The following is a 108394-nucleotide window of genomic DNA, read 5'->3' on the forward strand; positions in this document are numbered from 1 at the left end:
TCTCAGGTCCTGCTGGCTGAAATAGAAAATATTGGAGGCCCTCCAATGGAGGGGCCCCACAGAAAGAAGGGAGGGATTAAATAGAGTGCCCCCCATAGCTATGGGCCTGGTTGGACTGCTCAAGTGGAGCATATAATACCCCATGTGACAGAACTGGCTCGATTCTGTCTTCAGTCCTGGTCCCGTCAACTCCCTTTTGAGTTGCCAACTCCTGGAGGGAGCTTATCCTCTTCCCACCACTAGGGCACACTGCCACCACCTGTTCAATTTAGGAGTTCCTGACCAAGAGGAACAGGACTCCCAATTCCCATTGCCAGTTCTGAGGCCTGGCCTCAAGGTCCTCTGCCAACCCAGCACCTGGTTACGACAGAGACCAAAGTCCTTCTATGGGAGACCCCTGGAGGATTGGCACTCTTGTCAACTGTATGCCTTCCCCCTTTCCTGGATTCCCCTCTTGCAGTAGCATGTTCTAAGGCGGTTGGGGAACCTATGTGGTACAGAGGGACTACCTTTTTAAACAGACAAAATATTTATTTAAAATTTATAACTATATACAGACATCTTTAAATACAGGGTGAACAGAAGTAATAAATGAAAGTAGAGATAAATGCTCCTTCTTTCCCTAATATATAACTGGCCCTGACCATACCATCCAGAAAAGCCTTGCCTAGAGTTTTATAGACGCCTCTAGCCAACTCCCAGACAAGCACAGGCCTAAAATGGCGTTTCTCCACATCCCACAAGGGCATTTTGATTTGGGAACACAGCACAAGGGAATGGCTGAAGCTCCTACTCCACCCTTGACCCCTGCCCCTAAATAGTTACCACAATTCTCAGGGTGCATAGTTTGTTTTCTACGAAACATGACCTCATGATTCAGCACAGTTTTATGGATTAGCTATCTGTCACTAACTTTCACTATTGCCCTGGGTTCTGAAGCCATAACCTCACAAGCGCCTCCTCTGCAGTTAGGACTGCTCCCTCTGATCACAGTACATTCATAAGATCCATAGAATCCAGAAACCCTCAGGGCTTTTCTTGAGCAGGAACGCACAGGATCGCAGTTCTGGCCGGCTTTGGTGCCAGCAGATGTGGCCTAATATGCAAATGAGTTCCTGCTGGGATTTTTCTAACAAAAAAAGCTCTTAAAACCCTTAACAAGAATAAAGAGGTTAAAGTACAAAGACTATTCGCAGTCAGGTGCGAGGTAGGCTTCAATGGACTTGAGTGGGAAATTAGAAATTTATTTTCATTTCATTAAAAAGGCCAGCAGGTGGAGCTCTTTTAAAGCAAATAGCTCTTGTAGGGAACGCGGCTCAGGGTCGCTGTGTTCAGTTCCAGCGCTGAGCAACGGGGCTCACTTTCATAGGAGAATGTGGAGCAGACAAAATCAGGGCCATTATAAAGAAAATACCCTCCATTCCTAAATAGTGGTGACATCCCCATTTCAGGAAAGGGGGGGGCATATTTTACACCAGCTCAGAACTGTACCTAATGGAAACCCAGGTGAGTAACCCTGTTGGTCTGAAGCAACGGAACAAAGTTAGAGCCCAGTGTGAGCTTTCATGTGAACACATTTCTTCAGATAAAATGTTGTTGGTCTTAAAGGTGTCATTGGGCTCTAACTTTGTTCTATTGGTAACCTGTTAACTTTATATGAAGCTGTCTTGAATCAGATCCTTGATCACCCTGGCTGAATGCTCTTTATTTTCATTTGCAGGGCTCTCTGTGGTCTCAGGCAGAGAAACGCTGTGAGGTCCTTTAAGAGAACCTGGAACCTTTTTGGTGCAAGGCCAGCAATCAACCACTGGGGCAGAGGTGTCTCTCCTGTAACTCAATGACAACGGAGCATGACCAAGATACAGACATGGGAACAGCATTTGTGTGTATGCTATGGGAGAAAAATATCTGTTTTATTTGAAACCCTGTTATACATAATTTTTGTTTAAATGATGCATGGGTATATATTGTGTACAAAATCTCTTTGCTTTGGCTTTCAACATTGTTAGGGTAACTTCTTAATAAGATTTTTTTAGAAACCATGAAAGCACATGGCCTGATTTACCCTAATTATTTGCAAACTCTATTAACTTCCAGACAGGGCTTTTTTTGTAGAAAAAGTCCAACAGGAACTCATTTGCATATTAGGCCACACACCCCTGATGTCAAGCCAGCTAGGACTGCATTCCTGTGCGTTCCTACTAAAAAAAAGCCCTGCTTACAGATAAAGCTAACAGAGTTGATTTACAGGAACAAGTAGATGATGTCAGGACAGGGTAGCCTGCGGGGGGGGGGGGGGAATTGCCCCAGAAAAGGCCCCTGGCTTTGGTCCACCCTGGCTTTGGTCCTGCTCCATCACGGCCCCACTTCCCAAAGGAACGAGAAAGGGAGAATGAGCCAACTTGCCTGCCCAGCTAGGCAGCAGACCTACAATGCTTGTGGCTTGGCCTGGGCTTGGCTGGGCATTACCTTTCCCATGTTGCATGGGTGCTGTCCTCCTTTGGTGTAGTGGTTAAGTATGCGGACTCTTATCTGGGAGAACTAGGTTTGATTCCCCACTCTTCCACTTGCACCTGCTGGAATGGCCTTGGGTTAGCCATAGCTCTGACAGAGGTTGTCCTTGAAAGGGCAGCTGCTGTTGTGGGGGAGGAAGATAAAGGAGATTGTGAGCTGCTCTGAGACTCTGAAATTTGGAGTGGAGGACAGGATATAAATCCAATATCATCATCATCTTCTTCCTCCTCCTCCTCTTCTTCTCTGGCTGTGTACAGCTCAGTCAGGCCAAATGCCACCTTCCCTCAGGGGGGTTGTGGCTTGGTCTAGCTGAGTAACAACCTTTTTGTAACTGGGATGGCCCAACCCTGGGGGAGTTAGGCCACTGGCCATAATGGTCAGTTCTCCCCTTTGCAATATCCTGCTTTCAACCTCAGGAGAGATACCTGCTGATAAAGAATTTCCTGCAACACATGTTCAGTCTGTTCCCACCATCTCATCTATCAGATCTAAGGTTAACAGGGTGAGGAAAGGCATCTGCCAGAGACCCTGGAGGAGAACTGCTCAATCATCCTGGATTTGATAGTACAACTGTTTGACTCCATATGAGGAGAATCTCATAGAATCTGAGCCCTTCTGTGAGCAAAATAAGGTTCTTTTTCCTATAAAAGGATCTGGAAAAGTGTGCATACACCTGAAAGCTTATGCCCAGAATAAAGCTTTGTTGGTCTTAAAGGTGCCACTGGACTCAAACTGTTTTTTCTAGGAAAGGAGCGTTGAACTTGATGCAGCATCATTCAGGTCAGGGGGGAGCAACATATACGAGCTCATTTCCAAATTAACGTTCTTCAGATGAGATTGTAGCCATTCACTCTGTTAAGCATCAGTATGAGAAAGGAGGGAAGGCAGCATTGTATAGCTGAGTCATATCAGATCTCAAAAGCTAAGTTGGGTCAGTATTTGGAAGGAAGGCTCTGCCGAGGAAGGTGATGGCAAACCATCTCTGCTTCTCACTTGTCTTGAATGTCCTGTGCTGAGGTTGTCACAAGGCAGCTATGACTTGATACCACTTTACAAAGACATCAGTGGGAATGGAGAAGATTCATTCTTATGCCCTTGAGGTTGCAAAGCAATGGTTGGATTATTCAGCCAGGTATTCACTCAGTGGGGGGAAATGGCTTTAGAAAATTAGCTGTTCTTTAGATGTCCCTGCTTGCAAATGATGTCTCTACTTTAATAAATAACCAGTCCACCCCCCCCCCCCCCCCCGTAATCTCCCATAGCCATTTCACAACCATACATGACTTCCACAGCCTCTTTTTGTAGCTACCTGGGCTGGATTTTTTTTCTTACTAAAAAAAAGGAAGTCTCTAGTCCTCATGTTTGGGGCAAGAAAAAAAGAGTAGCTGTTGCATAGCCACAGACTGCACCTGCTGTAAGAAATGTTGAGTCAAACAAATTCTAGCCAATAGTAGAAATGTTTTTTGATACTATCATTCCCCTTTCCATCTTCTGTGATACATGAAGCAATGAATACTGGCTTCGGTCTGAAACAAATTCACAGTCATGCTTATTTCAATGCCAATGGGGAGGGACAGCTATAAACGTGATAAAATAAATAAATAAAATAAAATAAAGTGGCCCAGCTTTGTGCAGCTTGTAAAGTTTTAGAAGCAAATCAGAAGAAGTCACTAACAAAAGCCCATAATGGTCACGTTTTGTACTGATTTCTCCCACTAGCATCTCTGGCTTGTTTTCACCTGTGCTCCACTGCAAAGGCTGCGCTTAAGACTTCAGCTTGTATCACCCAGCAGAGAGAGGGAGAATTCTGTATGAATCACAAGAGAGGCTATCCTCTGTTTCTCTGCTGCTCACATCCCAGAGCATCTAGTTCTTGCCGGTTGCTCAGCTGCGCACTCAAGGATGCTGCATTTGAAAGTCCAGTTTTTAGATGACTCTCAGAAGATCTTCGTTGTTGATGTAAGTGGATTCTCTAGTTGCTATTTATTTCTATTTGTGGCTTCAAAAGCTTCTCTCACCTTCCTGAGCTCTCTGTCCACTTCTGCATTTGGGTTTCGGAACAAGGGAAGTGTAGTTAGAGGCAGAGCTCTCCCTGTATGTTTTTATTCCCCTCTAGAGCTGAGGGATATGAATTTGCAATTGAAAAGCCTTTATTAAACAATGCAAATAACTGTTTGTCAATATGATTGTGTTCTTTTCCAATCGAGAAAGCTTGTCCTCATTGTCTGACTGGCAACAATAATGTCTTGTAGGATGTCTGTCCGTCTGTCTCTCTGTCTGTCTATCGGACAGAATTGTATTTCACCAAGAAATATCTGAAGGTTAATAAACACTGATGAATCTTTTTTAAAAAAAATAATTTTTGGATATCATTTTGGAAAAAATCATTTTTGCTTATAATATTTAAAGTGATAAGAAATAATTGCATGCAAGAATTTAATGTGGCCTGCTATTACTAAAGTCATAAAAAGAACATTTAAAGGTTAAGCCTGAAAATTAACAAAGTGTAATTACTGCTTTAATTGTATAATAAATAGTATTTAATTATGATGCAGATTATAGCATAAGTGATGTTATTGTTTATTATTATTATCATTATTATTAATATTAATAAAAGGCATCCTTTGGGGCAAAGTATTTATTGGTACTTATTTTTAAGTCTTGCTTCACATTCCAAATTCATTTATATGTTAACAGAGACTCCAGAAACTTCCCCTTAAATGGTTGACTAAATTGACATGTGAAAATGCATTCCTTCCAAATGTTAATTGGCTACATGATGACTGTCTTGTCCTGTTTAGTATGATGCGTGCAAACATTAAAGCATCCTGGGAAATGCCTCACACAGTTCTCTTTTTCTCTAGTTTGTGAGAAGCTGTATTTGTTGCCAATTGGTATGTGCTTGTTTTTAAGGAAAGACAATAATCTAGATTGGTAGGAAAGGAATTTGCGTGGCTTTACTTCAGGAAAGTTAGGAACCTGGAGGAAAGTTAGGAACCTCTTTAAAATATTTGCCATTTTTAGATAGTGTGTGAATCTTATCAGGGTGGAGCTGCAACAGAGATATCTTTAAAATATATCCTTTTTTCAAAAGAGCTATTTCAGAAATTCCAAATAAATATTTTTTAAAAAAATGGGAAGCAAGCAGATTCTTTCTTTTAATTTTACCAAATTCTGGCCCATTAGAATTTGAGTTTGGCACCTTCACACCTCCATGTTTCAGCTTTTCCACCTCACCTTGCCTGTTAGCCACAGCACTTAAACTCTGCATGGTGTGTTATTGTAACAAAAAGCTTCCATTAAAGTCCCAGCTGGTCTTTTCCTTTTCAAACCATACAACCCCCTTGGAGGAATTTGATGCTGTAGTGGTTACAATGAATGAGGACCTGAATTAGTGACCTTTCTGGAATAAAAAAGAAACCTGCCTCTGGGCCACATTTTGGAGGGATCTTTCAGGCAACTTGGAGGTGGCTTTCCTTAGAACCTGGAAGAGGTCAGAAAGCTCTTCGTCAATATCTGGTTGATTTCTGGGCCAATGAACAGGACCAAACTGGCATGTTGAAAATGTGGGTTGTGTGGCTGGGAAATAATTGAGTAGGGTGAAACCATCACATCCAGCAATGCAACTTAAATTGCTTCAAGGTTGCCCAAAACAGATAGATTGGCCACGGAGTAAATGTGGATTAAGCTGAGTGGCAAACTGGAGTGAGACAAAATCCACTAGTAACTGTTATTATTTGTTTCATTGTAAGCAGTCCACAAGAGAACAAGGCATTTATCTGCTTCCTCCCATATCTTCCAGCCCACTAGTTCAAATTCTCTTTTCAGGCCCTGCTCTCTGTGACTGACACCACCTGAAGAGACAGGGCTTTTTATAGTGGTGTCACCTAAACTTTGGAATATCCTCTCGCTTGAGGCTCTCCTAGTGTCTCATTACTCTCATTTAGGTGCCAGGCCAAAACATTTCTCTTTACCCAGGTATTTAACTACAGGGTTCCATCTTTTGTAGAGGTTTTACGGTCTGCTCCTAGGGTTGCCAACCTCCAGGTGGAGCCTGGAGACCACCTGGAGTTACAATTGATATCCAGACTACTGGGATCTGTTCCCCTGAAGAAAATGGCAGCTTTGGAGGGAAAAGTCTATGGCATCATACATCCCAGCTAAGTTTTCTGCCCTTCCCAGGTCCTATCCCAAATCTTCAGAAATGTCCCAACCTAGAGTTGGCAACCCTAGCTCCTATAGACTGTTTTATTGATGGTGCTCTGGGCTGCTGGAAAGGCAGTGTACAAATCTTCCAAAAGGATTTTTAAAATTATAAAATACTCCACAAGCTGAGGAAGAATTATGCAGCACCTTAGAAACTCATTTTGGGCCACCCCACCTAAAACACTTATTCATTGTCAAAGAATTTGAAAACACCATATAGTTTCTGTTTAAAGAATGAGGTGTTTCTTTTTTCAGAACTGGGAAATTGTGAGCTAACAAAACAGTATTTTGTTCTGAAAATAAGTTCTCATTCTCAAGCTAGCATAGCTGCTGTTTCCTGCCCCCCAATTTTATCCTCACAACAACCCTGTGAAATAGATTAGGCTAAGAGAAAACGATGTCACAAGATTACCTTATGACTTCATGGATGCATGGGAATTTGTCCATCCTGGTTCTAAACTGACACTCTAACCCAGGGGTGGCCAAACCTGCTTAGTATAAGAGCCATACAGAATAAACATCAGATGTTTGAGAGCCACAAGACATGAACATCAGATGTTTAAGAAGAAGGAAGGCAAATAGATGGGGGAGGGAGAGGTGGAAAGAAAGCAACCTTAACTGTAAATGCATTTTCCAAGCCACTGGCTGGCTTGGCTTGGAGAAGTGATTTGAAGAGACAAATGCCTTCTCCCAGTCGGCCAATGGGGTGGTGGGGGCTTTGAGAGACACACAATAGGTGTGAAAGAGCCACATATGGCTCCCAAGCCACAGTTTGGTCACCCCTGCTCTAACCACTCTACCGCACACTGGCAAAAGACATCTGAAACAGAACTGTTTGGGTGCAATTTTCATACCTGTGTCTATAGCAGTAGAAAATAGCAGGAGTCCACTAGTAGTTTAAAGGCTAACAAAACCTGTGGCAGGGTATGAGTTTTCGTGAGTCAGGTATCTGAAGTGAGCAGTGACGAACGAAAGCTCATAGATACCCTGCCACAGATGTTGTTAGCCTTTAAGGTGCTACCACACACTTGCTCTTTTCTACTGCTACAGACAAATATTGTTACACATCTTGATGGTTTTCTAGTTTCATTTCATTTATCCCATTTATATCCTGCCCTTTCCGTTGAACAGGCTCAGGGACCTCTATTTTAATCTCATTATTTATTTTTCTAAAAAGAGTAACAAAGAGTAATCCCTCTGACATTCTCTGTGGCGGGGAGGAAAGGCTCACTGCTTATTTATTCATGTTGATTCTTACAGGAATAGATGAGGGGAGTTGTGCACATCTAAAGACATTTAAAAGTAAAATAAAACTGAGAATAGGCTCCCCTCCCCTCCAAGATGGCGCAGCAGTGGAGAAAGGTTATTCATATCTCTCATTACTGATGAGGTCACAAGCACCACACAACAGGTTCCCATGTTGCTTGTGCTGCCACATTCCACACAGCACTCGCATGGCTTTAGCAGGGGGCAGGGATGGAGGGCAGGAGATCATTTTCCCCATTAGCATAATATTCTTTCTGGAGTGATGAGAAAACAAAATCTCTACAAAAGCAACAACTCTGGTAAGCTACTACCTGGCAATAAAAAACAGTCATGCATTTATTGCATGACAAAAAGATATCTGGGAAGGCTGCACATTGCTTGCAAAGATCTTGTGGGAGAAGCAACGAAACATCATGGATGGTGCATGAATTGATTTCTTTATCTGGGGCAATATTTTTTTCCTAGGGTGCCACATTCCCTAACAGGCATAAATATTCTGCTTCTCCTCTGATAAGAAAGGAGGCAAAGATACCAAATACTTTAGAAGACGTGATGCTTCCCCATTAGAAGCGCTGCCCATTGCTCTCTTATGAGGAAACGGCCTAATGGTGGTCTCCAGCTCTTTTCCTCTGGGAGTCGGTGCCCAAATATTCTAGCGCAGGAGGAACAAACAATGATAATTGTTTTAATTACTGCTGCGATCCAGCCGTTTGGAGGAGAACTGGGACAGCCCTCCAGAGAATACTGTTATTACGCTGTCACTTTCCAGCTGCTTGCCTGCACGGGGGTGGTAATTTGAAGCATGCTGAGAGCAATGAGGGGTTATCTATAAAATGTTCACATATACGCTTCGTGCTGAGCAAAGCACGGCATGTGTAAGCAACCCTTCAATTTCCTTGGGAGCCGATGTCAGAATGACAAGTGCATCCATCCGGCTGTGTGCCAGACCCACTGTGCTTAGCAAAAGGACTCAGCAAGGGCATTGCATCAAGGGGCTGTCCCTGGTATATAGGATCCCGGACCTTCATGCCTGCGCACAGATGGACTTTTTTGTTTTTGTCCAGAAGCAGGAGAAGCGGTCTTATTCCCCATCAGATCTGCGGTCCATTAGCTCCATATTGTCCACTTCAGATGCCCATGACTCTCCAAGCCCTCAGGTCTTTTCTGCCACATGAAAAGATCCCCTCCATTGGAGATTAATGTAGAGCATGTCCTCTGTAACAAAAAAACCCCATGGCTTCTCTCTTAAAGTTTATGCCTTGGCCATGGACTGAGCTCCTCCGCGGTGGTTTCTCTTCAGCCATCACAAACCCTTGTGAGCGACTGCAGGCATGAGTATGGATAGGCTGCTGGGTCACATGGTATGAATGTGCCCACAGGAATCACAAGGTTTATGTATCAGAGACCTGCTCCCCTCCCTGGAGAAACTGGCCACATTGAAGGGTGGATTCTGTGTCAATATGTCTTGCTGAGGGCCCTCCTGACCCCAAACCCAACCCTTCCCAAGGCTTCCCCCTCCCAATTCCAAGTATATCCCAACCAAGAGCGAGCAGCCCTTGTAGGACCACTGGTCTCTGGCTCCTCACAGCTGCTTCTCAAGATGCTCTAATCAGGGCTGGCCCTGCCACTAGGCAAACTAGGCAATTGCCTAGGGTGCCGGCCTTCTGGGGTCACTGAATTCGGTGCTTCCCATATGATTCGGTGATGTTATCAGTGGGGGGGCATTGCCAGAAGTTAGCCTTACCTAAGGTGCCAAACAGTCTAGGACTGGCCCTGCCTCTAATTGGGGAGGACTCAACTTGGGACCTTCAAGTGTTTTGCCATTGAGTCTCAGCCACTGCCTTGTAGGCACAGCGGGTAAAGTACTCTTGTGATTTTCTGGTTAATTATTAACTTACTGTTGCACTTGACTGCCACAATTGCACCTTATTAGCTTTGCTGGCTGTCATTTTTCCTGCTTTTGGTGTGGCCCTCTTCTTTTTGCTGATTTTGCAACACCCAATGTTCATTTCATTCACAAGACCTGTATTTTTACACACGATGGGCAGGAAAAGTGAGTGTCATTAAAACTGCCAGGAAACCTTGGGCAATCAGCTTTTAAACCTCACTGTTCTTCAAGCACCACGATAATTAATTATCATTCCTCTTCAAGGACCTTGACACTCAATTAAGATGTGCAAATTGCAATGGTGGGTCAGCCTCATCAGGGCATACCAGAGGCCATCCCACAGCTAAGACCTCAGCAGTGCGGTCTTTCAAGCTGAGGGAGGGGTGTTACAGAAATCGTTGACAAATAAGATGTATATGCTACCTTAACAAATAAGATGTATATGCTACCTTAACTGTATATGCTACCTTAACTTCAAAAATATTCTGAAAACCAGATAGCTTACTAATCATCAGATACCTTGCTAATCATCAAAGGTACTTCCAAGTGAAGAACCTGAGGAGAAACGCTGAACACATCTCAGCTAGGATTAAAGAAGAATGAAAAAATGCAGATCCAATTTGGGTACAGCTGAGCAGACAGCAGACAGCAATCACATGATCACAGCATGAGTCAGCGCAGTATAGCGGTTAGAGTGCCAGACTAGGAGTGAGTTGACGTGCTCAAATCTACATTCTGGCCATGTAGCTCACCAAGTGACCTTAAACTAGTTCTTTAATTTTTAAAAAAAAAGATGTCTGTGCCCACGCATGTGTGCTTCGAATTCATGGCTGACTTCTGGCACCCCCTAGTGGGCCTTGGACATTTCAGAGAGTTGCTGAAACTTGCTGCTGCCTGCCTCTGCATGATCCCATCCTTGTAGTCCTTAGAGTCTCTCATCCAAGTACTTGCCAGGGTTGGCCCTGCTTAGCTTTTGAGATCTGAGGGGATCAGGCTTGCTTGGGCTATCCAAGTCGGGGTGACCTTAGACTAGTTGTGTGCCTTCAGCCTAACCTACTTCAGAAGGCTGTGAGGATAAAACAGTGGAGGGAAGATCTCTGTATGCCAGACAGACATAACTCATTGGGTTTGGGTAAAGATCAGATAGATTTTTTTTTAATAATGAAAAGATAGCTCAATCCTTGCCAGCTTGGATTTATGGGGCCAATATATGGGACCAAAGCTGATATAAATATCAGTATGGGTTGTTCAAAATACAGGTCTTAAATGGTTGTGAATCAGCCTGTATATTCTACCTTAACTTCAAAAGCAATCAGTGCCTTATGGTTTTTTGGGGTTTTGGTAAAAGCTCAACAGAAGTGTGCTCGATAGAGATCCGGCAGTAGCTTCTAAGGAAAACTCTTGCTCTTCAAATCATCCTATGTGGCATTCTTAGATAGGTTGCCATGCAAGGGGTGGGGTGGGGGTGACAAATGGCATTTAATTAAAAAGCTTGGAGAAGATGGAGACTTGTAACTCATTTAACCTGTTTGGAACGCACCTAGGAGCTGGTTTCAGGAGGTGGCTGAAACACAAGCACAAAAGCTCTTCATCATTTCACGGCTCTTTGAATTCCTGACATGCTCATTTTCTGCCCTGAGGTAGTCACAGCAGCAATAACCATGTCCCTGAACTGCCTCTTTTGAAACCTCTTGGATCTTGTTGTGTATAGAGACATCTTTAAAAGTTACATCTGGGAATTAAATTCTGCTGTGTTAATTGATTGGCCCAATCCAGTAAATTCACAGGGTACTCCATGTTCATCCTGCTTCATGTGAGAAAAGTTTTTTCTGCCTTCTGAGAGCAAAAGTAGCCACTGCGTGTGTGAAGACTCAAAGGTGCACTTAATTCTTGCAGAAATATATTTATTTATTTAGCTATTTATGCACCCTTTCCCCCTCCAATGGGCAGGGCTTTTTTTGCAGCAGGAACTCCTTTGCCTATTAGGCCACATACCCCTGATGTAGCTAATCCTCCAAGAGCTTACAGAGCTCTTAATATAGGGCCTACTGTAAGCTCCAGGAGCATTGGCTACATGAGGGGTGTGTGGCCTAATATGCAAAGGAGTTCCTGCTACAAAAAAAGTCCTGCCAAGGGGACACAGTGCAGCTTACAACATTGTCCTTCTCTCCTCCATTTTGTTCTCAGAACAACAACGCTGTGAGGTAGGTTAAACAGGGAGAGTGTGTGACTCACCCATGTTTCCCTGGCAGAGTGGAGATTCAATCCTAGGTCTCCAGATCCTTAACTGACAGTATAGCCCCCACCACACCTTGGCTCTCCAGTTAAGGAAATCACCCTTAATGGTTATGAATCCAGAACTGAGGTTCCATCTCAGTCCTGTAAGCAAAGTATGCTATCCAAAGTTTATGTTAATAGTAGGTAAAGATTTTCTTTAAAGAAAATTTAAAAGAGTTTAAAATGTTAAGAGTTTCTGTCCTCATGTACTGAAATTCATTTTTAATCTTCTTGGCTTTGGGTGTTCCCTCTTGCTCTTCTTGCCAATAGCAAAAATCTTCTGGCAAAACATTGTTCAACCTGAGCTGCAGCCACTTGAACCTTGCCGAAAAGGAATATTTTGGACTGGAGTTTTGGAATCCTGCGGGGCATACAGTAAGTGAAAAGTCTGATATCTTAGAAATGCCATGTAGACATGCTAGCTACGGAAGATGATGTACATTGACATGCGGAACCTGGGCTATACAGTTTCACATGACTAACAGTGCAGTTCTAAGCAGAGTTACACCCTTCTAAGTCAATTAAAATAAAAGGGCTTAGAAGGCTGTGAACTCTGCTTAAGATGGAACTGTGAAAGATGGTGCAGAGTGCCATCAGATTGCAGCTGATTTATGGCAACCCCATAGCATTTTCAAGGAGAGAGACTTCAGAGGTGGTTTGCATTGTCTTTGTCTGCACAACAACCCCAGACTTCCTTAATAGTCTTCCATCCAAACACTAATCAGGGCTGACCCTGCTTAGCTTCTGAGATCAGGCTCTCCTGTGCCTTCCAGGTCAGGGTGGAGCTGTGAAGCTGTGCACAGAAAACTGGTCTGTTAGACTTGGCCAGATAAAGCCAGAATGGTGAGTAAAATGCTGAGTAGCAGATAGAAACGAGGAACTTACAGCATACCATTTAAATAACTTCCTTGTTAAATCAGGAAAGTCGGCTATATCATAAAGCAGGAACGCCAAACTAAACAGTGTTACTTGGCAGTTTTGGAACTGAACATGTTGTGTCTCTGGGCTCGGTGACTGGGCTGCAGCCAACATCCTTGCTTTAATGTCCTGCCACAGGCCAGAGCTTCAAAGCTGTGATAAGTGTCCAGGCTTTTGTTGTGACGGCATCTGGTAATTGTCTCTGGCAATCAGAAATCCGTAATTTTAGGATTTTCTCACGGCATCCCCTGACTGCTAACCTATACATAGCAGGCCCTTTCTACTTGTTCGCATTTTTAGTTTATTAGGGTTTTTCCTTTACTCAGCTTCCCTCTTTCTCTCTCTTTTAGCCCTGCCTTTCTTTCCTCACTACCTAGGCTTGCCAAACTCCAGGTGTGGCCTGGAGATCTGCTTGAATTACAAAAAAAATCCACAAGACATGCTTTGGAAACTGGACTCCATGGCATTATATCCCACTGAGGTCCCTCCCCTCCCCAAACCCCACCCTCTCAGGCTCCACCCACTAAGCAGTTCCCCAATCCAGGATTGGCAAGTCTAATGTCTTCTAAGGGCTTCAACTGAGCAGGGTTTTTCTTTCATCAGTCTCCAGGGTTGCCAGCCTCCAGTTGGGGCCTGGAGATTTTCCACTTTTACAACCGATCTCCAGCTGGCAGAGATCATCTCCCCTGGTGAAAATGGCTGCTTTGAAGGGTGGACTCTATGGCATTGTTCCATCATGAGGCCCCTCCCCAAACCCCATCCTCTCCTGGATACACCCCCAGTCTCCAGGTATTTTCCAACACAAACATGGCAACCCTACCAGTTTCCCCTTTTTCTTTCTCCCTGCCTTTCTTCCCTTACTGCCTAGGCTTGCCAGACTCCACCTGGCTGGAGATCTCCTGGGATTACAACTGATCTCTAGGCAACAGAGATCAGTTCACCTGGAGAGAATGGCTGTTCTGAAAGGTGGACTGTGGTGTGTTGGGAGCTTCAAGCAAAGACCTTTTGTTTGAGAGAATCCTGGCAGCTGCACTCAGATTGGCCACTCTTGCGGAGCCAACTAATCAGGAAATATCCACTTGAATGAAGCTCATTGCTGAGTCAGTCAATTAGGTAATATCCATTTGAATGAAGCCCATGCAAATGAACGATCCAAGTGCCTGGTTTTCTATTGGGTTGTTTATTGCTGGAGGTGTGTTTTGGGTGGAGTTTCTGTATCTATAGCTATGGCTGGCTTCATGGATTGATAATTGGGTTTTCGCTAAAAAAAGGCTATGCTGAAATCACTCTAGCATCTGAATCCACTATTTTGCAGGACTTTATGGCATTTTACCCTGCTGAGATCCCTCTCTTCTCCAAACCCCACCCTCTCCAAGTTCCTCTCCCAAAACCTCCAGGTGTATCCCAACTAACAGCTGACAACCTTACCACAAGTACTGATCTCCTTTTCCTTATAGAATGTTGAGAACTCCCAGGCTTGCATCAATTCATTACAATTCTCAGTATGTTACTTCTTACTCGCAGTGGAGTTTTGATTTGTTTTCATACAGAGGAACATTCATTCATACGCACCCTCTTTGCCTCATCCACTGCTTGTGAGAATGATACCTTACAGAGCCCACGGCTTAAATTCTGCACCATGAAAAGCTGGATTCTGCAGCCTAATTGAATTATTCAGATTGCCCAGAGAAGTCTACTTATTGCGCTAAATATGCAGTGCAATTCTAGGCAGAGTTGTACCCTTCTAAACTAATTGACTGTAATGGACTTAGAAAGGTGTAACTCTCTTCAGAATTGCACTGTATATGCTATGGGGAAAGGAAGGAGTTGTGCTTAGCCCTTGGCCCTGATAACTGGAAATCTCTCTGATCTCTCCCCCCAGGTTGAAGAGCCATCTGACAGGTCATGGCATTAAATTTTATAATACTAACAGTGTAATCCTAAAGAGAGTTACTCCAGTCTAAGCCTATTCATTTCAATGGGCTTAGAATGGAGTAACTCTCCTTAGGATTGCACTGTAAGAATACTAAAAGGGATTTCACTGTGCATTGTCAGCCTTTTCTCAGCCATGAGGGCTAGAAACTTGCTTTTAAAAAGAAAAACTTAAGATGCTGAATCCTGTGCCTAATTGTGAATTTTACTATAGGTGGGGTTACATTTAAAATCCTGGATTGTATGCTACTGTGTAGATGTGCTCTTAGAAAAAGCAACAAACCATCACCAATACTAATAAATTATAAAGTGCTTAGTAAGATACAGGGATAGGGGAAAAAACTGGAGTAAAATAAAGTTCCAACTAAGTTCTGAATCTCTGACAGACTTATTTTGAACTTCGCCTAGTGGTAAACCAGAATAATTGTATTTCCTGTCTACTTCACCTGCATTTCCTGTTTGCCTCATCTAAATAGCTCTGCCTCCTCATTGGGACAATCCTGTGAAAGAATGGCTAGTCTGCAGAGAGCTCTGACCTACATGCATTTAAAAAAATGGACTCCACAATTCCTTAGAATGAGGTTCTATTATCTTTTGAGAAATAGATGCCTTTGACAACAGCTGTGCAGTGAACCTTGTGTATTGGGGAAGTTCCCCTGGAGCTAATCACTGGCCTCTCTCAAGTGCATGCAGAGATATTTATAGTTCTTTCTAAAACCACCCCCCACCCTCAAGCCTTGTGTTATTCCCCCCCCCCTTTTTTCTTTCCACTGGTGAAAAAAATCCTGTCTCAGCAGAACAGGCCTTTTTCTCTAGCAGGCAAATCCAGGTGGAAAATTGAAGTGTTGTTGAGCATCATTGGTCCAGTTCGACATCATCAAGGCAACAATGGAGCCCATTGACTTTCTTCCGCTTCATTAACTTGCTGCAGTGCAGGAGAGTGGGTGAGAACAGGGCTCCGCATTTATAAAGAACTAACGAGTGAATCTTGGCCTGTCTGCTGAAAGGCTGTTTCTCCCCAGAAACCATTCAAGGAGCATCACTCAGTGATATACATCAGTACACAGATTAACTTCTCTGCATTGTTTGGCTGCCAGAGGCTGGGTCTAACGCATGCAGGAGAAAGTGGTGGGGCCACAATGTGGTAGAATAGGCTATGCTGTTTCTGCCTGCAAGGAAGGGGTTAGGGGTTTTTTTTAGTGCTCCACTATATTAAAATAAGCTTCTGTGCAAAGAGAAAATTAGCATGGCAGGAAAAGGGATGAGTGCTTCACTTACCACCTAGGCTTGCCAGACTCTAGGTAGTGGCTGGTGATCTCCTGGGATTACAATTGATCTCCAGGTGATCTGGGATTACAACTGATCTCCAGGCGATCTGGGATTACGACTGATCTCAATTCCACCACTTTGTTCTGTTACAAGTGTTGGTTTTAGCCAGGAAAAAAACCTGTGAGATTCTCTACCGTCTTTTTCATTTTATGTTCTTACAGGCATGGCTGGAACTTCTCAAGCCCATAACAAAGCAGATTAAAAGTAAGTATTTTAAAAAATTTGCTAAAGCAATGCAAAGTGATGCCCTCCCAGTTCCTAATTTACCTTTCTAGTTCCTTATTAGGGAATCCAATCACAAATACTGAGGATAATTTAAAAGCTCCAAACCCCAAAAGAAAATTTGGACCACTGCAAATTATATACGCCCACATTCTGGGGATCTCCCTTTTTCTAAGGGGTTGTGTGAATTGTCCTCAGAAATTGTACTTGGATCCATGAATAAGGAACAAGGAAATGAGAATAAGGAACTGGGATGACTTCAGCCTCCTTCAAAGCAGCCTGTGCTAATGAGCAATTTCCTCTCTAGGAAGAACAGCAGCAGAAGGTAATTCTGCACAGCTTTTAGTGATGTCAGACTGTCCCCGCCCTCCCCCCCAACAGAACCTCTGGAACAATTTTGCAACTTTTAACATATTATTGTCTTTAAAAAAAAAAAGATTGTGAATGGACATTTAATTCTGTACTATTAAAATGGAAATAGGTGGAACATGTGGCCCAAATGAAATGACTAAATCAGGATTTGAACTGGTGGGAACAAATGTCTGCCAGATACATTGCAAAGTATGGAGGAAGTGGAGTGCATCTTACAGGAGGACAAAAAATCCCAACCTGTTTAGATTGTGCGCAGAGCTGGTCCTAGACTGTCTGGCATCTTAGGAAAGGCTAACTTCTCCCCCCCCACACACACACACTGGTAACATCACTGAGTCACAGGGGAGTGCCCAATTTGGTGCCCCCAGAAGGCAGGCACCCTAGGCAATCATGTAGTTTGCTTACATATGAAGCTGCCTTATACTGAATCAGACCCTTGGTCCATCAAAATCAGTATTGTCTACTCAGACTGGCAGTGGCTCTCCAGGTTCTCAAGCTGAGGTTTTTCACACCTACTTGCCTGGACCCTTTTTTAGTTGGAAATGCCGGGGATTGAACCTGGGACCTTCTGCTTCCCAAGCAGATACTCTACCACTGAGCCGCCGTCCCTCCCTGCTTAGTGGCAGGGCTGGCCATGATTGTGCACAGACTCCATTTTCTTGACATATGAGCACCGGTAACTTCATTTTGGTCATACTTGCAGTTGCCTGAGGTGACATTAGAATGAGATTGAACTTCCATATTCATTAGAAGTATACCTCTGAATATTGGATCTTGGGGAGCCTGTGAGCTTTCCAGAGACATCTGAGTGGCCACTGCAGGAGACAGGATGCTAGCCTGGATAATACGTGAATCAGTTTCTTAGGTCCTCTGTGCTTTTAACATCACTGCAGCTATGTGCTGCAATGTGAATATGTGCATGTGTCATTTCTGGGAAGTACGTTATTCTTATGCATTTACATGAGTTCCCCAGGACAGTCTCCCAACTGGGCACCAAACATACCCTGCTGAGCTGTGACTGTAACAGTATCTGGTGGCTCCAAGTGGGTAGCCATATGGGTCTGAAGCAACAGAACAAAGTTAGAATCCAATGGCACCTTTAAGACCAATAAAGTTTTATTCAGGGTGTGAGCTTTGGTGTGCATGCCTTTGTCCAGCAGTTCCCAATCCTGATTTCATTTCCAATGAACTACAGTGGGCGTCACAACATTCTCAGACCAGAATTAATTTTAATTAAAAATATTTGCCATATAGCACCCTTTTCAGGCAATTTTTAGATTGTTAATGCGCTGTCTTGGATCTTCAGGACTTTTTTCTGTTGCACAAGGGCTGCCAGCACACATGAACTACATTTTGGTTTTTATGTTTTTTATGTTTTTATGGTTTTTTATGGTTTTTGTGTCTTATTAATTTATTGTTTTAATCTTCTTATGTAAATGTTTTTTAAGCTAAAATTATGTAAGTTTATTATGTTGTAAGCCGCCCTGAGCCACTTCGGTGGGAAGGGCGGGATATAAGTCAAAATATAAATAAATAAATAAATTTTGGGAAGTAGGCAAACCAAAAGTTCTGTTCCATCAAGTGAAACTTATTAAGTCAGCTTGTGTCTTTTTAAAGCATGATACGATGTACGTATGTGCTGCCAAGCTGCACCTGATTTATGGCAATGCTGGCAAGGGGCTTTCTAGACAGGTGAAAAGGAGAGATGAATTGTCAGTGTGCCTTCCTCTGCAGAGCCTTCTTTAGGGGTCTCCCTACCCTACTTTGCATCTAAGATCGAGCCATACCATTTTACACCACCCCCAAGTGCAATACTACAGGATGTTATTGTTCCTAATTTAATTGTGATTGTTGTTAAAATATTTTATCTCATGTTATGTTCATATAATCTGTTCTATTTAGGAGGAAGGGGGAGGTGTTTTGAAATCAAGTGAACAACTCTAGGGGGTTACAAGTCCAAGGAGGTTGGGAATTTCCACAGTAGATTGCCCTGTTGCTGGCAGCTTTAGAGAGAGGAGGCTGTCAGTAAACTAATAAGGACTGATGGATGAAAGCAAGAGTTTGGAACTGTGACTACAGAGGGGCCTGGAGAATTCAGGAAAGCTGATGCCGTTGGCTGTGAGCTTGAAGAGATTTGTAATTATTCCCGAGAGATCTTTGAAACCAAACTTATGAAGATGTTGTGTTTTAAGATCCTAAGGAGATTCTTTTCAAATTTATGGTGAAATTTTTCCCAGTGGATCCGGGCCATCTCAGAGAAGAGCTGACAAGGTATGATCCTGTTTTGTTTTGGTTTTGCCATGCTTTATTGCTCTTGCAATTTTCTTTCAGAAGTTCCTTCCCCTGGAGGTTTCTGAAGGCAGCTATCATTAAATGTGTAAATAATTCAACACACTGAGTTTGGGAGGGGGAAAATTGTTTCTTCTGATATATATGTATCTTCTGCATCTTGTAAATATTCATTTTTTCTGTAATCAGTTAAAAGCTAGTTAACTATTCAACTGACTTCTAGGGCAGGGGAAAAGATTTACCGACTTCTATGTAAGGCCTGGAGTTCTTCCAGAATTACAACTGATTTCTAGATAGACTGCAAAGATCAGTTTCCCTGAAGGAAATGACAGCTTTTGGCAGGTGAACTCTAGATGGTATACCACTGGGTTTCCAACTCTGGGTTGGGAAATACCTGGGTATTTTTGGGGTGGAGCCTGGGAAGGCTCGGGGTTGGGGAGGGACCTCAGCAGGGTATAATACCATACAGTCCACCTTCCAAAACAGCTGTTTTATCCAAGGGAACTGATCGCTGTCATCTGGAGACTAGTTGTAATTCCAGGAGATCTCCAGCCATCATCTGGAAGTTATCACGAAAAGCAAAAGAGTGGAAATTAACTAATACAGTACTTAAACTGTATTCCAATTTATATTAATTGTATTAAATCATTATAGAAGTCTCTAACAAGTCAAGCGTTGTAACAATGAAATGGATTTCAAATGGCAGTAAGCTCACAGTAATTCAATATAATGAAGTACTTGTGCAAAAATGTCTCTGCAATCCATAAAGTGCCAAGAATGTAATAACTGGATGTCACTGTCCACCTCTAACGTAGCTTGCTAGCTGTTCAGCTCCTTTGAATCATCTTCCTCAAGCAGAGGTAATTGACAGTCCACAATTTTCATATTCCAAACCATTTGCAGATTTTCACAGTATGAACAAGCACAGTATCCTTCCAGTGGAGGAAAAAATCTCTACCCTAGGCAAAATAGGTGGGAACCAGGGACAGGGCTTTGTGTTTGTGTGTGTGTGATGGCGCCTCATGTTTGGAATGCCCTCTCCATTGAGGGCCTCACCTTATATCTGTCTTACCACCCTTTACATGCCAGGCCAAAACATTTCACCCAATCTTTTCATTGAAGGGTCCTCATGTTTTTAAAGCTGTTATGAATTGTTTTTAGTGTGATACTATTTTATTAATATCATTTTAGGCTGCCAAGTGTTTTAGGCTGATAGGGGGATTGTTTTTAATGATTTGCTTCTTATTCATAATTCTTACAATTTTATTGTATTGTATATACTTTGTGAACCACTCAAGTGGGTCTGTGGAGAAGCACTGTATGTAAACAATAAACATAATAATCCAGACCCCTCCTCTAGAGCAGGGCTAGATCTGCACTCCATAAATGCCCACACAGGGCCTCAAATTCAGTGTTCTGAGCAAATCTGTTTTACTTTTTAAAAAACCTAACCAAGAATTCACATTGTGAAAAATAACCTTGAAAATGTTTTTGTAAACTGGTTAAATGACTGGCATGGCAGGTGGGGCAGGAAGCAAGATTTCTGGTGAGCAGGTAGGAGGGCTTCTGTGCCCTCACATCATTCCCTCCACAGGACTAGCGAACATAGGTGAATATATAATAATCAAACACCTTAAAATTGGTGTAAGTAATATGGGAACCCATTTTGTCATCCTGCACAGAGGACAAAAACCACATTAAACAAATTTGGTCTTCCCATTATTCTTGAAGGGCTATAAATTAAGAATTGTGGTTCTGCCGGTGGGAGTAGATGAAGGCTACCAACAAAGAACAGATACTTTCTTTAAGAAATATATTGTGGTTCTCAGGAGTCTAGGTTATGCTCAGTGCTGTCAATGTATGGAATTCCATAAGGACTAAATGATGTAGAGGGCATTACAGAACCACATGGCATGAGCCCAGACACTGGACAGACATGGGCCAGAATATGTATTGCAGCAGGCAACTGCCCTGTGGAACCAGCTGACACAAGGCTGCACTATTGCTCCAGGATTTCCTGTGTTTCACGGGTTGCAGGGAGCTTTTGGGAGGGGTTCATACTAGTAATATCTCTACTTTGGTTTGTAGATATCTTTTCACTCTCCAAGTCAAGAAGGATCTAGCCTACGGAAGACTGACGTGCAGTGATAACAGTTCGGCTTTGATGGTGTCACACCTTTTGCAGTGTACGTACAGTGTAAGCAGGAATATGCATGGGTGTTCTGCAGGAGGAGGAGAAAAAGAGGTGAGGGAGGAGGGAAGGAGGAAGAAAAAAGGTGAGGGAGGAGGGCAGCCATGCTCCCAGATCCTTAAAGGTGGATAGCTGCAGGATGGACAACAGGTGCATCTCTTCTCTCTTTTGCAAGCCAGAGATGAGCCAAAATACATTCCAGTCTCCACAACCACTAAAGGATACAGGAGGGCTGCCTTCTTTTGCATCTAGTCACCATATTCTGCACAGCTAGATTTAAGTCCAGTAGCATCTTAGAGACCAACAACTTCAATATATAACTTCACTATAACTTCCTTTTCTAGTTTGGGAATTATAATATCATATTCGGGAGAATAGTGTTATATTGGTAATGTAATAATAGCATAATGATTTACTTAGACTTAATAATCCATTTTATATTACCTTTAATATTTGTAAAGGTGGCTTTTAAAATTCTTTTCCTTCCTTATACCTTAGAAACGCTGCAGATAAAACTAGTTGTTAAGACAGTAGAATCAAAATGCAATACTGAATGACAGGGTAAATTAAAACTGTATAATATGACCGGGGGTGTGTGTAGAAAAAGTCCAACAGGAACTTATTTGTATATTAGGCCACACCCCCTGATGTCAAGCCAGCTGAAACTGCGTTCCTGCTCAAAAAGAGCCCTGAATATGACAATGTCAGATTCTCTTGGAATATCATAAAACACCCTGTGTAAGTTTTTAAAGAGAGCCAGTTTGGTGTAGTGGTTAAGAGTGTGGTCTCTTATCTGGGAGAACCAGGTTTGATTCCCCACCTCCACTTGCAGCTGCTGGAATGGCCATGGCTTAGCCGTAGCTCTGGCAGAGGTTGTCCTTGAAAGGGCAGCTGCTGTGACAGCCCTTTCAGTCCCACCCACCTCACAGGGTGTCTGTTGTGGGGGGAGAAGATATAGGAGATTGTAAACCGCTCTGAGTCTCTGATTCAGGGAGAAGGGTGGGGTATAAATCTGCAATTCTTCTTCTAAAGAGAGAAATAGCTTTGAATATTGTAGTTATGTTCTATTGTCTGCTTTCATATATGAAAAATGTATTTTATTAATATAGCTGACTTCCTTTGTTGTATATAATTATATCTGTAAACTTTTAAAAATAAATTTTATCTTCCCCAATATATACAGAAAAGATTTTCAGGGTATGAGTTTTTAAGGGTCAAAGCTCATGCCTGAAGATCAAAGTCTGAAAGTCTTGCTGGTCCCTAAGGTGCTACTGGACTCAAAATCCAGCTGTTTTAACACAGATCAACACAGCTGCCCTCTGAAACCATACTCTGCATATAATTTCACCTGTTGAGAAAATGAATGGCAGTTTAGAGCTACCCAGGTTATTACGTTCTTCCCCTGTATTGTTTTTTCCTGTTAAAAAGGTAATGGTAGTCAGTCCCCTGTGCAATCACCAGTCGTTTCTGACTCTGGGGTGACGTCGCATCATGATGTTTTCACGGCAGACTTTTTACAGGGTGGTTTGCTGTTATTTCCTGTTATTTCCCTGCTATTTGACATGTGGCAATACAGATTAGAATGGGCTTCCTTGTATCGTTTCTCTAATCCATTTGTCAGTGGTTGCCAGCATGGTATAATGGCCTAGGATCTTGGAGACCCTGGTTCGAATGCTGACACTTCTATGAAAGCTCACTGGGTGATGTTGAGACAGTAAATCTTTCTCGGTCTCACCAACCTCACATGGTGGTTGTTGTGAGGATAAAATGGAGGACAACATTCTGTAAGCAGCTCTGGGCCCCTACAGAGGAGAGAAACAGGGTCTAAATATCTAAAGATAAGTAAAGCAATTGATACCCTTCTAACTCATTGCTTTCATTTTTCAGTGGTTCTCAACTTGAATTGATAGAGCTTTGATGGTGGTGGGGGGGACTGAATTCTGTCCACTATCTGGACCATTCTTGGATCCATCAACATAGACAAGATAAATGCATACTGCTATAAACAAGGGTCCACAACTCTGCGCTTCTAGTACAGCACTCTTAAAAAAAATCTATACAAACAAAATGCTGCAATTAAAAAAAAACCAAGTAGAAGTCAATAAAAAGGCAGCATAGAGCAATCATAAAAACCAGCAATTAAATTAATAACAGACAGAAGCACAGCAAAAACAGCCGTCCCCAGCACACAAACACATTATCAGCAATACCTGGAGTAGTGTCTCCAGTTCTGGAGGCCTCTCTTCAAGAAGGAAGTGGACAGAGTGGAACAGGTGCAGAGGAGAGCGATGAAGATGATCAGGGGCCTGGAGACCAAGTCCTTTGAGGAAAGGCTGAGGTACTTGGGAATGTTCTGTCTGGAGAAGAGAAGGTTGAGGGGGCACATGATTGCTCTCTATAAGTATTTGAAGGGCTGTCACTTAAAGGACAGAAGATTCTGTTCACTCACGGTGAAGTCTTCCTTCTTGGTGTTCCCAGGAGTGGGTCAGTCCTTCACTCCTGGGAAACAGCTCCTCCTCTCCAATTGCAGGGGCCGGCAGAACTTTGATCCTGGAGGGGAGGGGAATCCCAGTCAGACCTCATGCCTTGCCTCCCTATACAACTTATAACTGAACAGAGCAACTTAAACGAAAACATAAAACTCAACCCCCAGGGGGGCTCAGGAAAACCCTGTGCTCAGTGGGGGAAATATGTGAACCATATTTACAAAGTCTCACTTGAGACTGTCCAGTCAGAAGGTCCAGCACGCCAGAAATCAGATGGAAGCCAACCCCTCCAAAATAGAAAGGCGGGCAGGACTGACCCACTCTGGGAACACTGAAAAGGAAGACTTCATGGTGAGCGAACAGAATCTTCCATTCTCCGGTGTTCCCAGGAGTGGGTCAGTCCTTCACTCCTGGGATGTAAAAAAGCAGTGTACTTCAGGGTGGGCCTCAGTGACTTCCAGCCTCTATGGTGTGCTGGAGGACCTTTCTACCAAACACTGCCTCAGCGGATGCCAATTTGTCTATCCTATAGTGTCTAGTGAAGGAATGGACAGACTTCCATGTGGCTGCCTTACAGACCAGCTCCAGAGAAGGAAAAGATCTGTACACTGCCGAAGTGGCTGCCCCCCTAAGAGAGTGCACCGTTACTCCCTGAGGTGGCGTCAGGCTCCTGACCTTGTAGGCTTCTATGATGCACTCTCTTACCCATCTGCTAAAGTGGAAGGGGAAATGCTCTTACCCATAGAAGATTTCTTGAAAGAAATGAACAGAGAGTCCATAGTATGGAAGGACTTGGTCCTATCCAGATAAAAGCTCAAGGCCCTATGAACATCTAAGCAGTGCCACAGTTTCTTCCTAGGATTCTGTGGATTTGGGCAAAAGGAAGGAAGTACTATATCCTCCGACCTATGGAAGCTTGAATTTACTTTTGGGATGAAGGCTGGATCTAAGCGTAGAACCACTTTGTCCTGGTGGAAAATACACAGGTCCTTGTGACTAGACAGCGCCTTAAGCTCTGACACCCTCCTAGCTGACGTGATGCCTACTAGGAAAACTGTCTTAAAGGTAAGCTCCTTGAGCCCACAGGATGCCATGGGTTCGAAAGGCTTCTGACAAAGAGCATTCAGAACAATATTTAAATCCCATGAAGGGAAACAGTGTGTCCTTGGGGGATTCTAAGGAATCGCCTGATGTGGGGGTGAGTGGAAAAGAATTTGCCCCTTCCCGTCCCCCTGACTGCAGAAATGGCTGCCACTTGTCTGCGTAGCATACTAGTACTCAGCCCCTTCTCCAGACCATCCTGAAGGAAGGCCAGAATCTCAGAGAGCGAAGCCTCCATAGGACCCACGCCCTTTTCTAAACACCAGGATTAAAAAGCCTGGCAAGTTATATTATAGGACCTGTTAGTGGACTTCTTTCTAGATGCTAGCATTGTAACAACCACCCCTTCCTGATACCCCAGGGAGGTTAATTGTTCCCGCTCAATCTCCAGGCAGTGAGATGGAGCATTTCTGGGCATGGATGAAGTATGCCCACCTGACTGAGAAGGTCCTCCCTTATGGGGAGATGCCATGGTGCCCTTACTGCAAGCCTTTTTATGTCCTGAAACCAGGCCCTCCTTGGCCAGAAGGGGGCTGCTAAGATCACTTCTGCTTTCCTTTCCAGCAGACTCTGGATGAAGCGAGCTAGAATCTGAGTTGGAGGAAATGCATACAGAAGAGTCTGTGGCCACTCTGTACTTATGCCGAGGGCCTTTGGAGTTCTGCCTCTTGAAAAGAATTGCGGAACCTGATGGTTGGTCTCTGAGGCAAACAGATCCACCCTTGGGGTTCCGAACCAGCTGCATATTTGACTGAAGACATCCCTGTGGAGGGTCCACTCTGAAGGGTCTATTGTCTGACGGCTCAGACGATCTGCTACTGTGTTGTCTCGGCCCGCCACGTGTGTTGCCTTTAGAGAGAGAATATGAGTTTCTGCCCAGACCATAAGGCTCTCGGCCTCCCATCTCAGTAACTTGGAATTTGTCCCCCCTTGTTTGTTGACAAACACCTTGGCTGTCATCATGTCGTCTGTTTGAATTAAAACATGGGAGCCCTTTAGGTGTACTGCAAATTGAATCAGAGCTAGTCTGATCGCCCTCAGCTCCAGAAGATTTATACTCATCCTTGCTTCCATGTTGGACCATTTCCCCTAGGTCATGGTTCCTTTCATATGGGCTCCCCATCCAAAAAGACTGGCATCCGTTGTCACCACCCGGCATTTGGGCTCTTTCAGCCCTTGGCCCGTCTGAAAGCGGTTTGGTTCTAGCCACCATTGCAGCTCGACTTTCAGGAGATCTGGAATGGGGACCTTTAGGGAAGACCTCTGACATATTGCCTCCTGGTGGGGGCTTTGAAGTGGACGAGTATGGAATCTCACCCATTGGACAATGTCTTGGCAGGACACTAGCATGCCCAGGAGTTTGGCCAGTATCGTGACGTTCTCCCTGTCCTTGCTCACTATCTGGGAAGCTAACTGAGTGATCTTCCCTTGTCTCTCCTTGGTGATAAGGATCCTGTCCATGATGATGTTGATCACCACTCCCAAGTGAGTCAGGACCTTTGTCGGAAGCAGATTACCAATTTGGTGTAGTGGTTAAGTGTGCGGACTCTTATCTGGGAGAACTGGGTTTGATTCCCCACTCCTCCACTTGCACCTGCTAGCATGGCCTTGGGTCAGCCATAGCTCTGGCAGAGGTTGTCCTTGAAAGGACAGCTGCTGTGAGAGCCCTCTCCACCCCCACCCACCTCACAGGGTGTCTGTTGTGGAGGAGGAAGGTAAAGGAGATTGTGAGCCGCTCTGAGACTCTTCGGAGTGGAGGGCGGGATATAAATCCAATATCTTCTTCTTCTCTTTTCTAGGTTGATTACAAAGCTATGGCTTGACAGGAGATTCCTTGTCTCCCTTAAGTCGGCTTCCATCTGTGAGCTGGAGGGGGCCTTGATTAAAATGTCGTTGAGGTACGGAAAAAGGGAGACCCCCTTTAGTTGTAGGACTGCCACCAGTGTCACCAGCACTTTGGTGAACATCCTTAGTGAGGATTTTAACCCAAAGGTGAGGGCCCTGTACTGGAAGTGTCGCCCACCGTAGGAGAATCTGAGGTACTTCCTGTAGGGTACAGCAATAGGTATGTGGAGACAGGCCTCCACCAGGTCGATGGAGGTCATGAAGTCTCCCTTCTGAATGGCGGATATAATCGATCTCAGAGTTTCCATGTGGAACTTCTTTGTTATGACCCTCTTGTTGAGGGTCTAGAATGGCTCGAACATCCCCATTCTTTTTGGGCACAACAAGGAAGATTGAATAGACTCCCTAAGATCTCTCCAGCTGAGGTACCGGTTCGATTGCTCTTATCTGAAGGAGGTGATCTATAGCCCCCATTAGCAGCTGATGCTTTTGTGGCGATGAGCGATCCTGTGGGGTGTGACTGAACTCTATGGAATACACCTTGGAAACCATTTCTAGTACCCACTTGTCAGAGATGGACTGGCTGCAAACATGGGTAAAGCTTTGGAGTCTTCCCCCTATCCTTACGTTGGCCCTGGAGACCGAATAGTCATGTTGAGTTGTTCTTCTTTGTTCCCTTGGAGGAGGAACCCTGTTTATTGGAGAAGGGAGATTGTCTGCCTTCTCTGGACTTAGGTTGCCCCCTTTGTTTATAGGATTTAGAGAAACCGAGTTTGGACTCTCTCCTATTGTCATGAAAGGACTGGGGCCTTTTTCTACCTCTGTTTTCTCTGCACTTGGAGGGGAGGACTTTTTCTTGTCCCTGCCCTCAATGAGGAATCTATCTAGGGCTTCTCCAAATAACTGGCCTCCTTTCAATGGTACCGAAACCACCTTTGCTCTGGCTGAGGGGTCTGCATTTCAGTTTCTAAGCCAGGTGTTTCTACGAGCAGTAATGCTGTATGCCATGGCTCTAGCAGCTTGTTGAACCGCATCCAGGGTGGCATCTGATGAAAGCACCACAGCCAGGGCGATCATCTTTAATTCATCCCTGGCCTCCTTAGGCAGGTTCTTATTTGCCTTGGATAGAGCTGAGGACCACATGTATATCACTCTGGATGCTAAAGATGCTGTTACGAATGCCTTAAGGACATTGGCCGAGGATGTGAAGTCCCTGCACAGAGCCTGTGCAATGCGCTTATCTGTAGGATCCTTTGGCATGCCTTCTGCATCCATGGGAAGGAGCAATGAGGATGCCAAGCAGTTAACGGGGTCATCAACCACCGGGAGCTTAATCCGTTTAGTGGCTTCTGGCATTAGGTCATAGAACTTGGAAAAAGCCTGGTGTGTTGCCTTCGGCTTGGCTAGGAACCCAGCGGGCAGTGGCACCTGAAGGGGTTGTGTCCCTGACTTAGGAATGATCTCATCGGTGCCTATTGGAAAGTCATTCTCCTCAGCTTCAGTTGCCTTAGGTGTATACGACAGGCCCAGGGTTCTCACAATCTTGGGTAATAAATGACTGTATAAATCAGGTGGAAAAACCCTAGTGTGTGAGGGGGTGTTAGCTTCCTCTTCTTCCACCGAAAGCTCCCCATCCTCCTTGTCTGTAGCAGATTCTGAGGATTCTGATTCCCCTTCCTGATCAGAGCCCAGAGAAACCGTATCTGGGTGTGACGGGGCTTCCTTCAGTTTTTTGGGAGGGGGTGGTTGAGCAGCCCCTTCCTTTGTACTAGGACGCTGCCTGGGGCACTTCTTAGGGACTGGGCTAGCTTCAGCGTCCTCCATGACCATCTTTCTAACCTCCCTCTGGACCAATTGTTGGATCCATGAGCAGAGATGCAACTTAGCGTCATCCCCTGTAAGGTTTGAGGGTCTGGTTTTCTAATTCACCATCATGTGAGGGGAATCTGGAAGTTCCAGGTAATCTGGGGCTTCTTCCATTGCATTGCCCTTGGGGAACATTGCTGGAGAGGCCATTTTGAGTGGGCGTAAATTCCCATGTGGAGGGAAAGGGAGGGGTAAAGAAAATGGCTGCCTTTCCCACCCTTTTTGCTACCGGGCTTCAATGCTGGGGGCCCCTTAAGGGGGGGGGTGAATACCCTATGGGCACCTCCACTCTACTGGCGCCGGTCTGAGAGGGGATCCTTAGAGCCCAAGCCTCCCTGTTCCCTTTCCTCGCTCCAGAATGGTTGCTAAGGGGAGAGGGAAAAAATGCACGCCTTGAAAGGGGCAGACTGAGCTAGCCTGCTCAACCCCGCTGACTTTTTTTTTTAAGACATAAAATATTGTTCTAAAACTACTAATATAACAAAACATGGCAGTTACAGCCACAGAATGGCAAAGGTGTTTAGCCATTTCCTGACTGAATCATTAGAGTTTTCCTTGTGGCAAGCCAGCCAAATTTTGGTAATTTGTATGTAACCTCAGGGTTCCTATCACTAAGAAGATTCTTAAGGAGTTGCAATTTTTGGCTACTGGTAAAAGGTATGGCCGTGGAAAATGGAAGTACTTCTCGATGATCATTATAAGCCTCACAGTCAAATATGACATGAACTAGAGATTCGATACCATCATTGCAGCAGCAGGGACATAATCGTTCTTGGAATGGCACCTTTTTGTATCTCCCCTCCACCACCACTGAAGGGAGAACATCCCACCTCATAAGAGTAAACGTTCTCCTGTATTCATTGTTTGTTAAGCGGCATAAGTAGGGCATTGGGGTCACCCTGTTCATTGGTTCTGTCAGAGCTCGCCATTTGGTTGTGCTATTGAGGTCGTTTTGTCTGACAACGTCCAATATTCTCTGTTTCACTATCTCCCTAGCATTATCCTAAGTGAGAGAACTGAGATATTGTTTGGAAAGGCCATAATAATGAATTCTGTCCTCTGTGGCCCTAATCCATTTTGGGATCTTGCAGAATTAGACTGATCAAGCCCTTAGGATAAAACATAAGTTTCAACCAGAACTGGATGGCCAAAATCCAAAGCCTCACTTCTACTGTAATCATGACAGTTTCTATTCTAATTAATGCATTCGGAATGCCCTTGGGTACCTGGAGAACCGTTCTTAAAAATTTTGATTGAACACTCTCCAGTTTTTTGTAGTTTGTAGTGATGTTGATTGGGGCACCAAATGTTAGCTGGCAGAGGGATTTAGCCTTAAACAATCTAAGGGCTGCAATTATGCATTTACCCCCTTTGCCCCAGTAAAATTTTTGGATAGCCCCCGCACTCCTTTTGGCATTTGAGGTAATCATGTTTATATTGGTGGTTCTTCTTCCATTCACTTGAAACATAACCCCCAGGTACTTAAAGCATGAAACTTGTTCAATGGGAATAGAATTTAAGTAGCAATGGTGTGATCTGGGTGTCTTTTTTGCCAAAGGCCATTAGTTTGGTTTTAGCGTAATTTTCCTCTAGATTGTTTTCCAGGCAATATTGAGCGAAAGCTTTCAAGACTTTTCTGAGGCCTAAGGGAGTCCTTGAAAGTAATACAGCATCATCAGCATAAAGGAGCACCCCTGTATGTTTGTTACCTAGCTTTGGTGGGTGGCATTCTGGTTTATTTATATGCGACACCAAATCATTGATATAGAAGTTAAATAAGTTGGGGGCCAGGAGGCATCCTTGCTTAACCCCTAGAAATAGGGTCTGTCAAATAGCCTTGATGGGAATATTTGACCCGGATGGTTGTTTGATCATAAACGGCCTGAATAAGAAATAACAGCCGTCTATCAATGTTGCTGGCTCTTAATTTATCCCATAGGATGGTCCTAGAGATAGAGTCAAAGGCTGACTTCAGGTCTAGAAATGCAGCATATAATGACACACTTGAGTTTGAGGAATATTTTACAATCAAGTGGTCCAACAGCATGCAGTGGTTTAATAAGGCACAACCTTCTCTGAAGCCAACCTGTTCCTCACCTAGGCAAAAATCATTCTCAAGCCATTCTCTAAATTTCCACAGTAAGTGTCTAGCATATAGCTTGCTTGTTATGCTCAACAGACTGATTGGCCTATAGTTGCTTGGATCTTCTTTACCTTTTTTATATATATCGGGATGATGATAGCTGCTCCTCAGTCCTTGGGAATTTCCCCTGATTGATCAATTTGTGAAAACAAAGCTGCCAAAACTGGGGCCCACAATTCTGCATTCATTTTAAGTAGCTGGTGGAATTAGGTCAATGCCTGGGGCTTTCCCTGGCTTCAAAGTATCAATGAGCTGCTTTACTTCTATACACCCCACTGGAGGCCAAGTTGGTAAGTTATGGATGATATCAAAAAGTGGGCTTGTAATTGTTTCCCCATATACCATCTTATAATGATGTAACCAGGCATCTGGCAAAATAGGGCTATTAAATATATTTGGTGACCTACGTGATGGATCAGAGACTAGTTTCCAGAATAATGCTGAGTATTTTTCTTTAACTGCCTTCCAAAGTTCCTCCCAAGAAGCCATAATGTCTTCCTGTTTCTTTCTTCTAATGAGGGTCTTATATTGGGCTTTTTGGTGTTTTAAAGCTATCATGGATGTTGCTTCAGGGTTAGTTCTATATTTTGCATAGTTAACATTAAGGGTATACTTTGCCCTTTTACATTCTGCATCAAACTATGGTTTGTGTGCTCCAGTTCTTTGGTTTAAAGGCCCCGACTTAGCTCTTTTCAATTCTTTCTGTATCTCCCTTGAAATTAGATTATATTCCTCTAGGCAGGTATCAATATTGACTGCATTCACCAACCCCGCCAACAATAGAGCCACCCTCTGTCCTGCTGCCCCCAAAGGGGTCTTACCACGCTGCAAGGGTCAGCTGGCTCCTGCTCCTCTGGATCGTCGGAAAAACTCGTTCCCAGGGAGCTCGCGCTGGAGACCGTCACTGGCTGCGCATCCTTCCTCCGCATGCGAAAAAACCACCTCAGATGCTTCCCGTCTGGGGAACACCCAAATGTCTGGGGAGTGCCTTAGGTACCGCCATTCGCAGCCTCATTGCTGCAGAGACAGGCCAAGCCGTGGGATCAGTTTAGCGGCTGTCTCCTGTCCTCACTCCCCGTCAGCGCTGGGGGTAGGAATGAGCGTGGTTGCGCCTTATCCTCCCCTGCTCTTCGGTGCTACTCACAAGTAACTGTTGCCCCGGGAAGCTGAGCTCAAATTGCTCAGACCAGCATGTCCTGCTCAGAAGCAGGGTCGAACAGAACTGGGATTCCAGGGACAAGCCATCTAGTTCGGCCGGCCCCTGCAATTGGAGAGGCGGAGCTGTTTCCCAGGAATGAAGGACTGACCCACTCCTGGGAACACCGGAGAAGGGCAGGGAGCTGTTCCTGTTGGCAGCAGAGGAGAGGATGAGCAATAATGGGTTTAAATTAAGGGCAGGAAAGTACTGGCTGGAGAGTCCCTGCCAGTCTGAGTAGATGATCCTGACTTTGATGGACCGATGATCTGATTCAGTATAAACAAACCTCAAAAGCAATGTTGTACTAGCTCAAAAACTCAGTGCTTAAATGCAAATGTCTATTAGAATGACAATACGGTAAATATCAACATCTCATCAATAGAATTTTGCCAGAAAATGGTAACATCTCCCATATAAATACAATTATCTATTTGGAACTCCGAAGTCCTCCAAGTCCTCACAAGTAATGAGGTCTCACAGTGAAGCTTCTTGTTTCGCTGCCAAACTTTGTCAATGGACACAAACTCCTGTACAGTCAAAATACACATCAGATTTTTAAACTATGTCTAGAATACAAAGACAACTGGATTAGCAAGCTCTGACTTTGACAAAGCTAAAAATGTAATAAATTCAACACAAATTCTTCAAGTACTCTTTCACCGGCCAAGAAACCTTCCGGTGCAGAGTGAAAGCCCTCTTGGACTGATGGTCTAATTCAGAATAAAGCAGCTTCATATTTAACTACCCCAAGGTCCTCCACTGTAGTACAGTGCTAATAGAAGCTGAGTAGTTGGCCGAGTTTCTTATGGGAATGAGTTCCATAGTCTGTGGGCAGTGGTGAGGAAAGTCTTCTTATGCATGCTCGCTCATTTCACCGCTGCTACTGTGGGCACGCAGAGCATAGCACCCAACAGTTGTTTTGTGGCCATAGTAGAGAGGCTGATATGGATAATAGTGATGTCCATACCATTGTGGATATAGCCTGGCTATTACCACATACTGTTGTCTGTTACAGTTTTGCTGTGCCCAAATTGCACTGATGTGCCTCTTTGAGTCTGCCACAGAAATTCATAGTTTGGATGTTCTCTCATTACAGCTGCGCTGGGGGACTTTCATGAAGAAATGGATCGAAAGCACCTGGAGACACACAAATATTTACCAAACCAAGAACATCTGGAGAACAAAATCATGCATTACCACAAGAAACACATGTGAGTCCATGTTTCCAAACTGTGGCAACCTTGCGCTTTGTTGGTAGATATCCAATTCTCAGGGTTCTGTTCTCTGTACTAAGCAACTTGAAATTTTGGGTACCAAAGAACTGAATTTTCTTCAGTCTGAATAACTTCTGCAAGCTCAGTTGATGTTCATGCTCTACATTTTGTACTTTTAATAGGTTCCAAGGTATAGTCTGCATGTACACACTTGAGATCCTGTATGCATAATGGACAGAGACCATGAAGAACTTGCATATTAAAACAAAGCTGAGCTCTACTGTTTTTCTTCATCTCTGCAAATTCACAGTCCCGCCTATAATGTACTTTTGCCTATCAAAGCAGAGGACTTCTATGTTTCCAGCAAATCTGAGGTTAACATGCCTGCCTTACAGCTGTTAAATTACTGGGCATTGTTTCTGGGTTAGGACCATTCTAGAAAGCACTAAAAATGGATGAAACACCCCTGTGGGGATCAGAAGGGAAGAGAGGCCCACCCCCACGAGCACTTAATGGGATAAAGTACCCACAGCTGAAATCCAGATGTCCTTTTCCTTTCCAGAGGGAAGACTCCAGCAGAATCTGATGTGCACCTTTTGGACATAGCCAGGAAACTGGACATGTTTGGGATCAAGCTCCACCCAGCCAGTGATGGGGAAGGGACTCAAATTAATTTGTCTGTTGCACACATGGGAGTCCTGGTTTTACGGGTAAGGAGGGAAGCATTTTCTTTTTCAGAAAGGCTCAGGAGACAAATGTGCAGTGTAGTTATGAAGACTGAATCCCACGTATTCCAAGTCCAAAGCAAAGCCATGAATGTCAGCATTTCTGCTCATCTTCCCCCTTTTGGAGGATCATTGTGCCTTCTCTCTTCAGCAATTAAGAGGAGCAATACAGAGTGCCCAGGAATAGAGAACAGATACATCACATCCCAATCCTTTGTAATTGGTGCAATGTATAAATGCGATTGCTTGCAGATAAAGTGCCTAAAATATACCAAGTGCTTTATAAAATTACCAGACACACTGGCCTTTGCTATAATAACTTGACAATCTGTGCCCATCTGTAATTTATTCAGAAGTTGTCCATTGTGGTCTTCAGGGCAATAAAGTGTACAAATCATAGGATTGCAGCCTTTAGGGTTACCAACCTCAAGATGGGGCCTGGAGTTTTCCCAGAATTAAACTGATCTGCAGTCTGTGGAAGCCAGTTCCCCTGGAGGAAATGGCAGCTTTGGAGGGCAGATTCAGTGGAATCACATCCTCACTTAGTTCCCTCCCCTCCCTAAATTTTGCCCTCTCCAGGCACTACCCCCAAGTCTCCAGAAATTTCTCAAGGTGGAGTTAGCAACCCAGCAGCTTTCCAATAATAGATAGCAACCAATAAAAAAACCCAAACAAGTCCATCCCTCCTTTCATAGACACTTGAGTTCAATTCAGCCACATTAGCAGAAACTTAACGATTTTCCCCCAACCAAGAGTAAGTAGACTCCTTCTGTGAGCCACAGACTAGAAACAGCATGTCTCAACAACTGCCTCTACTTTGAAGGTGCTTTGCAGTGTTATCTGAAGTGGAGATATGCTTAGGATTGGCATTGCCAGAATCTCCTCCACTCAACCCGCAACAGGGCATAGCAAAGAGGAGCCAGGCAGCTCCCTTTGATGTGGGCGCCTCCACTCAAATAGCTTGTCTTCCCTGGTAAACCAAATGCATTGCAATGTCAGAACTTGGCGTTACATGGTAGCTAGACATATCTTGACCATATAATCTTCTGCCAAAAATAGCCATCTAATTTCAGGGCAATTACATGGTACTGCAACTCCATGGCATATTTGCAGAGCAAACACATACTTTGATTGGTGTTTGCCATGTATTGTGGGCTCTACAAGGCCTCATGTCTTACTAGGGAAGAAAAACAAAAACCCAGAACCATTTCCCCAGTGTTAAACAGAGATGAGATATGCAGAAACCCATAATGCCAAACCTCCCCAAATCAAGGAGAAAATTGGGGCACACCATGTTACCTTTCCTCCCCCTTGGAGATAAGCTGGAATAAAATACATGGAATAAATGTTGCTCTTGAAAAGTCAGGCAGGCACATGAGAGCAATGCTGGGGAGGGAGACAAGATGGCATATTCATGTGATAAAAAACCCTACTTACAGGTTAATCCAGCCAAGAATTTCCTGGAAGGATTGGATGGGGGAAGGGATTACACTGCTGTTCTGGGGTGTTTGATGGCACACTAGGGAAGTCCTTGATTGCTTCAAGGTAATCCTGATGTTTCACCCTCTGATTTTGTAAGAGTGGGCTTCCCCCCCCCCCCCCCCGCAGTGGACAAGAAATGAAAGCTGTGGTGCCCTGTCTGGTATTCCCACCTCTTTCACTATTTATTTATTTATATAATTTATAGTCCACCTTTCTCACTTGGACACAATGCGTAACTTGCACAGCCTGTCTACTTATTTCTGTAGGGGAATACAAAAATCAACACATTCAACTGGGCCAAAATCCGCAAGCTGAGTTTTAAGCGGAAGCATTTCCTGATCAAGCTGCATGCCAATGTCTCAGTAAGTACCATGTAGCTGACTTTGTTGGTTTGGTGCCACAGAATGTAGGCTGCCTGCAAGGACAACAGGCTTGTCCAGATGTCTCTGCCTTTTACCCCTTCTTAGGCAAGTTCAGCAAAATGGCCACCCCCTACAGCTCCAAGCAGACAGTGGAAGCTGCAGGGAACTAGCTGTCCTCTTCCTCCAAAAGAGATACTTCCCAAAGCAGCCAGGGATGGAGGCCACCTTGTATCCCAATGGCCCTCTTGTGTACCAAATTTGCTGGATGCAGAAGGGGTGAAGTCTTTCTAGGTCTTTCCCCAGTACCAATCACCTACACCTGATCTGGAGACACTAAGTTGTTTCTGTCTACAATTGTCTGTAAGGCTGTGAATGAAAATTAGCCAAATGCCTCTTATGTGCTTGGGACGAAACTACAAGAATGCATGGAGGAGAGGCCTACATATCATAATCCTTGGGGGATGTCTGATGGAAGAGGCCTGACCACCCAGGGGAGGAAGTTTTGCCTCCCATTGTGCATTAGCACCAAATGTACTTTTTCTCTATAGGAATGAGTGGCAGTCATTCAGTAGTTATAGACTTTTTCTTTTTTTTTGCTTCATTTATATCTGCCTCCCCAGTGGGAACCAAAGTCGTTTGCATTGTTCTTGCCTCCTGTGAGATAGGCTAGGCTGAGAATGGGTGATTGGCCCAAAGTCACCCAGCCAGCCTCCATGGCAGAGTAGGAACTCAAACCTAGGTCTCCCAGATCCTTGTCCAACATGAGTCACCACACACTGTCTCCCAGGGGAAATGAAAAAGCAAACAATGAAACCGTTCGTCGTAACTCAGTGTGCTTCTTCTCCTCAGGCTTTGTGCAAGGATACGCTTGAGTTCACCATGGCCAGCCGTGATGCTTGCAAAGCCTTCTGGAAGATGTGCGTCGAGTACCATGCATTCTTCCGCCTCTCTGAAGAGCCAAAGTCAAAGCCCAAAGCATTTCTGTGCAGCAAAGGCTCTAGTTTCCGATACAGGTTACCAACACTATGGAACTTGTTTTGCTAATAAATTTTGGCCTTCCATCCAGTGTATGGAGTGTTGGGAGGAATATAATGAAGGTTTTATGTCAGTCTTTGCAGAGCTTTGAGTAAGTTCGGCTTCCTCTGAGGATGCCCTGCAGAAGGTAGGAACCACCCTCTCTATGGAACCATCTGTTGCTTCACAATCCTTGTGGTTGCAGCAGCTAGACAATTTGCTACTATGCCATCAGTGTTGCCATCACTGTTGAGAATCCAGTTAATGGAATACTCCCTTTCCATCGGGGCAACTCAACTGAGAGATGGTATGTTTGGGAAGTAGATTTTAGGGTGTCTCATTAAAGGGCAGAAAAGGGATAGCAATCAATAGGATATTCTGCCTCACTGAAAATATCTTTGCTTACATATGCCTCTCTGCATGAATTTGGCTTTGGAGATGCTTGTAACCTACAGCCAACATAGCATAGTGGTTAGATTGGTGAGCTAGGACCTGGGGCAACTGGGTTTGAATCCTGGCTCTGCCATGGAGGCTGGCCAGGCTACCTTGAGCCCATCACAGTGTCTCAGCCTAGCCTGCCTCAGAGGGTTGTTGTTGAAAGAATGAAGTGGAGGAGGGGAGAATGATGTGATAAGCTGGTTTAAGGTCTGCACCATGGAGAAAGATAGGATATATACACACACACACACACACACAATCCCCATGTTCTTATGCCTTGATCTGGGCTTCCTATGCTGGCCAGCACATTTATTTCTCTGATGATGAACACAGGTTATGTTGTATGCAGTGTAAAGATGGGGTTGGAGCAGAGAGCACTGTTTTCACAGGTTTTTTTCCCTTAAAATGGCAGTGGAAGAACCCAAAGGCAGCTGCTAGAAAATGGGACAAAGGGGAAATTGAAGAGCTTGCCATTTGAGAGGTATGACTTTTTCATGATAAAATGCTCCACCTGTTCACTAGCCAACTCCTCTGCAGTGTTTCCCCAAAGTCTTATAGGCAAGATCTCAAGGGCCAGAAGACACATCAAATGAAATTACAGTCATGAGATTAACAACATGAAATTAACCAGCAAACAGTTTTAAGTCTCATGCAGCACTAAAATTCATTACTGCTGTGTGGAATTATCTTAAATTTCAGCTCAGTCCTGCAGGATGCTGTGCAATGTGTGCATTGATTGCAGCTGCTGCAGCACCACTGCAAGCAAACCCAGGCCATAGCATGTGGAGACCATCCTCTTAATCTGTAGAGAGCAGAAACTGCATAGCTCATCCTTAAATACAGCAGAATTAGCACAACAAAGCAAGCAGACAGCTTGGAATTTGTACAATTAACAAGTCGTGGAGGTTCATGCATGGGGTACAGTCAGAAATGCAGCTAAGAATAATTTCATAACAGGCTTCTGCAGTTTTCACTGACAAAGTGGATTATCTCTTTGGCAATTGGCTGCACCCCTGTACAAGCTGTACTAGCACTTGGGTGGGGCTGGTACTGTAATGTACACTCATTTTGCTTCTCAAAATGCCAGGCACTCTCAATAACCACAATTTTTAAGTGCAGCCTTATAGATGCAATACTGGTGTACTCAGACCGGCTCCCCTGTATGTGTTCAGGTACTATGCTGTTGTACAGTTGCTCTCAGCTACAACTGTGCCTGAACAAAAGGTATGTAGAATTAGTTGCACCTGCATAATATACAGACATACCACTGAAAACAACACAAGGTGTACAGAAGCATATCCCAAAGTAGCCTAGAGGAGTACATAGTTCCATACTTGCAAATTGAACACGCCAATGCTGCTAAGCAATACATTTCCTATGTTATTTAGTCATAAGAAATATTAAAGCAACAAAAAACTACTGAAGCGCTCCATACTTTAACAGGATATTTAACAACTTTCTAGCTGCTTTTGGTGAATCTCCAAAACATGGTTGAGTCAGAGTTAAATGCTTTTAAATTCCACTGCTGTCAACAGGAAAGGTTTGACAAATGTGGTTCTTACCTGTTGTCACTTGTCATTAATAGGACTTTAAAGTACTTTAAGTTCAGCAGTAGCTTTGCTTCATCTTCGAAACCTCGCTTCACAAGCAAGCATTGCCTCCAAACCCCCAGCTGAAGAGAGTAAGCTGCAGGGCAAGGGGTGCTTGATGATTCTTACTGCATCAGTGCAGTTGACGTGTGCTGCTTAATGCAATATAACCCCTGAATCTTTTGGAATTTCAGAAAACACTATCCCTCTCGGTATCATGAAAGGCAGTGTCGCTCATCACCAGATCTTCTAACAGATGTTTCCAAACAAGTATGTAATTTTGTTGGGTTAGGGTGGAAGATTTTATTAAAGTAGTATCATTAAGGAAGACTGGAATGGGTATATCATGAGGGTTTAGGGAATGACCTTATAAATTGGGAATAAACCACTTCCCATCTTACTATAATGATGAACAGAGCAGTGCTTGGTCATTCCCTGCTGTATAAAACAATCCCTTGGGGAAATTACATACAATATGCAATTCTAGCCTAAGCATTGAAATAAAAGGGTATCACCACAGCACAGCACAATCATATCTCATCTGTTGCTCTCCTTTCAGATGGAGGACTTGCGACTGGTTTATGGCACCATGGGGGGCTATCACAATGCCAATGGAGTCCACACATCTGAGCCCATGCTAGACAGCAGGCGCAGGAACTCTGCAGTAGAAGTGACCTTCACTGCTGAATTAGAGCGGTCCAAGCCTGAAGCAGATCCCACACTGCTGCACCATTCCCAAAGCAGCTCTGCCTTCCCACTGGTCTATACTGAACCAGAACATGATTGGGAACCATCTGACATCTACGAGCAAAGGATTCCACTGACCTCCTTCCAGCCAGATTACAAGTTTGTTGGGAACAGCAAAAGCACATCTGTCGGCAACATGAGAGAAGTGTCCCCCAGGCAGCTGACTTACACAGATGTGCCCTACATGGCTCCTGTCAGTCGGCAAGTTGATGTGGCTCCACCCCAAGTCTTCTTCTATGTGGATAGGCCGCCCCAGTTTGTAAGGCACACAGCCATGGGCCTTGCTGAGGAAAGAGGACTGAACATCCCTGTTGGGGCACCTATAAAGCCTTCAAGGAGAAGCCCAGTTATGGCACAAACAAGTGTGTTTGAACCAGAGGTTCCATCCAGAAGTAGCTACCTTAGCAGTGTCAGCATGGAGCAAGAAGACGATGACAGCAGTGTTTTTGACTATGGCAGCCAGGAGCAGCTTCCCAAAAGATCCTGGAGTCAATCTGATATGAAAACTATCCGATTCCCTTATGGCTCAGAGTTCCGACCTCTAGGGCCATGTCCCGTCTTGACTAGCAGGAAGACTGACATTCTACAATATGTGCTGACCCAGCAAAGATTTCCAGAAGCTCCAAGAGTCCAGCACACACCTGAACGCTATGTGGGTAGTGGGACGGAGTCCAGTGACTCTGATTCTGACCTTTTGCCAGACTACTATTCTCTCTACGGCAGAGTGGTCAAAGCACCCAGAACAAGGGTTCGTCTTTCTTCTGGAAGCCTCCAGCTTGAGGAAGAGGATGAAGAGATTTGTCTCGCTACTGCCAGCAATGAGGATAGGACTTCACTGGGAGCATCCAGTTACTGCACTTAAAGTAATGGGACTGGGCTAAGCTAAGTTGATCTTGTCAATTATATTGAACAAAAATGAGGTTCCTTTCTTGGCATAACTAGTTTTTCCAAGTATGACTGAAATTCAAAAATTCAATAGAAGGGACTGCTTCAGCAAGATCTGAAACATATACATCAGTACTCTTTTAATGGAGGGAAAAGGGGGAAGGTTATGTGCAGGCAATATAGTCAACTTCATGGGAGTGCGTGAGTTTATTGCTTGGGCAATGAACAAATCCACTAGCCATCAATTCATGGATCAATGTGAAAACATGTAATGAAAAAAAAATTAAATGAAAGAGGGGAGTGAGTTTCTGTTATGGACTCTGGACTGGGGTCCTGCACCTTAGCATTCTCACCTCTCCTCCTAGAATGGGTCCCAAAAGGTACTGTTACGTGCATGCAACCTTTTTTGGCCATGATTATGGGCCGAAAGTATTTGTGAGAATGTTAAATGTATCAGAGACAGCATACTACCATTCAAGAATTTAAGGAATGAAAAGGTTCAATTCTGCTGCTGGCAAGAGATCTCAGACAGGGAGTGGTTGAGCATGACATCACCAGCAAAAGACTTCAGAAAGGGTGTGGTTGGGCATGTGACATCACTGTTTCTTAAAAGTTAACGCTGAAAAATAACCTAGTGCAGTTAGGCATTTGACATCATTTATTTCTAATCAGCCTCCCAGTGCAAAGCCACTGAAAGCTGAAAACAACTTGAAATCAGAGTAGAATTTTTAAAATGTGAAATTCCCTTATAGAAGTATCCACAAAAGACAGAATGCACTTCTTCCTTCCACAACAGGAATTAAAAAGTATGGTATCAGACAATTAGGACCACAAATGTTTACAGAACTTAAATATTTATTTTTTAAACCATTCAACCTCTGCTGTCCTGCCCCCCCCCCCCCAAAAAAAAACCACTGAAAGAAGCTTTATCTCTAAACAGATCTACAGGACTAACAGCTACAAAGAAGAGCACTATAATTTTGCTTCGGTGATGCAGTTATTCTTGTAAAGCTTCAGATCAACTGTATTTACAAATTTTACTGCTTTTACATTTATAAAAATATTTTTATTTAATCCATAACATTATCATTTTCAAAAACTATGTCCAGACTTTTTTTCCTCAGATATAAATTCTAATTGTGTTTCAGTTATATAGCAGATGAAAGATTTATTTTTAACAAACGTTTCTTTAAAATTAAAACAAAGGAGTTAAAAGTAATTTTTATTATTTTTTACAGTGTAGGCACCATTGAAAGTAATTGCCCTTGGCATTTCTAACCACCATCTCTCGCCAGTGTCTTTATATCTTTTTTTAAAAGGATGCAATGGCAACTTTTAACTAAAAAAAAAAAGCATTATTTGTTGCACACCATTTCAATATTTGGCAGATATTTTTCAAATCCTTTAAAATGATTTTTGTGCAAAAACAAAAATGTGCAGATCCAAACCATAAAATTAAACACATCCAGCCTTTTTATCAAAAATAAATTTACACCAACAGTTCAACAGTTAAGGACTGAAATACAACCCCACTTCAAACTTCAGCATAATATACAAACTGGGTTGAAAGGAAGGGGAAAGAAAGAAAGAAAGGGGTATTACCCATCTAAACAGTACCATAAATATATAACTGAAAGCAAGTTTATAATTTCATTTACCTTTTATGAAAAAAATCACTCTATACTGCACAATACTATCTTCTTGTGAAAGAATATCTATAACTCAGTTATTTGCATATTGGTAAATACATATTTAAAATACACTTGGGGAAATTAAACATATCATGGTGGATGCACTGTATATAACATACTTTAAGAATGTGTTATAAATATTTTACAGAAAAACACTGCCACACAAAACGCTGGTGTCACGTATTTTATACCTGCTTCTGAGGTACTTATCGCATGCCATGGCATCCTCCCTGTTCCCCGACCCCAAACATAGAATGAACAGCTTTAAAAAAAATTATTCAAAAAGGAAGAAATAATTCCATTAAACCAGATTTCTATTTGCGCCCATTATTGCCAGAAGCCCTCCTGCCCTTCAACTGTATTGCTTTAAAATTTCCTACCATGATGAATGACTTGAGACCCTGCCCTAAAAGATACTCACATACAAACTGTACACTAAGCTATACCAGTCGCTACCATGTGAACTTGCAAAGCTATTGACATATTGCTCTCAAATGTAGGTGATCAAAGAGCTGCCTAAAATACTGTACCAGGTTTCAAATAGTTTATATTGTCGCAGGTTTATTACATTTACAGGGGCCTAAAGACAGACTACAGTGTTCAAGCAGGTGCTAGAGCAACATCCTACAGGCTAAGGTTCTTTCATGTATATTTTTGTGAAAAGCTACTTCTTAAAGTCTAATTTTAGTGATTCAGAAAAAACTATAACGTACATATTCCAAATAATAATAGTAATAGTAAGACTGGTAAATCCCCTTCTTTGGAGAGTAACGAAATGTTGCTGCATGTATACTTCCTATGAACTCAAGTAAAAGGGGTGCAGTCCACTGACATCTGGAGCAACAGGTACACCCAAGATTCTGCACACTGAGATTGGCAACTGGTAGCCCCTGGTTAGATCTAGAAGCAAAAACTGCACCTCACCATTTTTTTAAAATTGGTTTAAACAGGTGAAAACTACAATATTAAAAGTTGCTCTTTACAAAAAGAATGTCCTGGAAATACAAAAAAAGCAGGTATACCCATCACAAAAGAGTGGAGGTAAGTCCTTTCAAATCCCCGATCATTATATATGTTGCAATGATCCAAAAAGGCACAAGGAGCTCATGAGCAAAGCATTGCCAAGCTTATAGGTTTTGGTGGGCTATACTGGGTCCATGTAGAACAGCCATCAGTGAAAAAGTTTCTTAGGAGGAGTCATTAACAGAAAACCTGAAATGAGAAAACATAAGAAGGAAGTGCTTGCTTCCATCACATCCACTGAATTGTGTTGTCAGTTCTTAGAACTCATTGCTCACACTTAATTATTCTTCTGCCTCCCCTCACTTCATTAATTCATGCAGCAACCCAGCTGTATATGCACCTACCCTTCCACCAGGCTGTCACTGTGCTTCTCTGAGATTTGTACAACAAACAGGAAGTGAGGTAATCAGTAATGCAGAAATGCCCTAAGGGATACCCCAAAGTTAAGAAATGAAACTTGCAAACTTACTTCTGAAATTTCTCCATAAGTTTCTTCACCATCTTATCTGTGATCCCCGGACATGCAGCTTCTGCTATATTGATGCTTTTTTCAAGTTCTTCAATTGCCTTCTTTTTGTTAGCATTATTGGTGTCTTGCTGTTTAAGCTGGGAAATAAATCAACATGTCAGGATTTTATAAACTCACTGGATATGCTCTAGACATACACAAAATCAAAATTTACCTCAGCAAATACAGGTGTGATTATCATTGTTAAACAGCTCAGGGTTTTCATAAGATCTTGGTCCTAGAAATAAAGGGGAAAAATTTTTTTCCAAAAGGCTTCTGGGAAACAGAGAAGGAGATTTTCCTAACAAGGGGTCCACACCTTGTCCTCATGCAAGCTGGCATCCAAGCAAGAAACACATACACACAAGCTACCTCATAATGAGTCAGATTAGGTCTATCCTACTTGTATAAGGCAGTGTTTATGGCTATCATACTTGCATAAGGCAGTGTGTACTGCATCAAGAGATTGTACTGTAGAAGTGTGCAGGTGGAGACAGACATCCAGGGGCAAACAATAATTCAATTAGTTCAGTAACAACCCCCCCCCCGCAAAAAAGGGTTGATCTCCCTCAAACTAGAGAAACTTTCCAATGAAATATTCCAGACAAAGAACAGCCAACCCAATCAATTTATGCCATTGCAATGATTTTTGCAAGTGGAAAAAACAAAGCACCAGGTATTTACAACAACCTCTCAGCTGCCTAAGAGCCCCGTGGCGCAGAGTGTTAAAGCTGCAGTACTGCAGTCCTAAGCTCTGCTCACGACCTGAGTTTGATCCCCGGCGGTAGCTGGGTTTTCATGTAGCTGGCTCAGGTTGACTCAGCCTTCCATCCTTCCAAGGTCAGTAAAATGAGTACCCAGCTTGCTGGGGGGAAAGTGTAGATGACTGGGGAAGGCAATGGCAGACCACCCCGTAAAAAGTCTGCCGTGAAAACGTTGTGAAAGCAACATCACCCAAAGTCAGAAACGACTGGTGCTTGCACAGGGGACCTTTCCTTTTCCTTTCCTCAGCTGCCTCTGTGGAGTACCAGAACATATCAGGCTTGTAGACTTACTGCTTATGTACCTTTAAGTACAGCGGAGACACAACTTACATCACTGTAATAACTAAAGTGATAAATACTGTCTTTTTAACAATCTTAGCGTAGGACTGAGGAACACAAACTGCATGAAACCCAATTACTCTTCATTGTCAACTGTGATTTCTTATTGTAATCCTGAGAATTCCAGCTGATTTCAAAATGATGATGTTCTACTCCTCCAGGTTGCCAAGGTAAGTGATAGCAAACATTTGCCAACCCCTTGCTCTAAAGTAATATCACCAGGCAGCAGAGGGTAGGGGAAATGACATTCGGCTTTGCTTCACAAGCACAGTGGTTAGCACTCTGTCACTGCTTCCAAGGAGTCATGAGAATAGAAAGAGATTCTGGCTGGACGTACTGTTCCATTCTGCAGTTTCTTGGCATCTGGTTTCTTCCGAACTGTAGTAAAACTCCACTCTGGGTGAGAATTATTCTCCTTGTTGCTAGACTCCCTACAGGGTGGGGGGAGACAACTGTTTAGAGAACTGCACTGCTATACCATGCTTTTGCATAACTGAAAGACCTCAAATACTATACACTGATACAATACATTCCAAGTACAATTTGGTGCGAGGCTGCAGTAGACTTTGTGGTATACTGGTCAGGAAAATAATACTACAACCAAACTTCAATTCCCAACTTTTGTTAAAGGGACAATCAAATGTATATATTGTCTGCAGCCACATCCAAGTTGCTGTTAAAACCATTCCCCAGTTTTAAGCAGCTTCTGAGACCTTTATTTACAGAAGCATTGGGAAGGAGGGAAAGACTGTGGAAAATGCAGGCTGAAATCCACATTCCAATGAGGGCAAAAAATACAAGGGTTAGATAACAGGTTAGTATTTCACCCACAGTGTGCAAAAAATATTTTAAAAATAAATTTCATAGCCGACTAACAGCAAAAAGCTGGGGGCAGGGATGATAGGAAAGGCAATGGATAGGGATTCTATCTCTAGTTCAGTCCACCCCGTGTGACTTCCCCCTTAGCTGTCTTGAAAATGGAGGACAGATGGGTTTACACATGCTACTGCTGAATTTTCTTTGCAGGGGAGTAGCATTTTTTGTGGCCTTAAAGATCCCAAATAATGCCCTCTATGTGATATAAAAAGTATTGCTTTGTTAATTGTTTCAGGCCAAAAGGATGGAGAATTGAAGGTGAAAGAGAGAAACATTCCCATTGCTATGTAACATACAAATGGACACAATCCATAAGATACAGTTCACAGGCTGTGGAGGGAGAGATTTATTCTGAAAGCCCAGAGGGTGGGTGACCTTGGACAAAGTCACATACACTTAGCCTAACATACCTTACTTATAAGAACAAATATGCAGTAGGGCTATGACCCAGAAAGATCTATACAGGCATGCAAAGTCTCTCTCTCTCTGCTGTTCACACAACAACTGAAGTAAATTACAGCAAAAATACGAATTGGTTCTTGTGCCTCACTAGGTGCTGCTCCCAATCTATACATGTCACTCTTGTCTCTGACCAAGATCTACAATACACTGAAAAGTGCTGATTGCTATCATTTGATTAGTGACAAGGACAAAGACAGTCCAACAGCTGCTATGATGAGACCACTTGTTCATTACCGCAGCCATGATGGCACTAAAACATTACATCCTGCAAAAGCTTGCAATCTTGTTTAAACTTGCAAAACTCAGGTTAGCCTGCCAACAGAAAACTTAATACAAATTTCTAGTTGGCTTCCAGAAACCATTTAAACTTAACACAGCTGCTCATGCAAATGATTCAAAACACTGTTTCAATGCTGAACTTTACACTGCAGTGCACAAAATCTGCACACTTGAACCCACCCCTTCAACTCTCCCCTGCCCAACCCTGACTTACGAATCAGAACCATCAGAATCTGTTTCATCACTGCTGTGTCCTTCTGCTTTCCATCTCTTGAACCTATCAATAAGCTCTGTCAGGTAAGAGGTCTTCTTGGCATTTTTCAGAATGAATTTGTGCTTTAGGAGTTCTTTTGCCGTTGGACGCTGTGAGAGATAAAAAAAATTACACTGGATGCAACTTTGGAAACTGAAGGCATTACATTGGATCATATCTCTTGGAGCCACTTTGGCTCCCCAGTGAGAAAAAAGTAGGCTATAAGTGAGTTTTGCAATTAGATAGCAGGGTGATGTCTTCAGGAATAAGTAACCCCAGCTGTCTGTCTACTCTGCCTCTTTGAGAACTCTACATCATTCACAACCCTTCCATTTCCTTGATCTACAGAAATTAAAACTGAGTCCACTAAAGCCGTATCAGAAATGGAAGATTAACATATATCTGACAGAACTCATTGTGATGTGTTATTAGAAGTTCAGCAGACTGACCTGAGAGGTGCAAGTAGTTTAGCCTAGTCACCCTTTCTTTTTCTTCAAGGCCTCTCATTATCTGAATTGAAAGAACATCCCCCACCAGTTCTCACAGTATGTAAGATCTAGCACCAAAATACCAAGTCACATAATTTTTTTTGCCCAAACTCTAAGTGTGAACACTCAAAATATGCCTCCCTAAAGAAAAATGCTGCTCAAAAGCTTCAACTCATTTCACCTGCTCTTTTGTTTGATAGAAAAATCATCACTCGTTACAAGTGCTTTGATTTCCAAAAACTGAAGCAGAATTAGGAGTAACACTTACGAACGTTGGGTCCTTATTTAGACACGCATCAATAAATTCTTTAAAGGGTTTGCTGAACTCTCCTATTAGAGTTGGAGGATTGTTTTTGGGAATGAGAAACAGAACTCGCATTGGATGCATGTCTGAGTTGGGTGGTTCTCCTTTGGCTAGTTCAATTGCTGTGATTCCCAAAGACCAAATATCAGCCTGCAAAGGAGGAAAGACAACACCGCATTTATATAGTGCCACTACCTTAAACAAAAAACTGGTAAAAATGTCAAGACTTAAGCAAAAATGAAATGACACATTGTGCACACGTATGAGACGATGAGACGATGGTGTAAGGAGGAAGGGTTTAAGTTTGTTAGGCACTGGGATGCTTTCTGGAACAAGCGGGAGCTGTACAAAAGAGACGGTCTCCACTTGTCTCCGGATGGAACCAGGCTGCTGGCGCTTAAAATCAAAAAGGTGGCAGAGCAGTTTTAAAACTAAATCTTGGGGGAAAGCCGACAGGAGATGAAATGTCTCTGGTTCGGGAGGACTCGTCTCAAAGAGATGAAGGGTTAGCTGCTATTTTTCTACCGGGTAACAGACCAGAGTTGTCCACTGTGAAGGCGACAAACAATATGGACTGTCTGCCAGAGTCTCGAGGTGGCAGGAGGAAGGTGGCGGGCCTAGCTTGCCTGGGAAATTATAGATGTTTGTATGCAAATGCTAGAAGTGTTCGAAGTAAAATTGGTGAATTGGAATGTTTAGTGTTGGGAGAAAACATAGACATTGTGGGAATTTCAGAAACTTGGTGGAATGAGGAGAATCAGTGGGACACGGTGATTCCTGGATATAAGCTATATCGGAAGGATAGGGAGGGAAGGGTTGGAGGTGGGGTGGCTCTGTATGTCAGAGAGGATATACGGTCCAGTAAGACTGAGGTCAGAGAATTAGATTCACTTTTAGAAATGCTTTGGGTTGAAATAGAGGGCCCAAAAGGAAATTTAACTATGGGAGTTTGTTATCGCCCACCAAATCAAAAGAGAGAGGACGATTATAATATGATGGAAGGCTTAAAGACAGCGGCTAAACGTAAAAACTGTGTTGTAATAGGTGATTTTAACTACCCGCAGATTGATTGGGTCAATATGTGTTCTGGTCGAGAGAAAGAGATTGAGTTTCTTGATGCTCTCAATGACTGTGCTATGGAGCAGATGGTCTCAGAACCTACCAGGGGTGGGGCGATCCTGGATTTGGTCCTAAGTAATGCCCAAGACTTGGTGAGAGATGTAAAAGTGATTGCGCCGCTTGGGAGCAGTGACCATAATGTTATTGATTTCACCGTTTGTATAAATAGGGAGTTGTCCAAAAAGACCGCCACAACCATGTTTAACTTTAAAAGGGGTAAATACACTGAGATGAGGAGGCATGTGAGGAGGAAACTGAAAGGAAAGGTAAATACGGTCAAAACCCTTGGGGAAGCTTGGATGCTATTTAAAACTATAATCCTAGAAGCTCAGATAAAATACATACCACAAGTTAGGAAAGGCACAAACAGGCATAAGAAAAGGCCTGGGTGGTTAACAAACAAAGTAATGGAAGCTGTAAAAGGTAAGAAGGACTCCTTTAAGCGGTGGAAAACCAGTCCAAGTGAGATTAGTAAAAGGGAACACAGGCTGTGGCAAATCAAATGCAAGACTGTGATCAGGCAGGCAAAAAGGGACTATGAGGAGCATATTGCAAAAAACATAAAGACCAACAATAAAACTTTCTTCAAATATATTAGAAGTAGGAAACCAGCCAGGGAGGCAGTGGGGCCCTTGGATGACCATGGGGTAAAAGGATTACTGAAGGAGGATTACTGAAGGAGGCTGAGAAGCTAAATGAATTTTTTGCCTCCGTCTTCACTGTGGAAGACGAGAACTTTTTGCCCGCCCCAGAACCACTAATTTTGGAAGGGGAGTTGAAAGAGGAGGTCCTACAACTGATAGACAAATTAAAAACTAATAAGTCACCGGGTCCGGATGGCATACATCCGAGAGTTCTGAAAAGAACTCAAAGTTGAACTTGTGGATCTTCTAACAAAAATCTGTAATCTTTCATTGAAATCTACCTCCGTTCCTGAGGACTGGAAGGTAGCAAATGTCACCCCCATCTTTAAAAAGGGTTCCAGAGGAGATCCGGGAAATTACAGGCCAGTCAGTCTGACTTCAATACCGGGAAAGTTGGTAGAAACCATTATCAAGGACAGAATGAGTAGGCACATTGATGAACACGGGTTATTGAGGAAGACTCAGCATGGGTTCTGCAAGGGAAGATCTTGCCTCACTAACCTGTTACATTTCTTTGAGGGGGTGAACAAACATGTGGACAAAGGCGACCCGATAGATGTTGTTTACCTTGACTTCCAGAAAGCTTTTGATAAAGTTCCTCATCAAAGGCTCCTTAGAAAACTTGAGAGTCATGGAGTAAAAGGACAAGTCCTCTTGTGGATCAAAAACTGGCTTAGTAATAGGAAGCAGAGAGTCAGTATAAATGGGCAGTCTTCACAGTGGAGGACGGTAAGCAGTGGGGTGCCGCAGGGCTCGGTACTGGGTCCCATGCTCTTTAACTTGTTCATAAATGATTTAGAGTTGGGAGTGAGCAGTGAAGTGGCCAAGTTTGCGGATGACACTAAATTGTTCAGGGTGGTGAGAACCAGAGAGGATTGTGAGGAACTCCAAAGAGATCTGTTGAGGCTGGGTGAGTGGGCGTCAACATGGCAGATGCGGTTCAATGTGGCCAAGTGCAAAGTAATGCACATTGGGGCCAAGAATCCCAGCTACAAATACAAGTTGATGGGGTGTGAGCTGGCAGAGACTGACCAAGAGAGAGATCTTGGGGTCGTGGTAGATAACTCACTGAAAATGTCAAGACAGTTTGCGTCTGCAATAAAAAAGGCCAACGCCATGCTGGGAATTATTAGGAAGGGAATTGAAAACAAATCAGCCAGTATCATAATGCCCCTGTATAAATCGATGGTGCGGTCTCATTTGGAGTACTGTGTGCAGTTCTGGTCGCCGCACCTCAAAAAGGATATTATAGCATTGGAGAAAGTCCAGAGAAGGGCAACTAGAATGATTAAAGGACTGGAGCACTTTCCCTATGAAGAAAGGCTGAAACGCTTGGGACTCTTTAGCTTGGAGAAACGTCGACTGCGGGGTGACATGATAGAAGTTTACAAGATAATGCATGGGATGGAGAAAGTAGAGAAAGAAGTACTTTTCTCCCTTTCTCACAATATAAGAACTCGTGGGCATTCGATGAAATTGCTGAGCAGAAAGGTTAAAATGGATAAAAGGAAGTACTTCTTCACCCAAAGGGTGATTAACATGTGGAATTCACTGCCACAGGAGGTGGTGGCAGCCACAAGTATAGCCACCTTCAAGAAGGGTTTAGATAAATATATGGAGCACAGGTCCATCAGTGGCTATTAGCCACAGTGTATGTGTGTATATAAATTTTTTTGCCACTGTGTGACACAGAGTGTTGGACTTGATGGGCCGTTGGCCTGATCCAACATGGCTTCTCTTATGTTCTTAAAGCAGGGAAGTTGTGCTCTGTGGGAATTGAGGCAATGACAGATCTATTGGTCTATAATGTCATGTGTATTTCAACAATCAGTTCACCCCAGTTACTGTCAAAGTCTCTTCCACTTAATATTATTCAGTCATGCTTACAAATTGCAGAGGTGTTCACTCGGGGGGGCGGACAAGATGGGTGTGATTATGCCCTGAGAAAAGTAGTTCAACAGGAAGCCCAGTAAAGAAACTATTACAAGCTCTGCTATATATTAAGAGGAAAACCAGAAATGAAGAACTCAAGAAACACGTGTATAATATGCATACTGGCTCTCTTGTTTGCAGATGTTTAGAAAAAGTTTTGGGCACAGACAAAAGAATAACTGGGTTCACTCTACAGAGAATAAAGCCACAGGCAACAGTCCCAAGGGCTATGATTTTTATGCCTCTAACAGAAGTTGTATGCAATTTTGAAGTCTTTATTTGCAGTCATTAGAGTTAGAAAATTGATGTTAATGTTTAAACACATACACAACACACCAAAAACTCATATTCTTCAGGGTTATTTTGTACAGCTACCAGATTCTGCAAGCGGGCGTGAACATGGAAATCTTTAAACAGCATCTTTTGCAAAATAAGCAAGTAATTAACAAGTGCAAACCAATAGAAAGAGTCTTACTTTTGAGTCATAGGCCGACTGCTGAATGACTTCAGGGGCCATCCAAAATGGTGTGCCTACAAAAGTATTCCTCTTAATCTGTGTATCGGTAAGTTGCCCAGCAACCCCAAAATCTGCAAGCTTGACATCCCCTTGCTCCGACAACAACACGTTGGCAGCTTGAGGGAAAGAGAAAGTGCAAAAACTAATTTAAAAACAAAAGGGAACTATGGTCTGAAGTTTGAACTCTTGTACTAATTTAAATGTATGTGCACCTTTAATATCTCTGTGGATTTTCTTCTCTGAATGTAAATAGTCAAGACCTTTCAAGATTTCCTTCAACATTGTAGCAATCTGGAACTCGTCAAATGGACCAGCCCTTAGCTGGAGGGAAAAAAGCACAAGAAAACACAGTTCACATTTTATTTTTAACTTTGGCCTCCGCCAGTTCTTAGGATGAATTTTAAATGTCACAGTTTTTCTTTTTTTGAAAGATTTGCAGGCAAGGAAAAAACTCCATACTGTGTTCCACAACAGTTGCTACAGAAATCGTTGCTCATAACCATATAGAAAAGATAGGTGGCTTGGAAACACCATCCAGGAAAACAGTGGGAATGTTGTAACACCCTAAGAGGTTCTGGCTAGTAAAAGGACTTTGGGCACAGAAACTGAAAAGAACAAAGCTGCAGTAAACTCCTAGTAAATGAAACACACTGCATTAGAAGATGCCTATCAAACAGTGGGCCCAGTTTTCCTAATTGTCTCCATACAAGGCTCTTCAAGAGCAAAGTCTCTAGAGTGAGAGGTGTACTAAGATCAGTGTCACTACCCACTAAAGTGAACACAACACAATATATAACCGATGTGCAGGAGTACACCTGGCTCTAGCAGTTCACAAGAGCATATCACCCCACAGATCAGTTCTGCTACCAATAAAGGCAGGTGCACACATACATTACTCAGAAACATCACTCACTGATTTACAGAAGAAGAGTTGGCTTTTATATCCCACTTTTCTCTGCCCTTTTCACCTTCCCTTCCTCTCCCCATAGCACACACCTTGGTGGGGCTGAGAGAGTTTAGAAAGAACTGAGACTGGCTTAAGGTCACCCAGCAGTCTTCTGGTGGTAGAGTAGGGAATCAAACCCAGTTCTCCAGATTGCACCATGGCTCTTAACCACTACATCACACTGGCTGAATATGTGAACCAATATCATTAAAGTATTATGCTTGAGGTGAGATGAGGCAGTCTGTTCACACGGCTCGATGTGCAGGAAGTGTTTCAGATATGTCCTGGTGTGGCAGTTACGGGTAAACATGCAGTTCCGAATGTAACCCAACCATCCTATTTCTAAATTGTAACTGCTCCAAAAGTATTTTGATACTGAGGAGCAGCCAGATGTTTCTTCCTCCCTGTCCTTTCCAGATTACAGACCAGAGAAGTAGAAAACTGATGTTAAGTTTGAAACAAATGCTGCTCCTAGTAGAAGACCCCCCTCTGCAAACAGGAGACTAGTCAAAAAGCAGCGGCAAAATTCTAGTAGGATGCTGCCACAACTTGCTGTGAAATATACAAAAATGTTGAATGCTAATAAAGTTTCAGCATGTCATTATAAATACTGAACTGTATTAACTTACAGGAAAAGGATGGGTCTACTCTACAGGGCTGCGGTGGAGCCGGACTGGGGGATAGAGGAAAACCACACACCATTCTAGGACTTGCTGCTTTTTTTAGCCCCTCCTATGTTGCATCCAACATGAACACTGCATTTGTGATTAGCAACTGGCCTTTTCATAGTTTAAATTTAAACTGCCAAAAATGGAAAAGCCCAGTCAATTTCAACCCTGAATGTTAACTGAACTTTGCTTCTACAGAACATTCCCAGTTCCTGTTTCCAAAGGAAACACTTTAAGTGTATTTAAAATTGATGGGTGTGGGGGGAAATTCTATCTTTCAGCTTCTTAGCGGTTCTATTTTCTAAAGCTGATGAGTCTTTCTCCTGCTACTCAAAAGCAGAATTTGCTTTACCTAAAATATATTTTTGTGACACAAGGCAAACAGCTTGCACTCAAGCTCATCTATAACTAGACAATAAGGAATACTGTAGTCATTGTATCAACAAGAGTGTTGCATGGCCAAAAAACCACAAAAAGCCAGTTTGCACAAGCAGAAAAGTGTGTTGGGTGAACAAAGGTGTTCCTGCCTAGGAACCAATTCACTTGGAAGCCTCAGCCCAAATTATTCTTTCCAAGACAGTAAAATAGGAATAGTTGCCTAACTCACAAGAGGAAAATAAAGATGTAAATATATTATTGACAAGTTGAGGGCCCATAAAGCATTACTGGGACATTTCCCCCTGATCCAGATCTTCTCTTTCAGGACACTACAAAGCTCTTAGAAGACTGAGTAGGCAAAAATTTTCTCCCTTACAAATTGCACCTTTTATATTCTACATCTCCTTAGAGAACCATAAGCAAGCTTGTTCATCATCTATTAATTAGAATGAGAGAGGTGTTAAATTAAAAAAAAAAAAACCTAGATACCTGAGGAATTCTGTGTATGCAGAAACCCCTACCTTGCTGGTAGGCAGCCCCATTCCACTGCACTGCTGATAAGCATCCATCCAAATGACAACACTAGAGGGAGCAAGCTGGAGCGCCTCCCAACCCCCACCAATCTCCTCTTCCAGAATTTCTGCAAGTCCTTAATGTCTGGAACAGGTCAGTTTTCTCTTCACCACAATGACATTCCATTATTCTTAACATAAAGTTGCACTGTCCGTTCTTATATTTGGGGTGCTAATTCTCAATTAATTCTGTATGATTCTGCTGTTTTCATGACTGGCACAGAACACCAACTTTCTCTTAGATATAATGGTTGTAATAGAGCTTAATAACCAATGTGCATGAAAGTTTCCATATTAAAAGCAAAATAAGTTCTCTGTCTTAAAGGTCTAACAACATTTTTAAAAATGTGTACAATACTAGCATGCTATTAAAAAGCAATTATTAATAGCATGTTAACAAGACCAGCTTGTTCTGGAATCCAGATTTTGGTGCAATGCACAGAGAATGAAACACAGATGTGGGCTTTTAATGTAAAAACTGCTTATAATCAGCACCTTTCCTTCAAACCCTCATGTTTACATTTGCTTTAAGGTAGGAATGGTTCTCACTGAAAAATTATGAAAAGTAACACCTAAATGAGCAGCCACTCACAAAGAGGAAAAAATTCACACTCTTAACAAGAATGTATAAGCTATTTTTTTTAAAAAAAAACATACTTAATTAGAATACTTACAAGATCCAGTGCTGATCCTCCACCTAAGTATTCCATTATTATCCATAATTTTGTGCCCTACAAATGAATGTAAATAGAGTGTGAGACATTGCTTGAAGAATGATCCATGTACTTTCCTAAAAAAACCAGACAGTTCATTGTAGCAGGAGCAGTCCATCTAGTCACATGGCCCACAGGCAAACCAGATACACATACTTAAAGAACAGTCTCTCCCAATATAAATTCATAATACAACTCCAGTTTACCCAGCAGCTCCTTCTCTTTATCCCCTTTTGTCACACAGTGGCAGACTGGAATGTTAAAACAGCCCTGGAGCAAGCTGAGTCCAGTAGCAACTGTGGCGCTGGGGTTGCGCAGGGACTGTTCAACTTAAACCTGGGCTGTGGCATTTAAAAGTTAAAAAACAACAAAACAGCAGGTATAAGCATGCCTACATCTATTTTACGTTGCCACTACCCCAACCCAGGTCCAAGCTGCCCCAAAGCATAGCTTGCTGCTGGTCATTAGCCCTCTCAATAAATTAAAGTGCCAATCTGCTCCTGCTGCCATAAATGCAAGAACTGTCATTGCTCAGACTCAACCTTTTACCGTGATGCTCCCATGCTATGGAATGGTCTGCCTGTGAATGACAGGAAGACATCCCTCCTCTGTCTGTTCTTTAGGAAGTCCTACAAGACCTAACAGTTTCAGAGAATATTTGAGGGTAGTTAAGTCCTTTTTTTCTTCCTCTGGCTTCTAGTTTTATTCTCTAGATTTATTTATTTATTATTTATTACTTTACATTTATATCCCGCCCTCTCCGCAAGTGGATTCAAGGTGGCTAACAATCAATTATATAAAACAATTTAAAACCAATAAAATACATTTAAAACATTTATAGTTTAAATTTAGAAATAACTGTAAATTTAAAACAATTTATAGTTATTTCTAATTTTAGTCATGCAGTGAAATGAAAAATAATTGAGACACAGCTCACATTTCATAGCTTTAAGTTGAGCAGGAAGAGATGTGAGCACTCATTCGGTTGTGTGAATTTCATTTTTTATATGACTTCCATGAGTGTGTGCACGCATGCGTGATATTCAGAGAGGTGGAAGAATTAACCCTGCCCTCCCAACTTCTGGTATTCCAAGGAAGTCTCCCATCCAAGTACTTGCCAGAGTCACAGAATCAGAGAACTGGAAATGACATCCAGGATCATCTAATCCAACTCCCTACACAATGCAAGAAATTCACAAGTACCTCCCCCCTACAGGCACACCCAGTGACCCCTGCTTAGCTTCTGAGATCTGACAAGATCAGGCTTGCCTAGGCTACGCAGGTCGGGGCATGTACATTTCTTTTCTGTATTTCTTTTTATAGATTTATACTTTCCACTGTTCTATTCCTCAGTTTGGGCATCCGTTCACCTCCCAAGTCTGGAAGCATTTCCAACTTATGGAGGATCCACGCTATGCGCAGTACCAGCTGTACAGGGCCCGGATCAGTCGTGGGTGGGACCCTGCCCACCTGACTCCGGGGGGGGATGCGGAATCACCTGTGGAAGCACCACCCGGAGGTGTTTCTTAAGGGGGAGAAGCAGGCTAGCGCTGTGGTGCCCAAGCGGCCAACACTACCCAGCCAGGAGGTCCGTCCCATCACGACTACCTCTGCTCTCCAGGAGCGTTCCATGGGAGTACAGGCATGCCAGGCATCTCTGCATGAGATGTTTGGTGGGGGATGCACCTGGTGCCAAGAGGGGGAATCAGGTATAGCAGGAGGGTGATCGCCTGGAACCTTGCCAGGTCGATCGCCCATGGGCTTCCATTTTCAGTGGTTGAGAATCCTGGGGTGCTAGGGTTGCTCGAGTACCTGGCGTCCTGGTACAAAGTTCCTGCGAGAACCACCATTAGCAGGACCATTGTGCCAGCTGTTTTCAGGGCGACCAGATCTGTGGTGAAGGAGCATTTGTTCCGTGCTGCCGGGGGGACTGTTCATTTCACCTCAGATATCTGGAGCTCCCAACATGCGTTGGAGGGGTATCTCTCCCTGACTGCACATTGGTGGCAACCCAGAGAGCTGGGGGCAGTGCAGTGTGAGTGTGGCAGCAGTAGCGGCAGGCAGGGTCAGGGCTGCCAGGCCGGCTATCGCTGGGCCTTGCTGCACGCCGAAGCAGTCGACACGCCGCACACAGCGGACACTCTCAGAGACATCTTCTCACGGCAGATAGAGGGCTGGGTAAGCAGCGGGGACGCCGCCACGGGCTTCGTGGTGACTGATGGTGGCTCCAACATCAAGGCGGCTGTCCAGCATCAGGGCCTAAAACGCCTTCTTTGAGTGGCCCACCTTCTCCACCTCGTAGTTAAGGTTGCATTGGGCCAGACGAAAAGCCAGAAACGTCAGTATCTAGCTGCAACCCATGAGTACTGACTTCTGCTCCAGAAGTGTCGGCACATCACGGGTCACTTCTCACACAGCAATACGGACTCGTATCGGCTGCGTGAGAAACAGACACTGACAGGGGTGCCAGGGCACCGCCTGATCGGTGATGTCAGCACATGCTGGAACTCCACCTGTGCCATGCTGGAGCGCATGGTAGAGCAGAGAGCAGCCCTGGATGCCTTTGTCTCTGAGATGAGGGTCTTTCGGGATGAGAACCGTCTCACCCAAGAGGATTGGGTGGTCATTTCTCAGACTGTGGAGGTTCTGGAGCCCTTCAAGATCCACACAGAAATGCTCTCATCTGACACGGCGAGCATTGCACTGGTCGTCCCCATGGTCCAGATGGCCCGTGAGGACCTGGCCTCATTTCTAGTGCCAGCTCAAGGCCGTGCAAACGTTCTTCCAGCGGTGTGCACCCTGGTTGTTAGGCTGCAGGAAGGGCTTGAGGCCCTCTTTCAGACTTTCACCCAGGATAAGGTCTACACGATGGCGACCATGTTAGACCCGCGCCTTAAGGGCACAGTCGCCGAGCGGGCCAACGAGCTCAATCGCTGGCGAGACTAGCTCTCCCAGAAGGTCGAGCGTTCCAGAGTCAGGGCGGGCCCAGCGCCAGTAGTTGAGGAGGGGGGGTGGTGGAAGCAGCTCATCTGCCACTTCCACTGCTGTTGTTCATCCCCAACCATCCCAGCTAGGCAGTGTTTCCCACCAGACTCACGCCATGAAGAGTCCTGAGGTGACACTCATTGGGCAGGTTGTTGGCCCCTCTAGGAGCGGTAGGGCACCGAGAGCGAAGATGAGTGCTGCGATGGTGAGGGACTATCTTTTGGAGCTCCTCAAGCTGCAGGAAGTGTCTCCTTTGGACTACTGGGTCACGAAGGAGGAGGTCTGGCCGGCCCTCTCCTCTGTGGCCAAGGCGTTCCTCTCATGCCCACCGACGAGCGTGCAGAGTGAGTGCGTCTTTGCACATATGAGCGACATTGTCTGCCCACATCGCAATCGCCTGCAACCCTGGACAACTGAACAGTTGGTCTTCCTGAAGGTCAACTTGCCTCTGTTTGGCTCCCCGAACGTAGACTTTGAGAGCGAATGAAGTGAGCACCTACTTGTGCCTGCATCCTCTCTTGGCCCGCGCTTGGAAGGTGGTTGTAAAACGCTCCTCCACTAAAAATAGACTAGAGTCCAAAGACGGCCCAAAAACTCACTCACAAATTGATTGGCAGTGCATTCCCCCCCCCATCCCTCCCCAAACCAAAAATGAATGCTGGTTTAAAAACTGCAAAGCGATCCAAATTTCCCCAGTCCCCCATCCACACATGCTTAATACTGAAAGGGCCACTGCAGCGCCCAACTCTAACCGACAGCACCCACAGGCCCAGCCCGGATAACCCAGGTTTTTTTTTCAGGGGAAGGAGGAAGAAAGAGGGAGGTGCCAGTGATGATGACAGGCAGCCAGCAGCCATACCAATGCTGAGGTCCCTCTAATGGGACAGTGATGCTGGTGTGTTGCTGAGCTGAGAGAGAAGGAATGGTTGCCTTCCTCTCACACAATCTGAGGCCCTCCCAGTGATCTTCCTCATTTGGGGTGCAATTCTGGCTCGCCTCCTCGTGGTGCACCCTGGGTAACGCAAAAGAGCCTGGACCAGTCAACCATCCATCACTCAAGGTAAGTCAAAATGCTTCTTGCTTTGTGTCAGATACAGAATGATGTGGAGCTAGGTGTGGTGGTCCACCACTTCTCTTGTTTGAGAGCTGTGTTGTTTGGGGCAGGGGCTGCAGAGCTGGGATCTATAGATTGTGTGTTCTGTGGCAGGGAAGCTGGCACCTGGGTGAGAGACACAGAGCCAGCATCTGGGTTTGCTGCAGCCAGGTCTGCAGAGCAGACCTTGAGCAGATTGTGTTTTGTGTGGCAGTGACGTTGGCAACTGGGTTTATAATGGTTCTAGGCCTGCAGGGTTCATAGAATAGATAGAGGGATGTAGTGCATTTGAGTCCTATAGAGATTCTCTGGTGTGAAGTTAGGTTTGGCTTTGGGTGCCCCAGGAATTGGACCCCCCTGGTCCAATTATTTTTTGGCCTTGTGGGTTTTGAGTGGGACAGTGCCCTGAAGCTGCACAGCAGTTTGGGGGGCTCTCCTCAAAACCTCCTGCTCCCCAGAGCCACTTTTCCCACGACAATTACAGTGAGAAAGTGGCTCTAATTGGTTTTTTTCTCACCATTAGGAGCAGTGTTCCTTTTGGGGTGCCCACAGATGAGTGCAGTCTTTTTGGGCAAGGGGGGTTTCATGCTGGGAAGTCCCCTGAAGCTGCCCTGCAGTTTTGGGGCCGCTCCCTCAAACTCCCCTCTGGCCAGAGCCACTTTTCCCACAGCAATTATAGTGGAGGAAGTGGCTAATTGGGCTTTCCCCATCATTGTTGGCAATGGGCCTTTTGGGGAGCCCAAAGACAGGGACCCCCTGGCCCAATCTTTTTGGGACTTGGGGGTTTTGTAGGAGAGTCCCCTGAGGGTTCCCTGCAGTTTTTGGGGCTCTCCCTCAAACCCCCTGCCCCCCAGTAGCCTCTAATTATGCCCTATGTTGCCATTGATTTCAATGGCCCATAGGGTATAATGGTGGAATAGGGACACCCTCTTTGGATGCCCCTGGAATGGGATCCCCTTGCCCAATCTTTTTGGGACTTGGGGGGTTTGTAGGGGAGAGTCCCCTGCAGGTCTCCTGCAAATATGGGGGCTCTCCCTCAAACCCCCTCCCCTCCAGGCGGCTTAAATATACCCTATTTGCCATTTATTTCAATGGCCCATAGGGTATAATGGGACCGTATATTCGGAAACAGCCGCGCATCTACCGTATATGCGGCTATTCCGATTACGGAATTCAGAAATATACGGGATTCCGTATTCCCCCCCCCCCGTATACTTCCGAATCTGTGTACTACCAATTTTTTTTATTTTTGCACATCCCTATCTGGGGGGCGGGGGGCTCCTTTGAGGCTTTGGGGATCTCCAGAGAGAAGTTGCATATTCATCGTCTGCAGAAGTTTCCAGAGTCATTAATTTGACATAAGCTCGACAGGATCCAAACCTTCTTTTACAATTTTAAACATCTAATCTACAAAGGACTGGTGTTGATTTGGATAAACTACGGAAAAAAGGTACTGATTGTTATCTCTTCACTCCGAGACTAATTAAAGTTAAACAAAACAAAAGTAAAAGGTGGGAGTTGGAAATAATGAAAGCCTGAAAGGAGAAGAAGATAGTGGCTAAATTTGAACTTTGTAAACTTAAAAGACAGTGTTAAAAGAAGAAAGGAATTTATTGTTTAGTCTATCTGTGGTTGAGGAGGCAGCCACATCATTACAGATCTGCAGCGTTCACAGTCAACACAGGAAATACGTCAGATAGTGTGAGATTTCTCTACCAGTGAAACAAGATTTGAAGGCAAGGAAACCAGGAAGTATTGGAGGAAGAAGAAGGAAGTCAACAAAGCAAACAGCCTACTCTAGGATTATAATAGTAGAGAGAAACATCGGTGGCCATTGTTGTTGGGAGGACTAAGTTTTAACATCATTTTTAAAGTGATTGGGACATTAAAAATTGGTGGAGTTAACAGATTTGGCAATTGAAAAATTACTACTGTTGAATAGTAGATAACAAGATTTGACCTGGTAAAAGGGAAAAAAGAAAATCTTTTTAAAGTGAAGCAAAAGTTGCAACCACCATTTTGGGAGAAATAAAAACTTTAAACAATATCTGAGCCTGGGAGGCTCAGAGGACAGCGAAATTGGGTGCATTGGAAAGGGCAAGCTTCACTTTATCAAACCTGATGGTTCAAATTTAATTTGGTGAGATCAAAATTTTTGATCTTTTTTTACATGTCAGACCCGAAACAAACTCGTGCTAGGTCTGCTTCAATAGAGAAAATGCAAGCCCAATTAGATGCAATGGAAGCTAGGATAATGAAGGGGGGTGAAAGAAATGATAACTGCCTCTAAAAAAGAAATAAGAAAGAATATTGAGGACTCAAAGAAATAATTAAAAAAAGAAATAGAGAATCTCACAAATGACACTGGTAATAACAAAAAAAGTACAAGAAGTGGAAGGGAGAGTGAAAACACATGACTCCACCTTGTTAAAATTACAAGAAAAAGTGACAATTCATGACTGCAAACTGATGGAAACTCAGGTCCGTCTGAGAGGTGTACCTGAAGATGAAGAATCAGACCTGAAAGAGTACATAATAAAAATAATTGCAGAATTTTTGGAGGAAGATCCTGAAAGGAATAGAAATATGTATGACTATATGTATAGAGTAAATTCACTCTATGCAAAAAAGAACAATCTGCCAAGAGATGTGGTCATAAGATTTATGACAAAAGAAATGGTGGGAAAGATCATGAATAAAAACTTTGAAAAGTCATTGACAGTGGGAGGCAGTAGAGTAAGAATTATGAAAGAACTGCCAAGACAAGTGCTAACTGACAGAAGGCATATAAAAAATTGACAGAAAAACTACATGACAATGGAATGAGGTACAGATGGATAATACCTGAAGGTTGAGCTTTGAACTTCAAGGGAAAAGGATTACAATCGCAAATACACAGGAACTGCATAGATTTTATGAAGAAAATAAAGAATTTGCACCATGATGGATTATAAATTGGTATCTTGGAATGTAAATGGACTAAATTCACCACACAAAAAAAGGCAACGTTTTACTGGATAAAAAAACAAAATTGTAATATAATATGTTTACAAGAAGTGCATATTAGACAAAAGGATTATAAATTTCTATGGAATAAACAATTGGGACTAGAATTTTTTACATTGGCTGAACAGAAGAAGAGAGGAGTAGTCTTTTATATTAAACAAGAATTACGTAGACCCGAAATTGGTATTTAAAGATAAAGATGGAAGATATATAGCAGTAGAAATTACTTTGAATGCCAAAAAAACGTTGTTGGGACTTTATGCTCCAACTGGTGCGAAAGACATTTTCTTTAAAAATATTACACAACATCTTGATGAAGTGACCTATGAGCAAATTTTATTGATGGGGGACTTTAACGGAACAATTCAGAATACGATAGAAAGATCTGGGAAGAAAAAATGATAAAGGGAAGTCTTTTTTTGAATTGGTTAAACAGGAGAGTTTGGAAGATATATAGAGGAAGTTTAATCCTGAATTACGGGACTATACCTTCTTTTCAGCTAGACATAGCTCCTTCTCTAGAATTGACATGTTGTGGGGTACTAAAGATTTGGGACTTATAACAAAGAAAATAGAGATATTACCTAAAATAGGAGCTGATCATAACCCAATAATGTGGATTACAAAACTGTCGAAAAAGTCAAGAAGATGGAGATTAAATGAAGATTTACTACAAAATAAATAGTGACATCTCTAGAAAACGAAACCAAAGCGTACTTCCAAGTAAATGACAGAGAGGATATAGAATTTCAGACGGTATGGGATGCCTACAAGGTAGTAATGAGAGGATTACTAATAACATTGAATAATAAAGATAAGACAGCAAAAGATAAACAGATGTTGGACATTCAAAATGAAATTAAGAAAAAAGAAGGTGAATTAAGGAAAGGCCAGGAAAAAAGAAAATTATAAGGGAGATTACAATATTGCAAGCACAAATGAGACATCTGTTAAATAAAGAATTGGAATGGAATTTGAAAAAATTAAAACAGAAATCTTTCGAGGGAGTGAATAAACCTGGAAAATATTTGGCTTGGCAACTGAAGAAAAAGAGAGAAAGTAAAATTATTAATAAAATTGTGGCTGATGGAAGAGAGATGGTAGATCAAGAAGGAATAAAGAGAGAAGTTTTTAAATATTATGCTAAACTATTTAAAGGTGTTAAAGTAAAGAAGGAAAAGATGGAAGCGTATTTGCAGAAGATTAAAATAGCACCCTTAACTGATTATATGGAAAAAGTTTTGAATGATCCAATTGGAAAAAATAGAAATTGAAGTAGCAATTAATATTAATTGCTACTTCAATTGCAATGAAAATTGCAATGAAAATTGGAAAGGCACCTGGACCAAATGGATTTACGGCAAAAAATTTTAAAACGTTTAAAGAAGAATTAATACCAAAACTTCAAAAATTAATGAATGTGATAAGAATAAATGGGAAAATACCAAATACATGGAAGGAGGCAGTAATTTCGTTGATTCCAAAGGAAGATAGAGATGTCACTAATGTAAAGAATTATAGACCAATCTCATTATTAAACAATTATTATAAGATATACACAAGAATCTTAGCAGAACGGCTTAAATAATAAATGGCAAAGAAAGATTTCAGAATTTGTATGGGCCGGGAAAAAACCAAGGATTAAAATTAAAATTTTAACAGATGCTAAAGAAAGAGGAGGATTTCAACTACCAGATTTAAGATTATATCATGAAGCAGTTTGTCTAGTGTGGATAAAAGATTGGGTGACACTGTTGAATAAAAAACTTTTAACGTTGGAAGGTCATGGAAATAAATTCGACTGGCACGCTTATATGTACTATGGAAAGAAAAAGTTGGAGGTTTTTTTTCTCACCATTATATAAGAAATAATCTACTAAATATTTGGATGAAGTACAAGAAATATGGCGATGAGAGAAAACCACTATGGATAGTGCCAGCAGAAGTAATAAGAATAACAGCTGAGACAGGAGAGGAAAAAGGGATGTCATATAATCAATTACTAAAAATACAAAGCGATAAAATAGAATTGAAAACTGCTGAAGAGTTGAATAATAAATATGATTGGTTTCAAAAGCAACAAATAAAAGGTTTGGTGGAAAGCGATGTTAAAACTGAAGGAATAAGACGAGAACAAACAGAAATGGAAAAAGTTCTGCTTGGAGATAATGAAAAATTAATTTCGAAAATCTATAAGTTACTTTTAAAATGGTCTACGGAAGATGAAGTAGTGAAATCTCAAATGATTAAGTGGGCAATTAATGTAAATAAAGAAATACAGATGGACACATGGGAATATTTGCGGAAGAACTCTAGGAAACTCTCAAAATGTCAGAGTATTAAAGATAATTGTTTTAAGATGATGTACAGATGGTATATGACTCCTAAAAAGTTGGCAAAGATTAATAATAAGATGCCAGATAGATGCTGAAAATGTAAAAAACATGAAGGTTCTTTCTACCTTATGTGGTGGACTTGTGAAAGAGCGAAAAAGTATTGGCAGATGATTCAACAAGAGATTTCTAAGATCTTGGGATACAAATTTAACAAAGTTGCAGAGACTTTTCTGTTGGGATTACAAATGGAAAAATTTCCCAAAGAATATAGAACTTTAATCTGGTATTTGCTCTCAGCTGCTAGGACATTGTATGTGCAGTTGTGGAAGCAAGAAAAAATACTGGAGAAATGGGATTGGATTGTAAAAGTTATGACATGGAGTGAAATGGACAAGTTAACAAGAACCTTAAGAGACTATGATTTAGAAGTATTTAAGATGGAGTGCAAAAAGTTCAGAAGATATGTAGAAAAAGAGTGGAAAATAAAGGGACATTGGACATTTTTTGATAATGACTAAGTACAAGAGGGAGGAGGATATTAATTTTGGTTCTTATTAATTAAGGGTACCTTTAATATTAAGATTTTAAGTATATAACACCGGCGGGGGTCAAGTAACGGAGGGAGGGGTGGGTAGAAAGTAATATATGGGATAAAAAAGTAATTATTCATGATGTAAGAAATTGAAATTTATTACCATATGTTACTAATAGAATTGTTTGAAACACAAAAAAGCTGCCAAAATATGTCCAAGATAAAAACAATTACAGCAGACAAAATTTAAAATAACAAAACAGTAAAGGTAGCAGAATCAACTACAAAGAACAGTTTCAAAAGCTGCCAAAAATCTAAAACAGAATGGCCTTTAAGAATTAATTTTCAAAGCCTCTATGGAATAAGTATCTGGGTTATTTCTGAAGAGCAATAAAAACTGTGCCAATCATATCTCCCCAGAGAAGGAGTTCCACAACCTGGAGACAGCAACAGAAAGCCTTTTAATTGGTCCCTGCCACTCTCAACTCTGGAAGTAAAGGTACCTGTATTATTATGCCATGTGCACTGTGAAGCACATACAACTAAGGGAGATCAAGGGAAAGTGGAGCACTAAGTAGCTTGGGAGTGGGTGAGGGGAATAAGGACCACAAAATATTTGGGAGGCAGAAAAGTACCAAGCAGGAGATGAATGGTGCAGGCACTCCATTAATTATCCTTCCGCTGCCCAGAGACAGAAATAGTTCTTTCCTAACTGTATATTTTTCCTAGTAGGCCCTCCTCCAAAGGACTACTGCTTTGGTTGCCTAGTTCACAAATTCAAATGACTGACTGAAGTTTTATCTTTTGCCATTTTGCTAAACGTGTGAACTGCATTCATGAACTCCCCTAACAAACATTGTTGCCCCCAAACTATTAACCACCCCCTCTACAAGGATCACTACATAACACTCCTCTCCCCAGGGATAATCCCTTTCATTCCTCAACAGGAATCTAGAACCTGTACTCAACAAATGGGCAAGGCAACAAATCCACCTCTCTTTGTACTGCTTAAATAAGAAAGCCAGAACTTATGATACATTAAGCAGCTCTCATCTACTCAAGTCACATTTGCAAGCGGTGCATAGATGTTCTATTTTTCAGGCTTCACATAAAGTCAGCTAATTCCATTGGAATCTGAGTATTTAAATAGCTAACAGTAGCTAATAACACAAATCAAATAAATTTTCTGACATGAAGGTGTATATTTCTTTATAGATATGTAGTGAGTTTCCCTCCCATCCTTTGACCCTCACGAGATGGGAGACTACCAAGGAGACTTCCGGGGGGTGGACCTTGGAGGCGGCTGCTTCTTCTCTGCTCTCCTTTTGTTTTTCTCTCTTTTACTCTCCCTCAAGTCTGTTTTGCCAGTGAGGACTTGTTAAATGATATGTAGTGTTGTTTATCATACCCAGCAAAAGATGAGAAGGATGCAATAACACACAGTAACTTATGCTGGAATAAAGTAACATTAGTCTTTAAAGGTGTCACCAGAGAGGTTTTTGTTTATTTCTTTGTTACGCTGAATTTTCGTTTTCGCAATGGTTTTACTGGAAGCAGAGTTCCACAGCACTGTTCAACATACTGAGAAAACAAGTAACTCAAGCCATTAAAAATGACAATAAAAAAGATAAAAATTCAACAATACCCTCAGCCAGTGTTTCCTCTAAGCTGAGTTAGTGTGAGCTAGCTCACAATTTTTTAGCCTCCAGCTCACACATTTTTGTCGCAGCTCTGGAAAAATGGCCCTAGAGCAAACTAATGTATGCAGAGGTTCACATCTTTAATGCCAGTAGCTCATAAAATGGAATTTTTGCTCACAAGACTCCACAGTTTAAGAGAGAACACTGCCCTCAGCTTTGGAAAAAAGATCACGATCTGCAGACCAGATAAGGCCAAATGAAATACATAGGTTATCAAATATTTAACTTAGCGGCTTTTCTTATTTTTTCTCATGGTATCACTGCAAGAATGTCTTGAATAAGGTGGTAAGATTTCTTGAACAGTATCTGTTCAGTTAGGAGTACACAAGATTTTCAGTTTACAGAAGATAAAAATATTTGAGTGAGTACACTGTAAGCCCCTCATCTGCAAATTATTTTAAAACAGTGGATGTATTAAGAAAGAGCCTAACAAGGTGATAGAGACACAAGTGGGGGACCTGCAAGGGAGGGAGGAGCGATCTCAAGGGAGGAGCCAGTTTGGTGTAGTGGTTAAGTGTGCGGACTCTTATCTGGGAGAACTGGGTTTGATTCCCCACTCCTCCATTTGCACCTGCTGGAATGGCCTTGGGTCAGCCATAGCTCTGGCAGAAGTTGTCCTTGAAAGGGCAGCTGCTGTGAGAGCCCTCTCCAGCCCCACCCACCTCACAGGGTGTTTGTTGTGGGGGAGGAAGGTAAAGGAGATTGTGAGCCGCTCTGAGACTCTTCGGAGTGGAGGGCGGGATATAAATCCAGTATCATCATCATCATCATCATCATCATCTTCATCATCTTCATCATCTTCTTCTTCATCTTCTTCTTCATCTTCTTCTTCTCCTCCTCTCTCTGTCTTGCTTTTCCTCCCCCAGGCAGCGCCTTTTCCTTCTCTTCCACCCACATACCTATTTATCTTCCCCTGTCCCCTCCCCTCCCCAGCCTTTGGCTCCCTCCCTTTTCCACATTCTTCTGTCCCCTCATCTTCAGCTTTACTTAATTTAAAACATTTTTAATGCTGCTATTCCACATAAATTATGGTTTTCAAGACAATGATCAATACCATTAAAACTACTTTTACAAATACATATTTATGTAAAAACACATAAACAAGAAGGGATGTGTGTGTGTGTGTGTGCGTCACTGATGGAATGCCAAATGTAACGGAAAGACAAAGATAAAGAGAGCCAGCCAAATATCCCTAGGGAGGGAATTCCTTAATTCAGGTACCATGACCAAGAAAGCCCTTTCTTAATTTGTCATTCATTAGCCTCAGACAGCAAGGGACACAAAAAGAAAGGGCTCTGGAGATGACTGCAGTGGTTGGATAGGTTCATGGGAGTAGGCAGCACTTAAGATAAGTTGGTTCCAAGCCAAAAAGGGCTATAAAAGGTCAATACCAGCACCTTAAATTAGGGCTGCAAGCCAATTGGGAACCTGTGTAGATGGAAGAAAACTGAAGTGATATGGCCCCTTCTTATCTCATCCATCCCAAAACTGCATTCAGGAATTGGTTCACAATATTCCTGGATTTTGCCTGCAGAGCAAAATAAAGTTGAATGACATCTGCGTATTCATGACAGCCCAGTCCAAATCTCCAGATTACCCTTCTCAGCAGTTTCATGTAGATGTTAAAAAACATAAACAACAGGATGGCACCCTGCAGGACCTCATGGCCTGAGCAGCAACCCCCTAGTACCATCACCTAAAACTTATCTTCCATGTAGTATTGAAACCATTGTAGAATGGTACCTCCCAGGCCTAACCCTGAAATGTGTTACAGAAGGATACCATAACTGATGGCAATGAAAGATAATGAGAGCTCCAGGAGAATCAACAAGGCCGTATTCCCTCGGTCATCCATGAGAATTGAAAAGTGCTGTTTCAGTTCCATAGCCAGAATCAGACTGGAAAGGAGCCAAACAACCTGCTTCATCCAGGAATCCTTGGAGCTGTCATGCCACAACTCATTCATCACCTTGCTCAAGAATTGGACGTTTGAGACTGGCTCATATTTGTTCAAATCTCCTCAAATTCAGAGTGGGTTTCTTTAAGAGTGGGAACATCACAGCCTGTTTCAAGGAGGCATGGTCAACCAACCTCCTCCTGGCAGATTTAATAAGCAAACAGGTAGGGGTAAGTATCATACAAAAAGATGGTAGGACTCAGACCTCCTAAAATTCTGTCCACCTCCTTAGACTGAATAAATATTAAAGAACCATACACAACAGGACAAGAACTCGCTTTCTCACAATACAAGAACTTGTGGACATTCAATGAAATTGCTGAGCAGTTGGGTTAGAACAGATAAAGTACTTCTTCACCCCAAGGGTGATTAACACATGGAATTCAGTGCTACAGGAGATGGTGGTGGCTGCAAGCATAGACAGCTTCAAGAGGGGACTGGATAAACATATGGAACAGAGGTCCATCAGTGGCTATTAGCCACAGCATATTGTTGAAACTCTGTCTGGAGCAGTGATGCTCTGTATTCTTGGTGCTTGGTGGGGCAACAGTGGGAGGGCTTCTAGTGTCCTGGCACCACTGATGGACCTCCTAATGGCACCTTGTTTTTTTGGCCACTGTGTGACACAGAGTGTTGGACTGGCCTGATCCAACTTGGCTTCTCTTATGTTAAGGCACTCCAGGCAACAACTGACACTATCACTGGTAATGTAGAGTCCAAATCAATATGGATGCAAAAGATTTTATCTGCTTTCCTTTTTTACCTTTTCTAAAAGGTAAAGGTAGTCCCTTGTGCAAGCACCAGTCATTTCCGACTCTGGGGTGACATTGCTTTCACATTTTCACTGCAGGCTTTTTACGGGGTGGTTTGCCATTGCCTTCCCCAGTTATCTACACTTCCCGCCCCCCCCCAGCAAGCTGGGTACTCATTTTACCGACCTCGGAAGGATGGAAGGCTGAGTCAACCTGAGCCAGCTACCTGAACCCACTTCCCACTTGTATGCGTTGACACCAACTAAGGCCTGGGTTACATGTCTAGCAAATAATTACCAAGATCTCACAATCCGGTCTCATGAGAACTCAGTGACACACCTTTCTTAAAGAAGCAGTGTGACATACAGGGCTAAGTCCATCCCCCTTTCCAATCAGCCAGTTCCCCTTTCACCATGTTGGTGCATTGGAGAAACTCAAAACAACCAGTCAGAGTCATCCTTCCACAGAGGGATGAGGGGGAGCTGGTAGAAGAAAAGGGGAACTTAACAATTATTATCCTCAGACAGGATCAAGACAGGGTTAGAAGTAACCCTATCTCATACCCAGTGTTCAGAAAGATATTGACTAGGTTTAGTATAGTGACCTGGATGGGTAAGTGGCTGTAATATAGCCAAAAATAAAACACTTAAAGAATAAAAGAATTAAGCAAATTTAAATTAATCCTTAAAGGATGTCACTTAATAGAACATGAATACATTTTACCAATTAAAAGTGTCAAAAAGAAGATTTCATGGTATCCATTTATCTCTGTGTCAATTTGACCACAAGATTTCATTGTGTTCATCATGCCTTTGTCAACTTCTGCCAAGTTAGCCTTATATTAAGGCTGAGGAAGTTGGAATGGATCAAAGTACTTCCTTCTACCTATCTGACAAAAGCAGGACCTTATTTTAAAAATCAGGTCTCACACTAGCATGGTCTGGCTTTGTGTCTAATTTGTCTACAGAAGAACAGGACTGAGGGGCCCCCAGAGCTATTTCTGAATTGGACCAAAAAATTATTTCAAGTGCTCCTTGAGCATCTCTCTTTAGTATGTTTATTTTCTTTGGCACTGTAGGGATACAAGGGATCTGTGACTGCTTGGTCCTTCCTGTCTGCCTCTGTGGTTATAGCTAAGAACATAGGGTGACCAAAGGCCTCAGATGCAGAAAGGGGAGGGGGTTAGGGGTTAATCATTCCTTGCTCCTCCTTATCTCTTCCCAAGTCTCTCCTCTGCAGCAGGGTTGTCAAAGATATGGCCCGTGGGTCATATCCAGCCCCCACAGGGCCCCAATCTGTCCTGCCAAGCAAACTGAGCCTTTGCTGCTTCCTCCTTCCTGATTCTTGCATTGCAGCTCCTTTTGCAGAGAGAAAGAAAGCCTTCCATTGATTGGCTGAGGGAGGGAGGAGGAGGGGAAAAGGCAGAGAATAAGAAGAGAAAAAATGCTGTCTAGTGGCTGCAAACCAACAACATTTAATTCCAGATATATGTTTTTGTGTGCAAGCACACTTCTTCAGAGAGGGGGGGGGGAGGGGGACAGAGAGAGCGGTATTCCATTTCTTACAGATTGGGGGGGGGGGGGGGAGAGAAACCTAACAGCTCAGCTTGCATTCTTTATTAGTGGAAGGGAACAAGAGTCCATAGCTCCTTAACGACTAACAAAATTTGTGACAGGGCATGAGCTTTCATGAGTCACTGCTCACTTCTTCATATACAGCTAGATTTGAATGTGAGTCCATCTGCCCTTATATCTTGGAGAGTGAAGTGATTTCAGATGCCAAATGACAATAGCAGGCATTGGTAATGTTCGAAGAAACCTAAGTTTCAGTTCAATCCAGGAGGATGCATTGCCCAGACCTTCATTATCAGCTGCAATTCAGCAGTCTCTCCTTTCTAATCTCCCTTTGAAATTCCTTTGTAAGAGAACAGCTACTCTTAGGTCAGCAGCTGAATGTCCTGGAAGGTTAAAATGTCCCCCCACTGGTTTTTGAATGTTAAAAGAGCAAGAGTCTAGTAGCACCTTAAAGACAAACAAAATTTGTCGTAAGGTATGCTCTTTCATGAGTCACTCCTCACTCCTTCAGACATTTTCATTTATTCTTTGCATCCTCCTGGATTGAATTCTCCTGTACCAAACTAGGACCTAGGTTTCCTGTCTCATTACCAATGCTGATATCTCCATGCTTAGTACCCCTCTGCATATCATACCTAATCAAATCAAGTCTGCTATTGCCATTCAGCATCTGAAATCATCTTTATAAAGTTTATATCTCTGGTACCCACTGTTACATGTTATGGCACGCGTGGCCCGGCCCCAACATTTATTTTAGATTCAGCCCTTGTAACAAATGAGTTTGACACCCCTGACCTAGAGCCTTTTCCATGGCCTGCCATTTGGCCTCCTAAATGGGCTAAACTGTGCATATGGCCCAACAGTTTCCCCTGATCTCTCAAACCTGTTCCCTATTTGCTTAACAGCCTGGCTGGTCTGGCCCAGCTGCTGCTAGCAGCTCCATGAGAGGGGCTTCTCTTTGATGTGTGTGAACTATGCATAGCCTGACCCAGAGATGCTTGCCCTCTTGCTAGGGCAGCCACAGGAGTGGTTGGCAGCCTGAACGCAGGGGCTGAGGCCACGGCCACCTGCTATAGCTTGGGTAAGTCCAGAAGATCCAGCCTTGGACAGGTACATTTATATGCTAGTCTGCCACTGTACATCAGTTTGGTGTAGTGGTTAAATGTGCAAACTCTTATCTGGGAGAACCGGGTTTGATTCCCCACTCCTCCACTTGCACCTGCTGGAATGGCCTTGGGTTAGCCATAGCTCTGGTAGAGGTTGTCCTTGAAAGGGCAGCTGCTGTGAGAGTCCTCTCAGCACCCCCCCCCCCCACCGGGTGTCTGTTGTGGGAGAAGATATGGGAGATTGTAAGCCGGTCAGAATCTCTGATTCTGCAATTCTTCTTTTTCTACTACTCAAGATGCCTTACAAAATAATACCTATAATATGACATGCACAACACACAAAAAAAGAAAGGGAAGAATATGACAAGCATTTTTAAAAACCAAATGTTAAATAAATGTGTATATGTAAATACCTCTGTGCTAATTTGAGGAGTTACCTGCCCAGTTTAGGATTTCATTTCAGAGAAATTATCATCTGGCCAGACTAACTAATCAAAAGTTATTCTACCTTTTTTCTTCTCCAAAACTTTCACAGAAAGGCTTGCCTGTAATTTTCAGACCAGATTCTTTGACTGACGTCAAGTTTAACTCGATTCCATTTCATGAACACTGACTGAAAACCAAATAGAAGTGCAGGACCTCCATGTTCCAGGTCCAGCCACAAAACAGACTACACTTTATTATGAACCAGGAATTATTTAAAAGCATTTATACCACAGGGGTTTGTTCCAGTGGTGAGAAACCAGGAGGGAAAGCACTTGCTTCTTTTAACATTTTTCCACAAAGCCCAACTGTGTCACTAAGGAAAACTTTTCAGAAAGTGCTCAGCAAAAACAGTGTGCTCACACAGACACCTTTGGATAGTTTGAGTATGATTTGGAAAGACATCCACAACAGAAAAGAAGTACAGTATTTTCCCCCAGTAACATCTTAAATAAGCTGCTACTATAAACTGTAACTGGACATGTATCACATGCCAAGAAATACACTACATGCAGGGCAGAAAACATGTCTTTCATATCCTCTAGCCTAAGGAAGAAGTAATTTTAACTAGAGTTGCATGGGGAACAACAAATAATCTGCCAGAGTTCCTAATGCAGAAACTCTGGCATATTATTTGGGAGCCTGGCAGTCTACATAACCTTCACAATTCATACCAAGACCACACTGTGTATCTTAAATTTCTTTATGCTATAAAAAGAAGCAACCGTGAAATGAAGAGTACTTGTAGTTAATATACTGTTGCCTCCGTTCTCAGCCTTACCCCTAATGAGACTCACCTATCTCTGTTACAGTCCTACTCCATATTTATTTAGTATAAAAACTGATGGCTGTTGCACCAAACATATGGCCTATAGTGAAATGCACCTGATCCTAGCTGCACCATTAGCAGAATAAGAAAAAAGACACAAACGGCCCTCCTTCCCAAGTGCATATTCACACCTGACTGAACTCTAATGGGAATGCTGTTTTCTCAGTTGTCCAATTCACTCTTCCAGAACCCTTCACCTCTAGCTAAGACCACAACCATCCAATAATATGGGGTTCTATGCACAAGCATACATTGCCTTGGATTTTTCTGGTCTCTGACCGCAATTTGCCCCCTCCCCCAGGATGTTTCCTTCTCACAGGCTTCCTTCTCTCATTTTCTCCTTGCTTGCTGTGCTGCATATTATATTTTAAACTTATTTAACTCAGTCTACAGAAAAGCTGCTAATTTGCTTGTAAAACTATATACTATAAAAATCAATTTAAATTTAAAATAAAGAAAGGGCAACCAGAAAGGCGAACAAAAGTGGACCATGAGAAATTTGAAATTTCCTTGGAATGTATGACCATGGCCACAAAATCAAAGACATACGATTGGCCATTTTCAAGAAGTTAAAAATATATGACCGCAGTTCTGCAATCCATACTTAAGAACAATAATTCTGCTGCTTTCAAAGTAATTAAGAACAGGATTATATTTTTCCAGTAAACATGGAGCACTTGCTATATCTTACCTTTAAATAGGATCCATAGTATTTTGTTACATAAGGACTGTCACATTGACTTAGCACAGTTATCTCCTGCTGAATGTCCTCTATTTCATCTTCTGCCTCCTCAAGGTCTATGATTTTAATAGCAACCACTTGCTGTGTCCGATTATCAATGCCTTTAAAAACCTCTCCAAACGAGCCTTTTCCAATACGCTCTAGTTTTGTGAAGAGTTCCTCAGGGTCTGCTCTGTGGTTCTGTAGGAAAAGGAAGAAGGAATTAACACACACACACAAACAAAAATAGATTTCTGCCTTGCTTTTTTTCTTGGAGACTCAGGGGCAAGTTCAAGATTTCAATTTCATGACAAAGGAAACCTAAGAAAAAAGGTGGGAGTATATGCACTGACACCAAAGGGGGTGGGCTGACCTGAAATTGTGCTGTTTTAAAAGCCCCCAAATCTTCTAACTAGCATAAATCTGTATTTCATTTCATAATTTGCTGGCAATTACACATTCATACTGTTTGCCTAAGCCAAAGCTCTGAACACAAATGTTTCCATCAGATCCAAAAATGGAAGTCTAGGACAGGATTACTGGTGATGAGAAATGCCCAGTTGTTCTCACATTTTTCTCTGCAAACGTGAAAGCTAGCATACTGCTTAAAAAAAAATAAGCAAAGATTCCTGCTTAAGTTGCTGGACCTCTTATCTGTTACAACTATATAGCTTTCTGGTTATCAAGAGCATATTTGACAGAGAACAGAAAGAGACCTCAAAACAATCCAAAGAAGAGGTAGAACAATGCAAAGAAAGCCTTCAAAGACCAGAACAGCAATAATGTCTCATTAATTGCAGGCACATGATCACTGTCTACAAAATCAAGCATTTAAGGTTCCCCCTGCAAGCTATAACTAGATTGCCATAATGTACAAGCACATTAATCCAAAGTGCTAATGGAAGAGTTGCTCTTTATGTCTTTGCATGATTGTCAAAGGGGAAGGGGGAGCCAGAAAAATTCAATGTGCAATTTCCCATTAAACCAGTAATAATCTTAGCTGATAGCAGGGCTTTTTTTGTAGCAGGAATCCCTTTGCATTATTGCATATTAGGCTACAAACTCCTGATGTAGCCACGTAGGGTGGCCATAATATCTGCAGGCCAGCCAGGGACACCTTGAGGAGGGAATGATGTGCGTGTGCGCAGCGCGCGCGCCGCCGGAAACAGGAAGTGACGTCACTTCCGGTGACGTCATGCCACCGCCGGAAACAGGAAGTGACATCACTTCCTGTGACATCATTTCCCCCGTGCCACCTGCCGGAAGCAGGAAGTGACATCACTTCCTGTGATATCATTTTCCCCAAATGACATCATTTCTCCCAAATGCCACTGCCAGGGTTCGGGGGAAGCGAGCTAGACTGCTGTTCTTTTGAGGGGTTATAGAGTGTTTCGAGCCCGTCCCTGTGGCATCGGTCCCATCATTGTGGGACCCAGGGGGCTGGCGCGGCGGCCCGCTGAAGCACCCTGTCGGTCACTTCCGGGTTCCTGTCCTGCATCTCGACCTGTGTTATTAGTGACAGGCTGCTTCGGCGGGCCACCGTGCCGGCCCCCTGGGTCCCACAATGATGGGACTGATGGCACAAGGACGGGCTCGAAACACTCTATAACCCCTCAAAAGAACAGCAGTCTAGCTCGCTTCCCCCGAGCCCTGCCGCCATAAGCCTCAAGGGGGCTCATTTTGCGGCATCTCCTGGCGGGAGGGTGGCACCCACACGGGAGACATATCAAATGAAAGAGGGGGTGCAGGGCTATCAGAAACAGCCAGCGGAGGGAGTCGGGAGCCCACCCCACTGGGGGATCCACACTCCGAAAGTGATGAAGGTGGCGCAGAAGGAGGGAAGGAAGGAGGGAAGGAGGGAGAAAGGAAGGAAGGAAGGGAGGAAGGGAGGGAGGGAAGGGAGGAAGGGAGGGAGGGAAGGGAGGGAAGGGAGGGAAGGGAGAAAAGGGAGGAAGGAAGGGAGGGAGGGAGGAAGGAAGGGAGGGAGGGAGGGAAGGAGGGAAGGGAGGGAGGGAAGGAGGGAAGGGAGGGAGGGAAGGGGGGAAGGAAGGGAGGGGAGGAAGGAAGGAAAGAAGGTCGGCCTCCTCCTCCCGCTAGCCGCCCCCCCGCTTTTGGCCCCCTCCCTCCCTGCCTGGGGGGGGGGCTTACCGTCTCACAGGGCGCGGGTGGCGGCCTCCCCTCCGGGCGGGCGGGCTGGCCAGGAGGCGCAGCAGCAGCAGCGCGAGGAGGAGCAGGAGGCGGCGGCGGGCGGCCCCTTCCCGGGCGGCGATGCGGCAGCTGGTGCTGGTGGCGGCGCTGCTGGCCGCCGGGCCTGCAGGGAGGGCGGGGCACCTCGGCGGCCTCCTCGCCGCTCGGACCCCCTCCCGGGCCTCCCCCCTCAGTGGGGCAGCCGCAGCCAAGCTGCCGGGCCTGCAGGGAGGGCGGGGCGGGGGGCTTCGGCGGCCTCCTTGCCGCTCGGACCCCCTCCCGGGCCTCCCCCCTCAGCGGGGCAGCCGCAGCCAGGCCGCCGGGCCTGCAGGGAGGGCGGGGCGGGGCACCTCGGCGGCCTCCTCGCCGCTCGGACCCCCTCCCCCCGCTGCTGGCGGGGCTGGCGGCGGCGGCTGAGGAGGCGGCCGAGCCCACCGACCCGGGGCCTCCCGCCATGCCGCCGCAGCCCCGCCTCCCGCTCCGGCCACCGCTGCCGCCGCCATTGTCCCGCCGCCGCGCCGCCTTGCCCACCCGCCCGCGCGGCCTCTTGCTGGCGAAGCCGGGACTTCTAATGGTCCCGGGATAGCCAGCCCGGGAGGCGGGAATTTGGAGGCAGGAGCGGGACTTTCCTGGGTGGTCGGGACGATCTGGCCACCCTATGCCTCCTTTTTTTGGAAATTAAATGTAGATTGAGCATTTCCAATCTGTGGGCCATTGCTTTGTTTTCCATATTTGCTGGCATACTCCAGTCAAGATTTTGATAGGCTCTATCTCCATGGCTTGGAATAGCGCTATCACTATCCCATCTACTCTCAGTGATTTGTTTCTCCTAACTGCTCTCAGTGCAGCCTTCACTGTAGGTTCTTTTTCAAATTTCTTCTTTAATGGAATCTGTGATCCTTTCATCATGTCTGTATACTTCTTCATTATATTGTTCCCATCTTTTATTTTGTCCTATTCAGTTAATGTTTTTCCATGTTGATCTTTCAGCATGCCTAACTGTGCTTTAAATTTCTCTTTGACTTCTTCAATCTTGTGGAACAGATCTCGTTCTTCCTTTTTTGCTGTTTTTTTCCTATTTCTTTACACTGGTTATTATAATAGTTATCTTTATCCCTATGTGTCAGCTGCTGCAATGCTGCATTTAGACTTCTGGTTCTATTTCTGTCACCTTTTACTTTTGCCTCTCATCTATCTTTAGCAATTTATCAGTCATCAATTGAGGCTTTTCATTGCTTTTGGCTACAGGAATAGTTTCTGCACTTCCTTCTCTGGTTTCAACCCATAGTTCTTCTGGTTCATGTTCACTTGAACTAAGTAATACAAGTCTCTTCTTTAGACCAGGAATGTCAAACGTGTCTCAGGGGCCGAATCAGGCCCCGCAAGCAACAGCCTGTCATCTGCTTCCTTCTCCCTCTCTCTCGCTTCCTTCTACATAACAGCTTGCTTTGCAAGGCTTGCTCAATTGCACAGGAGCTACAGAGAAAAGCCTCTATATTCTCCATTGGCTGAGGCTCCTCCCTTGGGGGGAAGGCACAGCTTGTTTTTCCAGGCTCTCTCAATTGCACTGCAGAGCTACAGAGCCAAGCCTCCCTTCTATTGGCTGAGGCTCCCCATCCCTAGTCCCTTGGGGAAGGAAGGAAAAAGCCACAGCTTCCTTTGCCCTGTTCTCTGGATCCCATGGAAGAAATACAAAGAAAGCACCTTTAAGACCAACGAGTGCTAACATTTTTAGCATGTTTTAAGGGTTTTTTTAAAAAATATTTAATTGTGTTTGTCTGTGCCCTTTATAAAGTTTATATCTCTGCTACCTAATCTTAAATAGGTACACACATGGCCTGGCCCGACATGGCACAGCCCAACAAGGTCTCATTTATGACAGGTTCAGCCCTCATAACAAATGAGTTGACACCCCTGCTGTAGACAGTCTTAAACTCGTCAAGAAAGCTGCTTAGATTGTCTTCTGGAACTATAATTTTTTGGTGTTTTTCTTTAGCTATAATTTCCCCAGAGGAGTTAGCCATGCTAGTCTCTTGCAGCAAAACAGAAAAGACGCCAGTAGCACCTTTAAGACAACTGAATTTTATTGTAGCATAAGCTTTCAAGAAACAGCTCTCTTTTGAAGAGCTGTGTTTCTTGAACGCTTATGCTATAATAAAATTTGGTAGTCTTAAAGGTGCTACTGGTACTCTTCACTATTCTAATTTTTGATATTAACAATTCATGGTCTGAACCACAATCAGCTCCTGCCCTTGTTTTAGTAGAGAGAACAGATCTTCTGCTTCCGATTATATAATTTTATTTTATCAGCGCTATCTAAAATGGATTAAGGACTGTCAGGTTTGGTTTATTAATCTAGTTTATCTGAGTGCTGATGCAGGGAGAGGTTCCAGAATTGCATATAACAGGGGTGGCCAAACTGCAGCTCGGGAGTTACATGTGGCTCTTTCATACATATTTTGTAGCTCTCAAAGCCCCCATTAGCCCATTGGTCAGCTTGGAGAAGGCATTTGTCTCTTTAAATCACTTATCCAAGCCAAGCCAGCCAACAGCTTGTAAAATGCATTTAAAGTTGTTTTCTTTCCACCTCTCTATCCCCCATCTATTTGCCTTCCTTCCTTCCTTCCTTCCTTGTGGCTCTCAAACATCTGACATTCATGTCTTGTGGCTCTCAAACATCTGACATTTATTCTATGTGGCTCTTACATTAAGCAATTTTGGGCACCCCTGGCATATCCAAACTGTAATCAGCATTAATGCAAACCAGTGTTCCCTCTAAGCTGAGTTAGCGTGAGCTAGCTCACATATTTTTTGCCTCCAGTTCACACATTTTGTCTTAGCTCATGAAGGATGACCCCAGAACACAATAATGTATGCCGTAGCTCACAAAGTAGAATTTCTGCTCACATTCTGCAGCTTAGAGGGGAAATTGATGCCAACTATATTGTGACAGAATATATCAACGACCAGAGGAAATTAAAACAGTAGCACTACATGGTTCTTGGAAAAGACATTTTGGAGAATTAGCCCACCATTGGACCAAAGTGCTAAATTAAATTTTTAATATCTTTATAGACTAAGAAAAACTTACAGAGGCTTACAGGCAGTTGTGACTATTATTTAATTGTTTAAAATCTGTGACAATGAGAATACATTTTATATCACCATTATCTTATTAATACACAATTATTTTGTACATTTGGGATTTGGCAGTCATATTTACATGGTGCTTTGTTTTTCTTTTGGCTTATATTTTTAGCACAATGTCCCTTTAATTGTATTCTCACAGCCATCTAAACCTAACAACTGAAGGGCACATCCACCCCACTTGTTAGGTTTAATTGGCTGTGAGCCATTAAATCCATCCATTTCACTTCTCCCTGCTTCACACTGAAATGGCTGCCACCCATTAACCCTTCCTGGATAATTCCCCTCCTTTCTCCTGGCCACAGCTGGAACCAAACTTGCTGGACCAGCTTGGTTGGGGGTCTTTTGGCTCAGTTTGTGCCCATCCCTAATGAGTAGCTTTCCTGTTTCATTTTGTGTTCTCAGCCCAAATCTTCCAACAATATTTGACTCTACTTTGTTTTTTAGTTTTGCATTCCAGTCACCTATGATTATCAACACATTTTGTTTAGGTGTGCAGTTTTTTCTTGTAGACTTGAATAAAAGCTTTCAACTTCTTCCCCCTCAGCATTTGTAGTTGGGGTGTAAATTTGAATGATGGATATGTTGATAGGCTTTCCATGAAGTCTGATTGATATTATTTGGTCAGACTTTGCATTACAGCCCCTTACTGCTTCCAGGATTGTAATGTTTAAATGTTGCATTACTTGTTTTATGATCTCAAGTTCACCTTGCTCCATATTTCTTACATTCTCTGTCCCTATTATATGTGTCAAACAGCTTGGACTTCCATCTTGCATCCATTCATGTCAACAACTGAACTTCCTTTCCACTTTAGTCCAGTTCTGTCATTAAGAACAGGCTATTTGTAGTTGTTCTCAGCTCTCCTCCAGTAGCTGACTGAGTGCCATCTGCCCTGGGGCACCCACTTTCAGCATTATACCTTTTTCTGTTTTGGATTGTCTCATCACAGGATTTTTGAGCGATTATCAGAAGATCCTTTATCAGTGTCGCCTTCCACTGCTACTGCTGCCCAATATCTACCTTTCAGAGATTCCTCTGCTCCCATCACCACTGAAACTATCTGTTCTCTTCTGCTGATGTGGCCATTGATTCCTGAAGGGGGTGTCTCAGCTGCGATCATTCTGTCTTGATTGTCTCTGTTATAAGTCCGAACTGCTTAAGGTACTGCTCTCAGCTTTGCTGACACATATGAACCCCCTCAATGCCCTTAAGGCATTTGTGCATTTAGCTAAGCCCTGATCAGATGGAGTGGAGAAAGGACAGAAGATAATGGGTAAAGGGCAGTAGGGGAAAAGAGATGGAAGTAGTGAAAAGCTTCTTCTACCCTTGGGACTGCTTGAGAATGTGAGAGTTTGATGTTTGGCCATGATATTCTGCAAACCATGGACTATCTTCTCTAAGAATTCTGCAGAACTATCCATAAATAACAGAACCACAGAGTTACAAGGGACTGGCATACTATTGACACAGCTCCCAGAACATTCCAATTTATGTTTAGCAAATTTTAAAAGTAGCAGTTGTGCAACATTCCCAGCTTGCCTAATTGTTCCTCTTTAGAAACCAGCTGATAATTACACAGAATTTTTCCTCTGATGCTAAAAAAAGTAAAATATCCTCATGGAATTTTCCACTTCTCCATCTTGATCTCCACCTCCCTTCCCACCCATCTGTTCCCAAGAGCTAGATGCTACCAGATAAAGGCAAAGGCTATTTCATGAAAGTCATTGTTCAAAGAGAAGAGACTAAAAAGAAAACCTTTTGAGTTTACTGCTAAAGTTTACACAAGTAAACATACATCAGAGTCACACTCTGAGAAACAAGGTTTTTCCAGAACATGGATTTATTTTTAGAATTACTGCATTTCAAAAACCTGCTTAAAGCCTGGATGCAGCTGTATGCAAACATTACCTCTTTCAGAAAAGAAAAGTGGAAACATAACCAAATTTACTAACCAAGCATTCAGCAGACTTGTTCATTCCACCATTACATAAACATGCCCAAACAAAGAATAGAATGCCATTATAAAACACATCCTGGATGTTTCTGTCCAATGGACAGAGATTTTGAGCGAACAGACTGATTTAACTGTGTGGTGAATGATGTCAAAGATTCCATTACAGTCAGTATTTCTATCCAACTGCATGGTTTAGCTTGGCAGAAACTCTATATAACAGACATTAAGAAGTGATCAAGAACCCTGTATGGTTAAGACAAATAATCTTGAATTGGCTAGTTAAGTCGGTAGTATTTATGCAGAGGAAACCCCTCCCCATTACACTATGAACCTGCAAATCTTGTATGAACATAAAAAGAGCCCTGCTCAATAAATCTGGTTATCTAGTCTAGCATTCATTTTCACACCATGGGCAGCCAGTTACTACAGAGGGCCAACAACAGGGCACAGAGGCCCAGGCCTTTCCCTAATGCTGCCTCTTGGCATTGGTATTCATTGGTTTACTGCCTTTGAATGTGGAGGTTACCTTTGTTATCATGGCTAGTAGCCGCTGGTATACCTGTCCTCCATGCATCTGTCTAACCTTTTTTTAAAGCCATCTATGCTTCTATCACTACATCCTCTGGCAGCGATTTTCATACATTAATCACTAATTTTGTAAAGTATTACTTTTTTTTTTTGTTCTGAATCTACCGCCCATCAACTCAATTGCATGCCCTTAAGTTCTAGCATTTTGAGAGAGGAAGAAATCGTTCTCTCTGCGCAATTGTCTATCCCATGCGTAATCTTACAAACCTCCTCCTTAGTAATCTATTTTCTAAATTGAAAAGTCCAAGACTCTTCTTCAACCTTTCCCCATAGCAAAGGTGCTCCATTCCCTTAATCATCTTGGTTGCTTTCTTCTGTACTTTTTTCAGCCCTGCAATGCCATTTTTGAGATACGATGATCAGAACTGCACATGGTATTCTAAATGAAGCTGCACCACAGACCTATACAGAAGTCTTATAACACTGGGCATTTTGTTTTCAGTCCCTTTCCTAACAATACCCATCATAGCATTTGCCTTTTTACTGCTGTAACAAAAGTATCAAAAATTGTAACAAATCCACAGCAAAAATCAATTTAGTAATGCTGTGGGGTACTGGGTTGACATTTTCAATGAGCTATCCACTATGATCCCTCCAAGATCTCTGCCCCTCTCATTCTCAGAATTCAGTAGCATATAACAGAAGTTGCGATTTTTTTGTTCCAATGTGTTCTGTTACACTTACCTACATTCACCTCCACTTCCAGATCATTTAAGAAGAAATTAAATAGTACTTGGCCAAGTACTGATCCTTGTGGGACCCCACTGCCCAATTCCCTCCATTGGAAGAACTGTCCATTTATTCCTGCTCTGCTCTCTGTCACGTAACAAATTTTTAATCCAAAAGAGAACCTGCTTTTCACCTCATGACTGCTAAGCTTACTGGTATTTGGTGAGGTACCTTGTCAAAAGCCTTTGGAAGTCCTGAGTACAGTAAACCACACATGGACAAGAGCAATGTTAGCATGGGGCTTTTCTATGCTGCATAATTCCTGCTGCTAACAATACAGCCCCCCTCCCATTTTCAGTGAAACAGTAGCCATTTGAAGCTTATGCCTATGCAGATGTGTCACCACTCTCAACTTATTCCATGTTCAATTTTGTGAACTCAAGCCAATAACTCATAACAAGCAAAAAGTTAAGCCCAGGTCATCCCCATGTTCTAGATAACATACAGCTTACAGTTGGACTAAGGCAGGGGTGTCAAACATGCACCCCAAGGGACGCAACCAGTCCCCACAGGGCTCCTATCAGGGCCACGAGCAACTCACTTCCTTCTCCCTCTCTTGCTTCCTTTGCCTCTCAGCTTGCTTTGCCAGGCTTTTTCAATCACACAGGAGCTACAGAGCAAGAGAACTTGCTTTGCCATGCTCTCTCAATTGCACAGCAGAGCTACTGAATCAAGTCTCTCTTCCCTCCATTGGCTGAGGTTCCTCCCTCTCCTTAACCCCTTACTTTGCCCAGCTTCCTTAACTGCATAATTAAGATGCAAAGCACCTTTAAGACAAAGTTTTATTCAATGCAAGACCTTTTTACCTTGCTACAAAGAGAGGGTGTGTGTTTTGTTGGGTTTGTTATATCAGGGCTCTCCTGGGTGCAACTGGGTTTGCCTCCCCTTTGTATTGGTTCCTTACTGTGAGGGGTCATTCTCCTTTGAGTACAGGAGGACATCTTGGGTGCTTCCCATCGTCTTGTCAGGGAGGCAGGAAATAGAATTATTATTCTTTTTCTTCCCATGACCCTGGAACATCCATCTCCTCAGTTGGGATACTCCGAGAAGCAGTTTCTAGACTATCAACCTTACTCAGAAAAATCAAACAGCAAAACAGCAATAATAACGCGTTAAGATGCAACAAGCACAACAAAAAGAACTGTAGAGCAGCAAGAAAAAAGAATAAGACATGGCAGAACAGACCCTAGAGTAGGAGCGAAGCAGCGAGCTGGGCAAGATGTCCTCCTATACTCAGAGGAGAATGACCTCTCACGGTAAGTACCAATGGTCATTCTCCCTCTGAGTAGGAGGCCATCTTGGGTGCTCCTATAGCAGTAGATTAATGACTGGGTGGGGCATCGCTCTCTTCCAGGAACACATGCTATAAAACTTTTCTGCCAAATGCTGCTTCTGCTGAGCTGTAAGTGTTCAGTTTGTAGAGACGAACAAATGTTGAAATAGAAGACCATGTTGTGGCCCTGCATACTTCATCTATTGAAGCGTATTTGTTAAATGCAGCATTAGTTGCCGCACTTCCGGCTGGATGTGCTGTGATTCCCCTGGGTACATCTAGTTTCAGTGCTTTATAGGCTTCCATGATGCATTGCTTAATAGCATAGCTGATGGTTGAAACTGACATTTTTGGCCCACCTTTGGTGGTGAAATATTGATAAACATAGCATCCGTCTTCCGGATTGGTTCAGCCCTAACTAAATATGCCTTCAGGCAACGTCTGACATCTAAGGTATACCACATTAGTTCCCTGAGATGTTTAGGATCTGGACAGAATGATGGCAAATGAAGTTCCTGGGACTTGTGAAAGCTAGATACAACCTTGGGTTGAAAAGTGGGATCCGTGCGGAGGACCACTTTGTCCTTGTGAAAGATGCAGAGTTCTCTCTTCACAGACAGCGCATTAATTTCCGAGACCCTTCTAGCTGATGTGATCGCTGTCAGAAAGATGGTCTTCAAGTGCAACCATTTTAAAGGAATGTCCTGTATAGGTTCAAAGGGTGGTTTAGTGAGTGCAGACAAAACAGTATGTAAACGCCACATTGGAAATCTGTGTGCCTGTGGAGGACACCTGAGTGTGGCCCCCCCTTAGGAATCTCTGTATGTGTGCATGCTTGGAAATGTCCCTTCCCTGTATCAGTCCCAAAACTGAAGTTAATGCTGCTACTTGTCTACGTAAGGTGGCTGGTTTCAGTCCAGATTGTAGCCCATCTTGCAGAAACTCCAATACGGATTGAATTTAGGGGATCCTTTGCCTTTCTGCGACACTACCGATGGAATGCCTTCCAAGTAGTATTGTAGATTCTGGTGGTGGACTCCTTTCTGGAGGCCAATAACGTATTAGTAATCTCTGAAGAATAACCTAACTTCAGGAATGTAGACTGTTCAATATCCACACGGTCAACTGCAGCCATTCTGGGTGTGGATGCCAGATTGGTCCCTGTGTCAGCATGTCTGGTGAAATTTCTAGCCGAAGAGGTGGAGTTGTCAATTGCTTTTGGATAGTAGAAAACCATGGGCGCCGTGGCCACCATGGGGCTACTAAGATAACCCGTGCGCTCTGGTGCTGTACCTGGCAAAGAAATCTCGATAACACTGGAATCGAAGGGAAGGCATACAGCAGGCTGAGGCCAAACAACTGTCAATGCATCCACTGCCGCTGCCTCTGGATGAAAAAATCTGGTGGAAAATCTGGGTATCTGATAATTGTTGTGAAAATCCATGATTGGTCGACCAAACTGATCAGCTGTCTGTTGAAATAACAGTATCTTTAGCCTCCATTCCCCTGGTTGTATGGTTGTTTGGCTGAGCCAGTCTGCTTGAATGTTGGTAATGCCCTTGATGTGCTCTGCCCTGATGGACAGAAGATGTTTCGCCCAGGTGAATAAGGTCCTCACTTCTTTGGACAGAGCAGATGATCTCAAACCTCCCTGATGGTTCAGGTAAGTCTTTGCAGTCACACACTGTCCATTGGTACTAGCATGTACCGCTTCTGTACTTGTTCGGTGAAGAATAATAGCACTAGACGAATCGCCCGCAACTCCAATACTTTGATTGGAAATTGAGCTTCTGACGGTGACCAGCGGCCCTGTGTTGGGATGTTGTCGAGTGTTGCTCCCCATCCTGACAGACTAGCATCTGTGAACAGCTGTATCTCCCTGGGAAGGTAGTAAATCTTCCCTTGGTGAAGACTGGGATCCCTGGTCCACCGCTTTAGGGATTTGCTTGACTGCTAAGGAGACTTGGATCTGTGGGTTCTGTTTTTCCATGATCTGGTATTGATGGAGACAGAGCAAGCTTTGTAAAGGTCTCGTATGTAGTCTGCCCCACTGGACTGCGTCGATGTTCCAAGATGAGTAGACCCACCGACTTGGTTAAAGTCAATAATGGAGAGTAAACACTCTGGACGACCAGATCCATGAGCGGCTTGGTTTTCTGAATCTTGTCATTTGCTCCAACCATTGTGTTGGTTCTAGAGAGCTCTTGGATAGATTTATAAGAAAACCATGTTCTTGTAGACCAGGGGTGGCCAACAGTAGCTCTCCAGATTTTTTTTGCCTACAACTTCCATCAGCCCCAACCAGCATGGCCAATGGCTGGGGCTGATGGGAGTTGTAGGCAAAAAACATCTGGAGAGCTACCGTTGGCCACCCCTGCTGTAGACAATGGATAGTTGTCTGAACATCCGACAGAGCTTTCTGTTTGGACAATGCTCTGATTCAAAGATCGTCCAGGTATGGATGGACATGAACCTCCTGTTGTCTGAGATGGGCCACAACGTTCACCATCACCTTCGTGAAGACTCTGGGGGCTGTGGCTAAGCCAAAGGTGAGTGCCCTGAATTGAAAATGTCTGTGTCCCACACAGAATCGAAGGAAACGCCGATGGGATGAAAGGATCGGGATATGCAGGCATGCTTCCGTGAGATTCAGTGATGTGAAGAACTCCCCTGGTTGTAGAGCCTCTGTGATTGCCTTGAGAGTCTCCATACGAAAGTGCTGGAGATGAATGAATCTGTTGAGAAACTCTAGGTCAAGTATTGCTCTCCAGTCTCCATTCTTCCTGGGAACAGTGAAGAAGATTGAGTACACGCCCCAACCCATCTGGTCTGTTGACACAGATTTTATGGCATTGATTTCGAGAAGATGTGCTATGGCTTTGTTTGTGATTGATCTTTTTGCAGAGTTCTTTCGAATCGGGGACACTAGGAAACGTTCCGGTGGGGTGTTTTTGAATTCTATTGCATAACTGCATGGTACGATCTCTAATGTCCAGCAGTCTGCCTGGGAAGCCTCCCAGGCGTCTTGAAAGTTATGTAGTCTTCCCCCCACCGGAACTGAAGTCCAGTCACGCCTTGCACTTTGGTTCCCGGTCCTGCTTGTCCATACAGTCTGAGTTCTATTTGGAGAATCTGGAATTATTGAATCCTTTTCTGAAGGACTGCCTTGGTTGATTCCAGGACAATCTTTTGTTGTCTGGCTTAGATCTGGCCAAGGTGTGTGAAGAACGAAAGGGCTGAGAAGAAAAACCTCTTCTATCAGGTCTCCGAATGTTCTTTGGCATGGCTTTCTTTTTGTCCTTAGTCTCCACTATAATCTTGTCTAAGGCACTACCAAAGAGCTTTTCCCCTTGAAACGGATAAGAAATCACAATATGTTTGGAGTGATTGTCTGCAGGCCATGCTCTCAGCCAGATGCCTCTTCTGGCTACGGCCCTGAAGCCAAACCTCCGGAGCAAAAGGTGACCACGTCTAGAGATGCATCGGTCGAGAATTCAGCTGCTTTAAGCAGCCTAGTGGTTCCATCAAGTAGCTTCTTGTTATTTTCCAGCAATAGCTGGGTGAGTCTCCTAGCCCAGACTATAGCTGCTCTAGATACAATAGAGGATGCTGTACACGCCTTTATTGCCATGGCTACTGCCTCATGTGACCTCTTTAATGCCAGATCAATTTTCTTGTCCCAGTTGTCCCAGATGGAGCCATGACCGTCTTCTGACACCAACCCTGGGTTCTGAAGTGCCGTCACCAGGGCGTCCACTACTGGAACCTGTAACATCTTGTTTGCAAAAACAGGTAAGTTATATAGTTTTTTCACAAAACCAGGGAATTGACGATTGGAGTTAGGTTTTCCCCACTCGGCTTTGAGTTGTCTTTCAAAGAATTGTAGAAATGGAAAGACCTTAGCAGTTGTGTGTGAACCTGGAAAGAACTCCCTATCCCCAGTAGTTTTATTTCTGGGATTGGTATCAGTACTGGTATTCTCTTCCTCAGAGGAAGAATCCTGGAGTCCCAGTGCTGCCATGACTCTGATTAACAAATATTGGTAATCATCAGCTTTAAAGCAACAAACGGACTGTTCAGGAACACAGACATCCTCCACCTCCTCATCTGAGATAAAGCTCTCTTGATCTTTTGGCTGTGACTCCACATCTGAGTGAGCCTCTTCTGAGTCTTCCTTTGGTATTCTAGAGCCAGTAACCCGCTTTCTGGCTGCCTTTGTTGGCCAACTGCTATCTCTGGGCAGATTTTGTTCTGGGCGACATGGAGGAGGAGGAGGGGAAGGAGATCTGGACCCCACTGATCCCATGCCCATAGCCCCCTATTGGCAAGCATTAAATATTTCGGCCCAAATAGTTTGCTGGAGCATAACCATAAACTCGTTAGAAAAGGGCCCCTGGAGGTTGGGTACATTACCACACCGTTGCAGCAGGGCTGGGTCTGTAGCAGAGGCTTGATCCAACAGGGGCTGGCCTCCTAGAGTGGCTCCCAACTGGAGATTGGCAACCAGTGAATGAGGTGCGGCAGATGACTCATGGTGCCGATCGGGTGTTGTTCGCGCAAAAAAACTGCCATTGAAATGGCTGCTGCCAGTCACAACCCTCTGGTGAGGAGGAGCTTTGAACGCGTCCGTTGCTGCCCCTGGACGCTTCTGCCCGTGGTGACTGGAGTCACTAGAGCAGGAAACGTTGCCAGGAACCACAGCAAGCTGAAAAGACATGCCGGTACTGGATTCTTTTCCCGTGGCGCCGGATTGAGGGCCGGAGAAAGACGTGTCATCCCTGAAGCTTTCCATCTGCCGCTTCTTGCAACGCACAGCAAAAAACAGCCGCTTTGAAGTAGCCGCGGCAGCATCTCTCCCTCGCTGATTGCGAGGGTGTGGGGGGAGTTGAAGAGAAGGAAAAAACAGCCGTAGAAAACTAAAGCTTAGGAAAGGTGTTGAAAAAGGATAAGTAGGGGTAAGGTTGGAAGAGTGAAGAATTAAATAAGAAATAAAGGTAAGGTGATTTAATATCTTTTGGAGCTAATCCAACTAGTTGCTCTCCCTTTCGAGGTAGGAAAGAAACTGAGGAGATGGGTGTTCCAGGGTCATGGGAAGAAAAAGAAGAATAATTCTATTTCCTGCCTCCCTGACAAAATGGTGGGAAGCACCCAAGATGGCCTCTGACTCAGAGGGAGAACTTTCAGTGGCTCAAGGTCACCCAGCAGGTTTCATGTGGAAGAGTGGGGAATCAAACCTGGTTCTCCAGATTAGAGTCCATTGTTCTTAATCACTGGCTCTCCACAGCTCTATATGATGAAAAGTCAAAGCAGCAAAACACTGAAGACACAATTCTTCCTATAATTTACATTTTATCTGATAGATAAATCTATCGTAAATTGTAGCTACAGCAGAAATTATTCTTAACTTCGTTCTTGTAGAGCAACTGGGTCAAAGAAATTTTACAATGTATACATAATCTGATCCGCCTATGCTTTAAGATTCTGTGTAGCACCAATATTTTGTTGTAAATTGTTTGTTTTATCGTTTTATACTGTAATTGAGATTGTTGGTTTTATTATGACTGTTAGCCTCCATGAGTCCATTTTGGAATGGGCAGGATATAAATCAAAGGTAAATAAAATAAAATAAACATGGCGGAGAAAACTAGATGGGAGAAGCTGCGTATCACAGAATATTCCAGAAGACAAAATATACTTGCAGAATCCATGTTAAGACCCCCCCCCAAGTGGGACTGAATACACTTTTTGTGTTAATTATGTCTGCAAAAGCAGATCAAAGTAAAGACAAAGAATAATTATTGGAGGGATTCTGTTGATGTAGCCCAATCACCTGCTCTCAATTATGATCTTCCACACAATATTTCCTAGGGTTTAACTCACACAAACCATCCTACAATGTGCACAGGGCACAGAGGTGCCAATAAGGCATACCTCTCCAAAGTTGCTGTGGTACGGATAGCTCCAAATGACTCCAGCAAGCAAGACAAGCCATAAAGGAAAGCTACTCTTCCCTTTAGTCAATCTGGCCTGTGGGACAACTGTGATATGTTGACCCTCTCAGCAACCCTCAACCACAGAAGGCTGCTATACAGTATACACAATTCCCTTCACCATGCAACAATATTGGCTGAGTTTTCTTCCCATGTTAAATATAAACACCTGACAGATGAGCAAGTACATTTTTAAGGACTGTTCAGCGTAACAGGCTCCATTTTGTCCTCCCCCACAGACAAAGCTTGTGTAAACCAGAGACAGTTCATGACTTCAGTAATAGCTACATGTCAGTATCTTCAATGGTATGTTCATGACATGAGCTACTCCCTAATAATCTGGCAATTCTAGTTAGGGATTTCACACCCTTTTAAAAGGTTGATATTCTATTGTCTGTTTGTTGCCTGCCCACATTTTACCTTAATTAACTGGGGGGAAAGGTAACTTGCCAACAAAATAGTTTTTGTGAAGTGCCTCAGTCCAGGTTCTTTGGCACCTGAAGAGCTTGATACAACTGGCCCTTTGTCTGGTATTTGTTGTTTTTCTTACAGTAATACCTAACTCTGTGAGTTCAGCTGTGCCAAAAATAGAATACAAACTACAGTGAGCTGTCCTAGTCTCAAACAATCTGAGTAGACAAGGAAGCTCTATTACCACATAGGTGAAGAAATGAAGCATGGAGTGGTATGACTTGCAATGAGGAAATCTGTCACTGATTAATAAACTACATTTAATGATTTTACTACACCAGCTCAACAACTTCCTTGAGACTGGCTGCACTTATTATTTATGCAGCACTATCATACATTGTGCTTTACAGAATTACATGGGCAAAAGCTGAGCTCCTTCCGCCTAAGGAACTTACAATTTAAAATGAGATAAAGGGCAAAATAGAGCGAGACACAAGGATAGAGAGCGATAAATGTGAGCAAATCAGAAGGATATAAGGAGCAATTTGAAGGAAGCTGCCGAGATATCACCAAGGCCATAGTTAAGGAGGGAGACCCATGCAAAGGAGAATAATTCTGGTTAGACAAGAGTGGCAGAATTGGAGGAACAGAGGCAACAGGCAGGAAACATAACAAGAAATAATAGCCAAAAGATCAGATGGAGTGATGCAATAAAAAGGTTGAAAGGAAAGGTAAGTCATTTGTGCTGGATACAGAAGGGGAATGAAAGTCAGTGCAAAGATCTGAGTAGGGGCATCACAACTCACATGAAGTTTTTTATCAAACCCTTTTTCTCCATTTATACTGCTCAACTGCCTTCTTTGGAGGTCTGCCAGAGCTGAAGCCTGTTCCATGTGCAATTCAACATATTTTTATTTACATCAATGTTTGATGGTTTTGAATAATGGAGAATTGCTCGTTTTCTTTTTAAAATTAAGTTCCAATATACATATGGCAGGGGTGGCCAACGGTAGCTCTCCAGATGTTTTTGCCTATAACTCCCATCAGTCCAAGTCACTGGCCATGCTGGCTGGAGCTGATGGGAGTTGTAGGCAAAAAACATCTGGAGAGCTACTGTTGGCCACCCCTGACATATGGAAATGCTATAAGCCAATCAAGGGACACCGGATGGAGTTGAGAAAATTTAAAATGCAATAAAACTGTCCAAATATAACTGTACACTGGTCTGACTCCTCCAGTTAATGACACTTCACTGGGCAAGAGCCTGACACTCTGCAAAGGGCTGGTGCTGCTCCAACAACAGGCCAACTGTACAAGAGCATTTGCACTCTTAACCAGAGGCAGGGAGGTCTATTGTATTAGCCCTGACCTGACTTAGCAAGAAGCAGCAAAACATTATACATGCTTCTGTAACGTCTCATCTTTGGCTGACAGTATCTGCTACTCTGGCACATGTGTGAGATTATTTGATTTATTATCCTTATTTACAGTAAAGCCCACCTTTCTCACTAAGACTCAAAGCAGATTACAAAGTGTAAATTGATAACTTTAAATGATTTAGAATATAATTTGCTTTTAGCTGAAGTTCTAGACAGAATTATCACAACACAATGCTTAAATTTTTAACATATTTAGAACTGCTTTTACCCTTTTCTGCAAAAAAGCAGAAGCTGAGCATGTACAAACAGTAGTCTCAAAAGGAGGGCTGTCAGCCATTTCTTGTTAACAGTGAGCTCCTATGCAAAAATAATATGTGCACTCAGTGCTACAGAAACATCAATTGAAATGTAGCAACTGACTGGCTGCTTCAAAAGCCAAAGAGAATATGGAACTGTTGTCCAAAGTGGGTAGTCTCATGCGGTGAATAAAGAACCAACAATGCTTTAAGTTTCTACTGCTCTGTATCTTTTGTGAACACCCATTTCAGTCAACACTGTTTGATCCTCCCAGCTAGTACGCAAAAGCAAAATTCAGGAGCACAGAAAAAAAACGTTTCTTTTTCTCCTGACAAGGCAGTGTTGAAAGCTCTATCAAGTCAGCAATTTGACAGACAACAGAACAGGAATATCAAGAAACACATGAAGAGTCTTGCTTTTATAAATCTACAATGAATCTTCATTGGCATTCATTAAAACAAAGAACACAGTCAACAAGTTTAAATGAATATTGATTTCTCCCCCAATTAAGCAACACTGAAATAGTTTTCCGAAGCTATTCTCTGCTCTCTGGTGTTTGTGATAAAAAGGCCTGATCCTAAAAAATGTTTACTTGAATTCAATGGGATTTATGTCCAAGTAAACATGCTCAGGATTATGGTATTAGTGATCTTCTTTATGGTTGGCCACTGTGTGAAACAGGATGCTGGGCTACATGGACCATTGGTCTGATCCAGCACAGCTGCTCTTCTATTCTTAACTTCTTATTTGAGAAAGGAGGGGGGGCAGAGAGAAATCCAAACTAAGTAGCGATGGTAGTTTTAACTTTTGCTTTAGTCACAATGTTTAGGATTAAATGCTAGTCTTTTTCTCTCCTTAAATAGCTCTATGTAACTTTGGTTTGTCTACAGACTGAGTTTTACATATGCTCTGGGGAAAGCATTTGCCATGACTCTTATTCACACCTCATTTAGAATCTTGTACCATTCAAGTTTTTAAAAACACATTTATGTAAGTCTCAACAAACTTCTAAATACTGTCAAAGCAAGAATTGCAAATTTCATTTTAAATTTCACATTACCACTTGTTCTACTTCACTTTACAGTCAGGCTACCATGTGCATGTATGTCACATTTCAGATGGATTCAGTTTTCATTTTTCTGCTACAGGAATACGTCTGCATTAATCTCATGATGCCTCAACCCAGATAGCCCAGGCTAGCCTGATCTATCTCATCAGATCCTGGAACCTAAGCAGGGTCAACAGAGGTTAGTACTTGGATAAGAGACCATCAAGGAAATACGCAGAAACGGGCTGTAGCAAACCACCACAGTTTGTCTCTTGCCATAAAAATTCTATGGGGGTTACCATAAATTGGCTGTGACCTGAAAGCACTTTCAACCACCACCAGTCTCATGACTGTTTGAATGGTCTTAAAAATAGCACTCCATTAATATGTACTTCATAGTCAAGATCCACCTTTAAATTCCTATCAGCCAACACAAGTTTTTGCTACATTAAACTCCAGTCAGACCTGAAGAACCAACACAAGCTAACAGAGAAAGCAGTGAATTCTATCCCACCTCATACAGCAAACAGAACTGCTGGACAGGTTCCAAGCAAGGGCTTTGTGAAAGTATGCTTACAACATAGCTTGAAGGTGACAGGTACCACTAAAGATTAAAGGCCAGCTCCAACATTGTAGTCTGATCCAGGAAATACAGCAGCAGCATGAAGAATATGACACAGCTTCTCTTTCTGGCCATACATACTCCCTTCTCAGGTATTTCTGCCCACATTTAATGCCTCCTCTCCCTACAAAGGTGTCAGCACAATTGGAGCCTCCATATTTCCTCACTACTCTACAAGATTCCATCATTAAAATACTTTTGTGAGGTGATCCCAGAGGCTTCTCTAAAAAAATCTGGCAGAATGTTGGTACATAGTCAAGAAACATCTGCCAATAACCATTCAAATACAGCTTTTCAAATATATCCATGTAGAATGCATTGTATTTCAATTATGTCTTAAGCTACAATGCAGGTCTTCTAACATAAAGATTAATACACAAGGAGACAGTGCAGTTTCATCAGCACAAAGCTAAACAAATCTGTTCAAGTTAGAAAGTTAAAGATGCAGCTGTACCTGTACACTGAACTCCTCATTAATTTATCACTGAACAATATACTACATGATTCCAGACAAGTTCCTTTGGTTGATCTTGCTTTACACAGCAAAACCACTTTGAGGCTAGCATTTCCTTGCAAATGTGTAAGTGCTGCTGTAAAATCAGAGCTTTTAAATAGAAAAGGCCCAGCAGGAACTCATTTGCATATTAGGTCACACACCCCAATGCCAAGCCAGTCGGAACTGCATTCCTGCTCCAAAAAAGCCCTGGGTAAAAATATGTTCGACTTTCCATGAAGCAAGGTCACATGTAGTACAGGCTTCCTAAGGATTACAATAGAATTCTTTTAGATCAGACATAATTATTTTAGATTAACTTCAGCACATACCTTCCAACAGCATGCAGAGGAATAACAGTACAGTGTGATAGTGTGCAAGCTACTTTAAAAGCCTCTGTTTGTATGTCTTTCTAAATCCCTTGGAAATATTAACACTAATCTTTAAACATTAGAGAAGGAGGAAAAGTGGCATGATACAGCCCAATCTTGTCAAGTCTCGGAAGCTAAGCAGGGTCAGTACTCAGAAGAGAGACCACCAAGGAAAACTCTGCAGAGGAAGGCAACAGCAAACCACCTCTGCCTCTCACTTCCCTTGAAAGCCTCTTATGGGGTTGCCATAAGTTGTCTGCGACTTAATGCACTATACACATAGCTCAGAAATAACATTTATGCTGAAATGAGTTGTCTTCATGCCTCCTTGATGGATTTCTGGAAGCATCAGGCTGGCTACTTTTGGAAATAGGATTCTGGACTAGCTGGGACCTTGATCTGGTCCAACCGAGGATTCTTCCTGAAGAGCATACATAAAACATTGCTGATTCTTGTTCATTCAAATTATTTGGGAGGCTAATCATTTAGAGAACACATTAAAATTTGTTATACAGTTAATGACCTGCACAGAATACCAATTTGTTCCATGTTCTAATTTCTTTAAAGAAATCCACTATAACTATTGAGGAACACTCTGTTTAAACTTAGGTCAGTTTATGCTTATCGAAATAAAGGCATGTACATTTTGACAGCATCCAAAATGAGCTACTACCTCTTACAACAACAAAATTGGCTTTAATAATGGCAAAAATTAAAAGAGAACAAATCCAGTTGTATCTTAATCCTTTAACAACCACTTTCTTAAACAAGAGCTAAAAGGAAAAAGATAAAGGAGAAGGTATGTGAAATAATTCCTCTCTGCTTCCAGTTCTTATAAGACTTTTTGGTTTGTACTGTCTTAACTAAAAAAAGTAGTATCTAAAGAACACACTATTCTCTGAATCAGTGTAGCTGAATTAATGGAAAAATACATTAATTCTGCATCTATAAAGGGATATAGGTTAAATTAAAGGAACCGTGCTATTACTATCTCAATAGAATACAGTGCTTTAAACAACCGCAAAGCTCTTAGAATACAGAACAGACCAAGGATAACCAAAATAAAAAAAGAAAAGAAATGGAGAATTAGATTTTTGGATTTGGAAAGGTAAAATGATTTTTGAGTGAGTTTATAACCTCAGGTTTGCAACATTTGGGGTTTTTTGTGGGGGAGGGGGTGAGAGCCTGAAGGTACTCTTTGGTACATTTACATACCAACAAACCAAGAGAAGGGAACATTAAAAGAGGTTTTAACATCTTTCCTGATTTAATTTATTCCTACCCAGGCATTAAATTGTATTTACATTGTTTTTAATTGCAATATTTGTATGCTGCCCTGGAGGCTCAATTTTAGGTCTAACAGAAGGATTTTTTCAAATTAAAAAATCCTGTATCTGATGTGCATTAACAAAAATAGGGGACAGAGAGAGAAAATGAGTAAAGCAAATATATATAATTCAAGCAACAAAATAATCAAAGTTCCAACTCTCCAAACTGGTGACGATGGTTTGAAAAAAACTGCAGGCACCCAACTACTGGTGTGTCAGAAAGTGACAGCCAGCTAGGTAGGCCTTCTAGTTAGCGCAAACAATTTACTAACTCTCCCCAGGGACCCACAGTCTCTGATCAACTACTCTTGCATTTAATCCCATCCTAAACCTATATCTCTCTTCTCTCTATCCCGTCTATATTCCTACATTTTCAAGACAAAAAAGAAAACTGAACCAAACATTGTGAAAATTCAGATGTTGCAGATCATATGAGCAGAGGGCCATTAGAAGCCAAAATGATTCAACATGAACAAATCAAGCAAAAACAAGGAAATAAATACACACTTAATAACATAAAAATTATAAAGCTCCTTGAATAAAGCTGTGTCCCCAACTATGGAATTCTGCCATGCAGTTCAGCTGTTGTCACATTTTAATTTTTTTGTTGCTGCCCTGCTTGAGAGATTCCCCTGAGTCCCTTCTAAGAAATTATATTCTCTCACTGTATGCATCACCAGTTCCTGTGTCACTTAAACCAGGTCTTTCATGATTAGTTACAATTTCTGTACTTTTGTGTGTACTGCTAGAATTCATGCTTAAGCTCTGCACACAGGGCATGGTCACTATACACAAGTTGTCTCTCATCGCTTTGGTGGCATACATGGAATGGAAACTAATCCTATGTGGAACACAACCATACCAAAACCATGCAAAAAGCAGCTGCTAAGACATTCACTAGTAGAGATAATCAACAGCCATTTTATACATATTTATTCTCCCCAACTGGAACCCAAAGCAGCTTACAGCATTCCCTTTTCCTTCATTTTATCCTCCAAACACCCTGTGAGGAAGGTTGGGCTGCAAGTGTGTGACTGGCTCAAGGTACTCAGCAAGCTTCTATGGCAGAGTAGGGATTCAAATCTCAGTCTTCCAGATCTTAGTCTGATGCTCCAACCATTACATACTGGTTCAAAAAAATGGAAGCAGATTATATCACTTATGCGAATGTCTTCACAACATGTTTAGATAGGACAAAACACACAGTACCAAGAACCAATAACTATAGCTAGTAAATTGTTTTCAGGACAGATCCAGACAGTGTTTAGCAAATATATTGCGGATAAAATAGTGAATAATTTATCCCCTTCACTAGGAAGGCAAGAGTCTTATTTTTTGGACACCATGACTTACAAAAATGTTTTTATCCCTTTTCTCTAAATAATTAAAAACAAGATGGTCAGAATACTGCATTTGACTGTGGGAGATCCAGGTTTAGATTCCTGCTCTGCTTGATGCACATTGTTCGGCTCTGGACAAGTCACTCAGTTTAATGTACCTCATATTGTGTTTGCGTGGACTAAAGAACTGACAAGGAGACACTGGCAAGATTTACACACAGTGATAAACCAAGGTTTGTTGTTAGAGGGAAAAAGCCTGTGATAGGTTTGGGCTCATGAATTCCTTCTCCCTCACACATGGCTAGAAAACAGATAACTTCACAGCAAACTGTGTTTTCCTCTCTGTCAAAACTAGGATTTCAAACTAGTTGAAAGAGAAAGCAGCAATGTTTAATTTCCTAACCACACATTTGGGGGGAGGACAAATAAAGGATTCCACAGGTTCCTTCTCAAAATAAAGGTTTTACCACACTGCTACAGTGTAAGCCCTGAGATGGTAAGAAAGCATGGAAATATGAAATAAGGCAAACTATGTTAAACATTTAAGAAGAAGCTACTAAAATATACAATTATACTATTTGCATGAATACATTTCAAATTCAAGTAACCTTTCCACAGCTCTGCTATGAATGCTTTAAACTGGTAAATTTCCAAACTTCCAATACACTTCAGAATTACTTGCTATAATGTAAGGCAGGGGTGTCAAACGTGCAACCCTGGGTCCAGATCAGGCCCCCAGAGGGTTCCTATTAGGCCCGCAAGCAAGTCTGCTTCCTTCTCCCTCTCTTGCTTCCTTCTGTGTCACAGCTTGCTTTGCCAGGCTTGATCAATCACACAGGAGCTACAGAGCAAGCCTGTATTTTCTCCACTGACTGAGGCTCTTCCCTTGGGGAAGAAGGGAGGCTTGCTTTGCCAGGCTCTCTCAATTGCATAGCAGAGCTACTGAGCCAAGCCTCTTTTCCTTTTATTGGCTGAGGCTCTGCTCCCTCCTAATCCCCTGGGGAGGGAAAGAGCCAAAGCTTCCTTTGTCCAATTCCCTCAATCACACGGGAGAGATACAAAATCTTTAATTGTGTTTGTCTGTGTCCTTTTATAAAGTGTATATCTCCGTTACCTGGCATTACATTTTATGACACAGATCGCCTGGCCCAACAAAGTCTCATTTATGTCAGCTCCGACCCTCATAACAAATTAATCTGACACCCTTGATCAGTGTTCCCTCTAAGTTGAGTTAGCATCAGCTAGCTCACAGATTTTTAGCCTTCAGCTCACACATTTTTGTCTTCGCTCAGGAAAATTGACCCCAGAGCACACAATAATTTATGCTGTAGCTCACAACTTTAAGACCAGTAGCTCACAAAGTAGAATTTTTGCTCACAAGACTGCAGCTTAGAGGGAACATTGTCCCTGAGATAAGGCTTAATGTGAACTCTGAAGCCCTGATTCACAATCAAGATGCTTCCTACATTTTGCAGGATATACTGCTTTCAGTACAATCAGGAACTGATTTCCTTTTCTGTCTCATCATTGACAGCAGTTGTGACAACACAGGTGCTGGGTGACACACAGAATGTATGTAGAATAAAAATATTCCCACTCCTATTACAAAAAAATATTTAAGAAAACACACACACACACACAGAGTAAGCTGCATTTAAAAGTCAGACAAAGTTACAGTGTGATATTAAATGTTCAAAATAATTATTTGCACTGAAATTTTGAAAACTATGCTTTGTGGGAAATTTGATAAGTCTGAGCTCGCATAAATTCTACTGAAGATCAGAAACAATTTGTTTTGAGAAAATACCAAATACAAGAGCACACAGTGCTATAAGCTGTTCCAAAGAGCTTGTGTGCATACTTTCAGATTAATTTTTGTTGACCAGCTCCTTGGTGCACGTGACAGAATTAGAGAAAAATTAAAGTAACTGGAGGGTAACATATTGGATTCAGAAGATAAACCCAAGTAGAATCAGAAGCTTTTGATCCATAGACAGAGCTAGATGTAAATTGATCAAGGAAGAAAAAATCTCAGGGAAGTCTTTGTGCTCTCTTTTTTAAAAAAGAGCTTAATGCCATTACATATGTGCCAAACGGATTAGCAAATCACTGAAAAAATAAAGCCCCTACCCCCCCCCCCGGAAAAGATTCAGAGACTAGCTGTGAGTAAGATCTGAAACAGCCAAAATGAAAAACATTTCCCTTCTTTAAATCCATCTACATGTTTTCTTCAGCTACGTTTGAACCACTACAGTGTTCTATGATGACCCACACAGAATTCTGTAGCACTATATTACCCAAACAAAACTCCAAAACCCCTTTCCAACTGGGACTCCATCTAACAATGAAAACTGGAGTCTGTGTTTAATACCAAAGCAACAGCACCCATTGTATTAATAACAACATTGTTTCCATGCTGCAGCAAACTGATCACACACGTACATCATAGAAACACTGGCAATATCTTGCAATCCCTTCCACAGCTCATAACAAAATACAGCACCCCCTTTAAAAGAACAACTCTGGAATAGAGAATACGTGAGTCAAAGGACAAAATAGAGTAAACTGCTGCAAAATGAACTACTAGTAACTGCATTAAGACATTCTGGGGTTGTCTAGAGTTTTAACACAAATAATCCTACAAGTTCATTAAGGGAAAAAAGGCAATTTGAGCCTTCAAAAACAGATACTCCAGAGTCAACCACTTCTCCTAAGGTAGACACAGACACCTAGGATGCAAACTGCAGAATATCAGCAGCTTCACATTCTTACCCCAAATCCTCACTTCAACAGTGACCTGTGCCCTTTAGCCACTTCTTTGCACACACAGTTCAGCAAGTTAAAAGTGGTGAAAAGGTGGAGATCTTTCTCAAGTATCTAAAATCTGAACTTTTGTCCAAAGTTAAATTTCAAAAATAACTTTAAAGCAGGTCCAGCCCCCACTTCTGTCAGGTGTGACTTACTTGATACAGCATACATCAATTCTTAGAGATCATATTTTAACACCGATGGAGCTGAACAGAAAAACTTCTCAGCCAGTGTTTAATAAAGGTTGACATATCAAGTTCTTACAATGACAGCAAGCTATAAACCCTTGGTATAATTTTCCAAATGCCACCAAGTGTGCCTTCTCACCAGAGCCCACAGAATTCTCACCTGCATGCCAGGCACCTGCACTGCTACTGGGGAATGGGCCATGGTGGCCTCAATCCCACCTCCCCTTTTGTGTTTGTTTTCTTTCCTCTTCCTCCCGCTGCTGAAGTTGCTTTAGGGAAAAGCACACCAGGAGGGCTTCAGGGAGACCTGCAAGGGCAAGGGGGAGAGTCAAGAAGAAAAAAGAAATCCTGTATCAAACACTGGGGTAGATGGGAAGACAGGAGAAATCCTGCAGTCCCCCCACCACTCCCTCCAAACATCCGGATCCCTCCTTCACCCTCCTGCCCTTTAGCTTCAGTCCACAAGCACAAGACATTCTTCTAATAGCCCATACAAATCAACTTATATCCTCCCTTAACTCCACCAGTCCTTCTGGCCGCTTTAGCCTCCTGCCTCGGACACAAGCCAGTTTTCCCCTCAACCCCTCCACCCCCATTACCTCTACCCACTCTGGCCTATACAGCCCTAGGTTTCCACAAACCCCTCTTAGTCCCACGTCCTCTCCCTTCCCCTGTACCACTATTCACACGCATTCTCCCCACCACCACCAGGCCTCACCCGAAGGGCTTTTTCGGAAGAGGTGCAAAGAAATGAAGCAGAAGCTCGTAAAAGACATCTCCTTCCCACTTACCTCAACCCAATTTTCCCCCAACAGCGACGGCCGGTGAATCTCTCTTCCTCGCCCTCCTTCTCTCCTCGCTGGGGCCGGGCTAGCGGCGCCCAGGCATCGGTGGTTGTGCTGCCGCAGCTGCTGCGAGTAAGGTCGGCGCGGCCTGCCCGGCGTCGGCTCCTCCTCCTCTGCCGCAGCCCATGACCCGCTTCCTCCCCGGGAGGCCCGGCGAGGAAGCGGGGAGAGAAGGAACGAGGACCGCCGGCGCAGCGGCGCGCAGAAGGGGACGAAAGCGGCAGAAGCTGTGGCGAAGGCCTGACCAGGAGAGCGGGCTGGGTCTGCGCGGGATCGCACCAGCGGGAGGAGGGCTCTGCGGCTGTGTTGCAAAAAGGGCGAGAGAGCGAGAGAAGATGACCGCGTGAACAAGGAAGAGGGATGCTGCTGCTGCTGCCGCCGCTACTACAGGGCCTTCTCGCTTTTTCCCGGCCGTCGTCCGGACCCCAGTCTCTTCCTCCGGCCTGGCGGAGCGCAAACACTGCCGCCGCCGCTCCTCCTCAGCAGCGTCACCCTTTGCCCGCCTATGGGGAGGGGACACCAGCGGGGGAGGGGAAAGAGGGAAAAAGGGGTGGGGTTATGGGGAGGGAGAAGTTAAGCTGAAGGGAATTTGGGCCCTGAAGCGGGGAGCTGAGGGAGAATGGGAGGCCAACAGGGGCCGGGGACAACGTTCCCATAAGCTGCAGAGTCTTGTGAGCAAAAATTCTACCTTGTGAGCTACTGTATAAATGATTATGATCTGGGGTCAATTTTCCTGAGCTGAGACAAAAATGTGTGAGCTGGAGGCTAAAAATCTGTGAGCTAGCTCACACTAACTCAGATTAGAGCAGGGTTTCCCAAACTTTTCTTTCCCGCGGCCGGTTATTTTTACACTTCTCTTTCATGGCCCATTAAAATTCAGGGGTGGAGCCAGGAGACAGGAATTATGTCATTTCCTGTGGTGTCACTTCCAGCTCAAGGACCAAGTGATGTCACTTCCAGGGCACACAACCAAAACTCCACCAAAACCAAAACTCTACCTTTTCCTGTGATGTCACTTCCAGGGCACTCCCCCAAACCTGCCTCTTCTTCTGAAGTAACTTCGTTTTCAGAAAAAAAATCTCTCTGAAACTCATGCTGAGCCAAAATGGGGGTGGAAAGTGGGTGGTCTGCAACTTTTTCATACATTCCCAGGGTCCTCTCTTTCCACCTTCACACCTGCATGCACCTATCTGTTTGTGTGTTCTTCTCCAGCTTGCATGCACTCCTAATGCTCATGTTCAATTGCCTGAACCACCTACACACCCTTTCCCCAACAGCACCGGCCAGTGTATGCAGTTGGAAGTGCTGTTGCCATTGCCATCAGTAATGCCAGTGCTGTGTGCCACCCACACTGGGCACTGGCAGCTACTGTACCTCAAAATATGCTTACACATTTAATAGGCCCTTCCTTCAGCTACTACTACTGGAACCCTTCCTCAAGCTACAACCAAACTTGCTTGGTTTCAAGAAAATCTTTTGACAGCTATTTTTCTTTGACTGAAACACTGTGAAATTGCTGTGAAAGGTAGCAGAGAATTGAAATTAATTCATTAATTGCAGTACAAGTTATATAAAGTTCATATAAGCTTTTCTGCAGTTATCCCAAAAAGGATATTGCAGCTTTTTACTGGCTGTGTTTCCCATGCCATTAAGAGCAACCTTTTGTGCAGATATTTAGTCAGTGAACTTCTTTCATCCTTTTTAATATCTACAGGAGGAGTTTAATTTTGATGTCAAACAGCTGTTAAAAGCAGGACCAATAAAATGGTGCCAAATTCATAGTACCATCACTTCCAGTGCTGTTGAGATATACAGCAGTAATCTCCAATAATCTCTTTCTACCCCATACATCTAGGGTTGCCAAGTCCAATTAAAGAAAAATCTGGAGAATTTGGGGGTGGAGCCAGGAGACTTTGGGGGTGGAGCCAGGAGACATTGGGGGTGGAGCCAGGAACAAGGATGTGACAAGCATAATTGAACTCCAAGGGAGTTCTGGCCATCACATTTAAAGGGACAGCATGCCTTTTTAAATGCCTTTCTTCCATAGGAAATAATTAAGGATAGGGGCACCATCTTTTGGGGCTCACAGAATTGGACCCTCTGGTCCAATATTTTTGAAACTTGGGGGGTATTTTGGGGAGAGGCACTAGCTGCTATACTAAAAATCTGGTGCCCCTACCTCAAAAAATAGCCCCCCCAGAGCCCCCAATACCCATGGATCAATTCCCTATTATTCTCTATGGGAATCGTTCTCCATAGGGAATAATAGAGTGCCTAGTCGACCTTTCCCCCACCACGCTTTCTAAAGGGGGGGGCCTCCATACCAGGGAATTCCCCCCTCCCTGCCCCCTCCCTCTCTCTCACACACACAAACACTTACCTTACTTGGTCTTCTTCCAGCAGAATTTGCTGGCTGTGAAAAAGAAAGTAAGACTGCACAGGAAAAGAAAGGGAGGAGCCGTTCCTGTTTCCTGTGCAGCCTTAAAGGGCCGTTCCTGTTTCCTGTGCAGCCTTAAAAACGGATCCCAAGCTGTAAAACATGATTCCTGCAGGTATGTTCTCTCTCCCCCGCCCCCAGACTTTTTAAGAGCGGGGGAGGAGGCTGAAAATTCGGGAATCCCCAGCCAGGGCGGGAGGGTTGGGAAGCCTACACACGTCTAACTCTCACTCACTCACAGAAATCTCATAGAAAGACTAGCTGGCTACAACTGGGGGTGCCAGTTTTTCATTGACAGAGCTCCTATGTCTGCAAAAACAGTATGATGAACAGAAAAGTTTCATCCAGTAAAAATGGAAGGAAAGAAAGAAAGGGAAAAAATGAAATGGAAGGAAAGAAAAGAAAAGAAAAGAAAAAAGAAAAGAAAAGAAAAGAAAGACATGAAAAGAAATAACATAAGAGGCGCCATGTTGGACCAGACCAATGGACCAAAATTCTCTGACACAATGCCCAAAAAGCACCAGAATATCCACCAGTGGGGCCAGGGCACTAGAAGCCCTCCCTTTGTTGCTTCCCCCCACCCCCAGCACCAAGAATACAGACAGAGCATCCCTTGCAGATGGAAAAAGAAAGGAGGGGGGGCAAAGGGGAAAAAAGCCTTACTCACCTTCAGATTACCCCAGCCAGCAACAATTTTGCCCAGGGGTCGTTTGGTAAAAAAAATAGCTACTGGAATGCCCACTCCTGCCCTTCCCACCTGAAAAAAACACACACCCCTTCTCTGCCGCCCAGGCCTCCCAGGAAATCTCTCCAAAAGAACATACTGCAAGGCACATGAAAGCTCATACCTTGAAGAACACTTCATGGATCTAAAGTGCCAGTGGATGCCAGCTTTTCTCTCAAACACTGGGAGAAGAGGAGAAGGGAGGAGAGGCAGCCCAGCTCCTCTGTACAACACAGAAACGGGGGAAGGAAGGAAGCCAAACAGAGCTCAGGCTTTGCAGCCTGTGTCAGTCTTCAAGGCTAGCTTTTCTCTGCACAACACAAAGACAGGGGAAGGAAGGAAGCCAAATAGAGCTCAGGCTTTGCAGCCTGTGTCAGTCTTCAAGGCTAATTTTTCTCTGCACAACACAGAGATGGGGGAAGGAAGCCAAATGAAGCTCAGGCTTTGCAGCCTGTGTCAGTCTTCAAGGCTAGCTTTTCTTTGCACAACAGAGAAATGGTGGAAGGAAGGAAGTAGAGCAGAGGTCATGCTTTGCTGGGGGCGGGGCTAGCTTTGGCTTTTCTTGTGATCTGGTGGTGAAGCTTCTGTGGCCTGGACTGGGTCCCAACCCTGCAAAAGGGAAACAGTGGATTAGAAGGAACACTGGCCGGGGGTATGCCTGGTGGTCTAGTAAAACAATGTGTGGAGGAGGCTCAAATAAAGGTAAGCTGAGGGAAGTGAGATATGAAGAACAGAAAGTGTAGTCCAAGTGAATGCTTGGGAGACAAGGGTGGCTGTTGTTGCTGCTGGTGGCGACAGCTTGAGCTAGGTGTGCCCTTGACATAAGGCAGGAGCTAGGGGTTTGAGGGACAAGAGGGGTTTTAAATAGAGGTAGGCGGTGAGGTTGTGTGTGTGTGAGAGCATTGTTTTAAGCTGAAACTAGGACCTGAGTGTAGAACACCTGAGGGGGTGGTGGAGAGAAATACCCTGAGAGAAGCAAGGAGCTGAAAAGGCTTGGGTAACTCATGGGAGAGTTGAGGTCTGAACTGTGGATTGAGAGAGACATACATGGAAGTGCCTGAGGCAAGGAAAGTGTGGTGAAACAGCTGAGAGAATGGTGGAGCTGATCCCCAGGCATAATAATGGCCTGCATGGGAAGGCAGTGGAGAAGACATGCAGCTTGAAACAGCTGAGAGGAGGGGCACTGTGCTAGAGATTGGGGGAGATAGTGGGAAAAGGGGGAGCACTGAGAGAAATTTGGATCCTCGTTCAGAGCCAAAACAAGTGAGCCAATCATATTGGTTTAGTTAAAATATTTATATGCTCAAATTTCTCCCGAACATCTCAGGTTCTTGCAGCATTGGAAATAATACTGATTTATTTACTTTATTTATAGCCCATCTTTCTCACTAAGAATTAATGCAGATTGCATCATTAAAATATAACAAAATTATAATACATAAACCCTGGCCTGAATAGTCCAGTGTGAGAAAAATACCCCTAATTCCAGAACTTTGTAGTCACCCATTTGGTTGCCAGGGTGCCTGGAGACTCAACTCACACACATCTGCCAGGAGAACGTGGGTTTTGTCTAACAGACTGGAAGGGACTTATGAGTACTAACAGCCACAATGTTGCAGCAGCACTCCCTGTCTCTGGAAGAGTGCTAACCAGGAGAACAGATGGTTTCCAGTTGCTCTGTGCGATCCCCATCTCGGCCGTTGTAGCGGAAGAAGTTGCGCTGCCAGAAACTGTCCAGGCAAGCGGTTTCCAGCCTTGACCATAGAATCCATCTTGGAAGGCTAACACCACCAGCAGCTATCTTCCTGACTCCATAATAGCGAAGCGGGAGGCTCATGTACTCAACAGATTTCACATATGCATAAAGCTATCAAGCTTATCTCAGGCGTGGATCCTGCCAGACCGCCTAAGCCTTTGTCCTACGGAACCCAAGACAAAGACTGGTGCCAGTAGAGGGATGAAGAGGAGGAAGAACATCTTCACCTAGAGCCAAGTATCTTTGTCTAGACCGGGTGTTACCTTAGGTAGCAATTTGGCCATCTATTGTCACCTTTTAAAATAAGTTTGATAGTTTTAATCACCGCCATCACAATCATTTTTCCCATTCTTTCCCTTAATGGTCATCCTGGAGCCTCCCTCTTGGCCCATTGTTGCCTGGAAGTCCAATCAGGTAACTAAGGCCAAGACTGCTCATTGGCCAGGTGGGGGCATCCAATCAGGTGTCCCCAATAAACTGGCTATTGGCTACCTCATAAGTCCAGCCCTTATGGTCATTGCAGAGCCTCCCCTTTTTCTGAGGTCATGTACCAGCTGACCACTGTCATCCGCCCCTGTACCTCCCATCCCCTAAGGGCTCAAGGTAGTCCTTATAACCTGTGACCCAGCTCCCCACAGGTGTGCATCTAGCAGTACCCCAGTTCCACTGTCTAGATACATCCTCAATTCCTGATCAGTTGAGGGTCCCCTCCCCCTAGTCCTCGCTTGTCGCCATTGGAGCCTTCCTTGAAGACCACGATCAGTAATTATCACCCTGTTTGTCCATCCTTGTGTTGTCTCTGCATCTCTCTCTATTGTTCTTAGGACTGTATGTATGTTTTATAAGTTTATTATCTTGTATGTGTGTTCTATATTTTTCTACAATAAATGTTTAATTGTTTTTACTTAATTAGTGTCCCTGGTGAATTTAAGCAATAATTTCTGGACGTGTATCCTGTATACTTAGATTCTAGATCCTTTTTAAGCCAGGTTCCCACCTGTCAATTCCCCACCTCGTTTTGAGGGCATTTTGGCTTACACCAGGCAAGGCCAATCTCTTCAGATCTCAGAAGCTAAGCAGGGCTGATCCTGGCAAGTCTTTGGAAGGGAGACCTCCAAAGGAATACCAGGGCTAGGATGCAAGGCAGGCATATCAAACCACTCTCTGTAAATGTCCAAGCCCCAACAGGGGTCACCAGAAGTCATCATGACTTCTGTGCACACAAGCAAACACACTTGCATGTGCACACAAACACACACACAAATACTAAAAACCCCCTATAATATATACAACAAATAATGCAATAAGGGTTTCAAATTAAAGAACAGTGCAATGGAAATACAAAACATCAAACAATGACATGAAAATTGCCTAAAATTTTCCCTAACATTAAAACTACAATATTCGCTGTATTGAAAAGCCCTCCCTACCAAGTGAAGTAGTGAGAGGACATCTGGTTTGTAAAGTTTGAGGAAATGTTCAGTACATGCAGTCATTTACATGTCTGTAGGATTATGAAACATCTTCTGGTGTTTGTGTAGTAGTTATTTGTGAGTCACTCTGACCTGTATGATAAGTCAGAGGTAGAAGTGTTTTAAATAAAATAAATTTATGCAGTTGCTTGCAGAAAATATACTCTTTTACAACATGGGAGTGATTTCTGTACAAGGAATTGGTAAAATGGGGAATAAACTGACAGTATAAGATTTTAAAGAGCTGAGACTTTATGTGAGTTCCCACATAGGTAACAAAGGGTTACCTGGGGTGAAATGAAGATGTCCTTGACCCCTTTTCTTGGTAGCAGAGTCTGTATAGTTGAAGGCCTACTTTTTCCTTAGGATATACCAATGTAAATCCTATGTTTCTAATGTCCACCCATGCCACATACTTACGGTACATTCTGATGCAAATAAAATCACGATTTCTTGTACATGTCTTGCAGTTCAATCTTATACATGTTTACTCAGAAGTAAATTCCACTAATTTAAATAGGACAGAACCCCAAATAATTCAGAGGAGTGCAGTCTAAGGCTCAGATCTCAAAAGCAGTTATAAGGAATCTGACATAAATGAGGCTGCTTCCTTTTACCTACAAAGTAGTTTTGCCCAATTCAAAAATGTGTATATCCTTTCACCAGTGTAAATTAAGCAAACAAAGAATGTATTATATCTGTGCATCTTTTAAGATGAAAACTTCAGTGAATGTAAATAATGCCAGATGTCTGAAATTCCTTGTGATCTTTAAAATAATTTCAAAAGTACTCTTTTGTACTTTAATTTTTATGTTTTCAAAAAGTGTTGAAACCCAATGCTTACCCTACTCCCTCCCCATCTTTAAAAGACAAAGTATCTTCTAAAAGTCTGAAGTGAGGGCTTTATAACATTCTTCCGTTAGTTACAATTTCTTTCCAACCTTATTCCAGTCTC

The 108394-nt window shown here is 43.3% G+C and overlaps 2 protein-coding genes across 5 annotated transcripts; one reads left to right on the forward strand and one right to left on the reverse strand.

Annotated features, from left to right (window-relative positions):
* The first annotated feature begins 4182 nt into the window (after positions 1-4182).
* Positions 4183-40792, forward strand: FRMD7 (FERM domain containing 7). Of its 4 annotated transcripts, none has more exons than XM_060249323.1 (12): positions 4183-4473; positions 12422-12526; positions 16492-16534; positions 19117-19195; positions 21302-21399; positions 33140-33254; positions 33820-33967; positions 35731-35826; positions 36676-36839; positions 37691-37759; positions 39062-39137; positions 39427-40792. In XM_060249323.1, exons 1-12 carry the CDS (start codon positions 4417-4419, stop codon positions 40474-40476), a joined length of 2100 nt encoding a protein of 699 aa, XP_060105306.1. In that variant the 5' UTR covers positions 4183-4416; the 3' UTR covers positions 40477-40792. The 4 variants fall into 4 exon arrangements, with proteins under 4 accessions (XP_060105306.1, XP_060105308.1, XP_060105309.1 ...); XM_060249325.1 differs by having other exon boundaries at positions 19162-19195; XM_060249326.1 differs by lacking the exons at positions 4183-4473; positions 12422-12526 and adding an exon at positions 12898-12994.
* Positions 40793-41543: 751 nt separating this feature from the next.
* Positions 41544-101537, reverse strand: STK26 (serine/threonine kinase 26). The gene is made up of 12 exons (XM_060248932.1): positions 100997-101537; positions 100366-100512; positions 74020-74250; positions 54937-54993; positions 51911-52019; positions 51657-51814; positions 47451-47636; positions 46656-46804; positions 45162-45255; positions 43897-43959; positions 43683-43819; positions 41544-43402 (listed from the first exon to the last, which is right to left on the reverse strand). Exons 2-12 carry the CDS (start codon positions 100405-100407, stop codon positions 43378-43380), a joined length of 1251 nt encoding a protein of 416 aa, XP_060104915.1. The 5' UTR covers positions 100408-100512; positions 100997-101537; the 3' UTR covers positions 41544-43377.
* Positions 101538-108394: the final 6857 nt, after the last annotated feature.

This window comes from Heteronotia binoei, chromosome 11, assembly GCF_032191835.1.
Source record: "Heteronotia binoei isolate CCM8104 ecotype False Entrance Well chromosome 11, APGP_CSIRO_Hbin_v1, whole genome shotgun sequence".
In the NCBI taxonomy this organism is placed as follows: domain Eukaryota; kingdom Metazoa; phylum Chordata; class Lepidosauria; order Squamata; family Gekkonidae; genus Heteronotia; species Heteronotia binoei.

Excerpts from the sequence above, each read along its gene's own strand:
- FRMD7 (XM_060249323.1), top strand. The coding sequence starts at position 4,417 with ATGCTGCATTTGAAAGTCCAGTTTTTAGATGACTCTCAGAAGATCTTC. Across the intron at positions 21,400-33,139 it reads GGTGTCACACCTTTTGCAGT|CTGCGCTGGGGGACTTTCAT; the intron begins GTACGTACAGTG and ends CTCTCATTACAG. Across the intron at positions 33,968-35,730 it reads TGGGAGTCCTGGTTTTACGG|GGGAATACAAAAATCAACAC; the intron begins GTAAGGAGGGAA and ends TTATTTCTGTAG.
- STK26 (XM_060248932.1), bottom strand. The coding sequence starts at position 100,407 with ATGGCCCATTCCCCAGTAGCAGTGCAGGTGCCTGGCATGCAG. Across the intron at positions 46,805-47,450 it reads TAAATAAGGACCCAACGTTC|CGTCCAACGGCAAAAGAACT; the intron begins GTAAGTGTTACT and ends TATCTCTCACAG. Across the intron at positions 43,820-43,896 it reads TCACACCTGTATTTGCTGAG|CTTAAACAGCAAGACACCAA; the intron begins GTAAATTTTGAT and ends TTTATTTCCCAG.